The sequence below is a fragment of the Rhododendron vialii genome, chromosome 1a (genome assembly GCF_030253575.1).
Source record: "Rhododendron vialii isolate Sample 1 chromosome 1a, ASM3025357v1".
Lineage (NCBI taxonomy): Eukaryota > Viridiplantae > Streptophyta > Magnoliopsida > Ericales > Ericaceae > Rhododendron > Rhododendron vialii.
Window position 1 is genome coordinate 24,556,636 of NC_080557.1, and position 144,179 is coordinate 24,700,814.

At 41.1% G+C, this 144,179-nt stretch overlaps 3 protein-coding genes and 1 non-coding gene across 12 annotated transcripts; 2 read left to right on the forward strand and 2 right to left on the reverse strand.

Moving 5' to 3' along the window:
• Positions 1-825: 825 nt before the first annotated feature.
• On the reverse strand, positions 826-39,147 carry LOC131304250 (K(+) efflux antiporter 2, chloroplastic-like). 8 transcript variants are annotated; one of them, XM_058331429.1, is made up of 22 exons: positions 38,864-39,069; positions 38,146-38,159; positions 35,963-37,741; positions 35,637-35,808; positions 35,431-35,521; positions 34,781-34,917; positions 34,592-34,651; positions 34,368-34,487; positions 33,921-33,989; positions 33,325-33,390; positions 19,977-20,066; positions 19,664-19,768; positions 19,456-19,584; positions 18,881-19,090; positions 6,055-6,204; positions 4,441-4,494; positions 4,240-4,298; positions 2,735-2,801; positions 2,478-2,654; positions 2,212-2,268; positions 1,297-1,371; positions 826-1,170 (listed from the first exon to the last, which is right to left on the reverse strand). In XM_058331429.1, the coding sequence occupies exons 3-22, from the start codon at positions 37,660-37,662 to the stop codon at positions 1,054-1,056; spliced, it is 3,705 nt and encodes a 1,234-aa protein (XP_058187412.1). In that variant the 5' UTR covers positions 37,663-37,741; positions 38,146-38,159; positions 38,864-39,069; the 3' UTR covers positions 826-1,053. The 8 variants fall into 8 exon arrangements, with proteins under 8 accessions (XP_058187412.1, XP_058187441.1, XP_058187457.1 ...); XM_058331458.1 differs by having other exon boundaries at positions 38,847-39,063; XM_058331474.1 differs by having other exon boundaries at positions 38,904-39,062.
• Positions 20,601-29,375, forward strand: LOC131304292 (uncharacterized). Of its 2 annotated transcripts, XM_058331498.1 has the most exons (4): positions 20,601-27,207; positions 27,332-28,141; positions 28,236-28,355; positions 28,449-29,375. In XM_058331498.1, exons 1-3 carry the CDS (start codon positions 26,436-26,438, stop codon positions 28,313-28,315), a joined length of 1,662 nt encoding a protein of 553 aa, XP_058187481.1. In that variant the 5' UTR covers positions 20,601-26,435; the 3' UTR covers positions 28,316-28,355; positions 28,449-29,375. The 2 variants fall into 2 exon arrangements, with proteins under 2 accessions (XP_058187481.1, XP_058187473.1); XM_058331490.1 differs by having other exon boundaries at positions 28,236-29,375.
• Positions 39,148-39,542: 395 nt separating the features above from the next.
• Positions 39,543-39,650, reverse strand: LOC131308670 (small nucleolar RNA snoR100). The gene has a single exon (XR_009194525.1). It is a non-coding gene; the product is annotated as a small nucleolar RNA snoR100 (small nucleolar RNA).
• A 24,264-nt stretch (positions 39,651-63,914) lies between these two features.
• Positions 63,915-65,279, forward strand: LOC131329886 (uncharacterized). The gene is made up of 2 exons (XM_058363306.1): positions 63,915-64,739; positions 65,106-65,279. The coding sequence occupies exons 1-2, from the start codon at positions 63,915-63,917 to the stop codon at positions 65,277-65,279; spliced, it is 999 nt and encodes a 332-aa protein (XP_058219289.1).
• The last annotated feature ends 78,900 nt before the right edge of the window (positions 65,280-144,179 follow it).

The following is a 144,179-nucleotide window of genomic DNA, read 5'->3' on the forward strand; positions in this document are numbered from 1 at the left end:
TACTTGTTTCAATTCTATTCTAACTGGATAAAAAAAATCTAGTTATATCCTTTAAATTAGTAATGAATTTTATATCAAATATAGATATTGTTTGATAGATATTATAAATTATAAGATATAATCAATTGAAAAGTGGCACGAACTCTAAAAAAAGACAATTAAATTAGGACGGAAGAAGTACAATCCAATTCCACTAACAAATTTAAAACAAAAATGCCATTGTATAGAATGACCATTTCATCCCTGAAACTTTCTCCCTCCACCCTAAACTACAATCTTATCTTCTTCCCCCCTACTCTACAAACCATAGAGACCTTTCTCCCTCCATCACCACCACCAGCTTTCTCCCTCCATCACCACCACCAGCTAGTTCCATCACCATCAAGCTACATCACCCCCTCCCGTTAGTCCCTCTCTCCTATCCACCACCCCTCCGATCACCCCGTCGTTTACCGTAGGCAACACCACTAGGATTCAATTAGTATGTCCCGATATTGTCAAATTTTACAATATGCAAGTCGCAAATATTTTTTAATTTTAAAATATGTAACGTGCAATAAATTCCAGGTGATGGGAAATTCCTAGCAAGCAGCTAATCCCTGGATAGTTCTTACTTTTTTGCTTCTAACCTTTGCGGTTGAAAATTGACACACACACACAAGCTCTACAGGTTGCATTATGTGCATACCATCTTGCAAAATTACAGCAAAACCAAAGATAACAAGGCAGAGCTGGTATGAAGTTTATGGGAGGAAACAAGCCAAATTAAATCAAATCAAACCGAGACTTAAGTTTTAATCAATCGAAGAAGTTTATAAGAGAGACTTGCACAAATTCTGGAATGCATTAATTAGCGAGGCAAAAGGTTTTTCTACGCAATTTTAGGGAGGAAACCCCAATCAAAATTTATCAAATGAAAGGTTGGGAGTAACTGATCATTGTACCCCACTTCCCCTCTACTTCAGCTATATTTTCTGTACATCATATACATATGGAAGTAAACTGCTATACAGTTGTTTCAATTTCCTGTCTTTCTTTATTCCAGATGACGAGTTATATTGCTAGTGTTCCTTCAGTTACATCATCTGAAGAATCGGAGGGTTGGGATTTGGGTTTAGTCATGATCCGAGAATATCCATAACCGAGAGAACTTCCTTTTGATTCACAGAGCTGCATGCAGTAATTGGTTATAGCAACTGATCAGTCAAAAGGCAAATACCAGAGAGAGAGAGTAGTCACTTGCAAGACAAGACTAAATATTCCAAGTCAAGCTTTAATAAAAAGAACATTAAGTACCTCAGTGAGCTCAGAAAGATGGCGAGACCTAAACTCATTGATAGTTGCAGCTATTTCTGACATTGGAAGTTTAGTCTATCATAGAGTACAAGAAACGTTAAAAGCATAAAAAGAAGGCGGCAAAACAGAGAAACTACATTTTGTTCTTCCTGTAATACATTGCAGAGGTTAACAATTTTACTTGCACAATTGCACACATGAAAGCAAATCATATCACAAGAAGGGGATAACTCTTTGGTCTTGCAATAGCCACTTTCTGCTTTACGACTGCTACAATCGGAAAACTCAGCAGGAACACAAAAAAGGTTCTCAACCTTTTATTTGGCAAATATAAAATTGGTTCTTATTTTTGAAGGGTGACGTAGGTAATTGATTGAAACTGAAGGGTAAGCATGCAATAGGTCACGAACTCCTCTTATATTTCATAATGAAACACATGAGAACTTATATTGGAATGGTTACCTTTGGATCTCATATGTACGAAGGCAAAAGGAAACAAAAGGATATGAAACAACTAGTGCCCATTAACATTTCTAAGGGCCACCAAATATTATATGGATTTGTATAAATGCCAATTAAATTCTATCAATTCCTTTCCCTTCTTGTCCCCCCTCACAAAATAAAGAAACCTATTAGCCTATAAGATCCAAAGAAGATGCATCACAAAGATGATAGAAAAAGGAGACTTAATTATATGAACCTGCAATTCAAAATTAACCATTTTGACTTTGTTTGCGTATATAAAATAAGGATTAAGAGAGAAGACGGGGATGGACCGTTTCAAGTGTTGGTATAACAAGCACAATAAGCGGGAGATTTGATGGAACAAATCTTCACCTTCATGATTGGTCACTATCTGACCACACACTACGTGTGACCATTTATGCAAAAGTGTGGGTTAATGCTGTTTCTTACCTGTGCAAGAACAGCAGCCGCTAGCTGGAGACTCGGTTCCAAGGTCTCAGGGACAACCTGTTGAAATTTCAACTTAAGCTCAACTCATGACAGAGACGCTTTTCAAATTTGGACGTTCAGCAAATCTTTGCATAGATAAGGCAATAGATTACAATAATGATGACGAGTTCTAACAACATAACTGAATAAATGCGAGTGCAAGAGAACCTATATAGCAATGGGGGAGTAAGTGAAATAACTAAAATCAATAAGTAACAGAAAGGTACCGCTGTTGCTCCGGCCTTTTCCAAATTGAGGCCATGATCAACATCATGAGCACGGACAAATGTCTTAACATTTGGGAAATGTTTGCTCAAAGCCCAAACAGTTCTATAGTTTGCACCAGGGGAATCTAAAGTTATGGCTGCTGCACATGCTCTTCCAGCACCAACTTTGTGAAGCACCTGGTTGCGAGAAATGCAAGAGGTGTGTCAAAAAGTGAAGCAGCAGAAAGTAATTTAAGTTTGAGCAGAATTTGCTATACCTCTCGACTACCAGCATCTCCAAAATACACAGGAAGATCAAGCGCACGGCCAACCGCTACTCGTTCACTGAAATTAAGGATTAAAAACTCAGTTATCACTTATCAGGATGCTGCCGCAAAAGATGCTCATGCATCCATATTTTACCCTCATTCTCAGCAAAGTCATAGACACTGCAGATAACATTATTTTTTTACATTCACTTCCTTTTCATTAATTTGCAGCATCATCAAATACAAAGAGGGCAAACTCCAAAGAATAACTACATGAATTAGTTTCCAAACTCATCTAAGTCACCAGAAGAAATAGCTGGTGTGGCTAAAGCTATATGGATCACCAAGTGATAAGGCCACCTCTCCCTTGTCAATTGCCAAACCCCGTTCCCACTGCTGACGCGCAAACCAACCACACGATCTAAGAAACTTAGGGATGGCAATTTACCCTGAATCGATGGGTATCCAAACCGAACCGCTCTTTTTTCCCTGAACCATAACCGATTTTTTCCCTGCGGGTACAGGTAAGGTGGAGGCTAAGGTATATCCGTTTGGATTCGGTTCGAACTGATACCCGAGTTACATACCCAAACCGAAACCTTCAAATTACAAAATACCCCTTCATATATATAGGGCGATTTTAGATATTAGCCCTCATAAATTCTAGGGTTCTACTGAAATGTTTCTTCCACAGAGAGTGGCCTCTTCTGGCTTCTCTGACCCACTCTGTCGTTGTCAATCCATGTCGCCGTCAATCAACTTCGACCTCCCTCTTCTCCGATCCACTTCGTAGTCGTTCCCCCTCTTTTTTGTCAGTCGGTTGTCGATTTAACTAAGGCCGTAACTTACGCAACATACTCATTCTGTGTTTTGTTGTAAGCTGTCAACAGCGTTTGGTGTAATACCAAAGTGAAGTATGTTGAAACAACGTTTTCTGGGTACACTGTCAACAACGTCTTCTGTATTATTGAACCAATACATAGAAGTTAATGTAGGTTGTTGTTAGTCAAACTAAAAAGGATCAAGTATGGTGAAACCCACCCCAGTAAACAAAGTGCTCTTTTTTTCTCGAGCATTTCTTCGAAAAATGTTTGACAGATCTGTTCCTCTGCTTATTTGATCTTCTGATCTAAGTCTCCCATTCGGTTTGGAGAATACCCAAAATCCGTTCGGTTTGGTTATGGGGACAACTCTCCTCCCCCATTCGGTTATCAGGGCGGATTCAGGTAGGGTTATATTTTCGGGTATCGGGTACGAATATGCCAATATCCACCCCGATCCGCCTTGTTGCCATTCCTAAAGAATCCTACCCTGAACAAAGGAGATTGAGCTACCTGTCCCCGGATACTCGCACCTCCTGTGCCTTACATCTTTCTTTCAGTAAGGCTCCACAACCTCCTGATCACACCCAGATCATTGAGCTTTACCCAATATTTAGTCAACAAGTTATACTCTCTCACAGTTTGAAATGGACTTCATTCCACCAATATCAGTACTCTGTGATGTAAGCATACCTTCTGACATCAAGAGCGACAAACGGAATAAGTCGTTCTGAAAGAAGCTGTGCAATGATCTGAGAGAACCATGAAAGCATGTAACATCGTCAGAGGAAAAATGAAATGCATATATCCATACATAATGTACAACAACGTCAAATTCCCAACCTTGAACAGTTTAAGTCATTCATCAAATAGGATAATAGATACTAAAAATACCTGGCCAACACGTCCAAACCCGCAAATAATGATATGATCCTGCAAATCATCTGTCTGGAAAAAGCAGAAGCCATGGGAATCAAGAAATAAAGCACTGCCAATAGACATTTAAGAAAGGATTACAGGCAGTCATTGATTCTTTTTAGATATCAAAGGAGAGCTTTTTTTGGCCCAACGAAAGCTTAGGATGAAAAGATGGGAAGGAAAAGTTCGATATCAAAGTCAAGGAAGAGGAGTACGACAGAAATATGAGAGACGCGGTTTTTCCAGTCTTGCGGGGAAAGAAGAGATTGGGGAGCCCCTGAGCCTTCCTCCAACTCAGCTTATTACACTACCTAAGTGGCTAAAAGTTGATTTTAAAATCAAAAAATCATACACGTACTCTCCGGCATTAAGCCAATAACAGTTAAAAGCTCCTATTCATCAAGATTTCATGAGCGAAATGAAGCGCACGGAGTGCCACACCAGTACACCTTCAGTGTGTCTAAGGCATTTATATCAACTATACACGGAAAAATATCTTGTACAAGTAATGCACAAACTTTAGAGCACAGACTTAATTGCAGCCACTCGTTCTTAACCACCTTCATCATCATCACATACATTTTTGTAGGAACTCAAACAGCTAGACTTTGTGAAGGAATTGAAACCCCAAAATACCAACTACGGGCCTGTGTTTTACCAAAGATTTCTGTCAAGTGTGTTGGCATGGCTGGTGTACAGAAAAATAAGCCCAAATCAGTTAAATCAGTTCATAGAGTAAATTGGTTCAAGAGAAAAAAAGATCACACGATGTTTTCCTGTGAGAGACTTCTGAGAGCACAGTATATCTCAGTGCAATAACTAATCAAAATGCTGATGATAAAGAGATGAACACTAATTTATCTTCCAAAGGAGTTTGAAAGTGATGCAGAACAATGATAGAAAAGGGGAGGGAGGGGAGGGGAAACACACAAGAGCCAAAGCCCTAATTCTGAAATCTCAATCTTTGATTAATCAAAGTCTGATGATTATAATCTTAAATCCTCTTATTTAAAGACCAACAACCTAAATAATGGATGAACTCAACATGGCAACAAACTGATATATCCTCTTAAAGCATCCAACTCAAAACCAATTGGCAATGAGTGGAGAGGGCGTTCAGGCTCATATATTAGGTTTGAAGGTTATATTTAACCAAACGTGGGACAAGCTCTAACATATCCTATCCCTATCTTCAATCTAAACAAATCCTATACTAGAATAAAAATAAATAACTAAACTACCAATCACAATTGTTGGACCAAATTATTTATAATTTCCACGTGACTTGACCCGAGGCCTCCAAAGAGGATTATTCTGCTCCAACCAATTAAGGGCTGTGCCATCAGAAAGTCACTTGCTCGCAGCATATCTACCTAATTAACAAAATAAATCACCAAACTGTGTATGGACAACTATGCTCCACAGTACTAATTGTCAGATTGAGAAAGTATGCATTAACTAAACCAGTCCTTGCAAACCACATGTCATTTAATGTGAAAACAACTGCGTAAGACACAAATGTCACTGGTTGACCAGATACCGCTCGTAACACTACAAAGTAAAAACTTGAACTAATGATTTTATTTTTACCTCACTCTCTACAGGTAATAAACTCCGCACATCATGCAGCTCAAAACGAGAGGCTATTAACTGGCCTCCAGCAGCTAACCAAGGGGTGAGGGCCATTGAAATCCCCACCACAAGATAAAGCAAAGATGACATCTGAGAAGACATGATACCCTGCAAAAAAAGGTCAATTAGCAAATAATTAGTTGCATTAACATTTAACAATAATAGAGGAAGTACCGTAGTAGCAAAAGCTTTAAATTGCTTTGTTTAATTAATCTAGTTAGCAACAATAGTCTGCCTCCTACCTAAGCCATTAACGAACAAGATGCTACCATGCTGTAGACACCCCATTCTGGACTGTCCAGATAACGTTATTTGTCGATCTTTTATTTCCCCAATGATGATTTTAGTCGAAAACAGTTTAAGGACAAAGGTGTGGTTGAGCTTTGAGCGTCCCTAACCTCTCTCAAACCCCTTTCAAACCCTTCAAACCAGAGCCAAACGGCCCCAGCAAAACCCAACTGGCATACGCCAGTGTCCTGGAAGCGTACGCCAGTTATCTGCCACGTGCCAGTCATCGACCAGTGGCCCAGCTTTTACCGGCGCACGCCAGTTAATAGTGGCACACGCCAGTCAAACCCAGTCAAATCAACTTTATTCAGCCACTTGGGCGGGACTTTTGTGCCACCCTGACGTCGGCTACAGCGTCCCTGATGATTACTCTCGGCAGAGACGTTCCCTCTCTCTCCTACACCCCCCATCAAGCCAAGTCCCATGCATTTAATGCATGGAAGGCTCCCTTCCTCTCCCAACCAGCCAAACAACCCTTTAGCACCAACTGATCTCAGTCACCCCCCCTCTATAAATACCCCCCTTGCATTCATTTGCAAGGGGTTGGCATCATCAAGAAGCAAAAGCACCCCTCTCCTCTCTTCTTGCTCTTTTTCTCTTTTTCTTCCATTGAAAGATAAAGGAAAGAAGCCCACTTCCATATACCTCCACTGACATCCAGTCACCATACAACATCCATCTTCAACCTTTAGGCTCTAAACCATCTTCAAACTTCAACACCCAAAAGGTATACCACCTTTGCATTCCTTTCTGTTTTCGGCCCCTGAGGGGAACCAGCAAGGCCCAGGCTAGTAAACAATACTAGTCCTGGCCTTGAACTGGTAAAATACAACAACCGTATGCGATGATACTTGGCGCACGCCAGTTTCTACATGCCGTACGCCAGTCATGGCAGTACGAGCACGACTGGCGTGGGGATCATGGATCGTCATTCCTTTTGTTTTATCTTTCTGTCAATCACCCTTGCATGCTAAATAACCAGTTTACTATTTTCTGTATGTCTAGAACTGTTTAGATAAAGGTTATTGCTTACTCTTTGTCTATTCAAAAGGCCTCTGGGATCCTTCTGGTCATGTTCCAGAACCCAAAGCCAAGCACTGGATTAGGGTCAAACGTGCGTACGGCAGTCCATGACTGGCGTACGGCGGTTGTCCCACGACCCAGTGGCTGGCCCTTGCATTTTAGTGTGATTTTGGCCTGCTGCATGTCCCCACTCTGTTTAGGGGGTTTCTTGTCTATTTTCATGGCTTCAAGCCATCTCATCTGTCTGTAAATATATATATCCTGCTTATTTAACTGTATGGTTTGTCCTGGGTGTGCGCTGGTCCTTTTCCAGAGCCCAGAGGGTTGCAAACAAGGACTGTGAAACTAGATGAGTGGAGTACGCCAGTCTCTCTGTGGCGTGCGCAAGTCAAACCAACATGCAGTGGCTCGACCAGTGCATTGCTGGTAGAACTTGCTCATGCCCTTGCGGGGCAGCATATTGCAATTTGTCCAGTTTGCTCAGTGCTTGTTCTCAATCTATATTTAGCATTGCAATCAAGCCATTCATAAACATTTTGTCACATAAATCACAACTTGTTATAGTTTTAACCCCCATTAACTGTTCCCCCGCCCTAACTGGCTAAAAAATTATCAAATGAGAGAAAAATGCAAGCGCTTTTACAAAATGCCCGAGTAGAGATCGATCTCCGGATTGGGCGAGAGGGGTGCCATAAAACCCTTCCCCTCTCGTAACCTGGCTCCCGAACCTCAGATATCGAAGGTGACGACGGTCCAGTCTACAAGCCTTTTCAAAAATCAACAAACGTGGCAAACGTTTTTCGAGTTCGGTTCCTTGGGTGCTCTCACCGCTAAAACCCGAGTGGCGACTCTGAATCGAAGCGTTTCGCCGCGCTTTTCCAAACAAAGAGGGCCGCACCCCAATTTTCATCAAGCAAAATTTCCGGGGCGCGTGCCCACACATGCCACGAAGCTTCATAAAGTTAAAGTTAAGGACAATGGCGGCTCCAAGATTTTGTATTAGGGTGTTCAAAAATTATCTTTCTGTTAAGCCAACCGCATATACACAAGTAACACAGTCTCATGTGTGAGTATGAATGATGCAATCAAAAAGTTCCTCAAAAATTGTCCACTATGCCACACAAGAACTTAAAAAAGTTATTCTAGGTAAAAATAATAATCCAAACCTTTCTTGGCAATGGCAAGTGAGTAGATAACAATGAGTTTTTTTAGTTTACGAAAAAAATTAAATTTTAAAGTTCCCATTTCACGTTGTGAATATTTTTTTGGAGCGGAGGGAGTAAGATTTTACAATTGAAATTGTCATAATTTGAGATAATGTTAAATCGGTGCATTATACTCCTATTATTTTTTGAGAGAAATTGTGGCGAAGAGGTTAGGGTGGACTTTTTTAAGAATGTGCTCTTCCTATTTAGTTCCTACCATTAGATTTTCTATCGTAGTCTTGGATCTGAAGAAAGATTGTTCAAATCAGTCGGGTTTTGTAGCGTAGTTGAATTTCTTTTAAGGTTATCTCTAATCTTATAAACTAAACCGAAAACAAATTTAAATTAGTCAGTGCCGTAATACTAAAAATTAGTATGTTTAGACACAGTGGACATGTAGAAGGAAGGCAGGGCACAATACCTATAGCAACAAATCTTTTTTTCCGTCTCCATCTTTACAAATTTCTTTCAATGAGTTAATGTTGAAGAGAGATTTTCCCAAATAGAGGAAACACAGCCTGAGCACATGCATAACACATGACCGCATCGGAGCACTACGTGAGGGTGCACGGTACGGCCTAACAGGTGCGCTAGTATGCGGCACCATGCGAGGGTACCTAACAGGTGAACTGGTAGGCGGCGCCATGTGAAGGTGCTAGGTGATAATGCCTAACTGGTGCGCTGGTAGGCGGCACCATGCGAGGGTGCTAGGACATGATGCCGAATACATACGCAACACCTGAGGTTGCTAGGCAGTGACGCCGAACAGTGTCAGCTGCACCACATAAAGGTGCTCATTGGTATGGCCGAACACGTGATATTGTTCAATGAGTTAGCCTAACACGTGGTACAGGTGCACCGTAGTAACTGTGCACCATCGACGTACATTGGACCAACTCTATCTGGACCGCTGATGTGGTGTGGCGGTATCCAGAAGGTTCTAGAAAGGAAGTCCTACGTGATAGGCAAGTGTCCCATGAATGAAGGGATTATAAATCGAGTTACCATATGGGAGGGAATTCCATATGGGTTAGGACTTAGGATTCCTAATGAGATTGGAACCCTAGGCAGAGAAGGAGACTTGGAGAACAAGTAAGTCTACATCTATAAATAAGAAGTAACATCCATGAAGGGAGGTATGTTGATATACATTATTTTACCTACTGTGAATTCGGGTTTTATGAGTACAAAATATTGGCTTTGGCATCAGAGGGCCTTTGCCAACGAGAGGCAAAGGTGCGCTCACGGTGTCTTGTTTTGCAGGACTAGGGTTCCAGTAAGAAGGCATGCGCGTTGATCTCAAGAGGGGTTGAAACAACAATAAGCGGATTTTTTCCCATTACAATTGGGGCCGTCTGTGGAAACGAAGTGGTTCTTTGAGATCAACAATGTCATATGGAAGTCAAAGACTCCACGAATGGAGGATGATCCAACAAGGAAAAGGAGAGGTCACCCTCTCCACTTGGTGCTCTAGAGAAAGCAGAGAATGGGGCTATGAGCAAGTCCGTTGATGTTATATGCTCCAAGGATTGGGGAATTAGATCAAGATCTCTAAATAAAAGAATCTAGTTTGACCATAGGCAACAACGCAGAGCAGTCTGAATCTGCTAGGCGATCTTAAGGAGCAGTCTGAATCTGCTCGGCAACAGCACAGAGCAATCCGAATCTGCTAGACAATCTTAAGGAGCAGTCTAAATCTGCTCGGCAGCAGCGCAGCGCAGTCTGAACCTACTAGGCGATCTCAAAGAGCAGTATGAATCTGCTAGACGATCTCAAAGAGAAGTCTGAATCTGCTAGGCATTCGCGTAGAGCAGACTTAATCTGATAGGCAGCCGCATAGAGCAGTTTGAATCTGCTAGGCAACAATGCAGAGCAGTCTGAATCTGCTAGGCGATCTTTAGGAGCAGTCTGAATCTGCTCGGCAACAGTGCAGAGCAATCCGAATCTGCTAGGCGATCTTAAGGAGCTATCTGAATCTGCTCGGCAATAGCGCAGCGCAGTCTGATCCTGCTAGGCGATCTCGAAGAGCAGTATGAATCTGCTAGACGATCTCGAAGAGAAATTTGAATCTGCTAGGCATACACATAGAGCAGTTTGAATCTGCTAGGCACAAGAGCAGAGCAGTCCGAATCTGCGAATCTGCTAGGCGACCTCGACGAGCAGTATGAATCCGCTAGACGATCTCGAAGAGCAGTCTGAATCTACTAGGCGTTCGCTTAAAGAAGTCTGAATCTACTAGGCAATCGCGCAGATCAGTCTGTATCTATTAGGCGATTGCGTGGAGCAATCTGAAACTGCTCAGCAGCACCGCAGAGCAGTCTGAATCTTAGTTTGAATCTGCTGGGCAGCAGCGCAAAGCAGTCCGAATCTGCTAGGCACTCTTAAGGAGCAGTCTGAATCTGCTCGACAGCAGCGCAGCGCAGTATGAATCTGCTAGACGATCTCGAAGAGAAATTTGAATCTGCTAGGCATACACGTAGAGCAGTTTGAATCTGCTAGGCACAAGCGCAGAGCAGTCCGAATCTGCTAGGCGATCTCGACGAGCAGTATGAATCTGCTAGACGATCTCGAAGAGCAGTCTGAATCTACTAGGCGTTCGCTTAAAGAAGTCTGAATCTACTAGGCAATCGCGCAGATCAGTCTGTATCTATTAGGCGATTGCGTGGAGCAATCTGAAACTGCTCAGCAGCACCGCAGAGCAGTCTGAATCTTAGTTTGAATCTGCTGGGCAGCAGCGCAAAGCAGTCCGAATCTGCTAGGCACTCTTAAGGAGCAGTCTGAATCTGCTCGACAGCAGCGCAGCGCAGTCTGAACCTTCTAGGCGACCTTGAAGAGCAGTATGAATCTGCTAGACGATCTCGAAGAACAGTCTAAATCTGCTAGGCGTTCGGTTAAAGAAGTCTGAATCTGCTAGGCAATCGCGCAGAGCGGTCTGAATGCGATTGTGTGGAGCAATCTGAATCTGCTCGGCAGCAGCGCAGAGCAGCCCGAATCTGCTAGGCGATCTCGAAGAGCAGTCTGAATTTACCAGGCGATCGCGCAAAGCAGTCTGAATCTACCGGACGATCTCAAATAGGAGTTCAAATCTTCTGATCTGCTAGGCAACCACGTAAAGCAATTCAAATTTGCTATGCAATTGCACTATGTTAGGCAATCGCGCAGAGCAGTGCAAATCTGTTAGGCGCCCACGAAAGGCCTAACTGAACTAGTTAAGCAGCTACGAAGGCACACCTGAACCTGTTAGGTGCTCACGGAGGCCTATCTAAATCTGTTAGATGATCATGAAGACCGATCTAAGTTTGTTAGGCGATCACAATGTAGTCAAGACTACGAAAGGTCTTAAAGAGAAAGAACGTGATAATGAAGAAATTGCTTATCGTATGAAAAAACGTGAGCAACAAATCAAAGACTTAAAGAAATGCCTACAATAGGTGGGGAATTCTAGTAGTGCTTGAAAAGGCGACGAATGGAAGGGACGAGCACCTTTATGGACAGAAACCTAGAAAGTGTATAGTTACAACACAACCATGCTCTCGTAATAAATCCACAAATGAGAGATTACAATGTAAGAAGGAATCCGCCGAGCAGGGTCAAGCGGAGTGAATATTATATGTTTACAGTTCAAGATTCAGGAGCATGAATCATGATCTGCTCTCCTAAGGGCCTGGTGCTAGAGTTGGCTGTTTGGCTAAAGCTTGGTGCTTCAAATAACGCGGTAGAGTACGAAGCCTTGTTGGTCGGGCAACGAGGTGCCCAAAGTACTAAAGGCTAAGAAGCTAAGGGTACATTATAATAAACACTGGCTGGTTAACCAATCATTTAGGGAATACACTGCCAGAAGCGAGAAAGTGGCAGCCTAAGATCTGCTGGACAAGTATGAAAGGATCTACAAGCAATAGACCAGCTTGGAGTGGAATGCCCATGTGGATTCTTTGGCATGCCTGGCTTCAGCAGTTCCAATTGACTACTTGGATGAACCAAGTATAGGAAGAGTAGTGGAGATGGTCCTAGATGTGGACCTAGGACCAAGATGGATGGACCCTTTATGGAGTTTCTACAGGATGGAACACTCCCAGGGGACAAAGAGGAGGCCCATAAAGTTAAAACTAAGGCAGCAAGGTTCTGGCTTCCACTTGAAGGGAAGTTGCATTGAAAGTCTTTAAAGGGCTGTACTTGATCTGTGTGCATCTTGTGATGGTACAGAAATTTTATGAGATCCCACGAATGGGAAGCTTGGCCCGAACTGGGAGGGACCATACAAGGTTACAGAGATAGTTGAGAATGAAGCTTATCGCCTAAAAGATTCGGATGAGAACCCGGTGCCAATGCCATGGAATATACAGATTAGTGGAATTACTTATTGCAATTTATATTTTGATTAATTAGTTATGAGTTGCTAAGGGGAATTATGAACAAAATTCCGTAGAAAGTATTGCTTGTTGTGATTAATTAGCTATGAGTTGCTATAAGGGAATTATGATCAGAATTCCATAGAAAGTGTTGTCTATTGTTCTTATTCAGCTACGAGTGGCTTTATGATGGAATCATGAAATTTCATTTTATTTGTGTTCAGTCCTAGCACGAATAAGCTAAGTATGGAACCAAAGACACTTAATTTGCCTCCATACTGGGGAGTAGGGTGAGTGTGTATCCAAATATGAATAAACTTGGAATGAAGCATTAAAACGAAATTTGAAAAAATGTTGCAATTTTCCAAGTTTAAATGCAAACATGACTTAGGAAAGAAACTTGAGAACCCAACGAAGTATGAGAAGCTTAAGAAACAAATGAGTACGAATAAACTCAAAACTCGGCCGAGCACAAATAAGCTTGGGACCTAAGCATGAGCGAGCTCAGAATATGTCCCGAACAAACTTAGAAGTATACTTGGAATCCGAGTATGACTGTACTTGGGGAACCAAGGCACGTATATGCTTGGGTGGATAAGTGTGAATAAACTTGGGCCGTGGCAATGAACAATGCCAAAAATTCGACCAAGTACGATCAAACTCCGAATTTGGTTAAGTATGAATAAACTTAGGCCGTGGCAATGATAATGCCAAAATTCGACTGAGTACGATTAAACTCCGAATTTGGTTAAGTGTGAATAAACTTAGGCCATGGCAATGTACAATGCCAAAATTCGATGGAGTAGGATCAAACTCCGAATTTGGCAAGTGTGAATAAATTTAGGCCGTGGCAATGAAGAATGCCAAAATTCAATTGAGTACGATCAAACTCCGAATTTGGCTAAGTGCGAATAAACTTAGGCCGTGGCAATAAACAATGCCAAAATCCGATTGAATACGATCAAACTCTGAATTTGGCTAAGTGTGAATAAACTTAGGCTATGGTAATGAACAATGCCGAAATCCGATTAAGTATAACTTAACTCAAAATTTGGCAAGGCATGAATAAACTTAGGCCATGGCAATGAGTAGTGCCAAAGATTGATTGAGTACGAACAAACTCAGAGTATGGCTACGTATGAAGAAACTTAGGCTTAAGCAACAAACATTGCTTTGGAGCATTTCTAAGTACGAAGAGACTTTGGCATATTCGTAAGTATGAATAATTTTAGGCATTAAGTAATTAATATCGCTTCGAGATTGCCAAGTACGAATAAACTTAGGCCGTACGCAACGAACATTTCTCTGAGTTGCTACGTGTAAAAAAAAAACATAAGCCGAACAACAACTATGCTTGACAATTGCTAAGTATGAAACACTTAGGCATAGAAATTACCAAGTATGAAATATTTAAGCCTATGTACGAGATACATCAGATTGATAAGTATGAAATACTTAAGCCTATGTACGAGATACATAAGATTGATAAGTATGAAAAACTTAAGAAGCTCACATGAAATTAGTAAGATAAACGAGCAGCCGCGATCGGCTTCCGAGCATAATGTACTTTGGCCACGAAGGGCCATCAGTCAAAATAAAGTCAAGTAATGGGATTACTTAGTAAGAGTTAGTGTTCAATATTTCTCATAGCTACGAGTTGCTTTGGTAGAATTACGAATAAAATTGCTTGAAAGAGATTATTTCCAGCATGTATATTGTATGTGTTCGGTCCTAGCAAGAACAAGCTGAGGATACTTTACTAGGGAGCAAAGATCATTCATCAAAAATATTCGTTGAGTACGATCAAACTCAGAATTTGGCTGAGTGTGAATAAACTTAGGCCATGACCATGAAGAGTGCCAAAATCCAATTGAGTATGATCGAACCAGAATATTGCTAAGTGCGAGAAAACTTAGGTTATAACAACGAATATAGCTGAAAACTTGCTGAGTATGAATACACTTAGTCCGAAAGCAACGATTAATGCTAAGAATTGGCTACGTAGGAAGACACTTAGGCCAAGAGAAATGAATAATATTGAAGGAAGCTAAATACGAATAAACTTAGGCAGTCTGCCGAGCATGAATAAGCTCGAGCAATACCTAAGTATGGGTAAACTTAGGCAGTCTGCCGAGCATGAGCAAGCTCGGGCAATACCTAAGTACGAACAAACTTAGATAGTTCACCGAGCATGAACAAGCACGAGCAAAACCTAAGTATGCATACACTTAGGCATACCAAGTGTGAATAAGCTTGGATAATGACTAAAACTTAGGCACTAGCAATGAATACTGCTAATAGATTTGCTAAGTACGAAAATACTTAGACTACAACAATGAAGATTGCTAAGTATCTGCCAAGTACGCAAAAACTTAGGCTAAAAACAAGAGCACTTAGGCTAGAGCAAAGAAGAATGCCGTGTATTTATTAAAACTTATATGAGAACAATGGATAAGTGTGAAAGAACTGAGTCAGTTGCAGGTGATTGAAGGAAATTTTCCTGGCAAATGGCAACGAATGAAGCTAAGATTTGGCTAAGTATGAATGCACTTAGGACGATAGCAACGAACAATGCTGAGAAAAGCCAGATACAAATACACTCGGGCTGCTTCCAACTTGGGAAGCAAACACAGGCCTTGGCTACAAGCAGAGCCCGAGATAGGCAAGGTACAAAGAAAACTTAGGCCTTGACAACAAGCCAAGTCCATACGCGCTCAGGTATTGGCATTGAGTAATACCGAAACGACCATGTTCGGCCCAGAATTAGGATGAGTATGAGTACTCCTAGAGTAGTGAACATTGCTGGAAATTTGCTAAGTACAAGAAAGCTTTGGGCCAAAGCAATGATTAAATACAAAGAAATTGCGAAAGTACGGAATGACCTAGGGTTGTTGCTAAGTACGAACAAACTTAGCAAGAGTGCAAAGGATTTGCTAAAAACAAATGAACTTAGCAGATGGCAACGTGCACTGCTAGAGAATCCCTAAGCATGAGCAGATTTAGGTGAAGGGACCTTTTGCTAAGGATAAATGGACTTAAGCAAAATATAGTGGTAAGAAGCTTCCAAGGCATTGAAATCCTGAAAGAACTCATAAAGCCAGTAAGGAATACTGCTGTGTTTGTACACACGTTGACGTATGGGCATCCCGAGCTTAGTTGCAGGGAGCTCCTAAAGTGGTGTTGCTCCCACCTTGGGAGCCCGCTTTTGCACTCCCAACTAAGGAGCTTGACGGGAGCCCACTCCCATTGAGATGGGAGCTCGCTCCTTACAAAGATGGGAGCTTTTGTATGATCTTTGTACAGGAAGACAGGGATTTATCACTTGGCTTTATTAATTGGTATTTGATAAAATCATATATCTAGCCCAAGTCATGATATCTGGAAAAGAAAATCATACTATATTGTAACACTAGCCCATTTCTTACACTTATGGAGGACTTGGCCCATATTTGTACTTCCTATAATGATTGTACTTCTAAAGTAAATACTCTATGCTACATTAGTTTAATAATATATGTATGCGCTCCCAACCTTGGGAGCTTTTGTATTCCCTCGCTCCCGCCCCCGCTTTTGCTTCGTGCAACTAAGATCCCGAGCAGAGGTACCGAATAACGCCATGAGAGGCACGCAAAACAAAGATTATTTGCCACGAAGGGCTGAAAGTAATGAATTAAAAGTAAGCGCCGCACGGGGCAAGATTACCAAATAAACACCAGGAAGTTTAATTGCCACGAAAGGCAGGGGTACAAAGGGTAGGATTGAGTTCGATAATGATACTCGAACACTCTTCCGACCAGGACAAGGACCCAGTTACCCAGTTGCAAAATGGGAGGCTGAGCACCACAGAGGCTGAGCAGAATAACGAGTAGCTTTATTCCATCATTGTCGAACAACAATGACAGATAAAGTTGGGGAGCAATTGAAGAGGGATTTTCCCGAATAGAGGAAACACAGCTTGAGCACGTGCATAGCACATGACTGCATCGGAGCACTACGTGAGAGTGCACGGTACGGCCTAACAGGTGCGCTGGTAGGCGGCACCATGCGAGGGTACCTAACAGGTGCTCTGGTAGGTAGCGCCATGTGAAGGTGCTAGGTGATAGTGCCTAATAGGTGCGCTAGTAGGCGGCGCCATGTGAAGGTGCTAGGTGATAATGCCTAACAGGTGCGCTGGGAGGCGGCACCATGAGAGGGTGTTAGGACATGATGCCGAACACATACACAACGCTTGAGGTTGCTAGGCAGTGATGCCAAACAGTGTCAGCTGCACCACATAAAGGTGCTCGTTGGTATGGCCGAACACATGATATTGTTCAATGAGTTAGCCTAACACGTGGTACTGGTGCACCATAGTAACTGTGCACCGCCGACGTATAAAGGGATTATAATTGAGTTACCATATTGGAGGGAATCCCATATGGTTTAGGATTCCTAATGAGATTGGAACCCTAGGTAGAGAAGGAGACTTGGAGAACAAGTCTACATCTATAAATAAGAAGTAACATCCACGAAGGGAGGTATGTTGATATACATTATTTTACCTACTATGAATTAGGGTTTTATGAGTACGAAATACTGACTTCGCAATCGGAGGGCCTTTGCCAACGAGAGGCAAAGGTGCGCTCACGGTGTCTTGTTTCGTAGAACGAGGGTTCCGGTAAGAAGGCATGCGTGTTGATCTCAGGAGGTGTTGAAACAATAATAAGCAGATTTTTTCCCCTTACAAATGTATTAGGTATTCAACTATGAATTATTTAAATTGGTGGGGTGTTCATAGTATATTGAGTTGCGTGTTCAAATAAAGAAAAACATAATTGAGTTATTTAAATTGGATTGATTTGGGGGTTGATTTTTTGGGCCGGATGTTCAAATATTTTGGATTGGGTGTTCAAAAGAAAGGCTGACCTAAAATTTTTACATGTATTATGAAGATTTTTTTTTGGCTGTTCATGTGACCATCCACATCAACATGTGGAGCTGCCTCTGGTTATGGAAATTATTGTAAAGTTCATGATACCTAATGTTATGCACGGAAGTTCATAGAAAAGCCAACAATACTGGAAATGCATCCCATCCACTCCACCGAAAAAAAGATTACAGTATAGGCTTCAAACCATCACACTCAAGGGCTTCTTTGCCATCACTCCGAAGTATAGGATTGCATCACACAACTTTGAGAGCTTGAAAGCAACTAAAAATTAGTACTCTCACTCACTCATCACTTATGCTCCAACCTCTTCATTGTTGCATCAATTTAAGACTTAGAGACCCCACAACAAAGCTGTTTAATGCAAAATCTATTCCTACTTACCCCTAGAACTCTGGATGAAAAAAATGAACCAGGATGCATATATGGAAGTTTGAACAGCCAGTAGGATAATTCTGTGGTTACTGTAACCATGGATCCTTACAGCCCATGACTAGAACCTAATAAAATTTCTTAAGTACCCTTGCTATCTTGTTGTGGAATGTATCAACCATCTAGCCTACAACTTCCCAGGACGATGAAACATGCTATCAGAATGATATTGTCAAATAACAACCATAAAAGGTTGTCTTTTGGGAATGTGACCTAAGCAGTTGCAGTGACTAAGATTAAACCCTGAGATTCTATCATGAGCCACAGCAAAATTCTATGATGTAAACAATACACTCCTATGCATTTGTCAGCAGGTTAGACTTCAGTTCACTGATATTCTGAATCCGAATTGTTCTGTTTCAATAATTATAAGCCACATATTCACGTAAACTAGTAGAAACTGAAATGATGCACCGAGGACTATGTCAAGTTTTTATTATGTGGCCCCCCAAAACAATAAAACAACATTTTGACTCCAATACCCACGATTATATACTTCTGTTTAAGAGGTATGATGCAGTAAAATACTAGCACAACATTCAGATCATAGAGAGGAAAACCTGATTAACAGCTTCACCAAAAGCCACAAATGCGAATTCTCCTCCCGGAGCAAGCAGAAGGCCAACTCTTATTGCAGATATGATTGAAATACCAAAAAGTTTACCAACTGCAGCAACCAATAAAGTCTTGCCACCAATTAGAAGACCTAACGTCCCCATAACAACTTGGAAGTTCGAAACGAAAAGTTTGGGATCAATGGACATTCCAACCTGAAACCCCAAAAATAACATCCATCACAGAGGTATCAGATTAACTATTCATGTGAGCGCTCATATCAAAATGCTAAAATAGGTGAAATTCAATTATTCCTGGACCAGTTTCATTATTCTCATTTCTGCAGAAGAAGACTGGTATGAAGACTATAATCTATGAATGCATGAAAGTGGTGAGAGATGCAACTGATGTCCCAAACAATTGGAGAACTGCAGAAGGAGAGGATCTTTTACGTATAAAACAGAGGCTCTAGAGGATTGTCTCTAACTAGATCAATAAGAAACTTTATACAGATACAAGATTTCCAAATTAGACAAGATTTGAAAGAACCTATACTCCACGGATAAATCTGAGTGCCTACCGTCATGAAGAACAGACCCAGTAGAAGGCCACGATAAGGAGCAATATCTGATTCAACCTGTAAAGAGAATTCCGTTTCCGCAAGTAGCAAACCAGCCAAAAATGCTCCCAATGCCATGGAAAGACCAGCCTGTTCAACTTAAAACAATAAATGCAAGCACTTAACTCTAAGATGTAAAAAATTTAAACTTACTAACACATCTACATACCCTAGCTGTAAGGAGACTAGTCCCCAGAACGACAAAGAGTGTATTTGCAGAGAATATCTCGGCGTTTTGATTCTCCGCAATTTGTTTATAAATTGGCCGAAGCAGCTGAAAATTGGCACAAGAATGACTGACAAGATGAAATTGGCAATAACTAGAAAACTTTGAAATCCTCAACCTGTCAAATGCTGCTCAATAGTTTCATCCAAATAGAAATGATGATGCATTATATCCGGAGATTCACCATCAGGGCACAAAATGTGGTTAAATCACTCAAGGCAGCAAATGTTTACACAGAGAAACAGAGATAACTAACCAAACGTCCTCCAGCAATTATGGCAGTAATTGCTACAATAGCCTTCACAGCAGCCAATCCCAGAGCTTCAGCAATTGCTTGGAAACCCACCTAAAAATGAAAGAAAAATTAATCAGTGTAACAACCAAAACGGAAGCAGCAGTAGCAGTACATAGTGAACCTATTTGATCACCAATTACCCCAAAAGTTTATGCTCTTAGGAAATGGGCTATACAATGAACATCAAGCAATCCAAAACCTCCCTCGCATGCAACCCTATCTTTCATGTGGAGATGCAAACAAGATGCTTAAATGGAAAGAAGCTAAATGCAAAATGGGGACAAATGCAGGGAAAGGGATTTGAACCCAAGACCTCCCAAAAGCAAAAGCTCTGCTAACATATTAGATTGTAAATTGCCCCAAAAGTTTGAGCTGTTAAAAAATTGACCCAACAATTGATATCAAGGTACCTAACAGAAATAGCTATAATAGCAGTTACAGCTACCCTATGCAAGCTGATAACTATTGCTGAAGCCATTATTAACTATCACCCATTCCAGTTAGTAAACAACCAAAGTTAGCATACTGATGACTGATCACTCGCACAGACAAAATAAATAAATAAATAAACTAAAGGTAGCATCACATGCTCAACAAATGAGTGCAGAAGAAAGGACGATGTGGCAGTTTACCGTAACAGCTGAGGCTTTGATAACATACACATAACATCACGCTTAGCCTCTTTTTCTCTCCCTTCTCTCTAAACCTCTCACTCTCTACATTTGGCGGGAGGCAGAGGCGCCCCACCCCACCCCCCCCCCCCTTCTCTCTCTCTTTCCCTCCTTCTCACCTCTTCCGCTTCTCCTGTATCTTCGTTTTTGTTTCTTTTCTTATTCACAAAACTGATCGGCACTGGTAACGAGATGGGCAGCGGCAGTGGCTCTGGTGGATGATGGGATCTCTACATTTCCGATTTCTCCTGGCCGTTTATGGGGGCCGAAGTGGCGGTTTCTCGGCAATTGCTATTGGGGTCATGGACGTTTCGACGAGGTTGGTGATCTGGTATGGTTCTCACGGTTTCCGTCTTGTCCCTCTTCCCTTCCTTTTTTTCCAACCCCATACCCTCTGTCTTTTGGGTTTTTTCTCACTGAATCTCTCCTTGTCGCCCCCTTTCTCAGCCGTGCTCTCTTTCCGTTTAAATCTCCGGTCAGTCTTTCATTGCATGTCTCCTTGTCTCCCCCTTTCTCAGCCGTGCTCTCTCTTTCCGTTTCAATGTCTGGTCAGTCTTTCTCCTGGGTGGTCCGTTTTTGGCCCAACGGCAAGGTGGATCTGGTGGATTGGGCGACATGATCAGCATGGCTCCCCCTGTGGTCACTATTGCGTGCCTTGGTCCTTGCCTAACGGTATGGTTGAGCTTACGCGGCAGTTTTTAGTTGTTTTGTATACCGTTTTGTCTCTCAGTTGGGGTGGCCAATTGCGGCTTGGTGGTTGTCAGAGGCGGCTGTTAGGTGGTGATGGTGGTTTTCTGTTTGTTTTGATGGGCGGCGGTTTTGGGTGGCTATGTTTGAAGAGTTCCGAAAGTTTAGGCTTATGTTTTGGATTTTCTTGGGCTGGGCCTAGCTCACTCTGGTGGGTTAGGTTTCTTTTATGTGCTTTTTTTTTTTTTTTTTTAATGTTAAGTTAGGGTTCACTTTGTTATGTATTTGTTACTTAGGAGTATATTTGTACTTTTACTCTTGTCCATATAAATACAAAGTATGAGAGAGAGAAACCTAATTTTGGGTTGGCTCTCCTTTTCCCCCCAATTTCACATGGTATCAGAGCGATACCTGGAGACTCTTGAAGACGATCAGCATCCATCTCGTTGACCTTTACCCATCGATCGGTAAGGCTGGATGATGAAGACCCAGTACTCGCCGAACACCTACAACCACTTTCCGACACTGTACGACTACTCCTGACGCCGTACGACTCTCGTTGACCTTCACCCAGCCTTTTCGTACTTATACGAACTGGTTCGTATCTTCTGGGTTCTCTCGTTGTAGCAGCACCACAACACATCTACGAACCTGCTGTTCGGTTTTCTGACCACCAACAACCACCCTGAGCCTCGCCGGACCTACACCGGCCTTTCGGACCTTCACTGGACCTCCGGCAACTTTACCCAGTCGATTTCGTTGAGGTTTCAAGCCTATTCCAACAAGACCCAGCCTGTTCAAGCTCCTTTCAGAGCTTCTTTTGCTGCCTTGACTGCTGGAACAGTGCTAAGAGCTTGTGGGTACTCGTTTTGCCTTTTTGCTGGTTTGCGGGTGCTGGAATCTCTGTTTTTTAGGGTTGTTTTCTGCTGGGTGACATTTGTTTGCCGCTACTGTTGTGTTTTGAGACTGTTTAGAGTTGCATTTACTGGTTATTGTCTGCTTTGCGTTGTTATTCCTCTGTTGATATGTCGGAGGATCCTAAAACTGCTTCCGCTAGTGCCAAAAATGAGTTAAGTCATGTTGAGACTCTAGATAACTCTCCTCTTGATATTTTTCAACCAACAACTGCTGGACCAGAACTTGAGACTTGGAAATCACAAAATGCTTTGGCTATGACTTGGTTATTCAACTCTATGATAAATACTATTCGTCATACCTTCTTGCTTCTGGACACTCCATATACGGTTTGGATTACTGTGGCACAAACCTATTCCCGGAAGGGTAATGATGCCCAAGCTTTTGAGTTAATGAAGAGACTTAGGGGATTGGATCAACACAATCAATCCCTTGCTGTGTATTATGCTAAGTTGAGAGGAGTGTGGCAAGAACTTGATTATTATCGAGCCTTTCAAGCTGTTTGCACTGCTGATGCCACTACATTTCATGAGATGGTGGAGAAGGAGCACATTTATGATTTTCTTGCTGGCCTTGACATAGAATATGATCAGATTCGAGTGCAGGTGCTAGGCCAGGTTCTTTTTCCTACTCTTGGAGAGGCCTATGCATGTGTTCAACAGGAGGAGAGTAGACAAAGTACGATGGTTCATCCTCCCATTCCGGATCGCTCTGCCTTAGTTGACATTCCCTCTCTGTAAGGACCTGTATTTTTCGGATATTATTTAAAAGTTTTATAAATGTTAGAAATTGAGGAAAATGTGAAATCTATTGAGTTTATTTGATTTGGGGTTAATGTGTTAGGATTGCTATTTGAGGGAGTGCAAGTGTGTTTTGTGTGTGTACTAGTATAAAAAGGTGTGTGTGTATGTAGGAGATCAAATTCTCCCATCCCACTCTCTCTCCATCTCTCTCTCGGCTCCCTCTCACTCTCTTCCTCTCTCACTCAAAAATCCACCAAAACCCATACAAACCTACCTCCAATTGACCTTCTACCCACATTGTTGAGCTTGAATTTTGTGGGTTTTGGTCGGAGGAAGAGGATTCGGTTGATTTTGAAGTTTTCGGAGTCTAGGGCTTGATCAAATCGCGTGGGTTTCGATCCTTGACATGAGGTAGGGATTTCTTACTCTTGTTATGAGTTTATGTGATGATTATGTGCCTAAATCGTGCTTTAGTTCGTTGGATTTCAACTTTGTGCTCATTCTTGATTTTCTGCAAAATCACCCACTGTAATGCATTGGTACCGATACCTACTTTTTGAGGTACCAATACCTTAGTACCGATACCTACTTTTTGAGGTACCGATACCTTGATCTCTAATTGCTCTCTGGATTGGTTTGGTACGGATACCTATGTTTTGTGGTATCGGTACCCAGTGCTCAAAACACAGTTTTGAGAATGTTGAATCCCATTTGATTGTATTTACTCTCGATCACTTCTAACACACTCTAAATATTATCAAACCATCCCTAAACTTGATTACTCGGGTTCCAAAGATTCGTTGATCGTTCAAATCCCTTCGAAACTCGTTGAACGTAATCTTAGTACCGTTGTGAATGGAAATTGTACAGTAAGGTTGTTTAGGTGTACCGTAGGTTATATGAGGCGTTGTGGTGAGTGTGATGAGTCATCGTGAGTTTGGCTAGTGATCCGAAAGGTAACTTAGTTTCTCGTGTCCTTGTGATTTCATCTTGTTGATCACCCTAAACTCCTTGAGCTCTTGTTTCATGAGATTCAAGCATAGAGGCTAGTGGTTAGCGAGTCATAAAGTTACTTATGAGTTTAGCACATTGTGTAGAATGTGGTGTTATACTCGGGAAAGAATGTGAACTTGGGAAATGTTGTCTTCTTGTGTATGAGTTAATAATGCATGTGTGTATGTGTGAGTTGAGAATTTTGAATTGAGGGTCCTGCAACACAAGATGTGGTAATGCGGAGACTCTAGAGGGCCCACAATGCAAGGTGTGGTAATGCGGAAACCCAGGTGAAGAGAATTCACTGTAACGCAAGGTGTGGTAATACAGTTGAATGTCTCAAATGATGAAGGGAATTATGATTGACTTTTGAAGTTCATGTCGTTGTTTGGATTGTTTACTGCTTGAGATTGTGACCGTTAAAGAAAGAGATAAACGATTGATTCTATCGAAGTTTTCAAAAGAAAGGAATTTGGTTTTGGAATCCAACGGTATTCCTGAGCGAATCAACGGTTTCGGTATTTGGGCACAAATCAATGGATTCCAGCTATTCAAGCTCAAATCAACGGAATTTTGCCATTAAAGGTCATGTATTTCTGTACATTACATCTATTTGAAAACAAAAATGAACTTTTTATTATGAAGGATTATGATGATGGATGAAACGGATTTGATGACGAGTGATAAAGAAATGAGAAATGAGATTTTGGTGACGATATGGAAAATGAGAATGATAATGGTTTAGGCTTGGCAATGATTTGATAGATCCTTCATATAGGATGTCTAGAATCTCTTGATCTTAGCGAGTGATTGTCATACGTACCTTGGGCATAACCGTCATAGTTCTCTCACTCTGGATGCATAACTCATTATATTTTCTTATAACTTGTGTATAGATTTCTCTACTGGGCTAGTGTAGCTCAACCTATCATTTTCAGGTACATTGCAGGTCACTGTCATGGAATGCTTGGAGTACATGCTATTGTTACCGATTAAAGCTATTTTCGAAGAATACTTGTCTATCTTTGTGAACTAAATTACATGGTATTGTATTTCTATTGTGGAACTTTGCAATTTATTGGGCAAGTTTGTGGAATTGGGGACTGAATTATCTTTTGGGCTATTAATTGTAACTCCTGTGAGGATTTAAATCATCAAATGTTATAATTATTTATGTTTAAAATCGAGGGCGTGACACTCTCCATGGGATATTAAGTATAATTAAGGTCAAATTGGTGATAAAAGTGGCTCAGTTGATAAGGAATTGCTTTGGTGTGACTATTGCAACAAAACCAGGCATACGAGGGAATTTTGTTGGAAGTTGAATGGTCGTCACTCTCGTGGACGAGGCAGTGGTCGAGACGGCGCAGTGATTTAAAAAGCGCGTGAAGCGCGCGCTATAGCGCGAAGCGCAGCGCAGCTCAGCTTCTGCGCTTCGAAGAGAGGCGCTATAGCGGAGAACATCAAGGCGCACGTTATGGCACAAGGCGCAGAGGCGCACGCCTTTTGTTTTTGATCCAAAAATTGATCCAACGGTGCAAATTTTGCAGAAAATAGACGCAATGCACTGAATAATTTTGGCTTTTAAGTCTGATTTCAACCCTAATCGGCTAATCGATCAAAGACGATACCTACCCAGCACCAGCAGAGCAGCTTCAGCAACAGGCGATCGACGATCGATCGAGATTACAGCTTCCGGCTTCACTCTTCAGCGAGGTAACCTCCTCCGATCCTCCTCCTCTTCCTCCTCCAGTCCTCCTCCGGCGACATCTTCTGGACCTCTGGTTCTTCTTCTTTCTTCTTCTTCTTCTTCTTCTTCCAGTCCTGGGCAATTTTTTCTTTTTTCTTCCTCCTTTTTTTCAGTCGATTATGTCGACTGTTCCTCTCTCTCTCTTTTTTTTTTTCAGTCGATTCTTTTTTTTTTTTCATCTTCTGGAGTCTGGACCACTGTTTCTTTTTCTTTTTCTTTTTTTTTTTGTTTCTTTTTCTTTTTCTTTTTCTTCCTCTTTTTCTTTTTCATTATGTCGATTATGTGTTCATGGTATGATTATCCAGTGGGCTATTTCTTTTTCTTTTTTTACATCCTGGCTCCTGGACAATTTTTTTTGTTTCTTACTAGGCCAGTGGGCTGTTCCACACTTCCACTGTTTGTTTTTTTTTTTCCAGCAGCTATATGTGTTTATGGTATTATTTGTACTTGTTAATTGTAGATGACATCTGAAAATTCTAGTAAAAAAGACCCTGGTTGGAAGTATTGCGAAAAGGTTGATCCACACAATATACCAAGTTGAAATGTATATTTTGTAACGAAGTGAAAAATGGGTGTGTCAAGAATCAAGCAACACCTTGCAGAAGGAGCTAAAAGGAATACAGCGGCATGTCGCTGATGCCCACCTGAAGTTAGAGAGGAGATGAGGGAGTTTATACGTAAAAGGGATGAAGCAAATAGTCAAATTAAGTCTATACCAGATTTTGATGATGCAATGAATGATGATGATTATGACCTGGACTTGGACGATGATATTATTGAATCCAATCCCCGTTCTCAGAAATCTTCTACTCATGGAAGCACAGCCTCTGCATCTATTCATTCTAAGCCTAAGAAACCAAGAAACATAGGGCCTCTCGACACTTACTACACTCCTGAACTAGAGGTGGTGGTGGAAAATAAGAAAGTCAAGGGCAAACAGCCAAAAATTGATGAGAATGAACCATATAAGAAAATATTAAAAGACCGAGCTCATCAAGCTATTGCAAGGTGGATATATGATTGTGGGATACCTCTAAATGTTGTGAACAATGATAGTTTTGCGCCAATAATAGAGGCTATTGGGCAATACGGTCCGGGTTTGCCCCCACCAACTTATCATCAAGTGCGAGTTCCTCTTCTAAAAAAAGAGGTAGAACATGTTAACAAGTTGATGGAGGAGCACAAAAAGGACCAGGAACAATATGAGTGTACGCTAATGAGCGATGGGTGGACTGATAGGAAAAATAGAACATTGATGAATCTTTTGGTGAATTCTCCGAGAGGGACCATGTTTTTGAAATCTATGGATGCGTCTGGAATTGTAAAGGATGCAGAAATGATATATGAATTGCTTGATGGGTGGATGGAGCATATTGGAGAAGCAAACGTGGTTCAAGTTGTTACGGATAGTGCCGCGGCAAATGTGGCGGCAAGTGAGAATTTTAATTTGCTATTTGGTTGTGTTACTTACTTGAAGTTATGAACAATTAAAAATCACTTATTATTCTAGACTTCTAGTTCTAACTTCTAACACCACTTATTTATAACAATTACCAGGGAGGTTGTTGGAGGCAAAACGACCTCACTTGTTTTGGTCTCCGTGTGCTGCCCATTGCTTGGATTTGATGTTAGAAGACATTTTTAAGTTACCAAATTTGAAGACAACTTGGGAAAGGGCAATAATGATTCATGGTTATATGTATACTCGATCCTCTTTGTTGAATATGATGAGGCAATTTACCCAGAGGAAAGAGCTCGTTAAGCCGGCAAAAACTCGATTTGCAACCGCTTTTTTGACTTTGCAAAGGGTTTATGAACAAAAGGGAAACTTAAGGAAGATGTTTACTTCAGAGAAGTGGACCAATAGCAAATGGGCAAAAGAGCAAGGAGGAAAAGATGTAGAAAAAATCATGTTGATGGCCTCATTTTGGAGGAATGTGCTCCTTGCCCTCAAGTTCGCATCCCCACTTGTTAAGGTACTTAGATTGGTTGATGGAGAAGTCAAGCCTCCAATGGGATACATTTATGAGGCTATGGATCGGGCTAAAGAAACTATTGCAAATTCTTTCAATCAAAATAAGGAGATGTATGATGAGGTCTATAAGATAATCGACAAGATGTGGGAATCCCAATTGCATCGGCCTTTGCATGCAGCTAGTTTTTACTTAAATCCTGAATTTTTTTACAAAGATTCAGAGGCTTGCAAAGTTCCAAAAGTCATTGGAGGCCTATACAAATGTATCACAAAGTTGATTCCCAATATTGCTACACAAGACCTTATTTGTGTCGACTTGATGAAGTATGAGAGAGCTAAAGAACTCTTCGATAACGCAATGGCAAAGAGGCAAAGAAATACAAGGGCACCAGGTATCACCATGTTAACCTTAAACTAGTAACTAATTTAAATCCTAAGAGTTGCACTTTAAGAATGTTTCCAATATCAATATTCTATGGTGTGCAGCTGACTGGTGGGCCTCATTTGGTCATGACACTCCCGAATTGCAAAACTTTGCCGTCAAAGTTCTTAGCCCTTACTTGTAGTTCCTCGGGATGCGAGCGTAATTGGAGTGTCTTTGAGCATGTGAGCATATGATAATCAAGTTCATTCATTGACTTCCTTTAGTTATGTATGATCATGAATTTAAGTCCCTTGTATAATTAATTGTTAATGCAGATTCACACAAAAAAAAGGAATAGACTAGCTCAAAAGCGTCTCAATGATTTGGTATTTGTCAAGTACAATAGAGCATTGAGACGCTGATACCTCAAACATGATCGCATTGATCCTATATCCTTGAAAGATATTGATGAGAGCAATGAATGGTTGGTTGGGAAGACGGAGGAAGAAGCTGTGTTTGAGGGTGGTGATTTGAATTGGGATGATGTTGCTTTAGCTTCTGGAGCCGAAGAACCAAGGAAAACAACTAGAGTATCAAGTTCAAAGTCAACAGACTCAACACCTATCGCGAAAATGGCAAAACCAACTCCAAAGGCTAAGACTTCAAAAGGAAAGACATCTCTTATAGATGAGGTAATTGAAGAGGGAGAATGGGAGACGGATGATGAGGAGGAGGAAGATGTGGAATGATATAAATCAGAATCATCAGATGATGATGAAATTGAGGATGAAGTTCTTGGTTCTGAGAATGATGATCAATGTCTATGCATGACTCTTGATTTTATTGCCTTTAATCCTTTTGTTACGTCTCTCAGGCTAAACATTACTCCCTCCATCCCAAATTATTTGTCCGGTCCGTAAAACGATAACTTAAAAAAAATGCAAATTTTTAAAGAAAAAATTCAAACTTTTTTCACAAATTAATAGAACTTATTGACATCTAGTAAGTTGTTAAAAAAATTTTAAATTTTTCTTGCAAAAATCGTATTATTTTTAAGACTCCGTTTTGCGGACCGGACAAATATTTTAGGACGGAGGGAGTATTATACTAGCTTTTCATGGATGATATGTTATGTTTCGTGTTTGGTACTTTCGTTTAACCATTGACATGTTATATTTTATGACATTTGAAAGTTTTACAAGTGTTTGTTTGTGTTGAAAACTTGTTCTAATAAAATTTGCCTCATTGTGAAGGAAATTTTTTTTTTTGCGCCTCTGTGCGCCTTTCGCCATTTAAAACACTGAGGCGGCGGTCCTGTGCATTCTCATGCACATGTTTCGGAGTCAGCTGTTAACATGTTGCCTGACCCTATTGGTGCTCGTTTGCAAGTTCATGTGCCTAATACTTCCCAAAGTGGTGGTTCTCTTTCTCAAGGGGAGTTACAAACTCTCAGATGCCTAATGGCTAGGGTTGATTCTCCTTCTTCCACCACATCCTCGTACTTTGCTCATACAGGTATCCCAGCTCGTGCATCTACTGGTTCCTCCTCTCTTCCTTGGATAATAGATTCTGGTGTCACAGATCGTATGACAAGTTGTTCATCCTTTTTTGACTCATACTCTACATGTTCTGATAAGGATAAGGTCAAAGTAGCTGATGGTTCCCTATCTGCTATATCAGGGAAAGGTTTCATTAGCTACTCTCCAACCATTTCTCTTTCTTTAGTTCTCCATGTTCCAAATTTTTCTACTAACCTTCTCTCTATTAGTAGTCTTACCCATTCATTGAATTGCTCCGTGACCTTTTATCCTACACATTCTGTCTTTCAGGAGTTGGAAACGGGGAGAATGATTGGCAGTGGTAAAGCACATGGTGGTCTATACTTTTTAGAGTCTGCACCTCGTCCGTCTTTTACGCCCTTGTCATTGGGTCAAGCTCTTGAAGCAGATACGAGTTCAGCTCTTCCTTTATTGCATCAGCGGCATCGTAGATTGGGTCACCCATCTTTTGGGATTTTAGAAAAACTTTTTCCTACTTTAACTAAGCAATGTACTAGGAGTCAATTTTTTTGTGAAGCTTGTGAGCTGGCTAAACACAAACGCTCTTTTTATGCTCCTGTTAATCAAAGAAGTGATTCCCCTTTTACATTAATCCATTCTGATGTTTGGGTCCTTCCCCGATTACTTCTATTTCTGGTTATCGATGGTTTGTCACTTTTATTGACTGTTATTCTTGTGTCACTTGGGTGTATTTACTTCGTTCCAAAAATGAGGTTTTTTCATGCTTCAAATCTTTTCATTAGATGGTTCGTACTCAATTTGACACCAACATTAAAATCATTCGTAGTGACAATGGGACTGAGTACCTTAATGGGCTTTTTCAGGCATATCTTAGTGAGTATGGCATTCTTTTTCGAACAACTTGTGTTGGCACTCCACAGCAGAATGGGGTTGCTAAACAAAAAAATCAACACCTTGCTGAGGTAGCCAGTTCTCTCTTGTTCACCATGAATGTTCAAAAATTTTATTGGGGCAAAGCCATTCTTACTACAGCTTATCTTATCAATCGCATGTCATCCAGTGTTCTTCAGTTTAAAACTCCTCAAGTTTCTCCCTCGTAGTTCTTCGGTCTCTTCCCTTCCACCCAAAGTTTTTGGTTGCGTGTGTTTTGTCCATGCTCCTAAACATCCCAGTGGCAAGTTAGATCCCAAGGCTTGTAAATGTGTTTTCCTTGGCTATTCCCCTACCCAGAAGGGATATAAATGTTATGACCCTCACTCCCGTAAACATTTTGTTTCTATGAATGTCACTTTTTGGGAAACAACTTATATTTACCCTCTTTCCACTACATCTCTTCAAGGGGAGAATAATATGGAGGAAGAGATTTTGACATCCCGTAATCATCAGGAGTCGTGGTCTTACTTTCCAATACCTTATTATGGTGAGGGGAGAAGGAAAACTCTAGGGAAGAGCTAATATCTGAAGAAAGAGTAGAACATGATATGAGTGGCCGAGATGTCGATGACGATAGGCTTTACCCGCATAGGTTGCCTAACTTGCAGAAGTTTTCTCAACAGAAAAAGGGACAGCCTACCTGTGCGATACCACCTTGCCAATCACTATCACCTACTCTAGCTTCAATTTCAGTTTTTGATTCTTCGGCTGACTCTTCTAGTAAGGAATCATCCCTTGTTTCTGATGATCTTGATGCTCCTGTTGCTCTTAGAAAAGGAGTTAGAATATGTACTCAACATCCTATCTCACAGTTTGTTTTATATGATTGTTTATCCTCTTTGTATCGTGCATTTGTTTCCTCTCCCTCTTCCATATCTATCCCACAGAGTTAGAAGGAAGCACTCATAATACCTAAGTGAAAAGAAGCTATGGTAGAGGAGACGACAACCTTGAAAAAGAATGGCACCTGGAAACTAGTGTCTTCTCCGGAGGGAAAGAAATCAGTGGGTTGTAAATGGGTGTTTACAGTAAAACATAAAGCAGATGAAACGGTTGAGAGATACAAGGCGAGACTAGTTGCCAAGGGCTTTACTTAGACATACAGTATCGACTATGAGGAACCCTTTGCTCCAGTAGCAAAGATGAACTCTATTCAGACTTTGCTCTCTTGTGCTGCTATTTTTAATTGGCCTCTTCAACAATTTAATTAAAAAATGCATTTCTTCATGGTGACTTAGAAGAAGAAGTGTACATAGATATACCAACAGATTTCTCTTCCGCTGTTACTAAAGGGAAGGTGTCTAAATTGAAAAAGGCTCTATATGGATTAAAGCAGTCACCTAGAGCGTGATTTGACAGATTTCTCAAAGTTATGTTGAGATTAGGATACAGGCAGAGTCATGCAAATCATACCATGTTCATCAAGGGAGGTAACAATAAGATTGCTATTCTTATTGTCTATGTGGATGACATAATCATGACAGGCAATGATGTTGATGAAATACTCGGTCTTAAAGCTCGTCTTGCTCAAGAGTTCAAAATTAAAGACTTGGGATCTTTGAGATACTTTCTTGGGATGGAGGTGACCCGATCTGATAAAGGCATTTTTATCTCCCAGAGGAAGTATATTCTTGATCTTTTGGATGAAACAGGTACGTTGGGACGCAAACCTGCAGACTCTCCTGTTGACGCTAATCATCATCTTAGTGGAGATGTTGGAGAGCATACATATAAGGAGAGTTATCAGAGACTTGTGGGCCGTCTGATATACTTATCTCATACTAGACTAGATATTACATATGTCGTTGGAGTTGTTAGTCAATTTATGCATGAGCCACGTACAGTGCACCTGGATGCAGTTTACCGTATTTTGAGATATCTCAAATCAGCTTCAAGTAAAGGAATTTTGTTCTCCAATCATGGTCACCTGAGGATGGAAGCCTTTACTGATGCAGATTGGGCTGGTTCAGTGGATGATAGGTGCTACTTCTGGCTATTGCACCTTTTTTGTGGGAATTTGGTTACTTGGCGTAATAAGAAGCAATCAGCGGTAGCTAGATCAAGTGCAAAAGCTGAATATAGGGCTATGGCTCATGGCGCGTGTGAGCTTTTGTGGCTCCAAACCTTGTTGAAGGATTTTGGGATCTTTGACGGTGGTCCTATGAAGCTTTATTGTGATAATAAAGCGGCTATAAATATTGCTCATAATCCTGTGCAGCATGATAGAACAAAGCATATAGAAATTGATCAGCATTTCATAAAGGAGAAGCTGAGCCAGGGTTTGATATGTATGCCGTTTGTAAGGTCTGAGGACCAGTTGTCTTTACGAAAGGACTTAGTAGTAAGATCTTTCACCCCATTGTATTTAAGTTGGGCTTGATAGATATCTTTGCACCAACTTGAGGGGGAGTGTTAAGTTAGAGTTCACTTTGTTATGCATTTGTTACTTAGGGTATATTTGTACTTTTACTCTTGTCCATATAAATACAAAGTGAGAAAGAGAAACCTAATTTTGGGTTGGCTCTCCTTTTTCCCCCAATTTCACATATGATCTGAGCTTTTTACACCCACAAGTGTTATGGGCTTTTTCCCTTTAGGAGTGTTTGGGCTTTGTTCCCAACTAGCTGAATTTCCAACCTTTCGTTGGAATCCCCTTCCCCTTTCCCCTATTAATAAAATGTTACTTTTGCCGATAAAAAAAATACACATAATATTGTAACAAAATTTCTAATTTGCAAGAATTAGTAAGAATTGTTACCCCTCCTTTAGATGAATTTGGCGAAATAAGAGGTATGAGTATCAGCAAAACCACAACAGCCAAATCCTGGAGAAAATCAACAGAAACAAAGAAAAAGAAAATAAAGAACTGGCAATAAAACAATGGGATCAAGTAAAGGATACGCGCACACACACACATCGAAATGTGAAGTTACAAGGTGAAATAAGCCAAAGAAATGACAGGAGAGGATTCAAGAATCATCAAGGTGCAAAAACTTTTATACAATCACATGACACAATGGATGAGAACGTCCAGACCAATAAGGTACTTATCCACAACCTTCACTTATACCAATTCAAGTATCTTACGTGTACCAAACAGATTGGATGAGAATTCGATTCTACATCATAAAGGTGTAGCTAAGCTCCAAAATGTTCACCTTGAAGACAGAACTATGGGGCAGGACAGTTCTACATTTTGGAAGACAATAAAAGTCCCAAAAAGCAGGGAAAATGAAATTCATCATGGCACAAGCTGCTACGTCAAGTAGGACAATTATGGAAGAACCAGTGGGTTTTGATCATACAAACTCATCAAACATCCAAGACAATGTACTTTTCAGACCATATTGATACCTGGAAAAGCAAAACAGAAAATGTTGCTCGTCCATGGCGTGACGTACTCTCTCCTCGTTCCTGCAATACCTGCAAAGATATCCCAACCAACAAATGAGGTAAAAACTTCACCTGACCAACCAACAAACAGAGAGGACTTGAATCATTGCACTTGAAATGTCAGGATTTACTCCAAACCAATGCATCACAAAGATGTATATCTCGCATTAGCGAATTCTTAATGACAATTATTTATGGTCATGAGAGAAATTTTTCCTTTTCTAGGGCAAAGTACCCACTTTTTAAGGCAGTGAATTAAAAGCTCAGGAAATTTCCAAACATGTTGTTTTTGAGCCAAAATGCATTCAATGAACAATTACTAATTCAAAGGCCAACTTCTGCAGCAAACAACATTTTACCACCAATCATAACAAGTGGGACACTCAGCTAACTGCTCATTAAATTTACCTGAAGGACAACAGCCGTGGAAGATAATGCCAGACCATTGCCGATGACAATTGCAGCAGGACCAGGTTGCCCAGCAATAAAGTGAGCAACTAAGCCAACCCCCACCGCTGTCACCGAGACCTGCATTTGTGAAGCACAATAGAGAGAGCAAAACCAAGATAAATGTACATAACTTGAACTAATATTGCTGTCTTGATGGAAATGAAATGAAGTTTTCCAATCACCTGAGCAGAGCCCAATCCGAAAACATATTTCTTCATTGAACTCAGTCTTTCAACGGAAAGCTACAAAATGATGAAGAAACGCCAGAGTATTATTTGTTTTTTTTAAATAGGGGAGAAATGTGGAGGTAAATAGAAACAGTTTCATATCCTTCTCTAAGGAAACTAATTTCATGATATTATGGATTCTACCTCCAGGCCAATATTAAACAGCAAGAAAACAACTCCAAATTCAGCTATCGCCTTTGTCCCGTGTACATGACGAATAATAGAGAGACCATACGGCCCAATTAAGATGCCCGCAGCCAAATATCCTAGAACAGGACTGCCTAGATATTGCAACAAAAGAAGATAAACCATCAATGAAACGACATGAAACCCAGACATATATTAGAGGGAATGAACCAGTAATTGCACGCCACACAGATGATTGTTAAGTCCAAGAACAGCATGATTCTTCTTGAAATAGAATGACAGAAAAATAAATTTTCACTGATAAAAAAAAAAAAAGACTATACAACTTCCAGTATAAGTTATGAACATGACTAACAGAAGAAAAGAAACATGAGCAACAAAAAGATCGAGCAAAATAATCACAACGAAAAAATCGCTGTCATTGCATATGCTATTGTATGTACGTTACCTTCATTCATGCACCTATCCAACTGAATCTTGAAAGCAAGCCATGGGAGATACATACATTATTGTATGAATGAATGTACAACTTCCACAATAATTTATGAAAGCATAAGACCATGACTAACATAACAAATACCATCTTACACTATAAAGAAGATGAAAATGAGGCTTGTGTTTCACAAGAACAGATGAGATTCAGTTACCTCCAGGAATCTTCTGAAATATAGGGACAAATATGACACTTGCAAGCAGCAACCATAACATGTCAAATAGAGAAGCTTCCTCCGCATTCACCTAAAAAAGTTGAAAACTCAATCATTAGGACCGAAACAAAACTTCATAATTAGCTAGTATCAGTTCTAATGTTTGAGTGACAAGCAGAGTAAAAAGAGGACTTTTAAGCACATGCCTCTTGATGAGGAACCATCTCCATTAGCTTCCTAGCTCTGTTAGGCAATTTGCGTATTTGACGAACTAGAGGCTGTGCATTTGATGAGACTTCGTCAATACTAGTGGTAATGATGTCTGCTTGTAGGAATAGCTGGCTAATCCTCTCTCCTCGATCAACATAAAAGGCCATCCTGTAATATATGAAGCAAGTCTCCTTCATTTCATGCATATAATAATCTGGTTACCTAAGTGCAGTATCAACTGATGTTTGTAGCGATACATGTTACAGTATCACAGTAATAAGAAGCACAGACAGAGCAAGTCCGAGTTCAGAGTGTAACTTACCCAGCTCCAACAAGCAACGACCCAATGACCAGCTTAGGCAATTGCTTCCTTGCAGACTCCATAAGATCACGGAAAAATGATGATGGTGCGAACTCAGACCCCTCTGAAGAGAAAAATGATGCAGAGAAGAAACGAGAAGATTTCTTCAGCAAAGCTTTTGGAGCGTTAAACGGTGAAATGTGCTTCGTTAAATCCTTCTGTAATTCCTGCCTTCTTGTTTGTGTCACATTCTTTGACTTGTCTAAATCTATTTCAGTATCTCGTGGTGATTCAGCACTTACTCTTCCATTCTCTTGCTCACTAGCAGAAGATAAACCTGGCTCTTCAAAACTCTGGCCCGGTCCGTCAAACTGGCTATTAGGCAAAGGCTCAATATTCAAATGAGCTCCCTCAGTCATCACATCTGTTTCCATTTGAACGACAATATCATCTGATTCTCCCTGACTCACCTTACCCTCAATCAATTCCTCCTCACTCAAAGCCTGCCCTTGGGATGAAGACCCATTTTGCAGTACCATAGTTTCCATGTCCTCAACATGCAAAACAGAGAGAGCTTTTTCTGCTCTTTGTAATGCAATCTCTGCATCATTCACACGCTGTGCAGCCTCAAGTTCAAAAGCAACAGCTTGCTCTGCTAAAAGCATTACGTTTGCAACATCCTCCTCAGCTTTTAAAGCATTCCTTTGTATCTTCTCCGCAAATTCGCTTAACCTGTCCACTTCCTTCTGCAACTCCTCTTTTCTGCTTTGCAGCCGTCTCAGCTCCTCCTCACGATTTTCCAAAGTAGCTTGACAATCTCTAACGTCACTCTGAGCAACCGAGAACACTTCCTCTTCTTTACCTGGGAAATTTGATTCTTCCCCAACACTTTTATATTCTGAATCACTCTTTCTAAGAGCTTCCTGATATCCATTTCTTCCTTTCACAGCTTCTAAAGAAGCCACTGCCACCTGAAGCCTTGCCTCCGCCAACGAAAGCGCCATCGTCGCTTTCTGAACAGCTTCTTTAGCAGCAGTTTCTTCATTTACAACATCTTGAATAGCATTGAGCGTAGAATCAACATTATCCTGAACATTTGCTGCTTCATCCTTCAATGATATTGCAGCTTCTGATATTCTCTGAGCCTTTTCTTCGAACATGGTGCTGTTTAGCCGCGAAACCTCCAGTTCCTTAAGCGCCATCTGCAACATCTCCTTCAATTCATCCAATGTAGGCCCCACCTTGTCTTCTTCTTTCCCCAATACCCCAGACCCATTCATCTCCGGACTCACATTAGCCTCTACTCTTGAACCCTTTCCATTTTGACTTTCAACAAATTCTACATCCCGACCATTTCCATCAATATAAGCAACCGAATCACTTCCCTGGCACCGCAACCAAACTACTCCTCTTGAGGTCTTAACAACACTAATAGAATCACAAATCAAAGGTCCACGTGAATTATAACCCCACAAATGGCTATTACATTCTCCTTTAGCAAGTACACCTGAATTCACACTACTAGTGCTCGACACAATTATTTGCTTCAACCTTGTTTTTCGGTAGGGTTTTGAGGTTTGTCTAGGTTTGCTAGGAAAACTACAACCAACAGTTCTGCATCTACACTTCGAACGCAAATTGCGACGATCGAAACTCCAGCAACCTGTAGCTTCAATGCCATGAAAGACTCTTGGCTGCCAAAAACTACAGGCTGTGTCCATATTTTCTAAGATTCTCTACACGATAGGACGCATAATTTCTAGCGACACATTTCAGTAAATTTCGCAAGCTCTGGTTGACCTCTGATCAAACACCTGGTGAAGTGAAGCAATAATAGACTAACATGAGAAAATTTAACTGATTGAAATTCAATTTACATCAACTGAGCCATATGCAATTCGTAGAACCATGGGAACATACAAGAGTCAAATTTACAGATGCTTCGACAGTTCGCCAGAAATCAAATTGAATATGTACATGTACGCTTATATATCAAAAGATAAGACATATTTGCACAGTATATCTGTGTATTCATATGTCTAAGTGGAACGGAGCATCACTTTTGACTGCCGAAACCACAGTGCGTATCCATATTTTTAGGTTTTTCTAAACAATGAAAGAATGCATAATATCTGGAGGCACATTAACAGCAGATTATGCGAAGCAAAGGAATTTCAGTAGATTTCAGAGGCTCTCTTGTTGACCTCTAATCAAACACCTGGCGAGGCGAAGCAATAATAGACTAACATGAGAAAACTTTAACTGACTGAATTGCCTTCTACATCAACTGAATCAGCATGCAATTCAAAAACGTAGAACCATGGGAAACATACAGGAGTCAAATTTTCAGATGCTTCGACAGTTTGACAGAAAATCAAATCGAACATGTATATGAACCTTATATATATTTGTGCAGTATATCTGTGTATTCATATTTTGGCAGCCGAAAACTACAGTGTGTATCCATATTTTCTAGGTTTTTCTAAACAATGAAAGAACGCGTAATTTCTAAACAATGAAGCAAAGCAATTTCAGTAGGTTTCTTTCACAGGCTCTTGTTGGTCTCTAATCAAACACCTGGCAAAGCGAAGCAATGATGGACTAACATGAAAAAAAAAATTAACTGATTGAAATTTAATTCACATCAACTGAGCCATCTGCAATTCATAGAACGATGGGAACACACAAGAATCAAATTTACAGATGCTAAAACAATTCACAGTGTTTATCCATACTTTCTAAGTTTTTCATAAAGATAATAGAATGCACAATTTCTAGTGGCCAACAGCGTTAGATAATCGGAAGCAAATCAATTTCACACTGACATGAGAGAAAATTCATCTAGCTGAATCGAGTTTCAAGTAACCGAATTTCGAATGGGAATTTTAAAACCATGAGAAGATACACGAGTGAAATCTTTACTGATGCTTGGAGTGGAATGAGGAATAGTGGTACTGCTGACCAATCAACGAGTCCGATTGAAGCGAATTTGAAGGTCGAGCAGAGGGGGGAATTTGTGGCAGACTTTACGGGAAAATCGGGGGCGGAACTGATAAAACTGATCGACGTGACTTACGGTTCAAGTTCGCTTGCCCGAGAGGGAGCAAAATGCACAGCTGCACAGGTAATTGTTTTCACGCACCCACACACTCTCTCTCTCTCTCTCTCTCTCTCCAAAAACAAGAATAAAATCCGCATTCATGTTCTCCCTCTCACTTGTTTAGAATCCAATATTTCATTGAATCCAGTATTTCATTTTGGACTGTAATTTAATAAGGGTTCATTTTGTAAAGTTAGCAGGTAAAAGTTGATGCATTGTCTATTTTATCCATAGAAGTAAATTCCATTTTGAAAAGTTAATAAGTAAAAGTGTAATGATGATGGGTAAGTAGAGAAAGTGAATGAAAAAGTTGATGTGAAAAGTACAATGAAGATGTCTTTTTAATAAGTTGGAGTTACGAAGCAGGACACTTAAAAAGAGACGGAGGGAGTAGTTTTTACTGATTGAGAGTATGGGCGGTAAGGATTGGAGACAGACCTTTGGCAATATGCACAAAGTGGTCGCTCTGAAAATACCATTGAAATAATGACCCCCTATACCTGTTTTGCTACGAAACCATGCCCCCAAGTCAAAGCTGAATGGCATCAGAGAGAGCTGGCATAGAGACTCAATTCAATTTATGTGCACATTACCATGATTCTTTCATTGATAGTTCAGAGCATCGGTATGCATATTCTAACATAAATGAACTGTAAATTCAAATATTTGAATTCAAAACTTGGCAAACTCTTGTGACATGCGAGAGATACTCCATTTGTTTCAAATTTTTAATCATTTATGATTTTACAAGTAATTTTCAATAGTCTATATCTCTTAATGTATATTGTTTAAAATATGCAATATGGATCTTAAAAGATAAATTTCACTTATTTTTATAGAATAATATTTTCAAAAACACAATGTACATTAGAGAGATAACCAAGAATTTAGGATGGAGAGAGTAAATCTCTTGTGAATCACCTAGTTCAAGAATCCCCGAATTTCAACGTGGATGGTCTGTCTTTGACGAGACCGGGGAGGAGAATAGTCGAAGTGCATAAATTGGCCCGCTCACCTCTACCCGTCAACAAAAAAAAATAAAAAAAACTAGTAAACGGCTCCGACACGCTGTATTCAAAAACATGCTATTGTATTTTGTACAACAAGCTCTTCTACAACCACCGACGATGGTGGCCATACCGACCTTGCACCGATGGCCACGTAGGGTCCACTACGGGTCCTATATAGAAAATCTGAGCTGTTCAAAAATTTTAAAAAAAGAAATCCATGTGGTTGCATAAGAAATCAACTCAATCTAATATTGGTAGGTATTCGATCTAATTTTTTCATTTTTTATTCAGATTACAGAGACCCATAGTGAATCCCGCGTGACCGTTGATGCAAGGTCATTATGACCGCCGTCAGTGAGCATAGCATTTTCGTTGTACAACTACACAACTGTGGGAGCAACCTTCTCAATTTTCAGTTGCTATTGATCTCAAGTGGGTAAATTTTACCTCTCAGATTTACAGAACCATCCCAAATCCCAGGTGCTACTCTTCGCCATTACTTTTTCTCCACGGGCAAGGAGATTTGATATTCTATTTTGGGTCTTATTTTTTAATGGACAGGGGGGCAACAGGAGTCGAGATATTTGAACTTTTTATATGGCTACATGGCATGCTGTATTGTATTTGAATCCAAGTGATGTCAAAGCAATGAAAATTTAAATTAAGGGAAACACAAAATACTTTGTTTTGAATTAACAAAACAAGATTATTATGGGGGTTAGGGGGTGCTCCAGATTCTCAAAAAAGTATTTTTTGAAAAAGAATCTTTTAACTATCGGTACAGTTTTCGATAAATCTTCTTATTTATCTCTCTCCACTCATTACCACTCAAATCAAAAATAACTTTCTAAGACTTAAACCAAACAAAGTGAATGTAATTTCAAGCTCAAAAATTATGTGTTTACGCAAATAATTTTTTTACCAATATGAATCTTATTTGATAGATCTCATTGAGATCTTTTATACGGTGCAAAAAAATAAAAAAATAATTTTTTATTTTCATTATATTTGAGTTTGAAAATTGAAAAAAAAAACACTTTTAAAAACAGAACGAGCCCTAACCGATAACAATTCATCAGTGCACCTCTTCTATTGTACTTATTTTATGTTTTGATCTTTATAATTAACGAAATTTTTATTCATCATTCAAAAAATTCACCAGTGCACCTTGGTTGAGAATTTTTTGTTATTTTACAAGTTTTGAGAAAAAATAAAAATATTTTTTTTGAAGTGAGTATTTTGGCAATGTTGAAATTATGGGCCTGATTTTATCCCATAGTATTAGTATTATTATTTTGAAAGCGTCAATCCATTATACAATGGAGAAGCCCGAAGGCAATACAGATTACATCACAAAATACAAGATTGAACCAAAACTAACACAAGCTAGACACGAGTACATGCCAATAAGACACTACTACTCTTGACACCCCTGCCGGAGCAGGCCTGCAACTTGGTTACCAGACTAGGAGCCAGTCATCAAAAGTGATCTAGAAGTCGCAAGGGACAACAGTCCAATCCCCAAGCGTCAATCCACTACTCTTTCTGGACATCGTCCCCAACCAGATTGCATTTTATCCCATAGTATATTCCATGGTATGATACTATGATATTCCACATGCGTGCAAAGCACGTGAGCGAACTAGGCCCGTCAATTGGATCTCCTCACCTTTTCCGGGAAGAATCTAAAATACACAAGCTGACATTATTGGTCAGTGTTGTGTTCAACTTTATTTTCATCCTCTCCTTAGCATCCTATGATTCCTACTATTACATTGTACTCCTACTTTTTAAATATTAAAAAATTACAACAATGTCTAGTTATTATTATTAAATATAATAGCCTTATGGGTTGGCATGCAATGTATTGATTAATAATTTAGCACTAATATATTTCTTTTCTCTACTGTTAATCGGTGCTTTCAAACAAATTAAGGACCAACCCTCAAGCAACCCCACATTGTTATAAACGTTTCTAAATAATGCACTCTAATTGCAACAACAAAATCTAGATTTTCTTTTTTGGGTCAAAACGATAATGCGTTCATTCATAACACAAGGATCAAGAAGCATAAAAAAAACCACACATCCTCAGTCAAAGGCATGGGTTCATTGATAACACAAGGATCAAGAAACATAAAAAAAAAGCACGCATCCTCAGTCAAAGGCATGGATAGCCAAATAGAAAAAAGTAAGCTTCCCACATGGATACGCCTACACCTCGAACACCCCTGCTGGCCAAACAATGACCCACTCCATTAGCACAAATCTAGAATTTTACTCCGGGGAGAACAATACAAGAGGTCTTCTCTCACAAAATAACAATTCTAGTAATCGAATCACAAAACACTAAAATTCTAATTTCTTCTTTATGGTAAACTTCAGCCGACTCATCAAAACACAATACTACTAGTAAATTTTACTAAATCCAGTAATATCAGCATTTAAAATTTTTCACAAGTGAAGAATTGAATTGAATCAGAGCACAAATCCAGGGGCTTGTATTTGTTGGAAATTTGGAGCCACTGGTCCAATTACTGAGCTGAATGAAATGGCAAGAAAGAAACTGACTGCAGTACTGGTCTTTTTTCCACAGAAGATATTGCTTTCTATTCCTTGATGATGTAGAAGTTGAGGTTAGCCATGAGTCCAATGGGGAAATTTATCATGGTTGGAGTAGGAGGAGGGGAATTCGTATGACGAGCGGAGCACAACAACCATATCGTTCCGCAGTGCTTTGATGCTTCCAGAACTGGATTTATCTTGTCAAAATTAATTACCCCGCATGGTTATCTCCTTGTCGTCTTCTTTAATGCCCCCAATTATGCATTCCCCATGCTGCACCGATCACACACACGAATTCAGTAGGATTTGTGAATCTATCTAACTAAAGGCACACGAAACTTATAGGATTCAAGCTTTCGGGGTTCGTCTTTAATTTCAGCCTCCTAATCACTCTAGTCAAGACAAACGAAAGAATTCTAAGTGGAAGTTGAAAATTATATCCGAACCATGCATACCCGTAAAAAAACGTACTCCGAATTAATATGATTAGTTACTAGCTACTAGCTATAAAACAATGTAGATACACCAATATGATTTAGACACTTTGTCCTAGATTATGTTTTAGAAAGACAAAAAAAAAACAAAGATGAAAGAAACTCACATACGTACCTCTTTTGTGAGGACAATTTCTTGACCAACTGTATAGAATCTCACTCTTGAAGCAGTTATGTCTACAGTTGCTGCAATGTAGAGGATATATACACGCACGCCAATGTATTAATATAAGTATATGCTTAATAATAAGAGATACACGTGAATACGGGATACCAATATAGGAAATCAAGAAAAATATGGAAATAGAAAAGCTTCGGTGCATGCTATATTGGCCAACACATTGCCTGTACGTAGTTTATCCCCCTCAGCTAAATTTTGGGAAAGAGAAATGATGTTTATAATCATCTAAAGGAAGTTTTCTGAATCAGTTTTGAATGAATCTTTTGAATAACAAATACATATCTTCATCTATTTGGTATTTTCATGTGTTATCATTATCATACCCTAATCCTATTTTAGCAGAAGTATCCCTTCAATTGAAAATTATCCAAATTAGCCACTCTCTCACACACACACACACACATGACAAATAGTATGCAGAAGTATCCCTTTATTCGAGTATGTAGGTAAAGATAGATAAAATGGTTTTCACATATGCACTATTTCTAAATATCATATAGCAACAAATAGTTTAGAACAGGGGAAGTGCTACAATACACACCCCTTATTTGGGTGGTATCATATGCACTCTTATTAAAATACACCAAAATGTTATGAATCCCAAAATGTTACGAATCTATTGCTAAAAAGTTACGAATCATATTATTGAAAAGTTACGAATTTTTAGTATAAAAGTTACGATACGAAATAAAATGTTATGAATGACCGGTCCTACAAGTAATTTTTTATGAGGTGACACAATATGAACCACATAATAGGTGCATATGGTACACACCTTAAAGGGGTGTGTGTATTGAAGACTTTCCCTTAGAACAGACTTCCAATTGTTTTTAAACACTACATCAGACACATTTTTCTCTGCTCTCTCCCTCTCTAACCCTAAAGAAGCTGCCTATTTGCATCATATCTGTGATTTTTATATTCCTCGTCGATTGGGTGACACGCGGCATAAATGGAAGGGTATTGTTGGAAGATCAACGAGACTTTTGATTTGATTAATTAATGTGATTATTATAAAGCCATAATAAGGCCTTATAGATTAAATAATGAGATTTGGATTCTTCCGTCGATTGATTATTACAGTTTCCTTGCCTCTAACGATTGGATCATAGGTGGCAAAAGAAGATGTTTCCAGCTGTCCCATGATCAAAGGAGCAGTTATATAACGTGTTCACACTTTTTCTTCATTGCAGTTATTCTTCTTCGTGGAGGTTATTTTTACAAAGACATGAATTGACGAAAAAACTGACACCTTGGAGGGAAGAATTCAAATTCAAAGTTATGAGGGCCTATTTATGTTTGAGTTTTGGTAGTTTCAAGGATACAACAAATAACGCCAACAGGCCTTTATCTTTTTTTTTTTCTAGGAGTAGTTTTAACTTGTAATCGTTCACTTGACTATCTTAGTCAGCTGTACTTCTATTTTGGAGATAAATAAAGTCCATTTATTCTTCTTCTTCCATATTTCATCCACTTCATTGTTTGTTTCCAAAGAAGTCCTGAAAACGGCAAGGAACTAAACTCCACTTTACATCCCGCATTCCAGCAAAATCACGAAACAGTTTCCCGTCGATTGGATAGAAATCAGAAAATTTGGTAACAATTTTGGCACTAGAAGGAGGGCTCTTACTAATTTGGAAGCAGTCGATGGCACCAAAGACTAGGAATCAACTGCCAACAGATGGTAGCAATGACAACAACAATTCCGCCAATGCTAATGGTGGGAACGATGTGAATGAAATGAATGCAGTGAATCCAAATCAAAGGATTCCAGAGGGAGGCCAGCCAAATGGCTCATAAATTGAATCATCTGATTTGATTCAACAATTTGCAAGGGTTTTAAATGATCCAGAGAATGAAACAGCCAAAGCATTGATGGTTATGTTTAAGGCTGCTATAGCACGAAATCAGCCAACAGTGGAAGTGCCAATTAATGTAAATGTTAACCCTGGACAAAATAGTGGATATCCAAATCATGCTATTGAAATGCCTTCTTCTCAGGTATTTGATAATCCAACTCTTGAAACTGTTTTTACTAGAGTTAATAGAATTCCACTTGGAAATCAAAACACTGAACAAAATCAAAGTTTCTATCAAAGCATACCAACCACAATTCCTATAGGTGTAGGGGTTGGAAATAATGCAATATGGAAATAACATCCCAAACATAGGGATTGGGGGGGCAAAATCTTAATGCAAATTTTAGTAGGAATGATAACAGAAATGTTCCAAATATGGCTAATGTTGACCCAAATATGTATGGGTATGACCAACCGAATCGAAGAAGGTAGGATTACCCTTATGGGTATGATATGAGGCGTAAATTCCTAACCAAGTAGGAAGAGTACATGAGCCCTATTTAAGGGCTCAACTCATGAATATCAAGCAAGATATGTATGGTCCTGGACTAAGAAGGATTGAAAAACCTATGTTTAGGAAACCATATCCAAATTGGGTAGATAATGTGCCTTTTCCTAGGCATTACAGAATCCCAGACTTAGTTCTTTTCAATGGAGAAGAAAATCAGTCAACTGTGGAATATGTGGGAAGGTTTTGCCTACAAATAGGTGAAGCAGATTTGGATGAGGCTTTAAAGTTGAAATTGTTTCCTCATTCTCTTACTATTACTGCATTTTCATGGTTTATAAGTTTACCTCCAAATTCTGTTCACTCTTGAAGAGAAATGGAAGAACAATTCTATACTCAATTCTTCAGGCATGCACCAGAAATTTCAGTGGCAGACTTGGCCAAAATCAAACAGAAGCCTGCAGAGTCTGTTGAACAGTATATGACTAGGTTTAAAAAGATTAGGAATCAATGTCATTTTATATTCCCGAATCTAAAATAATTAAAATTGCCCAAGAGGGGCTTGATTATGACTTTAAGAAACATTTCACTGGAACTGAATTTAGAGATTTGTTTGACTTTACATCAAAAGCTATAGGATATGAGGCTATTCTTATGCAAGGTGAATATAGAAAAAACAAATCACTTGGCACCTATTATCAAGATATAGAGGGTGATGTGGAAATTGATGTTGCCCAAGTATTGGCAAGGTTCCAATTGTATGTGATACTTTAACAAATCTGAGAAGCCTGTGACTATGCCTTCATCTCATCCATGGAGGGTGAATATATAGAAAAAAACAAATCACTTGGCACTTATTATCAAGATATAGAGGGTGATGTGGAAATTGATGCTGCCCAAGTAATTGGCAAGGCTTGTATGTGATACTCTAACAAAGGCTGAGAAGCCTGTGAATATGCCTTCATCTCATCCAAATAGAAGGAATCAAGCAAATTTTAGGCAATATTCTTTTGACTTATCTAAAGCAGACCAATTGTTTGATGAACTAATAAACCAAAAGTTCTTAATTTCGTCACCAGGGCATGTGACTCCTCTAGAAAAGGATAGAAAAGGAAAAGATTATTGTAAATGGCATAATTCCTTTAGACACAATACTAATAATTGTGTTACATTTCGAAATTGTGTACATGACCTAATTCAAAAAGGACTGCTGCAGTATGCTAAGGGAAACAAAGAAGTGATGGGAATTGATATTGATCCATTCCCTTTAGTGAAAGTCAATATGGTGAGTGCTAGATTGAAGAAAGGAAAAATCGCATCCCAAGTTGAAAGAAGAATTCAGGAAGAAAAGGATATCATGGAGATTGAAGAAGAGTCACATGTGAAACAGAAGTTTGAAAATTATTTCTATTTGAGGTGTGATAAGGAGATCAAATCAGGAGAAGAAGTTATAGCAGAGAAAGAGTATAGTGGAACTTATGCTAAAGGTTCCATAAGATTCAATACTATGGGAAGCAATGATTTACAGATTTATGTTGGTCCAAAGTTAATATTTGAAGGTGAAGATCTTGAAATCTTTATACCATCTGAATTACTTAAGTGGTACGGGGAAGATGATGGACCATTTCTATTTAAGGGATATCCCGTGCTTCCAGTATTGCCAGGAAAACCAGATACTAGTTTGATTTATCCACCTATGTTCACAAATGAAAGAGGAAGAGGTTTCTACCCAAGGGGTATGAGATCAAGAGGAAGAAATCCTTTTGTTAGGGGTGGTTACCAAGGGAGAATGGTCATCCCACCAAATATTGAGCATCACATGTGGGATACAGTGAGACATCCTAAATTCCCAAATATGGGGGAGTTTGTTCCTATTACTAATACTCAGAAAAGGAGGTTGCAAAGGAAAATTTCAAAAAGGGAAAGAAGAGATCCACATATGATGATAGAACCAACACAGTGGCCGAGCCAAAGGCCAAAGCAATACCAAATCAATAAGTTCCTATGGTTTGGACTAAGGAACCAACTGTGCCAACTATGCTTAAACAGAAGGCAAAGGAGACAGAAAAGCCTATGGGGCAAACAAGCAAACCAACCCTTGCTCAAAGACTTAAGGGGCAAGGTCCAAGTTCGTCTGGAACTTCTGTTCTGTCAATTAAAGAACAAAAAGCAGAATTTAAGAAGAGTTTGAAAAGAAGATAGCAGAATTTCAACAGGTGTTGATGGAGGATGATGAAGATGACGACTTGCTATCTGTCGATAATTCAAATATCATGAAGGATGACTTCAAAGATGATAAGAATGAAGTAGACTCTCAAAAGTCTACTACTTTTGGCCAAGCATTGGATACCATCCAATTTGGGTCAGTTTTTCCTACTAGACTTCTTTGCAATATGATTTTAGTCTTGCCAAAAACTTTTTAGGCAAAACCTAATCAACCAATAAGTCCGGAAGGAGACGTTGAGAATAAAACAGATGCTATAGTTGAAATAAATGAACGAGAGAAAGATTTTCAGCGGGAATCCAAACTAGTTGAAAAAGACATAAAAGGAGAAGATGTTATTGTATTAAGGTCTCCTGATGATGCCTTGGTTAGGCATTTAAAACCTTTATATATTATGTCACATATCAATGGTCAACCTGTTAGTAAGGTTTTAGTTGATAATGGGACTATTGTTAACATCTTAGCTTCAAAAATGATGAAGGTTCTAAACAAAAACGAATTAGACTTGATTCCAACAGAGGTAACAGTTGGTAACTTTGCAGGAGGATGTTCACTAGGTGTGATCTCCTTGCAACTGCAGATTAGAAATAGGAAAATGAACACTACTTTCTTTGTTATTGATTCTTCTTCCAATTATAATGCCTTGTTAGGCAGAGATTGGATTCACATAAATGGTTGTGTTCCTTCTTCTTTACATCAGACATTGATATTTTTGAAGTAAGGACAGAATAAAGAAGCCACAGAGATGGAGATTTTCTGGGCAGATAAGCATTCATTCAAAGCAGATACCAACAATGTGGAGGCAGGTCTGTATGATGAAGACTTGTGGCCAATTAAAATTGAAGGTTCAGAGGTGAAGTCAGTAGGAGCAAGCCTCACTGAAAGCCAGTTTCTTAAGTATATTAAGGATGGTTTCCAGGAGTTAAGTAAGGATTTTGTTAGACCTAATATAATACTAAGGTCTAGTGGCTCTAAATCAAAGGTTTCTTATGTCTAGTGGTGTTTTGAATTATGTAGATGAAGAGTTGGCTACTTTCAAAGCCACTTTTAAGAGGTTGTTTTCTTTTATTGTGTCTAGAAAATTAGAGGCTGATGAGCCTATTTCTTGTAATTGGGCAGATTGTGTAGTAGATGATAGTCCTTTAACTCTTAAGGAATTAGCTAAGGAAGATCTTATAGCTACTCCTACTAAGCTTGATGATCTAGGAGCATAAGTAAAAGATCCTTTAAAGGATTTTAATGTAGGAATTCTTCATGTATGTGCTTCTTTACCTGATGGAATGAAGGATCGTTTGAAGTACTTGTCTGAATTTAAAGATTGTTTTGCTTGGGATTATCCTGATATGCTTGGTTTGGATAGATCATTGGTTGAACATAGGATTCCTATTAAGGAGAATTTTGTTCCATACCAACAGACCCCAAGACAAATGAAGCTTGAAGTACGAAGAGAAGTAAAAAAAAGAAGAGATGGAACGATTATTTAAAGCCAAATTCATTAGGCCTGTTAGATATGTAGAATGGATTTCCAACATTGTTCCTGTAACTAAAAAGAATGGAAAAGTTAGAATTTGTATTGATTTTAGAAATCTGAATACAGCATCACCTAAAGATGAATATCATACGCCTGTTGTAGATCATTTGGTTGATGCAACTATAGGCCATCAATTTCTTTCCTTCATGGATGGATATTTTGGTTATAACCAGATATTTATTGCTGAAGAATATACACACAAAACTGCATTCAGATGCCCGGGGTATATTAGATTATTCGAATGGATTATGATGGCATTTAGATTGAAAAATGCAGGTGCAACTTATCAAAGGACTATGAATACAATTTTCCATGACTTAATTGAAAGATTCATGGAAGTCTATATTGATAATGTAGTGGTTAAATCCCATACATTCGATGAGCATATTGACCATTTGAGGCAAGTCTTATTGAGGATGAGGCAATACAAGTTGAAGATGAATGCAACAAAGTGTGCTTTTGGAGTCACTGCTGGAAATTTCCTGGGATTTTTAGTGCATAAGAAAGGAATTGAAATTGATAAGGACAAGGCTAAAACCATAATGGAAGTACAACCTCCAACAAATAAACAAGAACTCCAACAGTTCGTGGGGTAGGTCAATTTCCTTAGAAGATTCATTTCTAATTTATCTGGGAAGACTCTTGCTATTTCACCACTTTTGAAGCTAAAATCTCAAAAGAATTTCAGGTGGGATGAAGAACATCAGAAGGCTTTTGAATTTTTAAAACAATCATTAGTTAAGCCTCTTGTTCTTATGCCACCAATATCTAGTAAACCCATTGAAATTGTATATTTATGTAACAACCCATTTTTTTATCATTATTAATATTATTAATAAGTATCATTAATAATAATAATATTCTTTTCCTTAATATATATATATATACACACAAATATATTTATTATTATTATTATTTAATTTTGCATGCAATTATATACATGCATGCAATATTATTATTATTATTATTATTATTATTATTTTTTACACTCATGCATGCACGTACATGCATACACCATTCCACCTCCCTCTCCTCACTCTCCTACAGGCTCTCCCCCTCTCACAGCTCCATCTCTCTCCAGTAATAACTCCCTCCAAGAAAAACCAAGTTCATCCCCATTGCCCAAACTAAAAATCCTTCACCCCCAAGATATAAACTGAAACTAATACATTCTTATCCATCTCTAGCTCCCTCTCTAATCCCAAAATCGGCCCCAATTCATCCATTACAAATCCCATGAATCCAATTCCATTAAATGCAATCTTATCACCCTCTTCAAAATTCTTTTATAAATATCCCACCACTTCGACCCACGAGCACGCCACCATCTTCCTACACACCACTGAGTCAGAATAGGAGAGAAAATTTCAAGAATTCGAGCTCCAATCAATGGAGTTTTAGAGAGAGAAAGAAAGAGAAAGAAAAGTGGGTGTGTGTTCTAAAACCAACCGAAACCCAAATTGACCGTTCCAAACAGTTCTTATAACTCCTAGCATCGCCAAACAACACTCAATTCAACCCCAAGGTTTCCCCTCGGCCAACACCGAAGTCATCTTCTTAAAGTTCCAAAGTTTTGTTTTCAATCCAATCCGAACAATTCTAGGTATTATAATCCTATCCAACCTCTCCTCTAAGTATATTAGGTGTTTTTAAGCCTAACCTGTAGTTCCAATAGGTCCCATGCATCAAAACCACGGCAAAAAGAAAAAAAAAAGATTCTAGACGCAACCTTGCGGCCCGCAGGTACCAGTGCCGAGGTTGCGGTAGAAACCCCAGCCGCGAGGTCCATTTGGTTTTCATTAAAATTGGTTCGAAACCATTTTGCAACCTTCCGAACAATGTTTTTGACACCCAAACTATTTTTTCTAGACTCCTCGCACCTCAAAGATGATATATTATTAATATCCAATTTTTTATTATCTACTTATTAGTTATTTTACAAAGTTTTCAAACGAAAAATCTTTGCAACCTCATAAGCCATGTCATTAAGGCCCGAATAATTTTTTTTAGACTATTTACTTTCCTAAGATGAAACCTTGTTAACCTCAACATATTATATTTATTAGATTATTTATTATCTATTTATTTTACTTTAATTTGGCAACTTTCGTTAATATCTTTATTTTAAATAATCCTGCGACCCTCCGGATCCAACTTTTGATACTCGAACATGTTGCATAGGACTGTAGGACTCGTTTTAAGGTCATGCTACTTCATATAATATTATTATCTATTTTATTTATTTATTATGGTTATTAATCTATCTAATTCTTAAATAAAACTAGTATAAGCCTAGGCTTACTAATTTTTGACAAAAAATATTATTTTCCTTCTTAATAATTAGATAAAAGTTTCTTGCTTAATTGTTAACTTCTTGGACATACAAGATTAAGGGCAACGACCCATTCATAAAAAGTTACGTGATTTCTACGCTTATTGTTTATTTCAATTATCATTGTGATTACTTGTATACTGTTCTGACATTTAAATATATGTTAGATTGAACCTTGGATGCATGGGGTAGTATGCGAATAGAATTCACCTAGACGATGCTAGGTAATGGATAAATTGGAAAGTATTGAGATGTTAGAGATTGTCTGCAGGCGTGATTTGAGAAGTATTGATTTGAAATTGGCGGGAGTCCAGTGATGATTGTGAAGTGATGTTTAAGATAGGCGAAGCCTAGTTATGTAATGACATGATAAGTTTTCCCTTTGTTTGTAGTTATTGGGATGCACACTCGGTATATAACTTAGGTGTATCTGTGATAGCAAAAGGAAGTGATCTCATGGGACAGGACATGACTAGTGGTTGGGGAGGAAAGATCTCGCGGATGAGATCTTAGATCACACATAGGCTAACGGATAGTAATAACTAGTTTATGTGTAAAATCTATGTTTTACTTCTTCGTATCAATATTATCTGTCTACCTGCTAGTTGTAGAATAAGCGGGGTAGTTGGGTTGGATTATTCTCCTGGGTGAACTCCATCACTCAGGTACGGATTGCCTGGCATCCGTGCCAGATTTTGCAGAAAACCAAGAAGAGGCGCAAAACCCCGAAGGCGAGTAGTATTATCCAGAAGAGAATCCGAAGATGGGAGTCAAGCCAGAGTATGCTTGGGATCCATATCAAGCTTAGGAGTTGACTCTGTGCTCTGTCTATCTCATTACCACAAAGACTATTTTAGTATTTTTCACATTGGTTTGTAATAAATGAATCCTTATGTTGAATTATTTATTTTGGGATTTGATCTTTAATAAAGTAAATTTTCAAAAATTCATATTTAATGCCATTGATTTTTATTCTGAAAATCGAGGCATTACAATTTCAACCAATCATCAGTCGATTGGTAGTCTTTTGTCTCAAAACAATGAAAATTGTCATGAACAAGCCATATATTATCTTAGTAGAAGATTAAAAGAGTGTGAAGTAAACTATAAACCAATTGAGAAGTTATGCCTTAGATTGTATTTTTCTGCAATTAAATTAAGGTATAATATGTTGCCATCAACAGTGCATGTGATTGCACAAGCTGATATTATTAAATATATTTTGATAAGGCCTATATTAAGAGGTAAACAAGGCAAATGGCTTTTAGCATTAATAGAATATTGCTTACAATATGTGCATCAAAAGGCAGTAAAAGGTCAACCATTAGCCGATTTTTCGCAAATCATCCTAATTCCTAATATGTTAATGGAAAAGGATGAATTTGAGATTCATATGGTTGAAATAAAACCTTGAAACTATCATTTAATGGTTCTAAAACTGATAGAGGAGTTGGAGTAGATGTAATTTTTACATCTCCCAAAGGAGAACTGTTACAGTTTTCTTTTCAACTAGATGAGAACAAAATCTTGTCCAATAATCAAGCTGAATATAAAGCTTTAATTATTGACTTAGAAATTGCAAAAGTATTGAATATAAGACATTTAAGTGTTACAGGAGACTCACAGTTGGTGATTCGACAGGTAACAGGTGAATATAAGTGCAATCATCCATTATTAGAATTACAACTGCGAAAAGTTAAAATTCTTATATCATAATTTGATGATTTGCAACTACAACATATTTATAAATAAGAAAATGGTGAGGCCAATCAAATGGCACAAATTGCTTCTAGGGTTAGGATCCCAGAAGGGCAAAATGAAAAATAAATAAGAGTGCAAAAGAGATTCTTGCCTTTCTCTAGAGATAGAAATGACTTTGATGTTATGGAAATAAACCTATTTAATGATTGGAGAATTCCAATAAAGAAGTTTTTGGAAAACCCAAATGAAAAGACAGATAGGAATATAGAGCAAAGGGCTGTCAATTATATCATTTTAGGTGATGATTTATTTAGAAAGTCATCCGATGATGTTTTATTATTATGTATTACAAAGCCTGAAACAATGACAGTGATGGGTGAAGTTCATGAGGGAACTTGTGGATCACATCAATCTGGAGAAAAAATGAAATGGTTAATTAAGAGATATGGCTATGTTTGGCCAACTATAAGAAAAGATTGCATTGCATATGCAAAGGGTTGTAAAAAATGTCAACAATTCAAAGGGTCTTAGCTTTTCATTTACAGTCAATTGTTAAACCTTGGCCTTTTAGAGGTTGGGCAATCGACGTGATTGGTGAAATCAAGCCTCATTCTTCTTTACAACATGAATTTGTAATGGTGGCTACGGATTATTTCACAAAATGGACAGAAGCCATTCCGTTAAGAAGTATGGCTAAAAAACAAGTGATTGATTTCTTAGAGGAATATATTTTCTAGTCAATTTGGTATTCCTGAAACAATTACGGTTGACCAAGCATCTGTGTTTAATGGTCAGGAGGTAATAGCTTATGCTAGTTCATATGGAGTCAAAATTTTAAACTCTTCTCCCTATTATGCTCAAGCAAATGGACAAGTGGAATCTACCAATAAAATTATTAAAAATACTTTGTCCAAAATGATTACTGATAATCCCAGAGAATGACATGATTTATTGCCAAGAGTTTTGTGGGCTTATAGAATATCAAAAAGGGATAGAACAAAGGCTACACCATATGAGTTGATATATGGTCAAGCTGCAGGTTTACCTGTCGAAATCAATGTCACTTCTTAGAGAGTTGCTACACATTATGATCCATGTAATTTTGAGTTTGAAGAAGCAATGTATCAAGAACTAGATGGAATAGCAGAGTCCAGAATAGATGCCTTAAATAATATACAAGCCCAAAAGAAAAAGTTAGAAAGGGTGTATAATAAAAGAGTCCATGAAAAGTCATTCGCGGAAAGTGATTTAGTTTGGAAGGCAATTTTGCTTTTAGACAAGAAAAAGAAAGGAAGATTTGACAAATGGTCTCCAAAATGGGCGGGACCATTTTGTGTGTTGAAAGTTCTTAGGGGTGGAGCATACAAGTTGAAATCGATTCTCGGGATTGTCCATGAAAGAACAATCAATGGAAAATATTTAAAGGCATATTTTCCATCTCCTTGGGAATCAATCGATTCATGAAGATAATAGAGCATTTAAAAGACTTTAAATAAGATCTTCTTGGTATTACATTATGTATTGGTAATAAATGGAGTAAGTTGGGAGTTGTACAGGGTTTACAATTAACTGCAATAGTTAATTATGAGCCGTGAAAGTTGTGCATGTTTAACCTAAAAGAAGTTGGAAGGTTATGACGACTATTAGTGATTATTAAATTGACAAAGCATAAATCATTCCAGTATTCTTTTGTTAGAAATTTCAAATGAAGCTCTGTCAAGTAAGGTTATAGTTAACATAATAGCCTGTAGATTGAGGCATACTTTTCATTCATAATAAGAACATATTACATTGCCTACTCAAAAGGAAATAAAAACTAAAAACATAAGTAGAACATAGATTGAACCTACAAATCTATGATTCAGTAGGTGCAATGAGATTGCCCTTAGCATCGATCTTGATGATTTCAAAGTAGTGTGGGAAACTCCAAGTCACAAAAACATGGAATTTGTCCCAAGCATAAGTCAGGAAATCATGCTTCTTGTCCCTGGCAATTTCTTCTGCATCCATCTTTATCTTCTTGTTCACCAATGGCCTCATGGCCATAACCCTCTTCTCAGCTTTGGCTAGGAGTTTAGTTCTCTTGTAGGTCTTGGTTTTTAGCCAACTTTGGTGTTTCTTGAGAAGGCTTTTTGAAGGATTTGGAGGAAGAACCCAAATAGAATTCTCAAGTTCCATAACAAAGTTATGGAGCTTGACTACTTTGTTGTGGTTCACTTCATAATCGACCCAAAATGGATCGTAATGAGTAGCAGTACTGGTTTTCATCCAAAGCCTTATAAGAGGCAAAGGAGATTTAAACCCATGAAGATTGGTGGTGATGAGATTACTCTCATAAAACTGGAGAGTTTCACATGCCCACAGAAAATTAAGATATGGGAAGTGTTCTTCCAGGATATGAACATCCAAAAAAGCAAAAGCAGCCATTAGTTCTTTGGCTGTAGTTTCGTCAGAATCAGCATAAATTGAATATCCCGTATGGGCCTGAGAAAGTGGGGGATCATACCTTAATTTACTTAATTCCTGAAACCAATCAGGGTTTTCAGGGAGAGGGGTTATGTCTGGTTGATCATCTAAAAAATCAACAGGGTAGCACGGCTTTCGAACTACTTCTTTCCAATAGTTTTGCTGATTTTTAGCCCTTTCAAAAAGGGCTCATGGCTCTCCAAATTTGGTTTTCCACCTGCCTTTGCCAGTTGAAATGGCATTGGTCTGTAAGTCATTGAGTGCAAGGAGTCTAGTAGCATAGCCCTTGGTTCTTCCCTAACCCAAGGAAATTGGTAACTGACTTTGACGTATGAACGTCGGATGCTTGAGTTTGGATATGTAGGAGGCATCTCCATTCTTATAACAACCCTTTCAGTGGGTGGTTCGATGCCCCATAGTGCAGGAGGATTGGAAGGTAAAGGATCATCCCAGCCAGAAATGGCTGTGATGGGAGAGAGTGGACAATCGATAGAGGAGTTACCTTCTTCAAAGGTAGGCGTGGGTGCTTTCATATCGATTTCCATGGTTTCAAGGTTATGATTATTGGTTGCCATGAATCAAAGAGAAGAATATAGTAGGGTTTTGATTCGGAGTTTAGATTGATTGATGAAAACAAATTTATGTGGGGTTCAATTTATAAACAAGGAAAGAAGATGACGATTCAGTTTTCTAGGTAGTTATTACCCACGATCTCCTCTATTATTAAGAAGTGGAAGAGTCATTTGGCGGCTTGTTCAAATTTTGAAGTATTAACCGTGTTAACAGAGGTTAATATCAACATACTGACAAAAAGATCATTAAATACAAGCTGAGATTAAACCTCATATGACAGGTTTGACAAGAATCAACTTAAACAAAAGTAAGCCTCAAAAGAGTAGGCTAAACATAGTTACAAAACTAGCAAAAAATTTCAAATGTGATACTAGGCCTAACACAAATAGGCCTATTATTTACAAACAGTCATTGAATTTTAGACTTAAATTCCATGAAGAGCTTGGTAAAATAGCTCCATCTGTTGTTGATAACATTGTATCTCTCTTGGTTCTTCAAAAAATCAGCCTTGGCCATAGATACAATAGCTTTGATCCCTTGTTCATCAAAGTGATGTTGGCCAATTCATGATTGATCAATTCCTTTTGTGCTAAGGATTTTCTTTCTTTTCTGAGTTGGCCCAAATGGGCGAGAAGTTCAGCTTCTTCTACATTGATTTGTTGCAGCTTATTCTTCAACTGATGAATGTTGTCTCCCATTGCATCCAACTTCTTTGATACATTGGCTAACTGATTCATAGTTGCACATTTCTCCTTCATTTCTTTCTGACAGTAAGCTGCTATAGTTAGGTTCTCACTCAGATTTGAACCAAATTCTTCAAGTTTGATATGTTCTAATAGTGGAAGGACATTCTTGGTTATCAACTGATTCACACAGCTAGTAAAAGCTGATGAATGAACAGTAGAAATCTCAGATAATGGAAGCTCTAACATCCTAAAGAAGGATTTCACTTCATCCTTGGTTTCCTCATTGAGCTGGTAAAAGGCAGGAGGAGTTAGAGACTCTGAAAACTTAGAAATGGACCTTGAATAAGATTCAGAGTATGACTTGGCTTAATTCAACATGAGGTCCAAATCAGAATTTGGTGTTTTGGCTAAATCAGGGTTCACCTCATTAGCTGACGAGGGAGAAGTTATTGGAGTTTTTGCAGTGATGGTCATCTCTTGACTAGCAATAGGAAGAACTTCTGTAGTTTGTAGAAGCTCTTGAGTCTTGGTGGCCTCAATCGAAAGGATAGGTTTAGGTTCAGCAGTCAGAATAGTCACTACAAGAAAATTTGCTTTGGGTGACGATTGAAAATCGTCACAAATTGCATGTTTTTTGTCACAAATAATATAGGTGACGAAAAAAAAATTTGTCGACTAAAGGTTGTCGAGGATTCTTACCTGGTGACGAAATCTACTTTTCGTCACCAAAAAGTGAATAATTGGTGACGAAGTTTTTTTCATCACTTATTGTGCTTTTTGACGACGAAATTTTTTGTCATAAATTATTCCTTTTGGCGACGAAAAAATTCATCACCGATGGGTCACATCAGTGACGAAAATTTTCGTCACTAATATAAGAAATCGGTGACGAAATTTTTCGTTGCAAAAGACGTTTTTCATATGGAAAAAAAATCCTTCTTTCTTGCTCCTGTTGGGTTTCGAACCCGAGTTACTTAAGTTTTTCGCGCAAACTCCGACCAACTGCACCACACACACTTTTCAGTAAATATTTGAAATATCTAATATATAACATATATGTTTAACATGATAATATCTTTCGAATGTAATGTTGAACCTTTGAACATTAAAATTAGCAATTTTGATAAACATGAAAGTTGTAGGCAATTGAGTTATTGTTCAAACCCAATTTGAATTATCTCAATCGGAATTTTTAGTAAAGAGTTATGTCCGAAATACATTTAGTGACAAAGCGCAATTCATAAATTTCTTCACGAAAGGTACCCATTTGCCGACGAAATATATTTTTCGTCGCTGAAAGTGTTCAAATGGTGACAAAATTATTTTTCGTCACCAAAGTTAAGCATTTGGTGATGAAAAAAATATTTCGTTACTAAATTGGTCTCATTTGGTGACGAAATATATTTTTTGTCACCAAATGATTATCTTTGGCGACGAAAAATAATTTTGTCACCTTTATTAAGCTTTCGGCGATGAAAAATGTATTTCGTCGCCAAATGGGAACCTTTGGTGACGAAAATATTTTTTTCGTCGCTCAATAAGTATAATTGGTGATGAAATTATTTCGTCACGGAAGTTGTCAAAACAGTGACGAATTTATTTTTTCGTCACCAAATATACTCATTTAGTGACAAAATTAAATTTCGTAGCCACTTTTTCGTCACAAATTTTCATTTTTCTTGTAGTGAGTATCGGGAGTAGGATCAGTATTTGTTACTTGTTGTATTTCCTTATCCTTCGAAACCTCTGACATTTGGGGAACAAAATGATCATTGTCTTTGTTTCCTGTCTCATCGATTTCTCTATCTTTTGGAGACATTGATACATTTTGACCCTGAAAATCGAAGGGTGTTTCATTACCCTCTCGAAAGGCTTCGTCTTGTACTGGAACCTCAAGAGTTGAATCATCAATTGGCATACTTGGTATTTGAACATCATCAATTGATTTCATAGTTGTTTTCTATGACTTCAAGTGATATTGATGGTTGGTCAAAGATTGTGACACCAAGTATTGAAGATAATCATGGAAGTTGATTCAACACGGAAACAAACTACAGAAGTTCTTTGGGAAGATAATCATGGAAGATAATCATAGTTGTTTCTTAATCTATTTGAGCTCGGGGCCTGAGAGGTGATTCTTTGGGAATACTGGACTTAGCCTCCAAAGGTTGAGAATCCACAACACTTGAGAGGTTGGTAGATGAGCCTTTATCACAACCATTATCATCATCTGAGTTAGCTTGCAAATGAAGCTTCCTTCTTGTCCTCTGAATTGATAAGTTTAAATTCATGATAAAGTTAAATGACCAAATACTATATATTGATGGTCAAATAAAATACTCGAGGTAAAATTCTTACCTTTTGGTATGTTCCAATGATTTGCAAATCATCAGCTTCTTCTTTGGAAGTTGTCTTCTCTTGTTGATTGGTTTCAACTAACATTTGAGAATTTTGATTGGTGTTTAAAGTTGAAGAACTCCTAGTTCTTTACTTTAATGCAATCAAATCTTCAACATACATAGCCTTTTTGCTAATCCCTTGACCATGAGAAGGTTGAGAAGTTTGTACTTTCTTTGGGATTGAGGCTATAAGAATAAAAGATGAAATGAATAATTGAAATAAACCATTGGATTGGATAACTAAACAAAAGTATTTTTTTACCTGGTTTGCTGCTCTCTGAATCCAGCCTTAAAAGGCAAGTGCTCAAATCTTTGGTAAAAATAGTAGCTCGGACACACTCCCACCATAATTTGAAGGCCGGAGTAGATAGGGGTTCAGCTACAAAACTCCTGAATTCGAAGCCTGCTATTGTTCCTTGGTAATGTCCGACCAACTCCTTCATTAGAGAGGTTTCAATTACAACTGGTCTACTCTTAGCCGAGTCCTTGATTCTAGGATGGGTATACGGAACATGAATTCCTTAAGTCAACCCAAACTGCCTAGCACATTGGTTTGGAATATATGTTTCAAAGCTGCAGTTCACAAAATGTGAGGCTAAGGGAGAAAATCCAATAGAAATGAACCTGGGAATCAAGATACTGGCCCAAAAGTTGTTCACTATTGTGGCTGGAACCATGAGCTGAGGGATTGGCTTTATCCTTTCAGAAGCTGAGTAGGAACATTCTTTAAAAGGAAGCCAAATTGGCAAATCTCAAAGATCAGGACTATAAAAAGTCTTGAAATACCTCTTGAATGCAGTGTTCTCTTGTCTTAGCTCATGTGATAGAAAATATTCAACATAACTTAAACATTTGCCACCATCTTTTCTTTTAGGGAATTGGCCAAGAGGTTTGATTGTTGAAAAATAAGCATACAATCATGCTCGAAGAATCCAAAATGGGCCACCACAATTACTGGTTATTTTACTTTGTACAAATGACCAAAGCCCTTTATATAAGGTTCCTAGCACAAAAAGAGCCAATGCAAGTTTGGTGCCTTGTGCCAAACAAACTGCCAAATGAACATACTCCTTGGTAATCTTTATATCAGATACACATAGGAGATATTTATTGAGCCAATACAAATAAAAAGCAATTTTCTCATGAAATAAGGTTTCCTGGTCATCAGATGTACTGTATGTGGCTATAAAATTTGAATAGCTCCATGCATGGACCCTCAGAAATGTCAAAATGTGGTTCATAAGGTGTATGATCAAGGGTAGCATTGACTTCCTCACCTAAACTCGACAGGCCAGTTAGATGTATAACATCCAAGATATTTGGGGGCATTGGTCCATTTGGGAAAAAAGGCATTGGAAGATACAGACCAAAAACAAGCAGCAGCTGCGATTAGGTTAGGGTTTAACTCCAATAGTTGTATAGATAAATCAATAACCTCATAGAGATTCATCTCTCGCCATGAAGAGACTAGGTATTTCTTCATTTGATTGACCCATTTTTTCCAAGATGGAAAGACTGTGGGCCATGATCGAATAGTGTCTTTGGTACTCCAACCAGTACGATGAAGGCCCAAAAGCGAAGAAGCAGGGGCTCATCGTAATTTACTGGATAATAGGTAGGTAATTCATCCGGTGCGTTCGGAAAATAAATGGGTCCAAGCACGAAATTTGTTGAAGTATCAATTATCGGGATAAGGAATTGGTTCACTTGATTTGTCTCTCTTAGGCATTGAGGATACCTGGTGGATAATTCTTGGTGGAAGCTTTTTGCTTTGGTGAGCTCTGTTTCTTTGCTTTGCTCTTTCGTGAAGCTGTAGAACTGGGAGAAGCCTTGGGCGCATTGGTTATGCTCGACAACTTTCAAATGTGAGAGTAAAATTGTGAGCTCTAACTCTTACAGTAAAGGGTTATATACGTTTGAAACCCATGTGCTAATCACGTGTTTGGGGGAATTATTTACTTGAGTTAAATGTTTTAACTCACCTAAATAAGGGGGGCATTGTTGCATCATATCTGTGATTTTTATATTACTCGTCGATTGGGTGACACGTGGCATAAATGGAAGGGTATTGTTGGAAGATCAATGAGACTTTTGATTTGATTAATTAATGTGATTATTATAAAGCCATAATAAGGCCTTATAGATTAAATAATGAGATTTGGATTCTTCCATCGATTGATTATTACAGTTTCCTTGCCTCTGACGATAGGATCATAGGTGGCAAAAGAAGATGTTTCCAGCTGTCCCATGATCAAAGGAGCGGTTATTTAACGTGTTCACACTTTTTCTTCATTGCGGTTATTCTTCTTCGTGGAGGTTATTTTTACAAAGACATGAATTGAAGAAAAAACTAACACATAGGAAGGAAGAATTCAAATTCAAAGTTAGGAGGGCCTATTTATGTTTGAGTTTTGGCAGTTTCAAGGATACAACAAACAACGCCAACAGGCCTTTATCTTTTCTTTTCTAGGAGTAGTTTTAACTTGTAATCGTTCACTTGACTATCTTAGTCGGCTGTACTTCTAGTTTGGAGATTAATAAAGTCCATTTATTATTCTTCTTCCATATTTCATCCATTTCATTGTTTGTTTCCAAAGTAAGTCCTGAAAATGGCAAGGAACCAAACTCCACTTTTACACCCCACATTCCAGCAAAATCACGAAACAGTTTCCCTTCGATTGGTATTTTCCATCGATTGGATAGAAATCAAAAAATTTGGTAACACCGCCGCCCCCATCTCCCTCCCAGGGTTTTACGCCTTAATGGGTGATGGGAGGGGAGGGATTTCTCCCCCTAATGGGGTTTTTTCATCTCCCGATCTTAGATCTCGAAGGTTTTCTCTCGTTCCCCCTACACCCCTATCCTCCTCCTCCCCAAACCATCATCCGCCGCCCCTTATCCGCCTTTTCTGTTGTATAGTCCAACAACTTTTGGAGGTAGTGCCTTGTAGATCATGGTCGCCAGAGTGGGAGATCTAGGTAGGTGGATGAAGTCTGCTCCGGTTCCATTACCGATTTTTCTCTTCTTCTTTTTGTCTGGTTCTCTCCTTTGGTGTCCCCTGTGTGGGATTTCTCTCAGTTTGAAAAGCTTCTATCACCTTTGTGTTGGTGTTTTTGGTTATTTTATGCAGTGCTCCGTCTGTTTGGAGCAGTGGGTTTAGTTGGAGTTAAGTATAGTTTTTGGACTGAGTCCCCTCCTGTTTGGTTTCTTGATTCCTTGTTTAGGAATGGAGTTTTCTCCTGATGTTTTGGTTCTTAGATCTATAATATCACCTATTATCGGTTTAGCAAAAAAAAAAAAAAAAGAACAGACTTCAAATTAAGTACTTACCAACAAAAAAAAAGACTTCCAATCAAATATTATATGCTGCAAGTGGGGTGTCAGTGCAGTCGGTGTAAGGACCCGCAAATTCGTAGTATTGTGCATGTATAAATGTAGATATGTGTTATTCTTTATTTTTAAAAGGGCAAATTTTCGTAGTCCTCCCTCTAGTTTTACGATTGTCTCAATTTTGTCCCTCTAGTTTCAATTGTTACCAGATAAACTGTAGGGACGTATTCCCGAATAGGTACAAATAGGACCCAAACACATGGTACGTGGGACCGTGGTTTGAATAAGACAGGATAAGTCGCAGTGCAATACGGTGGTTGGCGATAAGGACCGGCGACATGAGAAGTCATTGGTCCAAGAAGTCTGTACGGGGTTGAGGTCCAGTAAACATGAGAAGTTATTGGACCAAGAGATTGATAAAGGTACAGTGACATGAGAAGTCATTGGTCCAAGTAGTCTGTTCGGCAACGAGAGGGCCGAACAGGAGGAGAATTCTGGAGAAAGCAGCTTCAGATAAAAGAAACGCTCTGGAAGCTTCCAGAATAGTGGAATTCCGTTAAGGAATAAGATCTCAAGAGAATAGGATCAAGAAAAGATACCCTACGGGAATGGGATGTTCGGCCAACTATGGAGAAGAGTCCTAAAAGGACTAAGCTAATGAATTGATAAGGGAATGAGAATCCAAGATATTCTGGGTATCCTGTACGAGATAGGAAACCTAGGGCAACATGAATACTTGGGCTGCAAGCATCTGTGAATCTATAAATACAAGGTAAACCTAGAGGTAAAAGGTATGTAATATGTTGCATTATTCGATACTTCCTACTATTATTTATGGTTTTCAACTAGTACGTGATACTAACTTAGGCATCGGAGGGCCTTTGCCACGAGAGGCAAAGGTGCGCTCACCCCTTGTCTATTTAGTAGGTTAGAGCTCCGACGTCGAACTAGGGTTCCGATGAGGAGTCACGAGTAGCCGTTATATTTTTGCATGTTCAAAGCCTCTTTTGTTTTTCTCCACTTACAATTGGCGCCGTCTGTGGGAAACGAAAGAGTTCTCTTTGAAAAACGACCATGGTGGAAAAAAATCCAACGGTGCCATTCGACCCAAAGAATCTGCTAAGTGGGAGAGGCAATAAATACCCACCAGGGGCTCCGAGAAAGCCCGAAAGCAGACATGGGAGGAAGGCGACAAGCAAGGGTAATCCCCTGACCGCCCTGGGTGGCTCCAAGAATTGGGAGGGCAGGATGGCCACGGAGTCCACACGAAGGAGTAAATCCCGCCGTGAAAAGGAATCGGTTGCACACTCAAGAAGCGTGCACAATAATGAAGACATCCTCTACAAAAAGAGGCAGGAAATCGAGGAGTTTGCTCGTTTGATTAAGAAACGAAAGCATGAGATTCGAGAGTTGGAACGGATCCGAGAACATCTTGAGGACTCTGGACTTTCGCGAAGAAATTCCAGAGGAGACAGATATGCTATGGTGAAATACAAGAAGGCTCCTTCAGTAGGCAGAAGGAGCAGAAGTAGAAGCCGAACTCCAGAACCGCGAAAGGCTTCTTCAAGAAAAAGAAGGAGCAGAAGCCGGAGTCTCACCCCTAAGGAGGGAGAGACTAGGAAACACCATAGGGATAGGTACGAGAGACTTGATTCTGATTGGGAAAGGAACGCTCCCAATAAAACGAAGGAACGCAAGGAGGGGACCATGTCTGCACGAGAAGCAGCACGAAAGGCTCTCAACAATATAGCATCCTCCCCTTTTGCAAGGAGGTTGCAGGAGGCAAGGCTGCTGAGCAGGGTAAAGCACGGTGCGTTCATACTCTATGAAACAAATATAGATCCTGTGGCGCATATAGAACATTACCAACAAGCAATGTTCATGCACAACGGGAATGATGTAATTATGTGCAAGATGTTCCCATCAAGTTTGGGAAAGGTGGTTCTGTCCTGGTTCCATAAGCTAGGCTCGCACTCCTTGTGAGGATGGAGGCAGCTAGCCGAAGAGTTCACTGCTCAGTTCCTAACAAGCAGAAAAGCACCAAAGACTTTTGAGAGCCTCTCCGTTATGAAGCAGGGATAGAACGAGCCGATTAGGGACTATGCAAAGAAGTACCGGGAAACTTTCAACGAGATTGAAAGTTGCAGTGAGGAGTACGCAATAGCCACGTTCAAGACTAGGCTGCCTGTTCGGGGGGAGCTGCGCCGATCGTTAAACATGAGTCCAGTAGGAACACTGACAAAGCTAATGAAATGAATTGAGCAGCATGCTAGGAACGAGGATGACATACTCCAGGAATACGGCAAGGTGGTTGCCAAGCAAGCCAAGGGGCTTGCAAAGAAGGCTGATAAGCCAGAGCCCAAAACATACCGGGAAAGGAAGGACTATGGGCAGGATAAGAAAGAGCCGTACAAGGAGAAGCATGCCCCAGACCCCTAGTCTTTCTTTTCAGTAACTACGGTTTGGAAAGAACCAATCTATCGGATTCTTTATCGAATAAAGAACAGTCCATATTTTAAGTGGCCCCCGAGACTGGAAGGAGATAAATATGCAAAGCGAACTACGAGCCAGCATTGCAGTTATCACAAGGATTAGGGTCACATGATGAAAGATTGTGAGATGTTTAAGCAGCACCTCGATGACTTAGTCACTCGTGGTTATTTGAAAGAATTCATTCAGGAAGAACACAAGGGAGTTGAAAAAGCAATGGAGTTGGATTACGAGCAAAATCCAAGGGGTGTAATCCATATGATACATGGATTGGCCGCACCTTATAAGAGAAATGAGGTGAGGTTGCTCCAAAGGCAAGTGAAGCATGACCAACAAGTGATGCAGTTGGGGAGGAAAAGAAGACGTGAAGAAGAGGTATGCAACGAGGGCATAGTCTTCACGAATGAGGACCTGGGAGGAGTCCAGATGCCACATAATGATGTCTTGGTCATAACCCTACGAATTGGGGAGTATGACATGGAGAGGATCTTAGTGGACTCAGGAAGTTGCACGGAGGTACTGTATTACAATGCGTTCAAGAAGTTGGGACTGACCCAGGCGGATTTGGTGCAGTCAATAACTCCTCTGGTAGGATTCGGTGCAGGTGGAGTTTGGCCATTGGGCAAGGTAACTCTGTCTGTTCGGGCAGGGACAGTAGTGCTACGTACCGACTTCCTAGTGGTGGATGTTCCGTCTTCTTATAATGTGATTATAGGAAGAACCTGGTTGCACAAGATGAGGGCTGTCTCCTCCACTTACCATTAGATGGTAAAATTTCCTGGGTCCAATGGAGTTGAAAAGATTAGAGGAAACCAAAAGGTTGCCCAACAGTGCCTGATTTCGATAATCAAAAAGGCACATAAAGCAAAGTTGGTCCAAGCCATTGAGGTACTAGACCAGCTGTTGGAGGGAACCCTGCCGAGAAAGTTGTGGAAGGCTTGAAGAAGATCCAAATCAATGAGACTGATCCAGAAAGGTATTTCCTGATTGGGGAAAACCTGAATAAGGAAGAAGAAAAAGAGTTGGTGGGATTCTTTAAGGTGCACGTTGATGTGTTTGCTTGGGTATCCGAAGAGATGCCTGGGGTGGATGCAAACGTGATTTGTCACCACTTGAATGTAGATCCATAGCATAAGCCCGTAATGCAAAAAAAGTGAAGATCAAACGTACAACACGTAGACGCTGTTATCGAGGAGGTTGACCGTTTGCTGGAAGTAAAGGCCATACGAGAGATTTACTACCCAGAATGGTTGTCTAACACTGTGGTAGTAAAAAAGAAGAATGGGAAGTGGCGCGTTGGTGTCGACTTCACAGATCTGAACAAGGCATGTCCAAAGGATAGTTTCCCCCTCCCAAGGATAAATCAACTGGTGGATGCAACAGCTGGGTATGGGCGGATGAGTTTCCTTGACGCATATCGAGGATATCACCAGATTTCCATGTACGGGCCTGATCACGAGAAGACTTCTTTTATCACGCCAAGGGGGCTATATTGTTACAGTGTCATGTCTTTTGGTTTGAGGAATGCTGGTGCAACATACCAGAGGTTGGCAACAATTATACTAAAAAAGTTGCTCGGCAAAACTATGGAGGTGTACATAGACGACATGGTGGTCAAAAGTAAGGAGAAGCAGGACCACATAGCTAACTTAAAGGAAGCCTTTGAGATTCTGAGAGAGTACAAGCTAAAACTTAATGCCTCGAAGTATGCATTTGGAGTAAGCTCAGGGAAGTTCTTGGGTCACCTTGTGGCCATAAGATGGATAGAGTCAAATACCGATCAAATAACAACTTTGTTGAGGCTCCAAAGTCCGAGGACCACGAACGAGGTCCAAAGGCTGACTGGAATGGCAGCAGCCCTTAACAGATTCATCAGCCAGTCCAGTAACAAGTGTAGGCCATTCTTTTAATTGCTGAAAAAGAGAGAAGGATACGAATGATGAGCAGAATGCGAATAGGCATTCTAAGACCTGAAGAAGAACTTGGCAGCGGCCCCGCTCTTGTCCACTCCTGAACCGTGTGAGTCTTTAACTTTGTACTTAGCAGTGTCCGCACATGCTGTCAGTGCAGTGTTATTAAGGGACAAGGGATCCGAGCAAATCCCTGTCTACTACATGAGCAAGATGTTATTGGATGCAGAAACGAAATATCTGCCTTTAGAAAAGTTGGTCCTGGCATTGAGGACAGCAGTAAGAAAATTGCCACATTATTTCCAAAGTCACAGAGTTGTGGTTTACATAGAGTTTCCGTTAAGATCTCTGCTACGAAAGGCAGATTTCACGGGGCGCATCTCGACCTGGTCGGTGGAGCTAAGCCAGTAGATATTGACTATCAGCCGCGCACCACAATAAAGGGACAAGTGTTGGCAGACTTTGTGACAGAATTCTCTCCAACAGTAGCTCCCCAACCTCCTACGAGAAAGGAGCAAGCAGCTGAGCCACCAGCCGGGAAGGGAAAGGCACCTGCCGAAAAAGATCCTCTTGAGTGGAAATTGCTTGTTGATGTAACACTGGATCAGGGATTAGGGTTGTGCTTTTTCCCCCTGAAGGCGTCATGATGGAGTTGTCCCTTCGACTGGGCTTCAGTGCTTCAAACAATGTGGCGGAATACGAGGCACTCCTAGCAGGTTTGAGAAGTGCAAAGACCCTGAAGGTAAAGAGAATAAGGGTATACTGTGATTCACAACTTGTGGTGAACCAGTTGTCCGAGGAATATAAGGCCCGAAATGAGAAAATGGCAGCCTACGTGGAGGCCACCAAGGATTTGCTCAACACTTTTGAGAAGGTGTACATTGAGCAAATAAGTTCTGGGCAGAACGCCCAAGCAGATTCGCTTGCTTGGTTAGCTGTAGCTGTGCCAACCGAGTTTAAGAGGGAGGTATTAGTGGATTATCTTGCTGAGCCAAGTATTGGAAGAAGTGTGGAATTGATCTTAGACATGAACCAATGACAAAGTTGGATGGATCCAATAGTGGAGTTCTTATGAGATGGGACACTCCCCACAGAGAAAAAGGAGGCTCACAAAATAAAGATAAAATCTGCACGGTTTTGGCTGTCACCTGAAGGAAAGCTATACAAAAAGTCATTCACTGGACCATACTTACTTTGTGTGCACCTCGACATGGTGCAGAAATTTCTCCACAAAATCCACGAGGGGACGTGTGGAAGCCATGCTTGGGGCAGGTCCATTGCCCACCGAACGATCACCTAAGGTTATTGGTGGCCACACATGCAAGAAGATGCAAAGGTGTATTTGAAAATCTGTGAAAAGTGTCAGAAATTCTCACCAATGATTCAAACACCAACTAAAGATTTGGTGCCATTAACAAGTACTTGGCCATTTGCACAATGGGGGATGGACATCGTGGGACCACTCCACAAGGCAACTGAAAATAGAAAATTTTGGTTGGTAGCAACAGATTATTTCACTAAGTGGATTGAGGTAGAGCCATTGGCCAAGATCACCGAGCCTATGATAGAAAGGTTCGTGTGGAGGAGCATTATTACTCGATTGGGGTCCCTTATTTGTTGATTACGGATAATGGGTCCCAATTTCAAAAGAAGTTTAAGGCTTTCTGTACCCAATATGGCATAAGAAATTTTTACTCAACCCCAGCCTACCCTCAGAGTAATGGGCAGACAGAGGCGTCCAACAAAACCATCCTTGACGGGATCAAGAAGAGGTTGGACAAAGTAAAGGGGAAGTGGCCCCACGAATTGCCATTGGTCCTGTGGGCGCACCGAACAACTCCTAGGAGGTCTACGGGAGAGACTCCCTATTCATTAGCGTATGGAATAGAAGCTGTTATCCCATTAGAGGTGGGTTTGCCGACCAACAGGACCACTTTGGTTGAAAGTGGAGGCAATGACAGAGCCCTGGAGATCAAGCTGGATCTGGCCGAGGAACAGAAAGAGAGGGCTCTGGTTCATTTGGCCTCATATCAGGAGCAGTTGATGAAAAGCTACAATAATCATGTCCACCCATGAGAATTTGGTGTTGGAGATCTTATGCTTCGTAAGGTGCTCGTCAATATCAAGGTGGCCAACGAGGGCAAGCTGGGGGCCAATTCGGATGGCCCATATCGAGTAACTGAGATAGTGGGCATTGGGGCTTATCGTTTGACGGACCTGGATGGGAACCCGGTGCCAAGGCCTTGGAATGTCCATAATTTGAGGAAGTTCTTTGTGTGAAAGACTTCAGTTTATTTTTCATTCTGTTTTAGAATGCACATCGTGATTATGTGGGAATTATGAATCAAATTCCCTTTTTTTTTTCGTTAGTTGCAAGGGGTACGAATAACGCCCCATTGAGTTATCAGATCATGAATAAGGAATTTGATTATGAGTTTTTTCAAATTTTTTCACTCCACTCCTTTGTTTGAATACGGAGCTAGAACATTGTACACTGTTTTTCCTTGCTTCGTCTTGGGGAGTAGAGGGGTGTAGTGTAGTGCAAAATTACGAGCAATTCAAAAAATTTGCAAGTACGAATATACTTGGTTATTTGTTATTCGTACAGGTATGAATAAACCTGGAATGCATACATGAACATGCACAATTCTGCCAAATACAAATACTTTTGGGCACTTGTCTAAGTATGGGAAACTTACTAAAATAACCTAAGTATGAATACACTTAGGAAATTTTCGAGTACGAAATACTTGGGTTGCATACGTATACATGCAACATTATCTAAGTACGAGCAAACTTAGATATTTTCCAAAGAATGTTCAATCTTGGGGAGCATACGAACATATGCAAGTATGAATAAATTTAGGAACTTGGTCGAGTACGAAATACTTGGGTGTGTAGACACCTCCCTGAAGCGAGGGATCGCCATACAGATTGATCGTTGCTGTTTGTTTGGTTTGTTTGCTTCATAGACCAAGATCTTGGACATTCCCATGGCTAGGAACATCGCCACACGATAGCAGTCATCATCAAAATAGAGTCGCCACCTAGTTTATAAAAACTAGGAAAAACAAGTAGAGATTCTGGGTACAGGTGCCAAGAGTACAATAAGGGGAAGGTGTTAGGCACCCCTCCTTGCCCAGTCGTGAGAATGGCCCATAGTTATTCGACATATGATTAACTCATGCTTTATTTAATTCTAACACATAGTCTGTTTTTAGCCTTTAAACAATTAATGGTGAGCGGAGACAGTAATTGAAAGCATGCATTAGAAAGCAGGATAAAACAGATCTGTCCCAGGAGAATGGATCTTGTGGCTGGTGAATGTATGTCACGGCCGAGAGATCCTCCTGGTTTGATATATCGGCCGAAAGATTGATTCCCCAGTCGATGTACACCAGACTACACGATTAATAGATAATAATAATAAAAAAGGTACGATTAAGTTTAAACAGAAAATAAAACGAACCGAAGGCCCCTGGGCCTCACCACCTTGATCCCTCAGTGGCTTGATTAGCTTCGGATTGATTGTGATTGACTGATTTGCTTCTTGAAAACTCTAGGGTTAGGGTTTGAACTTCGGGGTTTGATAGCCGGATTAGCGGCCCTTTAGGAGGTTAGGACTTTTGTAGAGGGGAGTTGAGAGAGTATATGAGTAGAGTTTCATGGCTAGAGATGGTGTATGAACTTACGAATTTTTGTATTTTCAGAGCCCTAAGGGCTCCTTTATATAGGCATGGGGGTGACTCACTCCAACCAATCACAATGCATGATCAAAATTGGAATTATAGTGCAATACTAACTCTTCATGGCAATCTCTTGACGTAGCCCGAACGCATCGGGATTTGGTTGCTAGGGTTTTGTGAACGGATCAAACGATTGACAGAACGTTCCAAAATCTGGAAAATAGACGATCTGGCGGTCGAGCAAGGATTTGGTGGCTGAAGAATTGATGTTGCGGCTGAGGAATGGACCTGGTGGCCGGCTAATTGATCTCTCAGGGAGATTTTCAAGCAATAGTTTTCATGGGTGAAGAAATGATGTTGAGGCCGTAAAATCAATGTCACGGCCAACAGATGGATTATCCTGGGATACTGTTTTTTTGTCTGGAAGGCTATATGGCTCTGGATTGGGTCCTCTAAGTGGTTAGAAGTTCTCACCATAAGTCCTGAGGTTCATGAGAAGTCAATCGGCAATCACTATATCCATATCATCATCAGGATGGTCCCCAAGGTGGGACTTGAAATAATCGTTAGGCCAAATTGGGGTGTCTACAGGGTGCATACGAGTGTATGCAACATACTTAGCCAAGAATGAGAATACTTGGGCTTCTGTCTACAGTATGAGAAACTTAATGACATATGAGCAATTGTTTCCTAAAGTACGAAACACTTAGCTGCAAACAATGAAATCTTAGTACGATTAAACTTAGGAATTACAACTGAGAGGTTATGGCTACGAAGGCCACGAAGGGCCAAGCAAAATCAAGTGTTATGCCACAAAGGGCCGAATACCTGTATTAAGTTTAAACTAACAAAAGTACTTATGCCACGTAGGGCAAGAACTACGGCCATGCAGGGCCTGCAAACTATTTTGAGAAATAAAATTGTCTTGGGAAATGGAATCATAATTACTCATCGATGGTAAGGTTCAGAACAAGGGAAGGAGTAACATGTGCAGAAGAGTCCTCCACAACAGTCCTTTCTTCATTTGGACCACCACTGGCTTCCTTTTGGCCAGGGTTGGTCGTGTCAGTAACTTGCTCGGCATCTACATTGAGCTATTCGGCGACATTAGCATTCAACTCCATATCAAGGCTATCCTCTTCCTCTTCAGCAACTTCTTCGTTTACAATAACCACAGAGCTTGGAAGGTCATTTTCAGTCCAGAGAAGGGACGACTCAGATACACCAGCCTTTTTGAGGCATTCTGCCCAAGCAGCAGCCCAGATCTCGTCCTGAATCACAGGCATTTGGGTCTTGTAGCTCTCAGTAGCTATGTTAATCCCCTCATTGTAGCCTTGTTGGTATGCAACCTTGGCCTCATTTTTGCTTACCTCAAGCTCAGTAAGGGTCTGGTTCAGACTGTCCTCGGCTCCGTCCAACTTGGCCTTCAGTTTGTTCACCATACCACGAGCTCTCTCTCTCTCCCTCTCTCTCTAGCCTGGCAATGGTGCGCTCCATCTTGGCATTTTCGTTGGCAGGCCTAGCTCACTGGGGCTCCACTTGGCTGAGTTTTTGGGCCATGGTCACCATTTTCTGCACGGACTGAACAATGATGCAGGAATTAATAGAAGGTTTAAGGTTTTACAGACAATGGAAAGTAAGGCAAGAGAACAAAACCTTGACACTATTGACCATAAAAGAGCTGAGGAGTTTTTCAGGAGAATTCTACATGTCCTTAGGCAGTAGGAACTCTTGGGACAGGGCTAGAGCCGTAACCTCGGACTCTACACTGTCCTGTACCCCTTAATAGTTGAGGTGCTTTTATGTTATACTTTAAACTTAATGGGCTAAGATGCATTTTTCTTTTAAGAGCTGTGCATGTGTGCCGTGTGTGTGCTGAGGTGTGTGTGTGTGTTTCATTAATAAAAAAAAGAAGAACAAACCCAAAGACAAAGGCAGTTTTGATTTCTATGTTAGAGAGAGAGAGAGAGAGAGAGAGAGAGAGAGAGAGAGAGAGAGATCAACAGAGGAAGAAGGAGAAGAGAAAAAAAAAAGAAAAAGAAAAATTAGGGCTAACCTTGAATTGAAGTTAATTAGGTAACTTTCATCTCCTTAAGTATTGAAATTCATGTTTTCCATGCTAAGTTTCATATTCTGCATCTAATATGCACCGAATTGAATCCATGGTAGAGGGTTTTTGAGGTTGGAATTGAGTTTTATTCTGGAAAAATTCGTATATCATATGATTGTGCTAACTGTGATTTTGGGCAAGTTGAATCTGCCCTGTTTTTGACAAATTTTTCTCATCAACATGCTGGCCATGTTATTTTTTGGTAATTGTACTGGGATGCCTCTGTGTGTGTAGTTTATGCTGTAAAAATTTCAGAATTTTCTGAGAAATGTGGAAAAAGATAAAAATCATGAATCAAATTGGTGTCTGGTTCGTGTCTGTGCTGGCAGCATAGACACGTGTTGGAAAAATGGGCATAACTTCTAGCTCGGGTATCGGTTTTACGCACCGTTTCTTGATTCTGAAACTAGACTCGTATATCTTTCTGAATATGTATGGGTTGTGTCGTGGTTCTTTCTAGATTATAGCAGTTTTTGAATTAAAGTTCAGGTTTTGGTACTTCTGAAATTCTAGACAGCTTTTGGCTTGTGTTCTTCATGAAATTCCTCAAGTTTAAGCATGCTGGGTGGACATGAGTTCTCATGAGTCTTAAACATTGATCAATTGGTGATTTTTTGGTGTTGGAATTGTTGAAAAAGATTGAGTATGTGATTTTGAATGAGTATTCGATCGCAGACTGTTCTGCTGGAACTGTGATTTCTGTTTTCGACGTGAAACTTCATTTGAGTGTATCTCGGTCATTCGGACTCCGTTTTGGGAAAATTTTATATCTAGATTGATGTATTAGAAGTTTTCTTGCTAGAGGTGGTAGTCTTGTAGTATTCTTTTGAGCCTATAGAGAAGTATGGCCAAAATACGATAGACTGTCCGGCTGAATTTTGGTATTTCCAACACAGAATTGGTAGCTGAAATGGTTGTGTTTATAATTGCATAAAATAAGAGTTGGACACCGTATTTGACTAAATTAGATGTTATACTGTAGGTCTGAGGTAGGATATTTGCTAATACATTTGCTAAGCGTTTTAAGTACTATACACTAAAATGTTTGGCTTGTGGATAGGTGACGAGTCGGTGAATCAAGGAGCACCGAAATCATAAGTTGTACTTTCTTTTGGAGTACGAGTTGAGTACGAGTTGAGTGTTTGATTCATAGGTGTTGTTCTATATTGAATTGAACTTGAATGTTGACTTAGTGCCCGATGATTGGCTTTTTGCCAAAAGGCTTTTATGCCTTAAGTTATTGGCTGTGTGCCCGGTGATTGGCTTTATGCCTTAAATTATTGGCTGTGTGCCCGGTGTTGCTTTTAATTGCTTGGTTACTGTTGATAAGTTGAGATTATCTTTTAGTTGTACCTTTAATATGGAATTGCATCCATGTCTCATAAACACTCCTGGATTCCATTTTGGAATCCAGTTTTGTAGGCATTGTAGTTATCCACTGCTGATTGTTGTGTGGTTGTACCCTCGCTTAGGGTAGCATGTCGGGAAGGCTGGACTAGTTTTGGCAAAATATTGTAGATAGGGATGTAGTTGTAGCCTATGTTTATATCTAGTTCGTATGTATAGTTTAACGCTTCTTAAGACTTCCGCCGTGTTTGTAAAAACTATATATTTTGCGTTATCAATAAAATGGCTGTTGGTTAACTTAATTGCTAGAACTTGAGTTATAGAAATGCATTGGTGGTTTATGTTGCACCCTCACGTCGGTTTGGACTCATTTGAGTGCTGGCCCGGGGTGGGGTGTGACAGCTTGGTATCAGAGCCTTGGCTTATCTAGATTCTGAGAGTTGTTGAGCGAGTAGCGATCTAGCAGTGGATTTAGGAGTCGATTATATTTTGTCGAGTAGTTTAGTGTTGGTTTATCTAACATGATAAAATAGTATATGTTGTTATTGTTGTTAAATTGAATTGCAATAGGTAAAGAAAATGGAAGAAGAAGCCTCTTCCCATCCTGAGCAAGTAGATTCGGCTCCTAGGGCTGCACCGGCAGGAGTTAAGGCAGGGGCTAGAGATATAGATAGACTATTGGCGGCTTTAGCACAGTGTGTTGAACGACAAGCTGCTCCTCTGGTTAATCATAATCCGGTTAATCAGAATGTTCGATTACTAGAGAAATTCAAGAAGTTGTATCCAACGGAGTTTGAAGGTTACTTAAACCTCAAGAGGCGGAGGATTGGTTGAAAATGGTTGAAAAGGTTCTAACAACCATGGGAGTTACTGATGAACAGAAGGTGACTTTAGCAACCTTCACTTTGAAAGGGCAAGCTTTGATATGGTGGGAGGGAAGTCAGAGGTTGCTCTCAGCCCCATTACCAAATGTTCAGCCACCAGTGCCACAAGTAATTACATGGGCGAGGTTTGTGAAGGCCTTTAATGATCGCTGCTGTCTTGAGATGTATCGTTTCCAGCAGGAAGCAGATTTTATTAATCTTAAACAGGGGAGTATGTCGGTGGCCGAATATGAAGCCAAGTTTAATGCTCTTTCAGCCTATGCTACAAATATGGTGGATACTGTAGAAAAGAAAAGTAGACGGTTTAGAGGTGGATTGGAGGATAATGTTCAAACCAGAATGATGACTTATAAAGAAAAACACTATGCAAATTTGATTGAAACAACGAAGAAGATTGGCAAGGATGTTGAAGAAATGTTTAGCAAACGAGAACAATAAAAGAAGAGTAAATTTGAGGTGAGGCAGGCGAGCCAAGGGGTAAACCAGGCGGGTTTTATAGAGGTGGAGGAGGATTTCAACATTTGAAAGGTCAGAGTGAGGGTAAACAACAAGATAGTCAAAGCTAAGAGGCAAGTAAGCCAAGTTTTGGTAGGGGGAGTAGTTCAAGTGGACGTGGGACTCCTTTTCAATGTTATCGCTGTGGATCGCCCGATCATCGCATGAGAGATTGTCCGGAATTGGGGAAAAGGTTTAAATGTTTTAGATGTGGAGAAATGGGGCATATTGTAACTCATTGCACGAAATCGCAATCTTCAGGTGCATCTTCTGGTGGCAATGTTCTAGTTGGCCGTGGAACAAATGTTGGTAGGCCTGGTGGTCGGGGTGGTGGAGCAGGTGGATCTACAGCACCGGGGAAAGTGTTCGCCATGACACGGCAAAATGTTTAGGCAACTCCGAATGTGGTGGCAGGTACTTTAATGGTTTGTGGTGTTAATGCACAAATTTTAATTGATCTTGGTTCTACGCATTCTTTTGTGTCGAACTTGTTTAATGTGCATTTGAATAAGCATTATGTGTTATTAGACACTGCTTTGGCAATATCTACTCCCGTTGGAGAAGTGGTGATTGTTGGGGTATCTTTTCCCAAGTGTGTGGTGAATATATGTGGTAGGAATCTAGAAGTTGATTTGATTCCTTTAGTAATGTCCGATTTTTATGTTATTCTAGGAATGGATTTCTTATCCACACATTATGCATCTTTAGATTGCTTTAATAAAGAAGTTGTCTTTAAATACTGGGTGAGTCGGAAATTAAATTCTGTGGTGATAGACAGACTTCTGTAGGTAGTAAGGTATCTACGCTTAAAGCCGTTAGTATGTTGAGGAAGGGATGGCAGGGGTATTTGGCCTATGTTGTTGACATGGAGAAGAAACCGTTGGAGTTATCGGATATACCGATTGTGAGGGAGTTTCCGAATGTCTTTCCAGATGAATTATCGGGAATTGTGCTTGATAGGGAGGTGGAATGTACTATTGAAGTGATACCAGGAACAAATCCTATTTCTATTCCACCGTATCGAAAGGCACCAGCTGAGTTGCCAGAATTAAAAATTCAATTGAAAGATTTACTTGATAAAGGGCTTATTCGATCAAGTATCTCACCGTGGGGTGCACAAGTTTTATTTGTGAAGAAGAAAGATGGTACTATGCGTATGTGCATTGATTACAGGCAGCTGAATAAGGTGACGATACGGAATAAGTATCCGTTGCCGAGAATTGATGATTTGTTTGATCAGTTGCAGGGAGCGACTGTCTTTTCAAAAATTGATTTGAGATCGGGATACCATCAGGTTAAGGTGAAGGACAGTGATGTCTCCAAAACGGCTTTTCGAATGAGGTATGGCCATTATGAGTTTCTTGTTATGCCTTTCGGAGTGACTAATGCTCCAACGGTATTTATGGATCTCACGAATAGGGTGTTTGAGCCGTATTTGGATTTGTTCGTCTATTGTGTTTATTGATGATATTCTGATCTATTCCTGAACTAAGGAAGTTCATGAGCGACATCTGAGAATTATATTGCAGACTTTACGAGATAAGCAATTGTATGGTAAATTGAGCAAATGTGAATTCTGGCTTGAAAGAGTTGCGTTTTTGGGTCATATGATCTCTCGGGATGGCATTTGTGTGGATCCAAAAAAGGTGGAGGCAATAGTGAATTGGGAAAGGCCAACTAATGTTTCTGAAATCCTTAGTTTCCTTGGTCTAGCAGGATATTATCGGAGATTTATTCAGGGGTTTTCTTCTATTGCCTTGCCTATGACTAAATTGACTAGAAAAGATGTAAAGTTTGTGTGGTCTAATGAATGTGAAGACAGTTTTCAGGAATTAAAGAATCGGTTGGTGTCTGCGCCGGTATTGACTATTCCGATGGTACCGAGGATATGGTGATTTACGCTGATGCTTCTCATCAAGGTTTGGGTTGTGTTCTTATGCAACGAGGTAAGGTTATTGCTTTTGCTTCAAGGCAATTGAAAAATCATGAACATAATTACCCTATGCACGATTTGGAGCTAGCGGCTGTCGTATTTGCACTTAAGTTGGGGAGGCATTACTTATATGGAGTGACTTGTGAAATCTATTCTGATCATCAAAGTCTTAAGTATTTGTTTACGCAAAAGGAGTTGAATTTGAGGCAGAGAAGGTGGATGGAACTAATTAAAGATTATGATTGCTCTATTCATTATCATCTAGGGAAAGCGAATGTGGTTACTGATGCTTTGAGTCGGAAAACAGCAGCGAGTATGGCTTGTATCCAATGTTCGAGAGTTATAAACTTTACTGAGCTGAAACAGATGGGTATGGAGTTCTTTTTGAATAGCAATGATGTTTTGTTGGCGCAATTTAGTGTTCGGCCCTTATTTGTGGTCCGTATTTGTGATGGACAACGTGATGATCCACATATGAAAGAAATCAGAAAGAAGGTAGTTAAAGGAAAGACTTTTGAATTCAATATTCGAGATGATGGTATGATCTTGTATGGACATAGAATGTGTGTTCCAGATGATGCAGCTCTAAAAAGAGAAATCTTGGAGGAGGCACACAGTTCTGCTTATGCTATGCATCCAGGAAGTACAAAGTTGTATCGTGCCTTGAGGGAGTTTTATTGGTGGATTGGCATGAAGAGAGAGATTGCAGAATTTGTAGCTAGTTGCTTAACATGTCAGCGGGTGAAAGTTGAACATCAAAGACCGGCGGGTCTATTGCAGAATCTTCCTATACCGGAGTGGAAATGGGAACATGTAACAATGGATTTTGTAACAGGGCTACCGCGTTCTAAGGGAGGTTATGATTCGATTTGGGTTATTGTGGATCGATTGACAAAGACGGCTCATTTCTTACCTGTCAAAACCATGTACTCTACAGATAAGTATGCTCAAATTTATGTCAGTGGGATTGTTAGATTGCATGGAGCGCCTTTGACTATTGTTAGTGACAGAGATCCGAAGTTTACTTCTAGATTTTGGGTGAGTTTGCAGTGAGCTATGGGTACTTCATTGAAATTTAGTACATCTTTCCATCCTCAAACCGACGGGCAATCTAAACGAACCATTCAAACTTTGGAGGATATGCTGAGGGCGTGTGTTCTTGATTTTAGGGGCAGCTAGGATGAATATTTGCCATTGATTGAGTTTGCCTACAATAATAGTTATCACAGCAGCATTGGCATGCCACCGTATGAGGTTTTATATGGCAGGAGGTGTAGGACACCAATTTGTTGGAATGATGTTGGTGAGAGACAGATGTTGGCTCGGCAAATGGAGCAATTAGGCAAGGATCGGAGGCTAGGTCCTGAAATGGTTAAACAAACCATTGATGGAGTTCAAATTATAAGGGAACGTTTAAAAATTGCCCAAGATCGTCAAAAGAGCTATGCTGACAAACGAAGAAGAGATTTGGAATTTGAGGTGGGTGATCATGTGTTCATTTGTGTATCGCCTTGGAAAGGGGATATTCGCTTTAAAGGAAAGAAGAAGTTGGCACCGAGGTACATTGGGCCGTATGAGATTACCGGAAGAGTAGGCGCAACGGCTTATCGATTGGCTTTGTCGACGGAATTGGCACGATTGCATGATGTATTCCACGTTTCAATGTTGAGAAAATATGTGCCGAATTTGACACACGTGCTGAATAATACGGAACCAATGGAACTGAAGGAGAACTTAACCTATGTGGAGGAACCAATTCGGATTTTGGAGCGAGGGGAGCATATCCTTCATTCAAAAGTAATACTGCCGGTGAAAGTTCAATGGCTAAATCATTCGGAGCGGGAAGCTATATGGGAGCGGAGGAGTCTATGCGAAAGAGCTATCCGCATTTGTTTGAATTTGGTAAGTAATTTCGGGGACGAAATTTCCAAAGAGGGGAGGGTGTAACACCCTTAATATATGAGGTGCTTTTATGTTATATTTTAAACTTAAAGGGCTAAGATGCATTTTTCTTTTAAGAGCTGTACATGTGTGCCGTGTGTGTGCTGAGGTGTGTGTGTGTGTGTGTGTTTCATTAATAAAAAAAAAAAAAGAACAAACCCAAAGACAAAGGCAGTTCTGATTTCTACGTTAGAGAGAGAGAGAGAGAGAGAGAGAGAGAGAGAGAGAGAGAGAGAGAGATCAACGGAGGAAGAAGAAGGAGAAGAGAAAAAAAGGAAAAAAGAAAAATTAGGGCTAACCTTGAATTGAAGTTAATTAGGTAACTTTCATCTCCTTAAGTATTGAAATTCATGTTTTCCATGCTAAGTTTCATATTCTGCATCTAATATGCACTGAATTGAATCCATGGTAGAGGGTTTTTGAGGTTGGAATTGAGTTTTATTCTGGAAAAATTCGTGTATCATATGATTGTGCTAACAATGAATTTGGACAAGTTGAATCTGCCCTGTTTTTGATGAATTTTTCTTATCGATATGCCGACTATGTTATTTTTTGGTAATTGTACTGGAGATGCCTCTGTGTGTGTAGTTTATGCTGTAAAAATTTTAGAATTTTCTGAGAAGTGTGGAAAAAGATAAAAATCATGAATCGAACTGGTATCTGGTTCGTGTCTGTGCTGGCAGCACAGACACGTGTTGGAAAAGTGAGCATAACTTCTAGCTCAGGTATCTATTTTACGCACTGTTTCTTGATTCTGAAACTAGACTCGTATATCTTTCTGAATATGTATGGGTTGTGTCGTGGTTCTTTCTAGATTATAGCAGTTTTTGAATTAAAGTTCAGGTTTTGGTACTTCTGAAATTCTAGACAGCTTTTGGCTTGTGTTCTTCATGAAATTCCTCAAGTTTAAGCATGCTGGGTGGACATGAGTTCTCATGAGTCTTAAAAATTGATCAATTGGTGATGTTTTGGTGTTGAAATTATTGAAAAGATTGAGTATGTGATTTTTAATGAGTATTCGATCGCAGACTGTTCTGCTGGAACTGTGAATTCTGTTTTCGACGTGTAACTTCATTTGAGCGTATGCTGGTCATTCGGACTCTGTTTTGGGAAAATTTTATATCTAGATTGATGTATTAGAAGTCTTCTTGCTAGAGGTGGTAGTCTTGTAGTATTCTTTTGAGCCTATAGAGAAGTATGGCCAAAATACGATAGACTGCCTGGCTGAATTTTGGTATTTCTAACACAGAATTGGTAGCTGAAATTGTTGTGTTTATAATTGCATAAAATAAGAGTTGGACACCGTATTTGACTAAATTAGATGTTATACTGTTGATCTAAGGCAGGATATTTGCTAATACATTTGCTAAGCCTTTCAAGTATTATGCACTGAAATGTTTGGCTTGTGGATAGGTGACGAGTCGGTGAATCAAGGAGCACCGAAATCATAAGTTGTACTTTCTTTTGGAATACGAGGTGAGTGTTTGATTCATAGATGTTTTATATTGAATTGAACTTGAATGTTGGCTTAGTGCCCGGTGATTGGCTTTATGCCAAAAAGCTTTTATGCCTTAAGTTATTGGCTGTGTGCCCGGTGATTGGCTTTATGCCAAAAGGTTTATGCCTTAAATTATTGGCTGTGTGCCCGGTGTTGCTTTTAATTGCTTGGTTACTGTTGACAAGTTGAGGTTATCTTTTAGTTGTACCTTTAATATGGAATTGAATCCATGTCTCATAAACACTCTTGGATTCCATTTTGGAATCTAGTTTTGTAGGCATTTTAGATATCCACTGCTGATTGTCGTGTGGTTGTACCCTTGCTTAGGGTAGCATGTCGGGAATGCTGGACTAGTTTTGGCGAAATATTGTAGATAGGGATGTAGTTACAGCCTATGTTTATATCTAGTTCATCTATATAGTTTAACGCTTCTTAAGACTTCTGTTGTGTTAACTTAATTGCTAGAACTTGAGTTATAGAAATGGGTTGGTGGTTGATGTTGCACCCTCACGTCGGTTTGGGCTCATTTGAGTGCTGGCCGGGGTTGGGGTGTGACATGTACACTTACCAAACGGTTCCCATGCTGGGATAGAGGCAGCAGATCTACGTGTGGTGAGGGTCCCTTCAGGTGGAGTGGTCCCTGTTGAAGAAGGATCAAGACGAGGACATTTGTCACGATGGGCATCGGCAACCTCACTAGGGAAAAGCTTGGTGGGGCGTCAGTTTGGATCGAGGCTCGACGTCCATGGCCTTGAGAGCCATCATAGCCACGAGTAGAGCCACGACCATGGCCGTGTCCTAGAAGGGAAAGTAGGTTGCTGAGATTGATAGGCTGATTCATTTCTTGTGATGGAGAAGATGGACTATAGCCACTAGAAGATGAAGTAGAGGCTTCCTCGGCAAGTTGGATGGGCTTGTCAGGAAATGGTGGAGTGGGAGAACGACTGGTCCTTCCGTGAACGGGACTTGAGGAAGAGGCGGCAAGGAGCTCGGGGTTGTCAGCTGCTCGTGTGCGACGGTCAATGAATCCCCCGTATGAAGCCTTGTAGCTTAGCAGCACTTGTGCTGCTCTTGCTCGGCCAGTGAGATACGTTCCTTGTCTGTTGAAAGCGAGAGCATGGTTAATATCAGTCACGTGGACATGTGGGGTAATGATGCCATGACCTTGATTGACATTTGTGGCTGCAAAAAGAATGCAACAGAGTGAATTAGCAAAGTACGAATAAAACTTTGAGCAATAAAGGACGTAGTAAGTGAAAGAGACTAACGTGGATGCCCAAATCTATGAGGTGTGTGGAAACCTATCACTTGACCTTCCTCATCTCTGGGTTCGAAGTTCCCCATGATGATAAGAAAATCGTCATCATCTCCCCGAGCAGAATCAGGAAGTTCGAGGACAAGTTTCTTCCTAGAATCCCTACTCTTCAGATAATAGGTTAGGGCATCCTTGGTCCTGGAAATGCTGTACAGGTGATGAATATCATGTAAACCTAGAGATGTGCCTAGCATTTGATTTATGGCATTTATGCCCATAACAACACAAAAGAAGTTGGCAGAAACTTGCATTGGGGACAATCGATAATGGGCTAGGACCTGACGAAGCAGGGGAGCCAAAGGAAACCTAACCCTTCCTTCTACGATGGCAACGACGGGGATATGGAGGGTGTCGTTATCAGGACACTCACGTATGGCGTCCGTAGGGGCCAGTGTAATGGCTAAGTTATTAGGGATCTCGTAACGAGATCTAAAATTGGCCATGGCCTGAGGAGTATTGCAATGCCATCTAAGCCTCCCCATTGTTGGAAGGTAAGGATTTTCAGAAAGATGGGGGCGAAGAAACCTTAGAAGAAAAGAAATACCCTAAATCGAAGAGAATAATAGGGCAAAGTGAGGAGCGGTGACTTACGGTATAACGATTGGAGTTCCTAAAGTGCAGAAAGGAAGGGGCCTCGAGACGGTGAGCAATACTCCAATGGCAGGTGTGTACAAACCTTCTTTCTGCAGAGGGAGTCTAGAGAGAGAGTGGGTTTCAAAATGGGACGAAAACCCAAATATACCCTAATGAGTGGGGTGGCGTATGTGAAACGTCACCTCAAACGCTGTTTGGGCGTTCCGTTCCCCAAAGGTCGTCCGCATTTAATGTGAGCAGTACAATGTACGCCACGTGCAAAGGTAAGGGTAGGAAAGGTCTGTCCAGCCCAAATGATGAGACGTTTTGCCTGGACTAATGATGAGAATTGCACCAATTTTGTGAAACAAAGTGCAGAAGCAGAATGAATTTGCTCGGTACTTAGGAGCTTTGCTTGTCATTTGAGTAGAAATAACGAGTAAAGCTGGGGAGCAGTTGTAGGGAGGTATTCCCGAACAGGTGCAAATAGGACCCGAACACATGGTACGTGGGAGCGTGGTTTGAATAAGACAGGATAAGTCGCCATGCAATACGGTAGTCGGCGTTAAGGACTGGCGACATGAGAAGTCATTGGTCCAAAAAGTCTATACGGGGTCGAGGTCCAGTAAACATGAGAAGTTATTGGACCAAGAGATTGATAAAGGTACAGTGACATGAGAAGTCATTGGTCCAAGTAGTCTGTTCGGCAACGAGAGGGCCGAACAGGAGGAGAATTCTGGAGAAAGCAGCCTCAGATAAAAGAAACACTCTGGAAGGTTCCAGAATAGTGGAATTCCGTAAAGGAATAAGATCTCGATAGAATAGGATCAATAAAAGATACCGTACGGGAATGGGATGTTCAGCCAGCTATGGAGAAGAGTCCTAAAAGGACTAAGCTAATGAATTGATAAGGGAATGAGAATCCAAGATATTCTAGGTATCCTGTACGAGATAGGAAACCTAGGGCAACATGAATACTTGGGCAGCAAGCATTTGTGAATTTATAAATACAAGGTAAACCTAGATGTAAAAGGTACGCAATCAGTTGCATTATTCGATACTTCCTACTATTATTTAGGGTTTCCAACTAGTACGTGATACTAACTTAGGCATCAGAGGGCCTTTGCTACGAGAGGCAAATGTGCGCTCACCCCTTGTCTGTTTTGCAGGTTAGAGCTCGGACATCGAACTAGGGTTCCGACGAGGAGTCACGAGTAGCCTTTAATTCTTGTGCTGTTCAAAGCCTCTTTCGTTTTTCTCCACTTACATAAACTATGTAGTTTGTTTTACGTTCCAAATTGGTAAAATCGTTAACACCGTTAATAAAACTAACATAAAAATATGATTAAAAAATTATGTGCTCCAATTTTCAATCCGATTGAACTGGTGCGAAGATCTTATTTTTTTCTTATCATTTTACCCTAAATGGTCGTAATGAATTTTTGGCTCTAAGGCCTTTCAACGAACACCCAAAGACTTCTTATTTAGTTTTAGGGCTCTCTTAAGGTGCTCATTAAAAGGCCTAAGAGCCAAAAATCCATTATGACAACTGAAGATAAAATGATCGAAAAAATAAAATCTTTACACCGGTTCAAACGGATTGAAAACTGGAACACTTATTTTTTCACACAGTTTACATATTAAAAAATATAGTTAAAAAAATTAAGTGTTCCTGTTTTTAATTTGTTTGAACCGGTGCGAAGATCTTATTTTTCTGATCATTTTATCTTAAATGGTCATAATGGATTTTTGACTCTAAGTCCTTTCAATGAGCACCCTAAGAGAGCCCTGAAACTAAATAAGAAATCTTCGGGTGCTCGTTGAAAAGCCTTAGAGCCAAAAATTCATTACGACCATCTAGGATAAAATGATCAAGAAAATAAGATCTTTGCACCGGTTCAACCGGATTGAAAATTGGAACACTTAATTTTTTAATTATATTTTTCTGTTAGTTTCATTAATGGTGTTAACAATTTTATCAATTTGGAACGTAAAACAAACTACAGGGTTTATTTGGTAGCAATTGAAACTAGATGGACGAAATTGAGACAACCGTAAAACTAGAGTGACGACTACAAAAATTTGCCCAATTTAAAATACATCATATGAGAATAATTTTTACACCATGATGTTCGATATATTATTTTGAGCATACGGTGAATTTTGAATATTTTTCTAAGAACGAAACTCGAATAGGGTAACCCGAACATGGCTTGGTTTTGCACCGTCGGTCATAGTTTTTCCCTAGCTTCTTTGTTTTTTTTTTTTTGCTACAGCGATATACATCAGTGGGATTAGGAGAGTTAGTGAGTTAGTAGGTTAGTCAACAAATGATCCAGAGACTATCCATAGTCCTGAACTCCAAACGCGCTCCCATGGGGCTTGAACCACGGCCTCCAAACGTATATGCCGCACACCAACTGATACAGCTAGGTTTGGCAATCCCCCATCTTCTTCGCCAACCACTTTAGCAGCTAGAATTGAATTCTGCTGTTTCTTTGGCTCTTCTCCATTATATACATATTGTCAGACCAGCTCATCCCATTACACGTCTCTCTCTCTTGCCAAATAATTCTCTCCTGCTCTCCCTCTCAAGCACTCTCTTCTCTTGCTCTTTCCAATCAAGGGGAGCAACCCTCCAGGCTTGCACCATTTCACGCACTTCTCAACCGACGTATTCCCGACATACTCAACGGTTCAGATCGTTCATCCTTCCGCTTAATCAGCAGGAATTAAGGTAGAACTTCGGAAAACACGCCGTACTATCTTGTATGTGTGATTCCATAAATTCCTGGCCCGATGCATGATTTCGCCAGTAAGGTCGTAGATGACACCCTACTATGTTTAATGTACGGACCGGTCATGAAAAGGATAGATTGAACTAGGGAAAACCTCCGCTCGGCACCCAAAGCGAGTATAAACGCACTGTCCTTTGTGGTTGACACTGTTCACGTATTTTGGACCACGTCAAGACCGAATTAGGGAAAACGTCCTTCAGTAAAGTTGTAGGTCTTCAAATTATCTTCGATTTGCATATATGCTTCACCTAAAACGGAGTTTGGGCTAAAAAAATATAGCTGAATAACCAAAACTGTCCAAACCAAACAAAACTGCTGAGACAACTTTTCGCTGCACTCTGGCAGAAACTTTGGAAGCACGTAGAAAATGATCGGACCGTTAGATCACTCCTAAATTTGACAGAATATATAATAGGTTAATGAGTTATCTACTTCTGGACTCTTGAACGGATCAATTCCGCCTGTTGGATCTTCGGGAATGTTAGTCTTAGTTGTGGCAGATTGCACTTCTTGATCTCGTTGGCATTTCTACCTCGTTTAAAATCAGATTCGGGCATGGCGTAAAGCATAGAAGTTGTTCCTGACATCCTAAGCTATCACTCTGTCAAAGCTTATAGATTTTGGATAAGAATTGTTATGTCTCCTTGTTAGACTCGTAGATGTCTGAAAACCGGCAATTTTAGGATGTTCATGCTTTAGCTAAATGATTTTTAAGCTATTACCGTTAATACCTACACTTGGTGATTTTGTGAATATGCATGGGACTTGCATGGCTTAGTACACAACGATTATGCATGAAACTTAGAGTTATTGTGGTTGTTATTGCTTAAAGGAACATATTAAAAGTTTGACTGGAAATGATGAGACTTAGTATGGAGATGGAGTTATTAGTGCTACGGTATGGCTAGAAATAAGGTTGAAGTAGTTTGACGATTTAACCCATAGCGGATAGAACCCGAGGATGGGTTGTGTCGTGAGCTGTCCTGTGTCTTGAGCCATGCCGGAGGTGGTGGTTGGGAGCATAGTGTACGGGAACACAGATGGGTGGTTCAATAGTTGTCGTGAGCCAAACCTTCTTGAGCCATGCCGAAGGAGCGGTTGGGAGCATAGAGTATGGGAACATAGTGAACGGGAGCATAGTGAGCGGGGCATGGTGTATGGGAACATCGTAGGGTCGATCATGTTAATAAGACCCTATGTGTTTAAATACTTGTTCTGTTATTATTTCTTATGTGTGCTTCGGTGGTTATGAATATCATGCATACATTGGGGTGAGGGTAGTTTTGTGTTGTTCTACTGGGTTTTCAAAAACTCACGGTACTGCGTTACCCTGGTATTCAACGCCAGGTGCAAGTGAGCGTATGGAGTATTCTGAAGACATTTCTGTAGCAGCTGAAGACGGGGCTAAGGTAGCCGAGCCATAGCTGTACTAGTAGATCCGTTGTCGACTCTGTGACCTTAAGCACTTTTTATTTAGAAGTTTGTAATAAATGCACTTTTCAACTTTATTCAGTAATGTAATATTTTGATTATATTTGTAATAAGCAGAACTGTAATTTGTAATAAATTGTGTGACAATTTGTAATAAATGAGAATGTTATTTTAAAGAAAAAAAAAGGTTCAAGTTCTTTTAAATTATTTTATTAGCAAACTGAATTTTTGAGTCGTTAAAGTCGACACAGGCTTGAGTCCCACCCTAATTCCCAATTGAGCCCCCACCCCAATACTAACTCCTAACTGAAAAACCTATGTGGGAGCATCAAAATCAATACCTAGCGGAAAAATTACTTACCTTCTGCCATAGTGTTTAAGTCTAAAGAAACCTAGAAATCGTTTAGACCTTGAACCAATATGTTTCACAAACACAAACTCTCACTAATTGTTTTGGAGAGCAATGGGTAGGATTTCTAATCTAATCTATATAAATGTTTACACACCTATAACTTGATGGTAATCACAAACCTTTATATAGATAGATCGGGACCCTTTCCCAATGGACACAACCTTTCATACTTCCTTCCATCAAAGAAGTAATAAGACACCTATTCATTAATAGTTGCAACCTTATAAATGAATAGTTACTAAACCCATTTATGGATAGTCATCATATCTATTCATGAATAGCCACCAAACCTTTTCATGAATAGTCACCAACTATTTAGGCAATATTTCATTTAAATCTAATACCCATATTTTAGTTACAAACATAGACACTATAAACTATAAATAGAATTGACGTGGCATGCGAGCCACATAAATAAATTCTAACATTCTCCCACTTGGTTCACATAACAAATCAACCAAAAAAAAAAAAAAAACTGTTGGGTAAAAGATACTAAGTATTGTATACGGCTATACAACAACTGCCCAAATAATGGTCAATAGTAGAAGATTGAACTCGAATCATGGTAGTTATGCTATATAAGCAAGCATTTCCTTCCATGTATTACAATGGACAAATCTTTCAAAACTTTATATGGTATTACCTGTAAATCATGACTAACTAATAGTCGCTTAGGGTCCACTTTATTTATCCCAACGGATAACTGTAACGCCTCTAATTTTGGGAACGTTAAATAGACAATTTTATAGAAAATCGAAATAGAGTCTGGCTCATTATTACATCATAATCCCCATAATTACACAAAGGGAAGGAAACTAAGGTTCCTAACTACAGCTCTGCCTGCTCTTCCATCCTAGTTAGCTCTTCGGCTCTAAAGGCCTCCAAGGTGTACAGCTTACCCTGTTCATCTACAAAGTCTGACACATTATACCAGCGTCGCCCCAGTATAATATGTCAGGGTCACCAAAAGGTAATACCATGAGCTATAGGAGCTCAATAGAATAAACCATACCCAGTAACCCTTAACTTACAAGCAGAAGATCATAATATTAACGATTTCCACATAGTACATGCATATCCAATAAAGTAAATGACACATCCACATTCATTATTCAACCATCGTTGGTGTCCATAATTTATGAGTTTCTCCTACGCGTCATTTCGTAGACCGTGTCACTAGTTTCACCTTTTATTTACCAAATCAACATTTTCAAAATCGTTTTAACACACCCAACCTCGGTTCCGCCGTTTCGATCTCCTGAGTATCCTCACAATGGTACATTTTCAAAATCGTTTTAACACACCCAACCTCGGTTCCGCCGTTTCAATCTCCTGAGTATCCTCACAATGGTTCCGCCGCACCGAGTTCCCATTGGCACACAAAAACATTGAATTTGGCATTGGCTCCTCTCCACGGATAACCAATCCACAATTCAAAACCCTCGGTTCCGCCGCTCCGGGTTCCCGAGTATCCTCACAATGGTTCCACCGCTCAGGGTTCCCATGTGGGTTTTCAAAAATCATTAAACCAATTGTGTTGGCTCCTCTCCGCAGATAACCAAACCACAATTCATCCCTCGGTTCCACCGCTTCGGGTTCCCATTTGGTTTTTCGAAAATACTTTACACACGCACTCCTCACAATGTGCTACCAAGTCAGGCCACATTGCAGTTTTCAAAACATTTCTCTTTGCAAATCACATCATTCCATTAACCACACCCTAGGTGTTATGTTTCTACTTTCTCGATTTTTGTGTCTCGTTTTCATGCAACGACTCCGCGGTAGGGCTTTTCACATACGTAATCATAAATCATTCATTGTAATCTTGAAACTAAACTAGCAAGATCATCCCACTCTATATTACTACTCATGCTCAAATCACCACTTAAAGCATAACACCACATGTACGGACGCCTTTGGAGTGAAGATCACTTATGCTTTACAACAAGACAAGTAATACAAGCAATTCAAGTATACATGCTCATAACCATCCTAAAGATAAAAATACAAATACTTCTATCAAATGGTAAAGTTTTATCTTTCGAAAGCCGTTCTTTCTTCCTTGTGGGAAATTCAAAACAACATATGTTTATTGGAGTAAAAGCTGATTATTTCACATGTTCATATCTCCATTAGCAAAAATAAGATTATTAACTAACATGCATTTCAAACGTACAAGTAATATACTACTTCTAGTTATACTTAGAGAAGTAAGTAAAGATAATCTCCATATACTTTAGAGATAATGAGGACGAAAAAATCTACCGTTCTTCTTGGCGGTAAGTACGGCTATGGAAAAAGTAAGTACGTAGGACGGAGAAACTTCCTACGGTAAGCTTCCGGTGGCTTCGAAAGAGAAAGGTTCCTCTCGAAACTAAATCTTGACTATACTACTAAACTTTTTAGATCGAAAGAGTGGTCGAATGGTGGCCTAGGATGAGTTTCTTGAAGAACTCAAGAAGAAACTCAAGAACAAGGAAGAACAAAGTAAGAACACAAAATTTCTAGAGAGAGAAGTTGAAAGGTTTCAAGGTGTGAGTTGAATGGCAAGTGAGGGGTCCTATTTATAACAAAACTAACTTCTATTACCCAATGAATAAAATTTTTCCTAACAATTATTGTCCAATGGTTAAAAGGGCAATTATGATAGGTATGGTCTTGTCTTGTCCTAAGAAAGCTTTCTTGCAAGAAAGGATAAAATGATATCTAGGCTAGAGAGTAGTCTTCCCATGTCTAGTCAATCTTAGGTCTAGGTTGGAAGCAAATCTAGGATTATTAAGGCTAGGATTGTGTGCTTGAAAAAGACTAGAAATGGATTGTCACATTGTACCTAGGCTTGAGTGTGAAGATGGTAAAAGAGGTAGCTTGCTTGAGTGACCAAACACATGCACACACTTCACTCTTTCTCTCACTCTCTCGGCCTCCCTCTCTCTCTCGTACTATATATATAACCATATATGTGTACTTAGAGAATCTAGGAAAGTAACTTTGGTGGGTAATTTTAGGGTTAGGGCTATAACTCTTAGGTTTGTATGCATGACAAGGCTAAGGTTGCTTCTTTTAGAAGCAAAATAATGACTTCTTTTGGTATGACTTGTCTTGTCAAATATATATACACTTTGGTAAGTCTAGTCTCCATTATCCAAGGGATAAAAAATTCCTTAACATTTGTTATCCAATGGTTAAAGAGGTAAGTAAGGTTGATATGGCTAGTTTTACTTCTTTTAGAAGCAAAGTAATGGCTTTCTATGGTCCAAGATTCCTTTATGACTTGTCTTGTCAAATATATATACTTAATGGCAAGTCTAGTTGTTATTATCCAAGGGATAATATTTTCCCTAGCATTTATTAACCAAGGGATAATGATGATAGGTATGGCTTTGATATGTCTAATCAATTCTAGGTTCTCATTATGGCAAGTCCTTCTCCTATTACTCAAAGGACAAAAATTACCCTAACAACTATTGTCTAATGGGCAAAGAGGGAAATGATGGGAAGGAATATATTCTTGGAAGGAATATTCTTTTGAAAGTGACCTTTTAATGGAGAGAAAGGACAAAACACTTTTCTAAGAAAGTGACTTGACCAAGTAAACATGATGATGACCTTCCTAGGGCTAAAAGGTTCATAAGGGTTGGAGGGGTTCATAAGGCTCAAAGATGGTCAAAAAGGTCCATATAAGGTTACGAGAATGTAACTAGGTTAAATAGTAACTAGGTTTCTCTAACCAATTGGTTGAAAACTAATTCTACTAGCCAAGTAGGATTTCTAGCCAAGAAATGTAATTTAAAGATTTTATTTAACTCGCTAGGAAAATATACATGTAACGTCCCTGAATTTTGGTCAGTAAAAATTTCGTTAAATATTTGAATTTTATTTGAATTACTTATTTTCTCTTGAGTGGCTATATGATTTCTTGTTATTTTCCGTCGTAGTTAGATTTTGGTCATTGGTTAACTCTTGACTAGAAACCCTACTTGACCAATTTAGTTAGTTTCTAACCAACTAGTTGGAGGAACCGAGAAACCAACTCACCTAGTTACTAGATGAACCTTTTGGACCTTTTGAACCTTTTGCCTTTACCCATTGGTCCATAATGGTTAGGGTAATTTTTGTCCATTGGACAATAAGCTTTTCATTATAATATTTGACTAAAAGTACATGTAGTCTTTTAAGAAATCTTATTTTAAGTATAAAAGTACTTGTACTTCTTTTGCCCATTGGTCCATAGTTGCTAGGGTAATCTTTGTCCATTGGACAATAGGCCTCCTATTAAAATATTTTGGTAAGTACAAGATATAGTATTTTAATGGTTTATCAAAACATGTGCTAGTACTTATATGCATTGTTTATTGGGGATTCTCCCACCCCTCCATTGTCCAATGGTTATTAACCGCAAGGGAAATTATTACCCATTGGGTAATAGCCTTAATCTTCCTAACTAAGTACAAAGATCCTATTTTATAATCAAGATTTGGATTCTCATGTACTTTTATGCATTAAAATATTGGGGTATATCTAAACCCTAAATTATTTTAGTACCCTAGTCAATAGATTAGTACTAGTACTTTATTATATTCTAATGAGGAAATCTTAGGCTATATATTCTTGGTACCTAGGTATAAATAGGCATGTGTACATATATACAATATTATATATGGGTATAGATTTCCTAGAGTACACTATTTATTAGTTTAATGGGAACATGTGTTTAATTGGATTTGTTTAAAGGGATATTTGATTTGGAAAAATCTAGTACTTGTACTTCTATCATTATATATGTATATATATGTAGTGTACTAGGAGAGAGAGAGAGAGAGAGAGAGAGAGAGAGAGAGAGAGAGAGAGAGAGAGAGAAGAGAAAGGAGGTACCTTGGCTTGATCTTCCCTTGTACTTAAAATCCTTGGTGAATCTTCCTTCCTAGCCAAAAATCTATCCTCTCATAGTCCTTTTATGGTTGTTTAACACCAAATCTTGTACAAACTATCCATCTCTCCATCAAATCTTCCATAATCCAATCCTTGGTACAAACTAGCCATGCAAACCTAGGGTTTAGACCTTGATCTTTCAAAGATTGCTTGACAAGTGTCAAAATTGAGAGAATGAGAGAGAGGGGGGGACCGGCCTTGAAGAGAGGAGAGAGAGCCAAGGTTTTGCCTATAAATAGCAAGCCATACCAAGCATTTCAACTCACACCTTCACTTCTTGCTCTCACTTCTCTCTAGAAACCATTTCTGTTTTTCCAGGCAGCTTACTGCCCTTCGTAAATCCTCAGTTTTCTCCTGCTTAGGCTAGTTTTTAGAACCAACTTCCTTCAGGAAAGTTGTAGAGCACTTTGAGACCTTCAAGTTAGACCCAAGAACCACCCCAATCGGTGAAGAAATGACAAAGATATTGTCATCCAAAGTTCAGTAAAAATCTCAGATTTCCATATCCAGACAGCTTACTGTCCCTTCTTTTATCCCCATTTTTCTTCTACCTAAAGTAGTTTCTAGGATCAACTTCCTTCACAAAAGTTGTAGAGCGCTTCTAGAGCTTCAATTTTGACCCAAGAACGATCATATTCGGCCAACGATTGACCGAGTTACGGCCATCCAAAGTTCGGTCCAGATTTGCGAGTTTCACCACCCGTAGAATCTTCCAACTAGCTTATTCGGCCCCGACTAGTTTCGGATCAAGGTAGATTCTTCTTACCCCTAACTCTAAGTTTATCCTTACTGACTTACTTACTTATTCCAAGTAAAACGTATGTTGTTTGATCTTTAAGAAAGAACGGTTTTCGAAAGTTAAAACGTTACCATTCGTATTTTGATATTTCAAGGAGTATGAGCTTGCATACATGAATCGATTGTGTTACATGTGATATATTATAGAGTTGGATGATCTTGTTAGATTACAATGAATGATTCATGCTTACTTTGTCCTACCGCGGAGACTTTGCATGTAAACGAGAACCGAGAACCGAGAAAGTAGAAACATGACACCTAGCGTGTGGTTAATAAAGGGAAATGTTTTTCGAGGAAGGAAATATTTTGAAACTACATTATGACCGGTTTTGGTTGCATAATGTGAGTTGTGTGTGTGCGTGTGTAAAAGAAACATTTGAAAATGGTGAAAAGTTTTTGAATCCGCAATGTGGCCGGACTTGCCCATTGTGTGAGGTGTGTGTGTGTTCCAATGGAGATCTGGAAAAGCGGAACCATTGTGAGGTTGTGTGTGTTCCAATGGGAATCCGGGAAAAGCGGAACCATTGTGAGGTTGAAAAGCGGAACCATTGTGAGGTTGTGTGTGTTCCAAGGGAATCCGGGAAAAGCGGAACCATTCTAAGGTTGTGTGTGTTCCAATGGAGATCCGGAAAAGCGGAACCATTGTGAGGTTGTGTGTGTTCCAATGGAGATCCGGAAAAGCGGAACCATTGTGAGGTTATGTGCGTTCCCATGGGAACCCGGAGCGGCGGAACCATGGTGAGGTATGGCTTGGTTATCCGCGGAGAGGAGCCAATGCAAGATTTTGTGTGCCAATGGGAATCCGGTGCGGCGGAACCATTGTGAGGATACTCGGGAACCCGGAACGGCGGAACCGAGGTTGGGTGTGTTAAACAAATGGTTTTTGAAAGGTTAATTTGTAAATGAAAATGTTGACACGGTCTACGACGAGTCGCGTAGGAGAAACACGGAAAATCTTGGACACCAACGATAGTTGATTAACAAATGTGGATGTGTGATTGTTATTGTATATGATCTTCTGTTTATAAGTTTAAGGTTGGTGGGTAAGATTTCCTATTGAGCGTTGTAGCTCACGGTGTTACCCTTTTGGTGACCCTGACATATTATATTGATGGTGACACTGGTATAATGTGTCAGACCTTATAGATGAACAGGGTGAGATGTACACCTTGGAGGCCTTTGGAGCCGAAGAGCTAGCCCAGATGGAGGAACAAGCGGAGCAGTAGTTAGGAACCTTAGTTCCCTCTCGTTTGTAATAAAAGTACTTCTTTTAAGTTTTGTTGTAATAACGAGCCAGACTCCATTTGATTTTATCAATAAAATGTCTTATTTAACGTACCCAAAATTCGGAGCGTTACAATACAAGTGCTTTTATAAGCATACTTGTCTTTAGAAAATGACTAAATTGTTCAGTGCGAAAAGATAAAATTTTATAAGTCTCAAATCTAATTATGACGGATTATTAAAGTTAAAAGAAAATTTTAAGAGCAAAATTTCAAGAAATTAAAATAAAATTCAAATATTTAACAAAATTTTTATTTACCAAAAATCAGGGTCGTTACAATAACTGTATACGTACTCCATACCTTATGTGCACAGGTACGTCTTTATTTTCTAAAAACACTTATAGTGTGACAAAACTTTAATTGAGCATCAATATGAGAGAAAATAAATACGAAATGAGCTAAAAATCATGCATTCACTACATGACATAAACTTTTTGCCGGCAATAACTAGCTCAATACTTTATGCTCAATGATCACGAATTGTGTTTATGAACTCTTTCTCTCCTCTAATGAGGTGCATTACGTCGATAGTCTTTATTCGGCTTTGATCTTTATCTTAGAGAACATTGGCCAGTACTCACGACCTTTTACCAAACAATGGCCAGTACTCATGATCTTTATCCAAGGCTTAAACATGGTACCGTTAATCCAAGGCCACTCTTAACAGTAAATAATGGCCAGTACTCACAACCTTTTACCAAATATGTGTGTCATTTCCCAAAAGACACCAAGTGCCAACAATTGGAACCGAATCTTCCAAATTTGGAAAAAAAACGCAGACGCAATTTCGTGACTAATCTAATGACTCTAATTAATAGATACCACATTTTTACTTAGACCAATAAATGTCTAAAGCTGCAGTGGTCAAACGGAATCACAATTACCCTTCAAGCATCCAAATTCTCAGTGATGACAATAGAATAAAGAATGAGAAATGACAACACTAATTCTCATTCTCGAAAGTCACGTAAATTTCAGTGAGCAATTAAAGAAGCAAAACAAGTGCTTCGATTGACTTTATCAGCAAACCCATGATGCCCAAGTCCAATACTGAAATGGATTGATACAAAAAGTATTTCGTCTATATGAATTCAAAATTGTAGTGAATGTTTCCGATCTGTTTCGATAATCAACTAATTCATATTAAACACAATGACATGAAGGTTGGCTCTGATACCAAATGAAAAACCTATGTGGGAGCATCAAAATCAATACGTAACGGAAAAATGACTTACCTTCTGCCATAGTGTTTAAGTCTAGAGAAACCTAGTGTAACGCCTCGAATTTTGGGTACGTTAAATAGACAATTTTATTGGAACTTCAAAATAGAGTCTAGCTCATTATTACATCACAACCTCCATAAGAGTACTTTCATTTCAAAAGGGAAGGAAACTAGGGTTCCTAACTACAGCTCTGCCCGCTCCTCCATCCTACCCAGCTCTTCAGCTCCAAAGGCCTCCAAGGTGTACAGCTCACCTTGATCATCTACAAAGTCTGACATATTATACCAGCGTCTGACATATTATACCAGCGTCGCCACTAGTATAATATGTCAGGGTCACCAAAGGTAACACTATGAGCTACGAGAGCTCAATAGAATAATCCATACCCACTAACCCTTAAATTACAAACAACAGGTCATAGAAATAGTATACTAACTCATCATTTTCAAATAGTACAAGCATATTTAACAAAACAGTTAACAATGACACATCCATATTCACTATTCAACTAACATTGGTGTTTGTGATATCTGAGTTTCTCCTACGCGACTCGTCTTGAACCGTGTCTCCATTTATCATTTACCAAATCAACATTTCCAAAATCGTTTTTAACACACCCAACCTCGGTTCCGCCATTCCGGTCTCCCAAGTATATCCTCACAATGGTTCCGCCGTCCCGGGTTTCCATTGGCACACAAAATCTGCATTGGCTCCTCTCCGCGGATAACCAAGCCATATTACCAGTGAGGCTACCACGTCCGGCCCCATTAGCAATCTTCACAATGGGCTACCAAATCCGACCACATTGCGGTTTTCGCAATCCACACGATGGACTACCAAGTCCGGCCACATTGCGGTTTCAAAACATGTCTTGTCATTAACACACCCTAGGTGTCATGTCTCTAACTTTCTCAATTTTTTTGTCTTGTTTTCCCGCATAGACTCCGCGGTAGGACTTTACACGTAAGTGATCATAAATCATTCATTGTAATCTTGAAACTAAACTAGCAAGATCATCCAATTCTATATGATCTATCAAGTTCAAATTTACCACTTAAAGCATAACGCCACATGCACGGACGCCTTTGGAGTGGAGACCACTTATGCTTTATCACACCTCAAGACAAACAATCCAAGTAATCACATATACATGCTCATAACCATCATTAATATCAAAATATGAATACTTCCAATCAAGTTCACACTTTCGAAATTCATTCTTTCTTTCTTTTAGGGAAGTCAAAACAACATATGTTTTTTCGGAAAATAAAGTCGATATATTCAACATACTCCCCTTCCTTTTCAAAACTTAATAAACACCTTTCAAGTTCTCATGCATTTTCACATACAAACAATATACACATTTCTATATTTAGAGATAGTAAGTACGGGAGAATCTACCATTCTTCTTGGCGGTAGGACGACTATGGAAAAGTAAGTCAGCTATCGGACGGAGTGACTTCCTACGGTAAGCTTGCGGTAGTTTCGAAAGAGAAAGGTTTCTCTCGAAACTAGATCTTGACTATACTACTAAACTTTTTGGATCGAAAGGGTGGTTTAGGATGAGTTTCTTGAAGAACTTAGGAAGAACTTCAAGAACAACTTAAGATCAAGAAGAACAAAGTAAGAACACTAGAATTTCTTGAGAGAGAAGTTGGAGGATGGAAGGTGTGAGTTGAATGGTAGGAGCGGGGGTGCTATTTATAGCAAAAATCTTGGCTTTCATTGGCAAGGCTAACTTCTATTACCCAAGGAATAAAATTTTCCCTAGCAATTATTGTCCAATGGGTAAAGGGGCAATTATGATAGGTATGGCCTTGTCTTGTTCTAGAAGGGGTTGCTTGCAAGAAAGAACAAAATAAAAGGCTAGGATTGTGTTTAAAGTAGACTAGAAATGGGTTGTCATGTAGTCATTAGGCTTGAGTGTGAAGTTGGCTATAAGATAGCTTGTGGGAGTGACTAAACACATGCACACACTCACTCTTTCTCCTTCGCTCTCTCTCAGCCCATCTCTCTCTCTCTCTCTCTCTCTCTCTCTCTCTCTCTCTCTGGTACCTTGTATGTAGGTATGTATATATATACCTAGAGAAAATCTAGGAAAGTAAGTCTTGGAGGGTAATTATTAGGTTTAGGGCTATTAGTCTTAGGGTTGCATGCATGGCAAGGCTAAGTTTGCTTCTTTTGGAAGCAAAATGATGGCTTCCTATAGTCCATGATTTGTCTTGTCAAATCACGTATTCATTGGCAAATTCTAATGTCCATTATCCAAGGGATAAAAATGTCCCCAACAATTATTATCCAATGGGTAGAGAATAATGAAGATAAGTAAGGTTAAAATGACTAGTCATGAGGTATAATGATTACCTCCCTAGGTCTAAAAGGTTCAAGTAGGGTTGGAAAGGTTCATAAGGTTCACCTAAGGTTAGGGGAAAGTAACTAAGTGAAATGGTAGTTAGATTTTCCTAACTAATCAGTTGGAAGCTAATATTATTTGCCACGTAGGATTTCTAGCCAAAAAATATAATATTAGGATTTTATTTAACTTGCTAAGAAAATATACAAGTGCTTCTACAAGCATACTTGTCTTTAGAAAAGGACTAAATTGTCCGGGATGAAAAGATATAATTTTATAAATCTCAAATCTAATTATGACGGATTATTAGAAATAAAAATGAAATTTTAAAAGAAATCCAAGTAATTAAAATAAAATTTTAATATTTAACGAAAATTTTATTTATCGAAAATCAGGGTCGTTACAAACTATCCCCCTTAAAATAATTTCATCCTCGAAATTGGTGCGTGACTACGGATTAGACATAGTCGCTATACTAGTCTTGAAATGCCCCAAAATGCTTTGGCATCACACGGCCACTGTCTAAAGGCTATGGCAGGTTTTAGAAATACCTCAGAGTAAGACAACAACGTTTTCAGGCATCTCTCACAATCCTCTGCATGTTTTGTTAATCAAATTAAGCCTCATCACTTGCTTAACAAGATGGGGTTGAAGTTGCTTCAGCCGTCGAACAATTTGCTTCATTGTACGCCTTTGATGAAGTCTCCATCGTGAATGCCAACGTCAAATGCAAAATTTCTACTAAATCATCATGCGGTCCCGTATCCCACAAACGTTTCCTTAGCACGTCCCTGTCAAATCAGCATGCTTCCCCATCTAATGATATTAAACCCATTTCTAAAACTAGGAACCAATGGATCCACTTGAGTAGAATAACCCCATAATCGTAAGACATAAGTACTCCATCCTCATTTCGAGGGAAAATCAGCAAGCAATCCCTACGATACTCTACAAACTCAGATATTATTAGCAAAGGCACTGAAAGAACCGATGCAGTCACGGGAAAATAAGCCTTTGGCAGCATCGACTTCTGGCGGTAATTTCAGATGTACGGTTGCTTCCAATTCAGCACTGCTTCAACTCTACTTTTGTTCACCTCGATTCCGTCCTTGGATACCACGCGCCCCAAGAACTTAACCACTTCTAGCCAGAACTCGCATTTACTTACCTTGGCATAAAGTTTCTCGGAGTACTTGTAGTACTATCCAAAGGTGTTCTTCGTGCTCCTCCTTATTGGCAGAGTATATCAAGATGTCATCAATGAACACCACGACAAATTTGTCTAAGTAGGGTTGAAAAATCTTGTTCATGAGACACATGAATATTGCCTGAGCGTTAGTCAGTCCGAACGACATTACTACAAACTCGTAGTGTCCGTATCTGGTGCGAAAGGCTGTCTTGGCGATATCCTTGTCCCGGATCCTTAGCTGATGATAGCCCGATCAGAGATCGATTTTAGAGAAGCAGGTTGCTCCTCTTAATCGATCAAATAGATCATCGATCCGTGGCAATGGATACCGGTTCTTGATGGTGATTTGATTTAGCTCCCTGTAGTCAATACATAGTCAAAGTGTCCCTTCTTTCTTTTTTGCGAACAGTGCAGGTGCTTCCCATGGTGACGTACTCGGCCTGATAAGCTCCTTTGTCCAATAGCTCTTGCAATTGGGTCTTGAGCTTCTTTAGCTCAGCAGGGGCCATTCGGTATTGCGCTATAGAGATTGGTGCGATTCCAGGTTGGAGTTCTATAGAGAAGTCTATCTCTCTTTGGAGTGGTAAGCCAGGAAGTTCTTCAGGGAAAACATCGGCTTACTCGCAAACGATGTGTAGTAATCCCACTTCCATTCTATTGGCTTCTTCCAATTGGAGGCTAGCTAGCCATCCAAACAATTGATTCTGCCACCTCGATCTTTTCGTCATCGAACTTGCCGTTTGTCTGTCCCCCTTAAAATGGAAACGAGTCCCTTCTGGGGCATAAGCTATCACCATCTTCAGATGGTAGTCTATGACCGCTCGATGCACTGATAGCCAGTCCACTCCCAAGATTACGTTGACATCCGCCATGTTGATTACTCTAAGATCGCAGGTTAGGCGCAAGTTGGCTACTTTTAGCTCGCACCCTCTACATACTAGACTAACAGCTTATACTTCCTCCCAACGGTGATGTTACCTTCATACTCGTACTTAAGGGTTCTGTTTCTAGTGCTAGTGCAGTTATGTAGGCAATAAATATAGATGGATGTGATGCTCTAAAGTCAAACAAAGATTGCATGCAGGTACTATAATAGCGTACCTTGGATCACAGAGGGATCCTGCTCTTGTTCCTTGATAAGCACCCGATAATGCAATTAGGGTGCGCTAGTTTTCTAGTTTTAGTTAATTTTATCGCTTAATTAATTGTTTTAATTACTTTTGCACGTAAGGTAGTTTAGCTTTGTTTTGTAGAAAAATCGTTCAAAATAGGAGTTTTAAAGCTTAAGGACATCCAAGGACCCGAAGGTGACCCGACTTGACGAGATGAAGGCAAAGCAAGAGCCAATGGTCAAGAGTTGAAGCTATCAAGCTCGATATCGGTACCCCAATTTGCATCCAATCGATACCAAAGCAATTATCAAGCCAGCCACTAATCAACCTTGGTATCAGTAGGAAGATCTATGATGCATCGGTACCGAGCATCTTATGCGACATCCATTAATTGGTTCGGTATTGATACCACTTTTTCAAGTCTATTGGTACCGAGCCCTTATCACCCACAACTTAAGTCTTTCTCCATCGGTACCGAGGGCCTCGAAGGGTATTTTTGAAGCATCTCTTGGAATATTCTGTGCGCGTACCTTGGAGATTATAAAAGGCATGATGTCACTTGTACAAACAACTTTTTGATTGCATAATTTTAGATCTAGCCTAGATTTGTTTGTTTTTTTGAATTGTTCTTCATTGTTCTTCATTTCCAGCACTTTAATTTTAATTTCATACTTTAGTTAATTAGTTTTTGCTATTTTTGTCTTCATTAAAGTTGTAGCCGTTACTCCGATCTATCGTTTAATCTAGTTTTCTTCAATTGTTATTTCATTATGCTTAGTAGATTTTTGCTTGCTCTTATCTTCATAGATATGGGTGAGTAGTTTTCTAGGGTTAGGTTATGGGGTGAATAACACCTCATGGCTCGAGTAAAAATTGCATTTTTCACCAATAAAGTTCGAATCTTTGGTTTGAAAATCGATGTGTAGTTTGGATTTATTTGTCAAATTGCTAAGATGTTAACCTCTTTGATCATGTGTAGGTAAGAGTATCGCCTACTTACCACACATGATGCTTGAAGCTCTGTCGCTCGAGGTGTTTGCTAAATAAATTCCAAAGCTAGCTTGGTAATTGAACCATCTTATCTTTCGGCTTAGGAACCTTAATTGAGTATCTTAAACCGCGTAATTGGGTGAAAATGTGATTTAACTCGAGTCGTGGGTGTTAGTAATTCCTAGACCTAACCTGCTTTTTATCCTAGTTTATTCCCGTTTAATTTAGCCTTTTTACTTTCCACCGCATACGTAAAACAAAGTTGACTGACTAAAAGCCGAAAACTCGTGGTTACTTCTACAAATCCAACCAACCAAGCCGTACTAATTATTCCCGTGGGTACGATCCCGGTCTTTCGGATTATTATGCTTCAAATGATGTATTAAGCCCTACGCTTGGGGCGTTATTCCTTATATCAGAGCTAACGAAGCATTTTTGGCGCCGTTGGTAGGGATTTCTTATTATGGCTTTCTTGGAGGTTCGACAAACCACTGTAAGTATCCCGCTTTCGTCCAGTAGTAGTAGTTTAGTAGTTCATGTGTTAGTAACTTGTATTTAGTTTGGTGGATACCTCTAACTTGGTTTCATACCAAACCTGTGGTGTAACGAAGCCAGGCTAAATATTGAGATTGTTCTTAGTTAGTGTAGTTAATTTAGTTAGTTAGTTTAAATTTGATTGCATTGCTTAGCCGAGGTGGTGGCATAACCCCTCGCATATTCTGTTTGTTAAGATGAGGTGGCAGCATAGCCCCTCCAGTCCGGTAGTTTGTTGGTAGTTAGTTAGTAGTTGTTTTTGTGTATGCGTGTTTACTGAAGCCCAATTTCCAATCGGCTTCATCGTTCTTCTTCGCCGCCAAGAATCCGTAGCATTGCCAGGGCGTATCCTGCCCACTCTCCGCCTCGCAAATTGAATCGCAATCGCAAAGGCCCAATGGCTAAAGAAGCTCTAGTTCATACTCTACGTGATTATCTGAATCCAGAATGAGCTCTTCAAGTATCACCTATTGTTATTCCAACTCTGACCGCTGGGAATGCGTTTGAATTCAAAGCTGAGTATCTTTGGATAATTCTAGAATTTCAGGGGCGAGAATTGGAGGATCCATATTTGCATATCCGTGAGTTCGAGAATATTATACACTCTTTCATTACAATTCTGGGCCAACTTGATCAAGCTCGCCTGAAGTTGTTCCCATTCACTCTCAAGGACAAGGCGAAACAGTGGTTCAACTCTCTGAAGCCTCGATCTTTGCGTCACTGGGGAGATGTCCAGGATGCTTTCACCATTAAATTCTTTCCAGCCAGCCAGATGAAGTTACTTATCGATCAGATTCAGAGTTTCAAGCAAAGGGATGGAGAGACTTACCACAAGTATTGGGAGCGATACAAGGACTTGCTCATGTCGGTTCCTCATCACAACTTTTCATTGTATCTCAGAGTTAACTATTTCTACACAAGGTGTTCCCAAGAGAGTAAACAGCTTCTAGATACTATGGGTGGAGGTTACTTTATGGGGAAGACACCGAAGGATGCTTGGGATAACTATGAGTCACTAGCTGAGAGACCCATTCTTGGCAGTTTGTAGATCTAGGAGATAGGGCAATGTACAATCAAGGTCCTACTGGTTCAGGGAAATTCTCTATTGCGGAGCATACAGCTTTTGAAACTCGATTGGAGGAGATTGCTCGGAAGCTTGATAAGTTGGAGCTTAAGAGTGCTCAATCTCAGGAGGTGAAAGTAGTATGCCAATTGGAGGAGGTATGAATTATTTGTGGGATTGTGGGCCATTCTACCGAGACGTGCCCCAACATTCCTCCTCTTAAGAACGTGATTAATGGGATTGCTTCGGAAGAGGTACATGCAGTGCAACGTTTTGACCCCTATTCTCAATCTTATAATCCGGGGACTCGTCAACATCCGGCCTTCCGTTGGAATCAATCTAATGAAGGGAGTTCTTCTTAAGCCCCACCGCCCGCTCTTCAAGTGCCTTGGAAACAACCTCAGAATGCTTTCTGTTTCCCTCAAGCTCAAGGTCCGCCAGGATTTGCTCCTTCTGATCCATTCTCACATGCAAACCAATTTCAGCAACCACTTGCCCAGTTCCAACAACAACCACCAAAGCGTTCATTGGAGGATCAACTGAATATGTTCTTGCAAGGCCAAACAGTCATCAACGAGCAACAAACCCAAATCATGGGTGATATCCGAAACCAGTTGGGGAAGTTGACAACTACGGTGGGTTTGTAACAAAGAGAGAAAGGGAAGTTTCCTACTCAACCTCAACCTAATCCGCAAACTACGTCGAATCCGTCTAATGCACTTTATCAAGGTCTTCACTTTGCTAGCTTTTCAGTGACTTTCCCTGAGCAAGCAAAGGCTATTATTTCTCTTTGAAGTGGCAAGGCGGTGTATAATCAAGTGGTGATGCCTCCGGAACCTACCTTGTTGCCCTTTCCTATCGAGTGTTCAAATCCAACACCAATCCTTGGGGAATCTCCCAAGGAAGTGAGCAAAGAGCCTCTTGAAGAAGAAGGAAAGGATAAAGGCAAGAACAAGGAAAATGTACTGGATCCTCGAGTAATTCCTCCATTGGCACCATTTCCTAATCGTTTGAAGGCCTTGGTGAAACCAAATTACAATGCGGAGTTGCATGAATTATTCAATCAAGTGAAGATCAACATTCCTCTCATGGATGCGGTCAAGCAAATTCCCTCATATGCAAAGTTTCTTAAAGATTTGTGTACTCGAAAGCACAAGCTAAATGTTCAAAAGAAGATATTCTTTTTTGAGCAAGTGAGTTCTATCATTCAAACGAATATCGCGCCTAAGTACAAAGATCCGGAGAGCCCTATTATCACGGTCACCATTGGAAGGAAGTGTATCGAACAAGCCTTACTTAATCGTGGGGCCAGTGTCAATCTACTTCCGTACTCTGTTTATCAAGAATTTGGTTTGGGGCAAATGAAGCCCCTACTCGTGTTACATTATAGTTGGCCGATCGGAGCGTTCGTGTACCAAGAGGAGTAGTGGAAGATGTTCTAGTGCAAGTTGATCAATTTATTTACCCGGTGGATTTTGTGATTCTTGATACAAATCCGATCGATTCTTCTGCTACCTCTACTCTGATGATTCTTGGGAAACCTTTTCTAGCCACGGTGGATGCAATTATCAACTGTCGGAATGGACTTCTTAATATGACCTTCAGTAACATGAAGATGAAGGTCAATGTTTTTAATGTGGGCAGTCAAATAGGGGATGATGAGAACGTGAATGAAGTAAGCCTTATTGATGCTCTTGTAGAAGAACACGTGGACGAGTTGCTCTATAGTGATCCTTTGAAAGTTGCTCTTATAGCCTAAGAGGCTGAATTTCTTGAGTCTTCTGAAGTGAGTTATTTGTATTCGTTGCTTGATGAGAAGGATGAAGTTTGTGCTGTGAATTCTTGGACTCCAAAGTTCAAAGAATTTGAAGAGCTACCACCGATAGAGAAGAAGGTTCTTCCATCTAGTGTTGAGCCACCAAAATTGGAGTTGAAGCCCCTGCCCGACACTTTCAAGTATGTTTTCCTTAAAGACAATGAGACCAATCCTATGGTTATTTCCTCCTCTCTTGGGAATCTCCAAGAGATGGAGTTGATCAATTTATTGAGGAGACGCATGTAGGCTATAGGGTGGACCATCACCGACATCAAAAAAATTGACGCTACTCTTTGTTCCCACCATATCGCTTTGGAGGATAATGTCAAGCCGTCTCGCCAACCCCAACGCCGCTTGAACCCTATTATGAAGGATGTAGTATGTGCAGAAGTTTTGAAGCTGCTAGATGTGGGAATCATTTACCCCATTGCCGATAGTAAATGGGTAAGCCCAATTCAAGTCGTACCAAAGAAATCTGGGGTCACAGTTGTGCGCAATGAGGAGAACAAGCCCATACCAACACGTGTTCAGACATGATGGAGGGTATGTATCGATTATCGAAAACTCAATGCAAGCACCAGAAAAGATCATTTTCCCTTGTCGTTTATCGATCAGATCTTGGAAAGGATAGCCGGCCACGCATTCTACTGTTTCTTAGATGGATACTCCTGGTATAATTAGATCGAAGTTGCTCTAGAGGACCAAGAGAAGACGACATTCACTTGCCCCTTCGAAACTTTCGCTTATCGTCGTATGCCGTTCGGTTTATGCAATGCTCCGGGGACTTTTTCTAGATGCATGATGGGGACCTTTAGTGATATGGTCGAGAAGATAGTAGAAGTTTTCATGGACGATTTCTCAATTTTTGGTGACTTGTTCGAGTCATATTTGGCCAATCTCGAGAAAGTTCTGACGAGATGCGAAGAGAAAAATTTAGTTCTCAACTGGGAAAAATGTCATTTCATGGTCACTCAAGGAATTATTTTGGGGCACATCATTTCTGCTGACGGTATCGTGGTAGATAAGGCGAAGATCGATCTTATTTCCAATCTCCCAACTCCAAAGTGTGTAAAAGATATCCGTTCATTTCTCGGGCATGCCGGATTCTATTGCCGATTCATCAAAGATTTCAGTGCTATCTCTCAACTCTTATGCCTTCTTCTTGCCAAAGACGTTCCATTCGAATGGACCCCCGCGTGTGAGCAAGCATTTGTCAAGTTGAAGGCTAGTCTCACTTTTCCTCCAATTGTTCAGCCGCCAGATTAAAGCCTCCCATTTGAGCTTATGTGTGATGCAAGCGACTATGCCATTGGTGCTGTTTTGGGACAAAGGAAGGACAAGCATCCCTATGTGATCCATTATGCAAGTAAGACATTGAATGATGCGTAGATGAATTACACTACCACAGAGAATGAATTGTTGGCGGTAGTGTTTGCTCTAAACAAATTTCGATCGTACTTGATCGGTGGCGCTCTTATTACTGTTTATACGGATCACTCTGCTCTCAAGTATTTACTCACCAAGCAAGATGCCAAAGCTCATTTGATAAGGTGGATTCTACTTCTCCAAGAATTCAATCTAACCATCAAGGATAAGAAGGGTGTCGAGAATGTGGTAGCTGACCATTAATCGAGGCTACAGTTTGAGGATCCTACTCCGAGTCTTCCGATTATGGACACATTCCCGGATGAACAGTTGCTGGCCGTTTCGAGTACCCCATGGTTTGCTGACATTGTGAATTATTTGGCTACGGGTCTTTTACCACCGCAATGGTCTCCTTAAGAACGTCGTCGTTTCCTTCATGAAGTACGGATGTTCTCATATGATGACCCTTATCTTTTCAAGTATGGCCAAGATCAAATAGTGCGCCGTTGTGTCCCAGATTCAGAATTCTTGAGTTTTGCCATTCGGAAGCTTGTGGAGGCCACTACTCATCTAAGAAGACTTTCGCCAAGGTGCTACAATGTGGGTTTTACTGGCCAAGTTTGCACAAGGATGCTTATCACTTTTGCATCGCTTGTGAACGTTGTCAAAAGCTTGGAAGTGTGACTCAGAAGGATAAAATGCCACTAACAAACATTCTAGTAGTCGAGATTTTTGAATGTTGGGGCATTGACTTCATGGGACCGTTCCCTGTTTCTTTCAAAAATTTGTACATCCTGTTGGTGGTTGATTATGTATCGAAATGGGTTGAAGCAATTGCAACGCGAAGCAATGATGCCAAGGTGGTGGTGGAGTTCCTTAAGGATAATATTTTGTCACACTTCGGGATATGCCAAGAGCTATCATCAGCGACCAAGGCACCCATTTTTGCAATCGCATCTTTGAAGCCTTGATGAAGAAGTATGGTATCACTCACAAGGTCTCCACCGCTTATCATCTGCAAACGAATGGGCAAGCAGAATTGGCAAATAGAGAAATCAAGCATATCTTGGAAAAGATGGTGAATCCGAACCGTAAAGATTGGAGTCTTCGTTTGACCGATGCACTATGGGCTTATCGCACTGCATACACGACCATCTTGGGAGCTTCGCCGTATCATTTGGTTTTTGGGAAAGCATGCCATCTTCCGGTTGAGCTCGAGCATAAAGCATATTGGGCAATCAAGGCACTGAACCATCGTCTACCGGCAGCAGGGGCACATAGAAGGCTCCAACTCAACGAGCTTGAAGAGATTCAGAGAGATGCTACAACACCGCTATATACAAAGAAAAAGTCAAGGCTTACCACGACAAGCGAATTCACCGGAAGGACTTTGAGGTTGGCCAGAAGGTACTCTTGTACAATTCTAAGCTTCATTTGTTTCTTGGTAAATTGCGTTCTTGTTGGGCTGGCCCGTATGTTGTTGAACATGTTTATCCTCATGGTGCTGTTGATGTTTTGAATCCAATTAATGGTAAATCTTTTAAAAGTAAATGGTCAAAAACTTAAACCCTTTCTTGGTATTTTTGAGGTTGGAGAATCGAATAAGGAGTTGATCGATCCAGTTTACACGGTCGATCCGTTGATCTAGCTTGTTTTCACTATAATTGCATGGGGAGCGAAAGCGTAACTGCTGAACTTAACTGTTTGTCGGACCCGGCCCCCGGGTAGGGGGTACCCACCATTGACTTGGGTATATGTAGCTTCGCACACCGCTATTAAAAAAAGGATCGTGTGTCCAGCTCCGGTTCGAAGGGAAAATTATTTAATATCAGTGACATAGGGCTTTAATTAGCTTTTCTGATAGGAGTAATTCACAATTAAACACTCACGTCTTCCAGATTAGCCCCAACAGAGGCGGTATAGATCCTTAGGTTAGGCCTTGATATTCCCGTGTTTACGCACTTGGCACTATCTTGATTGCTTGCCTGGTTACGATCTTAGGGGACGCTGGACTTCATTGTTTGGCGGAGTCTAGCTATGACTTTGACGCTCCGAGTTTTGATATTAAATTATATATATTGTGCATATTTGTTTTTCTTTCTTGTTTTGCCATGTTTTGTTTAGTTTTGCATGTTTTGTTTTCTCATGTTATGTTTTTCTTATTTTGAATAAAGTCTTGAAGACACCTCACATGCAAAAGATTTCACCAATGTGTTAGTGTAAAAAGGGCTTTCATTAGTTCTTCTTGGTAATAGTTTATCGTTAATGATCTATGCTCTCCGAAATTGCCCCTAATCGGTGGCAGCTTAGGTCTATGGGTGAGGTTTGATATTTCCTGGAGTGCACGCTAGGTTCTATCTTTTCTTGCTTTGTTTTGATCATAGGGGACACTGAACTTGATTGTTTGGCGAGATTGAGTGATAAATTTTATTACGGGTGCTAGCATAACAAATTTTCGATGATCTAATATAGCCACCCATTTCTTACCCCATCGGTAAGAAATGGGAAGAAAAGTATGACTCGTGTGATCGCATGATGATCGGGTGGTGTATTTCATTTGTTTTGCATGTTTTTGGTGTTTTCTTTATTTTCTGTCTTTTGTGTTTTGTTTAGTTTGAAGCCGGATAACATGGGCCGGTGGTTTTAATGTCATTTGTTTTTTGGAAAGTCATTCTTTCAAGTCTTCTGCAGGGTTTATGTGCCACCACACCAGCCTTGGTAGTTTGGGCCTAAAGACGGGGCGAGTGAGGCATTCAGGAGCCCTAAGCATGGGTGTGGCTACGCACCGCGGTTGTTAGTCCGATAAAACCTTGGATATGGCCCAGTGTGACAAGCAGTGGTTCTGAGTTGGCAGAACCAAAGGAGTAAACCCTGTAAGCATCTAATCTGATTGGAGCAAGACATTGACATGAAATCCTCCAACTTGGTCGAGGTATTTAGGGGTTGACATTCTCCTTGGACGGTACATTCGCTCACTCTTCCTCTCTTCGCTCTTGTTATTGATGCTATGAGGGCATAGCATCGCTTTAAGTTGGGGGGAGGGGCTAACTTATGTCCTATTTGTTTGATTTTTTTTTTTTTGAAAAATTTGAAAAATTCAAAAACAATGAAAAATTGAAAAAAAAAGAGAAAATGAAAAATTTTAAAAATAAATAAAGCTTTTTACTTGCAATTCTTCCTTTTGTCACGGTTTTTGGTTCTTTTTCATGACTTGTTGCATGCTCAATAATTGTTAATTGGCAAGAGTTCATGACAATCCTAAGTATCTTTGTACTTCTCAATTTGCATGCTTAGTTGAAGATTGAACGGTTTAGGTTTTGAGTTAAGTTTTCGAGCAAGCTTTGGCCCATATCCTCATCTTTTCAATAAAAATGGTTGTAGTTAGGTGAATATTCACATGTCCATCTCTAATTGTGTTTAAATGTCAATTTTCAATCATTTTGGAATTCGAGGCGCACTTAGGAAAGGATACAAGGCATTCTTTGCATGATCATACCACATATGAGCCACCTCGTCCTGCTTTGCATCTTGTTCTTTTCCCGTTCTTTGCTTAAACTTAGGTGACCGGTTGTTTGGAAGGTTACTGGGATAAGTGTTCATTGATCGAAGGTGTTTTGGGGGTGTTGGATCAATTTTTGGAAGCTCTGGTTTAAATTGTGGAAGGGCAAAATTTCTGAGTTAAAAGGTTTCGGCATTGGTAGGAAGGGGAGTATTCCATCGATAACGAGATGATTATCCAGTGGGGCAGCTAAACAATTCGGCATCGGTAGAAGGTTTTAATGTCAATCGGTACCGAAGTGATTTCTGGGGATTGATCTAAAGCAGTCAGCATCGATGGGAATCAATAGTTTCAATCGATACCGATTGGTTTATAGCAGCAGAACAGTCAGCCCAATTTCGATCCAGAGCAGTTCTTCATCTTCTCAAACATCCGAACCTCTCTCTCTCTCTTACCCTCCTTTGTTACTCCAAAACCCTAACCCTAAACCTCCAATCAACCTCAAAAATCCTCCATAGTTCCATTAGAAAATCCCCAAATCCCCCATCTCTTTCAAGAATACTCAACTTTTCTCCAGTTATTTTAAGGATTTCCACCAAAAATGAGGTAAACCCACTTCCCCTTTTTAAAATCCGAATTTTTTTCATTTCTCCCTAAAAAATCCGAAATTTCTTCCCATCTTCCACTCATATACCCACTTCCCACCACAAATCCTACCCTACATTCCATTTTTCCACCAGAAATCAAAACCCTAGATACACCCTCCCCAAAAATCCGAAAATACAAAAAAAAAAAAAAAAAACTCAAAACCCTTTCAACCTACAATGCCAAGGATTAAACAGACCGCGCACTGTGCTACTACTTCTCAGCCGGAAAATGAGGAGGAGGATGATTTTGTGGCTGAATTAGAGGAGGAAGAGGAAAATCAGTTTGGGGGAGCTTCGAAACAACGGAGTCGAAATAGGAGGAAAATTCCACAAGAAATGGCAATGGATAAACAGAAAAATTGGGAAGCAAGCATGGACAAACGGAAATTCAAGAACGAACGGCAAGTGGATGCTAAAGCTTTGGAAAGGAACACCGGGGCCTCCGCATCGTCATGCGAAAAGGTTTGACTTTTTGGACTGAGAAATTAGAAAGTTACAATAAAAAGTTAGTTGTTGATTTTTACAAGTTGAAAGTACCTGTGGGTGAGTGGGAGAATGATCCTAATACTACTATTACTTCTAGGGTTGCAGGAATAGACATTGTGATCACACCTAATGTTATAGCCCGTTACTTGATATTCACTCGCCCGACTCCCGAATCAATTACCTATCCGACTAAGGGCATGCAAATTGACTAAGGGGTTATTAATGAAGAGCTGTATTTGGACTCGACTAAGGCTGAAATCCCCCATGTGCCGGGAAAATTCAAAGGAACTGACCGATTTTTGAACAAATTGATCCATCATAATGTTTATCCGAGAGGAATCGAGCACAAACCATCGCGAAAGAGTGGGGAACTTTGTATGCATTTGCTGCGAAGGATATGGTACTGAATTGGGCTATGATTATCTTTACTCAGATGGTGGATTTCAAGAATGATACTCTATCCACAGCCCGCATGCCATTTCCATGTATGATCACAGCCCTATGTAAAGAACAGGGAGTAAGGGGGGAGGAGTATGACAAGTTAGAAGATCTTGAACCGGGACCAATGACCGATACCTTCGATGAGAAAAGTATCTCGCAAACCCATGTCGCCAAAGCTAAAACCGTTGGTTCAAGCAGCTATTTGACCACCTTGCCTTCCAAGAAAGCAAAGCAAAACACGTGGTCCAAGTTGCTTTGTTGTCAAAACATCTCAATCATCAAGAGTTTGAGGAAGGAAAAAGTAGAAAGAAGATGAATTATGAGGGAGCAAGCTCAACTCAAGAAAGAGGTGGCATGGCAAACTACCATTCTTGAACATCAACATGGAGAGAAGTATGTACCAGAACCAGAAATTGAGGCCGAAGTGAGTGATGATTTCGGAGAAGAAGAAGTAGCGGATGATGATGAAGTGGAAGGATGAGGTGGTGACTTTTTAGGGTAATGTGATATAGTCGGTGGCATAGAAAATCCCCTTACTTGGTCAGGGTCTAGGTTGGTTGACATGCCAACCACTCTATCCTTTATTTTTGTTTTTGTTGCATTTCAGTTCATAGCTTAGTATTGCACATTATTAGTTAAGTAGTTGGTTTATTGGTTTGGCCGGTTTGGCCTTTGACTTGGTTTATTCTGTGTTGGCGGCGGTCATTCGGGTAGATAACCAAGCTGGTAAAAGATCATCGCCCATTTTTGCTAACCTGTTCTTTGTAACCAAGGTCATTACAAGCTTAAAAAGACCTTAGTTGATCCTTTGCGCGCATGGATTCGTTTGTGATTGACTATTTGATATTTGCATAGTTAGTTGCGCGGTATGCTTTCCCGTAGTTATCCAAATTTCATCTCATAGTTGTTAATTCTGTTGAATAAAGTGCTTTCGTTGTTGAGGCATAGTAGTTCTTGTTCACTGTTGCCTGTTTGTAAAGCACTTCTTCGTGGGATATGGTTACTAGTCTAAATTCGCAGGTTTTGTGTTCCGTATCCTCCCCTTGTTCGAGGACACAAACCTTGTTTATGCTTGCTCTTAGACTTGCTTGATGCTTGGCCTGTTTAGTTGGATGCTAAAATTGTGAATTGTAGAAATGACATAAAAAGCCGGATTGATTGAACTCTTGTTAGTTTACAATGTTGAGCATGTTCTAAGTTATGATAGTGGAATGGATTGCAAGGATATTAGTTTTCAAATTTTTCGTTACTTTATTTGCTAGGGACTAGCAAACCTTAAGTTTGGGGGGTGTGATAAGCACCCGATAATGCAATTAGGGTGCGCTAGTTATCTAGTTTTAGTTAATTTTATCGCTTAATTAATTGTTTTTAATTACTTTTGCACGTAAGGTAGTTTAGCTTTCTTTTGTAGAAAAATCATTCAAAACAGGAGTTTTAAAGCTCAAGGACATCCAAGGACTAGAAGGTGACCCGACTTCACGAGACGAAGGCAAAGCAAGAGCCAATGGTCAAGAGCTGAAGCTATCAAGCTCAATATCGGTACCCCAATTTACATCCAATCGATACCAAAGCAATTATCAAGCCAGCCACTAATCAACCTCGGTATCGGTAGGAAGATCTATGATGCATCGGTACTGAGCATCTTATGCGACATCCATTAATTGGTTCGGTATTGATACCACTTTTTCAAGTCTATCGGTACCGAGCCCTTATCACTAGCAACTTAAGTCTTTCTCCATCGCTACCGAGGGCCTCGGAGGGTATTTTTGAAGCATCTCTTGGAATATATATTCCGTGCGCGTACCTTGGAGAATATAAAAGGCGTGATGTCACTTGTACAAACAACTTTTTGATTGCATAATTTTAGATCTAGCCTAGATTTGTTTGTTTTTTTGAATTGTTCTTCATTGTTCTTCATTTCCAGCACTGTAATTTTAATTTCTTGCTTTAGTTAATTAGTTTTTGCTACTTTTATCTTCATTAAAGTTGTAGCCGTTACTCCGATCTATTGTTTAATCTAGTTTTCTTCAAGTATTGTTATTTCATTATGCTTAGTAGATTTTTGCTTGCTCTTATCTTCATAGATATGTGTGAGTAGTTTTCTAGGGTTAGGTCATGGGGTGAATAGCACCTCATGGCTCGAGTAAAAATTGCATTTTTCACCAATAAAGTTCGAATCTTTGGTTTGAAAATTGATGTGTAGTTCGGATTTATTTATCAAATTGCTAAGGTGTTAACCTCTTTGATCATGTGTAGGTGAGAGCATCGCCTACTTACCACACATGATGCTTGGAGCTCTATCGCTTGAGGTGTTTGCTAAATAAATTATAGAGCTAGCTTGGTAATTGAACCATCTTATCTTCCGGTTTAGGAACTTTAATTGAGTATCTTAAACTGCGTCATTGGGTGAAAATGTGATTTAACTTGAGTCGTGGGTGTTAGTAATTCCTAGACCTAACCTGCTTTTTATCCTAGTTTATTCCTGTTTAATTTAGCCTTTTTACTTTCCACCATATACGTAAAACAAAGTTGGCTTGCTAAAAGCCGAAAACCCGTGCTTACTTATACAAATCCAACCAAGCCGTACTAATTATTCCCGTGGGTACGATCCCGGTCTTTCGGATTATGATGCTTCAAATGACGTATTAAGCCCTACGCTTGGGGCGTTATTCCTTATATCGGAGCGAACGAAGCATTCCTCAATCTGCAGCGCAAAGATATGCCCTCCAGTGCCTTGTTGGGTTCCCATGGGCTGATTTCCCTTGTTTTGCTGCCGCGATGGGCCTCTAGGGTTTTGCTTCACAAAACCTGTCTATCAAAGGCTCCTATTCCCTTCCCTCTGAGGTTGCGGGCATTGGCGACTTTAGTGGCCCATAGACTGACAGTTGTAACACCTAACTGTCATCAAATCTCGGTTGCCCCTCTGCGGTTCGCTACGTCCGAGTGTAGCAGTTCCCCAATGTTGGTTGCTTTGAGGTGGGTTAGAGGGTTTGGTGGGGCAGGGTGCATGGTTGTTGCTGAGGGGTTGGGCTCGGATTAGTCCACCGATGCTATTATTCGCCTTCCTCCATCGGGTTTTGAAGTCCAGCTCCTCACTCTCTAGCTGGAGAGCACACTTCACTACCTCAGCATAGGTGGTAAACACTTGAGCTACCGCTGCCCTCCGAGCTGTCGTCAGCCCCCATGTAGACACCCTATTTTGGACTGTCCCGAACAGTTTACTTATAATTTTTGTCTCCCCAATGATGATTATGATCAAGAACATTCCGAGGTTGATGATGTGTTTGAGCTTTGAGTGTCCTGAACCTCATTTAAACCTTCGTCGAGCCTTACCCAGACCCTTCAAGCTAGAATCAAATGGCCTCAGCAAAACCCTACTTGCTTACGCCAAAACTACGCTGGCGTGCGCTAGTGAATTGCCATGTGTCAGTCATCGACCGTTGACTCAGTTATCACTGGCGCACGCCGGTATCAATCGAGCGCACGCCAGTCAAAGCCAGTCAAACCATCACTATTCAACCACGTGCTCGAGACTTTTGCGGCCACCCTGACGTAGGCTACAGTTCCCCTGATGATTATACTCTGCAGAGACATTCCCCTCTCTCTCCTACATCCCCCATCACCTACTCCCATGCATTTAATGCATGGGAGGCTCCCTCCTTAACTTAACCAGCCCCTAACCCAACTGATTACAGCCCCATCTTCAGTCACCTTGGCCTATATATACCCCCCTTGCATATAAATGCAAGGGGTTCACAAGAGTTACTCCATTAAAGGATCATAACACTCTTCTCTCTCTCTCTTTTCTCTTGTTCCTTGCTTCCTTTTCTTTCATTTGTTGAAAGAGCAAGCAAAGAACTCTCCTCCATTTTGCTGCAACCTCTCACTCATCACCCATCTCTCAAACATCAAGCTCAAGGCTCAAAACCTCATATCAACCTCCCAAAACCAAAGGTATACCACCTTTGTGACCCTTTCTGTTCAGAACCCTGAGGGGAGCCAGTGAGGCCTAGGTTGGTAATCAATACCGATCTTGGCCTCAAGCTGGCAAAATATTAGCAGCCGTATGAAATGAGTAATGGCGCGCGCCAGTACTAAACAGCCATACGCCAGTAATGGCTGTATGTGCACCACTGGCGTGGGGATCATTGATCATCAATCTTTCTGTTCTCTTCCATCTTATCACCTTTATACATGCTAAGAACCAGTTTATTGCTTTCTACATCTTAGAACTGCGTAGTTGCTTATCTATTATTTCTGCTTTAAATGGCCTCTGGGATCCTTTTGGTCATGTTCCAAAGCCCAGATTATGCAAAGCCAAGTACTGACCAAGTAGTGTAACTGGCGTACGGGGTTTCCTGATCTGCGTACGACAGTTTCAAAAGAGTCCAGTGATTGGCCCTTGCATGTTAGCTAGTTCTGGCCTCTATCTATTTCCCCACACTGTTTATGGGGTGCACCGTTCATCTTATTTCTTTGGATCCACTGTCGCTGGCTGTAGTCGCGTTTACTCTGCTATATTAACTGCGTGGTTTGTCCTGGGTGTGCACTGGTCCTTCTAAAGCCCAGAGGGTTGAGAAATAGGAGCTGTGAGTTTAGATTTACCGGCGCACACTAGTATACCGGTGGCGCACGCAAGTCATCTCTGCATGTAGTGGCCTGGCCAATGCATACAGCTTCCTCTTGCGTGCTCCATTCTGGGACAGCGTGCCCCAGTTTATTTGAAACACTCACAGGTGCTTGTTCTCAATCTATTATTATCTATTTAAACAAGCATCATTCACCATCATTTTGTCATATAATGCAACTTGTTACAGTTTTAATCCCCTTTAACTGTTCCCCCGCCCTAATTGGCTAAAAAAATGATTAATGAGAGAAAAATGCAAACGTTTTTATAAAATACCCGAGTACAGACTGATCTTCGGATTGGGCGAAAGGGGTGCCATAAAACCCTTCCCCTCTTGTAACCTGGCTCCCGAACCTCAGATACCGAAGGTGACGATGGTCCAGTCTATAAGCCTTTTTCAAATCAAACAACGTAGCAAAACGTTTCAAGTTCGGTTCCTTGGGTATTTCACCGCTAAAACCTGAGTGGCGACTCTGAATCGAAGCGTTTCGCCGCGCTTCCCAAAAAATGCGCACCTGATTTTATGCACAAAAACTAGAATTTTTGGGGCGTGTGCCCACAGTGGCGACTCTGCTGGGGACTCATTGCATTGATTAACATTTGGCAATTAATACATAAATGAACAATTTTCCAAAAGTCTGTCAAAATAGTACGCTCTGCGTTGTTGAAGTACGAAATGGTAACGTAATAGGATCTCAGTATCCGACCAATCCGAACTGGGGCTTTTACTATTGTTCACTTGTATAGTTTTCTCCGAATGTTAATCAATAAAAGTAGCCAAACTTCAAAAAGGCATTTTTCAAAAACATTGCGTTTCTCTCTGTTTCGATCATTCTTCGGCATTCTTCCATTCACATCGATGTTGGTCAGCCCCGTTGAGGTGTTTTGGGTAACCGACACAATTTATTGGAGCCCGGGGTCCTCGAATGCCCAACAACCTTGGACGATGATGAGTCGTACTACCGTTCGACCATTGCTTTGCTCTACGCGTTGCAATGGGAGGTATATCGCGGCTCTAGTCAGAGGAACCCCTTTAACCAAAACCGGCCTCTACATGCGTACAAAGCACTAGAACCTTTCAACATAGGACAGGAACCTGCAGGGTAGGATTGTTTGCATCTAACCCCCATTTGCTGTCTATGTGCTACTGCTTTCCCTATCGCATGCCTGTGCATACATTCATACCGTCTTGCGTAGGAGCATGCTAGGGCGGCTTTTTAGGATGTCTTTTGTCAAGTATGTCTTACACCTGTTCGACATTGCCATGGACTGATGACGAGTCGTGCATCCCGATGTTGCACGTTATCAAAAATTTTCAAGTCCTTGATCAATGAGACTTTAGGAAATCAGTACTTTCTAAGTCCTTATCTTACGCCCGATCGAGGTTTCAAACTGAAAAACTAGGAACAACGGAGAGAATGTCATGATGCTCACACCACTCAGGTTAAAAGTGCTAATCATTTACACCGCTCAGGCTCCGGCACAGTGCTGCTTACGCCACTTCAGTTACGGTATCACGCCATTTACACCGAGTTGTTCCGAGCTCAAAACTTTGAAACTTCGAGAAGGGAAAAGTCAAAGGCTTAGGCTGTTTTGGCATCTCTTAGTGACAGTTGATCCAATCAAGGATACACCATCGAAAAGAAATCCGAGGATGCCATGGCAACGTTCTAATGTCGTGAGACGGCCTCTCTCTAGTTCTAGAGTCTAGGAGGACACCAACGACGTTGACATGCTCATTTTCCATTCTTTTTGATTCTATCAAATAAAATTGTTGCAGGCTATCACTGAGCTCTTATACTTTGCTGTCTAGCCGTGCCGATACTAGAGCAAGGGTCCGAAATCAAGAGCCAAACCTACTTGGGATCGTCCGTCGGGTCCGTTTGAAGATTTGATTTAGCGTTCGTCTCTCAGTCGGTCACAACGAAAGCTATGGTTTGTACATTGTCAAGGGAGGATTCGCCACCAACTACTCCGCACGAGTCCCCTCCGTCTACTCCATCTTCGCCTGCATCGTCGAAACTTGTTAAGACAAAAGCTCTAGCCATGGCAGATGTTCCACTCCTGAATCTCGCTACTGTATTGGCGGATCTCCAGCACAACCTAGCCATCATGCAGCAAAGGGCCGACCAGGCTGATGCCTCTATGGCCAATCTTTGCACCCTAATCGAAGAACAACTTCCTCTTGCAACAGGAGGGGAAGGCGGTGAAAGGCGAAAGCGGGAAATCGCTGCCGAAGAGGTCCCTCTGATCGAAAACCCAACTCCAAGCCCAGAAATGGCTGAGTTGATCGCCAAAATGGCAAAACTGGAAGAAGCAGTCGCTAAGTCCAAAAGGAAAGGAGCAGGAGTGCTAGACATGGATCGCCTTTGCCCATTCCCTAATGCAAGATTGCCCGAAAGGTTCAAAATGCCCGACTTCGCGAAGTTCGACGGGACCGGAGATCCGAAAACTCACTTGCTGGCTTATCATGGTGCAATGAAACTACACGGTGTCGAGGAAGACGCAATGGCTCAGTTATTCCCACAAACTCTCACCGGTCCGCTTTCCAGTGGTTCTTATCACTCGACATTGCCAAAAGAAGAATGTGGGAAGATATTGACACTGCCTTTAACGCTCAGTACAGCTATAATGCCCAACTCAAGATGACCACTCGGGAATTGGAATCAACTAAGATGCGTGCAAAGGAGTCTTTTGCGGACTTTATCCAGAGGTGGAAGGCCAAGGCAGCTCTCATGTCCGATCGCCCGAGCGAGAAGGACCAAATTCGCATCATCTCCCGCAACCTGCAGCCGGACTTTGCTAAGAACCTTGTATTGGTTCAGGGGCCGAACTTCAAAACCTTCTATGATTCCGGTTTAGCCATCGAAGAAGCTCTCCAAACGGGTGTTCTACCCAGAAGTGACGCCTCATCCTCTACCTTAGCCTTAAAGTCGAAACCCCATGCATACACTAGAAACAACACTGCTCTGTTTGGCGGTAACAATTACACCAACGCAACTTCTGCCAATAACAACGCCTCTACCCAAAGCTCCAATCACATCGCCGATGTCAACCAAGTTCAAACCCCTCAAAGACCCCAGAACCGCAACCAACCCCGTAACTTTGCCAATTTCGAGGCACCACTTTCCTCAGTATTGGAGAAGTTAGTCAAAACCGGACACCTTAGGCCTCTAGCCCCGACTCCACTCCCTCAAAATCCACCCCCGAGCCATAACCCCAACGCTTTCTGTGCATATCACCAGATGCCCGGCCATTACACTGACTCTTGTTATCGCCTTCGTCATGCGATACAAGATTTGGTGGACAATGGTACCCTTCCAATGCCACCTACTAAACCCAATGTCATTACCAACTCCTTGCCTAAACACGACTCCAACCTCGAAGTAAGCCAAATAACTCTCAGCTCCACCATATTCAAGCCCACCGACCACATTACCTTAGCCAACAACCCTAGACCAGTCACATCCTTTCCTTCTGAGCCAGGCGTTAACATGATGGCAGCCAGATGGGCCATGGAGGACAAGGCTAGGGAATGGGAGGAGCTTTGTACCGATTGGATCGAGCAGTACAACATGGGGTTTCCCGCACACCCTCAAGTCAATCAGATATGGCTAAACCAGTGGGAAGGAGAATGGAATGCAACACAAGCTGATCCTCTGGACGGTCTCTCTTTGTTCGCACTCTTCTAACAGCCTGAACTGGACTAAGTTGAGATAGAAGCTGAAGAATACGTATGGGATCCACAACCTGATGGATGGCAAATAGGTCAAGGTCTCAAGGCTGATTTGGACCAGAGTGATATCAGCGAAGAATACTGGGGTTACTATCAAGAAGGGGAAGTCGTGCCCGATGTCCGTCACCCACTCGGTGCCATGCTACCTCTGGTAGATTCAATTGCAGGCACGGTTGACCACCGTATCCATGAGTTTGACCCTACTCTCGACATCATTTCTGTGAGTCAACCTCACCCTATCGTTTCTGCTCCCGGGGATGACTACTCGATCATGGTCTTGGATGCACCTCCTGCTGACCTTTGGGATGCAAATGAGACCATCAAAACTTCGCCGCTTGCCGATATCTGGGATATGGACAATATCGTCAATTGAACATGGGAAACGAAGTGTGGACTGTCAACACCGCCCTTGTTGATGGAGGATTTTGGGACGTTTCGTTTGTTACCAATCCGGGGGCACCCTTTGAGGAAGATGCTACGCAAGATCCTGCTTTTTGGGAGGGATTAGTGATGGAGGATTTGGAATGAGACTCGGCTCTGGGACCAGACTTGACCGTAACAATTGTGTCAACAGACAAAGGAAAGCGCAAGTTGGAGGATGTGCCAGCTGATTTGTGAGATTTTGTTGACTCGTCTTCCTGGTGGGATGTTGCCAACGTCATAAGGAGCGGCCGAGTGTTCCAGCCGTCTAATCTACAGGCTGGAAGCTCGTCCAACCCACTTTCTCAGAAGACCACTGCTCCCGCCGCTCAGAGGAATGATCCGATTGTTCCAAGTGGGGTTCCCAAAGAAGACACTATTCTGAGACAGCTCGAACGGATCCCTGCCTCTGTGTCCATCTGGGATTTGATATCGTCATCAAAGGAGCATCGCGAAAAGCTGTCCTCAGCATTGGCCCGGCTCACGGTACCGACTGACATTACCCCCGAAGCCATGATCGCCCTTGTACTACCGCTTCTCTCTAAACACTCTGTCACGTTTACCGAGAAGGACCTGCCTGTCGAGGGAACCGTTTATAACCGCCCGTTGCACATCACTGTCAAGTGTTGGGGGCATTGGGTGCCAACTGTGCTAATTGACAAAGGCTCTGCCGTTAATGCTTGCCCAATGAGGGTTGCCTACCGCTTAGGGCTCACAAAGAATGACTTAACACCTTCCAATTTGGCCGTCAAAGCATACGACAGCACTCGCCGTGTGGTGGAGGGGACTCTGATTCTCAAACTCGATGCTGAGGGCTTTGAAATGGACGTAGAATTCCACGTAGTCGATGTCCCTGCTACCTTCAACCTGCTGCTGGGCAGGCCATGCCTTCATAGGGCCGACATCATGGCGGTGCCTTCAACTCTGCATCAAAAGGTCATGATAGGGCTCCCTACCGGGACTTTCACGATTTGTGGGGATTCTGGGATCCGCCCGCTCACGGATGATGGGACACCTATTTTGAGGATCATGCACGGGGAAGAAGACTCGGATTTTGGAGGCTTCTCTTTTGACACGTTGGGCTCAGTCCTCGCCATTGCCATGGATGATGATTTTACCATAAGTTCAACTGTTCTCGAGATGATGAGAAAAATGTCATTCATGCCTGGCCTAGGGCTCGGGATCAACCAACAAGGGATCGCTGAGTTTCCTGTCTTTCCTTTCACCGAAGGCCACGTTGGTTTAGGTTACGCTCCATCGGCCAAAGACGCCAAAAAGAGGAAAGATACGGGAAAATCTCGAACCCTTTTTGGTAACCCCGACAGCTATTTTGTTCGGGAAGGAGGAGGCTCTGCTTACTCGGGGCAGATAGAGCCATTTTGGGATCCAAAGACTTGCACTTGGCTACCAGGTTTCAAAATCTTTGTTGCAGACACCTGGTCTGATGATGAAGAAGAGTTAGCCAAAGAGGAGCTCGCTAAGGGGGAATTCAAGAAACAGTTGGCTCGGATCAAGGAAGAGGCTGACTGGCTGAGGACTTTCGATCAACGAAATCTGGAGATGCTGTTCTCCCAAGTAGGTTTGGTTGGCAAGAGCGAAAAAGCCGAAGTGCTGATGCCTGGGCCCGACTCATCGGATATTCTCGAGGATCCTACCTCTCTCATCGTGGAGGCGAAGGGAAGTATTAATAACTGCATTTTCACTCCACGCCTGATATGCATTGAAGATGTACCTGAATCTGACACAGAGTCTGTCAAGTCTAGGTCTAGCTCAGAGTCAGAGTTTGTGCCTCTCGGCCCTCCACGTCGTAGCTTTTACTTTGAGTTCGAGTCGTTTGTACTTGGCAACCCTGTTGGGCTTTATAAAATGCATGATCCTGCTTCTGATTACTTTGCTAGCTTCTATATAAACTGTGTCGATCCTGACGATGAAGGAACAGACTTCGATAAGAACATCCCGGCTTAGTTGCATTCCCTCGTCGAAAAGGAAGACGAAAGGCGTGCTCAACCTCTAAAAGAAGTAATTTTTATAAAGACAAGGATGACCCCCGCATGATGCAAATTGGTGCAAATCTATCCCCGGAGAATCACGCTGGAACAATCGAGCTACTCAAAGAATTCCCCGAGGTGTTCGCACGGATATGCCTGGCATCGATCCCGAAATAGTACAGCATCGAATCCCGTTAGAGCCTGGGGCTGTCCCTGTCAAATAGAAGCTCCGCAGAATGAGGCCGGATTGGGTTCAGAAAATCAAAGAGGAGGTCACCAAGCAGATTGACGCAGGATTCTTAAGGGTCGCAGAGTATCCCAAATGGGTCGCCAACATCGTGCCTGTTCCTAAGAAGGATGGAAGAATCCGAGTCTGCGTCGACTTCAGGGACTTGAACAAGGCAAGCCCCAAAGACAGTTTTCCCTTGCCACACATCGATGTGCTTGTGGACAACACGGCGGGGCATGCCTTGCTCTCTTTTGTCTACGGATTCTCAGGATATAACCAGATCTCTGTGGCACCCGAGGACCAAGAGAAAATGACGTTTGTCAAAGAATGGGGCACTTATTGCTATGTGAAGATGCCATTTGGGCTGAAGAACGCCGGTTGTACTTTTCAAAGGGCCCAGACGACCTTGTTTCATGACTTTATCCATAAGACCATTGAGATCTACGTCGACGACATGATTGTGAAGGCAAAGGAGGAAAAGGACTATCTTCCCTCACTCAGGCAGGTTTTTGAGAGACTTCACAAGTACAACGTAAGTTTGAACCTGCAAAAGTGCACATTTGGGGTCACGGTAGGCAAAATGTTGGAATTCCTGATCACTACGAGGGGAATCGAAGTAGATCCTTCCAAAATCAAAGCGATTCTCGAGATGGAGCCACCGAAGTCCGAGAAAGGTGTGCGAAGCTTTCTGGGGAATGTCCAGTTCATTAGCATATTCATCGCCAAGCTAACCTTAACTTGCGAACCGCTGTTCTGCTTGCTCAAAAAGGGGGTCCCGTTCGAATGGACAGATAAGTGCCAAGCCGCCTTCGAATCTATCCAGAGGTATTTACAGAACCCGCCAGTATTGATGCCGCCTACACCGGGTCAACCGTTGATTCTTTATCTGTCGGTCACTCCAACGGCCATGGGATGTCTACTGGCGCAAGAAGGGAGCAATGGGGTCGAGAAAGCTATATACTATCTGAGCAAGAAAATGGTGGGTACTGAAGAGCGCTATACCCCTCTGGAAAAGACATGTTGGGCGCTGGGTTAGGCTACCAAAAAGCTTAGACACTACATGCTAGCCTATTCGGTGAGATTGATTTCTCGGATGGATCCTATCAAGTACCTATTCGAGAAGCCTGCACTCACCCATAAGCTAGCACGTTGGTTGCTTCTGTTGGCTGAGTTCGAACTCCAACACGTCACGAGAAAGTCTGTAAAGGGGCGTGCTGTGGCCGAATTCTTGGCCGATCACCCAATCGACGGCCCAGAGGATGCGAATTTCACTTTCCCTGATGAGGAGGTGCTGACAGTGGTCGAGGAAGTATGGACGCTCTATTTTGATGGAGCTGCTAATCAAAAAGGGTTCAGGATTCGAGTGTTGTTGATCATGCCCGCCGGCGCTCACATCCCGCTTGCTTTCAAGTTGAATTTCGATGTTACCAATAATTAAGCTGAATACGAGGCCTGCATTGTCGGAATGGAAGCTGCCATTGCTTTAGGGGTCAAGAAGCTTGAAGTAATTGGGGATTCAAACCTGGTGGTCTCCCAAGCCAATGGAGATTGGAAGGCTCGTGAGGAAAAGTTGAAGCCTTATCACCAAGATTTGGAAGAGCTGATTCCTCGCTTCAATAAGGTGACTTTCACCCATGTCCCACGCTTGAAGAATCACTTCGCCGATGCTTTGGCGACTTTGGTTTCAATGATCGAACTTCCAATAGGCGTTAAGCTGCGGCTGATTGGGATCGAGCAGAGGGATTTGCCTACTTATGAATATGTCAACGCCATGGATGATGTCAATGATGGCCTACCCGGGTACCATGATATTTGGAACTTTGTGGAGCGCGGGGAGTTTCCTGCCGAGGCTACGAAGAAAGATTGGATTGCTTTGCAAAGGTTGGCTTCTCAGTACATCATCTGTGGAGGGAAATTGTATCGAAGGTCTCACTGTGGGATGCACAAGCTTTGCGTCAACGATGCCGAAGCAACAAGGATAATGGTAGAGGTTCACGAAGGAGTCTGTAGACCTCATATGAGCGGCGTCATGCTCGCTAGGAAAATCCTCGGGCAAGGTTATTACTGGTCTACGATGGAATCACAGTGTATCGACTACGTACGGCGCTGTTAAAAATGTCAAATCCACGCAAATCTGCAGCATGTTCCTCTGTCTAAATTGTATGGCATGACCTCGCCGTGGCCTTTCTCTGTTTGGGGCATCGATGTTATTGGAATGATCAGACCGTCTGCTTCAAATGGCCATAAGTTCATACTGGTGGCGATATGCTACTTCACCAAGTGGGTCGAGGCTGAGTCCTACAAAACCCTGACAACGGTTCAAGTTGCTCAATTCATTTGAAAGAACATCATCTATCGGTACAGTGTTCCTCAGGCATTTGTATCGGATAACGGAAGTCATTTCAAAGGGAGGGTTCTGGAGCTCTTTGAGGAATTCGACATCAAGATCCATCATTCAACGACCTATTGCCCACAAACAAATGGAGCAGTTGAGGCCGCAAACAAGAATGTCGAGATGATCATCAAGAAAACTGTCGAATCTGCAAGGGATTGGCATGAGCAGCTGCCTCTCGCCCTTTGAGGGTATCGAACGTTGATCCACACTTCAACTGGTGCAACTCCTTTTTCTTTGGTCTATGGAATGGAGGCGGTACTTCCTATCGAGCTTGATGTCCCATCGCTGAGAATCATGGCTGAAAGTGGTCTTGAGGAATCTGAATGGTTAAGCGGCCGGTTTGTCGAACTAATGCTATTTGATGAGAGGAGGCTCCGAGCTTTGTATCATGTTCAAGGGTATCAGCGTCGAATTGCTCGCGCATTCAACAAAAAGGTGAAATCCAGGGGCTTAGTCGAAGGAGACATTGTTACAAAGGAAATCCGCGCCCTAGTGTTTGATCCTCGCGGGAAGTTCAGACTGAAGCGATCTGGGCCTTACATCATCAAGACCATCCTATCCGGGGGTGCTGCTAAGCTCATTGACCTCGACGGCAACGAATTCAACACCCTGGTCAACCTGGATCAACTCAAGCGTTACTATCCTTGAGAGATGCCGGTTGGATCGAAAACCACAAGGGTGGGCGATTCCAAGCAAAAGTTAAAGCAGCCTGCTAGACTGAAAACCTAAGGAGGCGGCTCTAGGCAAAAATAAATAGGCTAAAGTCGAAAGCTCGCTAGACCGAAAACCTGAAAATGGCAGTTCTAGGCAAAAGTTAGAGCATAAAAGGAGAGGTAAAATACACGAGTGAACCTTGGCCTGAACTACGTTCTAACCTGATTCCTTGAAAATGGATACGTAGGCAATCTCACCTCGAGATTCGGTCATATTCTATCAAACTTGATCCAGGGTTGACATTTTTGGGTCCACGTCACAGGTTGAGAAGGTCGAGCACAAGTCAAAGCCGCATTGAAGGAAATCCGATTTTATTACAAATTACTACTTTTGATACATAAGCTGAGCATAAAAGCCTTAAAACAGTAGAGGCATGAAAAATAGAACAAAATGCTTGAGAAGCCTAACAGCTCACAGTTTATTCTAAAGCATAGCAAAGTGGTCTGAAGTCAGTCAACGTTTTCCCTTGCGTTTACATCCGCTCTCAACCACTGTCTGTAGCGATTCCTTAGCCCAGTTGTGAAATCCGACATTTCTGCCTGAAGGACTCTAAGGCCCTAACGCCTCTGATAACCGTTGAGTGTTTGGGCATTGAAATTAGGGACGCAGAAGTCCCCAGTACTGATGCGGTGATTCTCTTGAGAAACGCCCAGTTGGCGAAGGATACGGCCGGGAATGTAGAAAGTAAAGCTTGACAATCCTGCAATCACCATCCTATCAAATCCATCAGAGTGAATAGCCATATCCGGGAGGTTCAGCCAGGAGCACCTCAAGACGATCTCGTCAGGCTGCATTTGCTGCATGTATTCATACCAACCTTCTATATCCATGTCAGGGTACCGCATCTCCCTTTGATGAATCCTCTTTGGAAAAAGATTCCAACCTACCACCGGTGGATGCAGCAACCCAAGTTTGTCCGATAGCCATAGCTGCATGAGCGAAAAGACAAGTAAGAAGCCAGATATAGCCTGAGCAGAAAAACAAGCAAGAGCTAAGAAGCAGCTTAAGCCGAGCGACGAGGTAAAACGAGAAAGTGTGAAAAACCAGAAAAAGGTGAGCTGAGTGAGTTTACCTGAAGCAGAAGCGGACTCCCGCTAAAGGTGTTCGTTTGACCTATATACACCAAGTCCAAACTGGTGAACGTTTCTGTAACAACTCCGATTTTTCATTCAATAAAAATCTCGTTGTTATTCGAAATTTCTTAATTTGCCTGATGGTTTTCTTATTAATTTCTAGCGATTTGTCTTCAAGCACTTGAACGCCTTATCATCATATTTCCTCGACTAAGAAACCCTAACTACACTTTAGCCCCTCAAAGATCGTTTCTTGACTTTTAAGCCCTACTTAGCAAGTCTAGTTAGCTTCCAACCGGCTTGTTGAAGAAACCAAACTAGGAAGTCACCTAGTTACTCTTCCCTAACCATAGATGGACCATTTTGCCCATCTTGAACCTTTTGAACCTTTTCAAACCCTAAACTAAAAATTGTTCAAATTATTTTTTTTATTGTTTTAATTTTATTCCTTATCCTTTGGACGATAAAAGTTAGGGGAACTATTATCCATTGGATAATAGAAACCCAATTCTTTATATTAAAAGGATTCAATAAAAGATTTGGGTAAAGTACTTAAAATAGACTTTTATAATTACTTTAAAAGTACTCTTTGATTATTTTTTACTATAAAAGTACCCTAGTAACTATTGTCCATTGGACAATGATTGTTAGGGTAATCTTTACCCATTGGACAAAAGCCTCTCCATTTTTGTATCTTGTCAAATACATGTATATATATATATATATATATATATATATATATACACATGTGTATTTACCCCATACAAAGGACATGTAGTCTTTTTATAAGACTTAAATTATTATTTAAGGTACTCGTCCTTTATTATCCCTTGGTTATTAACCATTAGGGGATTTATTACCCATCGGTCAATAAGTTAGTCTTGCCAACTAAGTACTAGGCCTATTAAACTAATATTTTGTTAAGATTCCCGAGAGTACAAAGTACACTATTATATTAATTAAGTACTTATACCTTTTGTATTAGTTTAATGGGAAATCTTGACCCTTAAGTCATTTTGGAAAGTACCAAAGTACCCATTACTTTATTTTGTGTTCTTACATTTGTAGTATATATATATATATATATGTATATGTACCATGCAAGAGAGAGAGAGAGGGAGAGGAGAGAGAGAGGCCGAGAGAGAGAGAGGAGAGAGGCCGAGAGAGAGAGGGAGAAAGAGGGAGAGAGAGAGAGAGAGGGAAGGAAGAAGGAAGAAGGAGGAGGATGGGACTTGTACCTTGATATTCTTTCATCCTTTCAACTTTGAAGATGAATATCTTCCATATCTGTCACCTTTTGTCCTTGAATTGATACTTAAACACCATATCTTGTACAAACTCTATCTCCATATCTTCCATAGTCCCATCCAAGTACTAAACTAGCCATGCAAGCCTAAAACTTGGTGGTTAGTGTGCAAGCAAGCCTTAACTTCACCCATCAACCTATCAATCCACCATGACATGTGAAAGAAAAGTGAGACTTAGAGAGAGAGAGGGGGCCGGCCAAAGAGAGAGAGGGAAGGAGAGTTTGCCTATAAATAGAAGCTCACTCTAAGCTTTGAACTCACACCTTCAACCATTGCTCTTCCTTCTCTCTAGAAATTCTAAGTGTTCTTTCTTCCAAAGTTCTAGTTTTCTTGTGGTCTTGAAAGTTCTTGAGAGAAACCACCAAACCACTTCCAAAACCACCATTAGATCTTTAAAGTAGCTTAGTTAAAGTTAGAAAGTTGTTTCTAGGAAGAGAAAAGTTCATCTCTCTTCCTTTCGAAGCAATCCGGAGTCGTTACGCCGCCGAATTCCAAAACCGACGACCAAATCTTCGTAGCCGACCACCGCCAAGAAGAACGGTAGTTATCCTTATCTACTATCCCAAATATAAGTAGTTTTGTACCCTAACACTAATTATAAGTTCATTAGGAAGTAACTTGATCATTTTATTTAGAGTAGATAAGGTTATCTTTTGTTGGAAACGTATGAAATGCATGATATTCGTTATTGGTAATTCAAGCATGTTATGTAGCCTTGTTTGATTCATTTTGAGTTTCGATAAATGCTTGTTATGTGGAAAGTCCTACACCACGGAGTCTATGCATGATAACGTGACATGAGAACCAAGAAAGTAGAGACATGGCACCTAGGGTGTGTTAACGAAGATGAAAATGTGCGTATCCGAGGGAGAAAATATTTTAAAAATACATAATGACCGGTTTTTGGGTGGCATTATGTGAGTTGTGTGTGTGTGTGTATGCCAATGGGAACCCGGCGCGGCGGAACCATTGTGAGGATACTCGGGAGACCGGCGCGGCGGAATCGAGGTTGGGTGTGTGGCTTGGTTATCCGCGGTACAGATCCAATGCGGTTGTGTGCCAATGGGAACCCGGCGCGGCGAAACCATTGTGAAGATACTCGGGAGACCGGCACAGCGGAACCGAGGTTGGGTGAGTTAAAAAGGAGTTTTGGTAAAAAGGAAAGTGGAATAAAAACACGGTCTACGATGAGTCTAAATGATGAACAAAACATTAGTTGAGTAAGGAATGTGGATTAGAATACTTGTTGGGATTATATGCATGATCTAAGTGGAATTGTTGTTATTATGATCTTTCGTTCATAAGTTAAGGGTTAGAGGGTTTGGATTACTCTATTGAGCGTTGTAGCTCACGGTGTTGCCTTTCTGGTGACCCTGGCATATTATATCGGTGGCGACGCGGGTATAATATGTCAAATCTCATAGATGAGCAGGGCGAGCTTTATACCTTGGAGGCCTTCGGAGCCGAGGAGCTAGCTGTGATGGAAGAACAAGTGGAGCAGTAGTTAGGAACCTTAGTTCCCTCCCGTTTGTAATAAAAGTACTTCTTTTAAGTTTTGTTGTAATAAAGAGCCCGACTCAGTTTTATTTTCAATGAAATTCTTATTTAACGTACCCAAAATCCGGGGCGTTACAACTTGGTATCAAAGCTTTAGGTTCAAAACCTCGGCCATGGGTAGAATGGGTAGAACCACGATATAAGTTTGACCGTTGCACAAACGTGAATTGCATTTAAGTTTACCGTCCCAAATTGGGTGGAATTCTGTCAAAACAATCTTCGGATTGAAGCAAGGCACGGAATTGGCAGTACGGCCGAGCTGGGAATTCCCGAACAATTGGATGATGACTTAAATCAAGAATCGAATGTGGAATGTAGAAACCTAAAAAGTTTTCTCTAAGTTATACTAAAAACTTCCTTTCAAAACTTGACTAATAGAAATCTCTCCTTGTAGATGAATCACATGAGTTCATACCAAGTCAACCTGCTAGCCGAAGCACACCATCTCGCAAGTACCTTAAGGTCAATGACGAACCAACTAATAGCAGATCCTTACTTTCCATATGCCTTTCCCTACACCAACGACTACTATCAAGAGCATGGCACTATCATACTTCCAGAGGGAGAGGATGATGCCGAAGCAGCACCCGTCCTAGTCCAAATAGCACCTCCCAACGACGTGGAATTCCTAATTGAGGGAAATGGAGAGGACGATGCGGGAGCAGCCCTCACCCAAATTCCAATGATCCCGCCCATCAACATGATAGCGGGAGAACCCGAAGAGGATCCCGAAGAAGATCCGGAAGAAGATCCCGAGGAAGAACCTATGGAAGAACCGGAAGAGGACCCCGAAGAGTTCAACGACCAACCAATAAACGAAGCAGATTGGCAGCACATTATGCAAGGACCAGATCTCGATGCACCATCCGACCACGAGGACTTAGACGATTGGGAAGATAAGGATGGAGAGTCTGACGAGGAGGAAATGGCATTCCTAGGAGCAGAGCCCGAAGTCACGGATATAATCGCTGACTCCGGAGATGTGCCACCACCACCTTTCGAGACCGACATCGGCGCTTATCGGGTGGAATTTCCTAGTATTTTCTAGAATAGTTAGGAAGGCTTAAGTAGTAGTTGGACCCTTTTGATGTAATCAATTCTAGTAGGAAGTTGTGGCTAGTAAGCCTTCTATGTTGTACTTGTTTATTAAGTAATGAAAGACTTGTGTTTTTTATTAGAATTGATCACTGTTTATGTATGTGTGTACGATTTCCTCCTACCATCTTAAGTCTAATATATAACTTTCCTTATTGTAGATATGGATTGCCGTATCACCATAGCAGACCTGCTGTACTACAAGACCTTAATATCACCTGAGAGCCCCATTTCCATCCCACACTTGGGAGTCCGCGACCCCGAGACCGGTGAACAGTTATACGAGATAGTTGTGATGACATCCTACACCAGTGAGGAGCAGTACCTGACACTCGACCCGCAGGAACCACTGTTTAGAGAGCTAGCCGAGGAGATTCGCCGAAAGGGAGAGCGTTGGCTCGAGATAAGAGAGGAGGAGTGGATGGAGCAACTGAGAGAGTTATTCAGACTCATTCCACCACGTCAGTAGAGTAGTAGTATTAGAATAAGATTCTGATAGTTTGAGTTGCCCTCGAAAGCACTAAGAGTAGAAGAACCATGTAGTAGGATCGTTTCAACTTGTAGTAGGAATCTCGTTTTCAATCTACCTGTTTTATAGTAGAACTCTATGCTTATGATTGTAATTCCTTGCTTATCTATGTAAAGCTTACTTTGTTTCGAAAATACTGTTGCATATTATTTGATAAATGGCGTTTACAAAAGGGAAAATTTGTAAGTAGACTAAACCGCCCCTTTACAATTTTTACTCGTAGATGGTGAACCGACGCAGTGGACTAGGATACGAGAATGGTGAATCCTCTAACACTAACACCGACCTAGCTCAAGTCATGCAAGCACTTGTAACTGCCTTGAATGCTAACCGCCATAACCAGAATCGTGATGATGGACCAATGACCCGAACCCGAGCAATGAATGAATTTTGCAAGCGTCGACCCCCGACCTTCAACGGAGATCCTAACCCTACCATGGCTGAAAGAAACCAAGGTGATCCTGGACACCTTGGAGATTACCCGGAACGGAGACCGTGTGGCCTTACCCACTTACCAGCTGAAGGGAGAAGCCCGTTACTGGTGGGAGTTAATGGAGGCCACCCATGCCATAGCCACCATGACATTTACCGAGTTTGAAACCCTATTCCTTGATAAATACTTCCCTACACCCCTTCGCCTAGCCAAGGAGCAGGAATTTATGAACCTGAAACAAGGGACGATGACCGTGACCCAGTACGCAGCCAAATTTGAAGAGCTATCCCGTTACGCCCCAACCGCCGTGGCAACAGAAGACAGGAAGGCAAGAAGATTCGAGTGGGGGCTGACTACCACTCGAAGGGCCGTAGTGGCACAAGCCTTTACCACCTATAATGGTGTGGTTCAATGTGCTCTCCGCCTGGAAAGCGAGGAGGCTGACTTCAAAACTCGATGGAGGAAGGCAATGGGCAACACTGGCGGGCCGATCCGAACCCAACCACCCAACAACAACCGCGGACCCTACCCGACCAAGCCTTTCACCTCAGCGTAAAACAACCAACCCTGGAGGACTGCTGCATCCTGGCGTGATGAACCGCAGAGGGGCAGCCAAAACAAAGCATCGGTGCAATGCTTCAACTGCCAGGCCATGGGCCACTACAAGCGTGACTGCCCCCAGCCTTAGAGGGAAAGGAATGGAAACTTTGGGAATCAGAGAACCCAACAACCTGGACAGGCTGGCTTTGTGAAGCAAAACCCGGGAGGTCCACCGCAGCAGCAGAACGGGCAAAATAAGGGAAAGCAACCCATTGGAACCCAGCAAGGCACTGGAGGACGTATCTTCGCCCTACAGACTGAGGAGCAGGAGCAGGATCCCTCTGTGATCCAAGGTACGCTATTATTATATAGCACCTGTGTACAAGCTTTATTTGATTCTGGAGCATTGCATTTGTCCATATCTACTACTTGCGTAACTGCCTTAGCATTAGAAACGGAACCCCTTAGCAAAAGTACGAAAGTAGTATCACCAATGGGGAGGAGCATATCTGTTAATCTAGTGTGTAAAGGGTGCGAGTTAGAAGTAGCCAACTTGCGCCTGACTTGCAATCTCAGGATGATCGACATGGTGGATTTTGACGTGATTTTGGGCATGGACTGGCTATCGGCTCACCGAGCAGTGATAGACTGTCATCAGAAGATAGTGACGGCCTACACTCCGGAGGGAACTCATTTCCATTTTAAGGGGGATAGAGAAGCAGCGAGCTCGACAACGAAAAGATCTAGGTGGCAGAATCAACTATTTGGATGGCTAGCTAGTCTCCAAATGGAAGAAACTGACAGGATAGAGTTAGGATTACCTCACATCGTGTGCGAATACGCCGATGTTTTCCCTGAGGAACTTCCTGGCTTACCACCTCCAAGAGAGATAGACTTCTCTATAGAACTTCAACCAGGAATGGCCCCAATCTCGATGGCGCCATACCGAATGGGCCCGGCCGAACTAAAGGAGCTCAAGACCTAGTTACAAGAGCTGTTGGACAAGGGATTTATCAGGCCAAGTACTTCACCGTGGGGAGCGCCTGCTCTGTTCGTGAAGAAGAAAAAAGGGACGCTGCGATTGTGTATCGACTATAGGAAGTTGAATCAAGTCACAATCAAGAATCGATATCCGTTGCCTAAGATCGATGACCTTTTTGATCAATTAAGGGGAGCAACCTGCTTCTCTAAAATCGATCTCCGATCAGGCTATTATCAATTACGGATTCGAGACGAGGATATTGCCAAGACGGCTTTTCGTACCAGATACGGCCACTACGAGTTTGTAGTGATGCCATTTGGGCTGACCAATGCTCCGGCAGTATTCATGTGTCTCATGAACAAGATCTTTCAACCCTACTTAGACAAGTTTGTAGTGGTGTTCATTGATGATATATTGATATACTCTGCCAACAAGGAGGAGCACGAATAGCACCTTCGGATAGCGCTACAAGTACTTCGAGATAACCAACTCTATGCCAAGGCAAGTAAATGCGAGTTTTGGCTAGAAGTGGTTAAGTTCTTGGGACATGTAGTATCCAAGGAAGGGATTGCAGTGGACGAAGGTAAGGTCGAAGCGGTGCTGAACTCGAAACAACTGACCTCGGTGTTCGAAATCAGGAGTTTCCTAGGATTGGCGGGGTATTACCGAAGATTCATCCCGGACTTCTCAACCTTGGCCAAGCCAATGACCAAGTTGACTCAGAAAGGAGTGAAGCTGGATTGGAATGAAGCTTGTGAGAAATGCTTCCAAGAACTGAAGAAGAGACTGACCAACGCACCGGTACTTATCATCCCTGAACGAGGGGTAGATTATACTATTTATTGCGATGCTTCGAGAGATGGTTTGGGATGCGTGCTGATGCAGAATGGGAAGGTCGTAGCCTACGGATCTCGACAACTTCGACCGCACGAGAAGAATTATCCTACCCATGACCTAGAATTGGCCGCAGTAGTGTTCGCCCTCAAATCCTGGCGATACTACCTGTGGGGAGAACAATTCAAAGTTTTCACCGACCATAAGAGCCTTAAATACTTGTTCACTCAGAAGGAGTTGAACTTGAGGCAGCGCCGACGGATGGAATACTTGGAGGACTACAAGTTTACGCTCCAGTATCACCCCGGCAAGGCCAACGTGGTAGCCGACGCTCTGAGTCGAAAGGATAGAGCACAGAAGGTCAAGACTGCCATCAAAGAATGGGAGATGGTGGACACCCTTAACGAGTTCAACCTGCGGTCATCATCATCACAAAGCGAAAATGCTCGATTGTACGCTCTAGTCGCGGAGCTAGCACTTCATCAGGAAATCTTACTAGCCCAAACCTTCGAGCAAAATTGTGGTTTCGTCCGACATCGAATCCGAGAAGGAATGGCGGTGCCAGGATGGACTATCGAAGAAAATAACAGCCTAAGATTCAAAGGAAAGGTATTCGTACCTAATATTGGAACCCTTCGAGAAGACGTACTCCGAGTAGCTCACCATTCGAACTTCGCGGTTCACCCTGGCGGTACAAAGATGTATCACGACTTGCGAAGAACATACTGGTGGGAAGGAATGAAGAAGGATGTAGCACGGTTCGTATCTACCTATTTAGTGTGTCAACAAGTCAAGGCCAAGCATCAGAAGCCTGGAGGAGATCTTCAACCCTTACCAATACCGACCTGGAAGTGGGAGCACATCTCAATGGATTTCGTGACGGGACTGCCAAAATCTGCCAAGTCCAACACAGCCATCTGGGTGATCGTAGATCGACTCACCAAGTCTGCACACTTTCTGCCTGTCAAGATGACAGAAAACGTGGAGCAACTAAGCCTGTTGTACATTCGAGAAATCATACACCTCCATGGGGTACCAATCTCGATAGTATCTGACAGAGACCCACATTTTGTATCACACTTTTGGAAGGGATTGCAGAAGGCATTGGGAACGGACGTGAGGCTTAGCACGGCCTTTCACCCACAAACAGACGGACAAACAGAGAGGACTATTCAGACCCTGGAAGATATGCTAAGAGCCTGCGCCTTGGATTTCTCTAGAAACTGGGAGCAGCATTTACCATTGGTGGAGTTCGCCTACAACAACAGTTATCAAGCAAGCATCGGGATGGCACCATACGAAGCTCTATACGGTCGACCCTGCCGATCTCCAGTCTGTTGGACCGATGCTGGGGAAATAGGATTGATCGGGTCTGACATAGTGCGGGATACCACGGAGAAGGTCAAGACTATCAAACAGAGGATCCAGACCGCTCAAAGCCGACAGAAGAGTTATGAGGATAAAAGAAGCCGACCTTTGTCTTTCGCAGTAGGAGATCATGTATTCCTGAAGATCAGACCAAATAAGGGAGTTATCAGATTTGGGAAGAAGGGGAAATTGTCTCCGCGTTACATCGTGGAGAAGATCGGGAAGGTTGCATACCGCCTGGCACTGCCACCCCAGTTGGACCGAGTGCATAACGTGTTTCACGTTTCCATGCTTCGTAAGTATCTAGCCTTACCCACCCATGTTCTCAATTGGGAAGACATCACTATCGAAGAAGACGCGACATACGAAGAGGAACTGATAGAGATTCAAGACCGAAGTGAGAAGACTATCCGGAACAAGACGATTAAGTTGGTACGTGTTTTGTGGAAGCACCGCGGTTCTGGAGAAACCACATGGGAAAGAGAAGAAACCATGAAGGCAAAATACCCTCATTTGTTCGAATCCTAGCATCCACCTAATTTCGAGGACGAAATTGTTTAAGGGGGATAGGTTATAACAACTTCGATTTTTCATTCAATAAAAATCTCGTTGTTATTCGAAATTTCTTAATTTGCCTGATGGTTTTCTTATTAATTTCTAGCGATTTGTCTTCAAGCACTTGAACGCCTTATCATCATATTTCCTCGACTAAGAAACCCTAATTACACTTTAGCCCCTCAAAGATCGTTTCTTGACTTTTAAGCCCTACTTAGCAAGTCTAGTTAGCTTCCAACCGGCTTGTTGAAGAAACCAAACTAGGAAGTCACCTAGTTACTCTTCCCTAACCATAGATGGACCATTTTGCCCATCTTGAACCTTTTGAACCTTTTCAAACCCTAAACTAAAAATTGTTCAAATTATTTCTTTTATTGTTTTAATTTTATTCCTTATCCTTTGGACGATAAAAGTTAGGGGAACTATTATCCATTGGATAATAGAAACCCAATTCTTTATATTAAAAGGATTCAATAAAAGATTTGGGTAAAGTACTTAAAATAGACTTTTATAATTACTTTGAAAGTACTCTTTGATTATTTTACTATAAAAGTACCCTAGTAACTATTGTCCATTGGACAATGATTGTTAGGGTAATCTTTACCCATTGGACAAAAGCCTCTCCATTTTTATATCTTGTCAAATACATGTATGTATATATATATATATATATATATATATATACACATGTGTATTTACCCCATACAAAGGACATGTAGTCTTTTTATAAGACTTAAATTATTATTTAAGGTACTCGTCCTTTATTATCCCTTGGTTATTAACCATTAGGGGATTTATTACCCATTGGTCAATAAGTTAGTCTTGCCAACTAAGTACTGGGCCTATTAAACTAATATTTTGTTAAGATTCTCGAGAGTACAAAGTACACTATTATATTAATTAAGTACTTATACCTTTTGTATTAGTTTAATGGAAAATCTTGACCCTTAAGTCATTTTGGATTTCAAAGTACCAAAGTACCCATTACTTTATTTTGTGTTCTTACATTTGTAGTATATATATATATATATATATATATATGTGTGTGTGTGTGTGTGTGTGTGTGTGTGTGTGTGTGTGTGTGTGTGTATGTACCATGCAAGAGAGAGAGAGAGAGAGAGGAGAGAGAGGAGAGAGGCCGGGAGGGACAGGGAGAAAGAGGGAGAGAGAGAGAGGGAAGGAAGAGGAAGAAGGAGGATGGGACTTGTACCTTGATATTATTTCATCCTTTCAACTTTGAAGATGAATATCTTCCATATCTATCACCTTTTGTCCTTGAATTGATACTTAAACACCATATCTTGTACAAACTCTATCTCCATATCTTCCATAGTCCCATCCAAGTACTAAACTAGCCATGCAAGCCTAAAACTAGGTGGTTAGTGTACAAGCAAGCCTTAACTTCACCCATCAACCTATCAATCCACCATGATATGTGAAAGAAAAGTAAGACTTAAAGAGAGAGAGAGAGGGGGCCGGCCAAAGAGAGAGAGGGAGGGAGAGTTTGCCTATAAATAGAAGCTCACTTCAAGCTTTGAACTCACACCTTCAACCATTGCTCTTCCTTCTCTCTAGAAATTCTAAGTGTTCTTGCTTCCAAAGTTCTAGTTTTCTTGTGTTCTTGAAAGTTCTTGAGAGAAACCACCAAACCACTTCCAAAACCACCATTAGATCTTTAAAGTAGCTTAGTTAAAGTTAGAAAGTTGTTTCTAGGAAGAGAAAAGTTCATCTCTCTTCCTTTCGAAGCAATCCGGAGTCGTTACGCCGCCGAATTCCAAAACCGACGACCAAATCTTCGTAGCCGACCACCGCCAAGAAGAACGGTAGTTATCCTTATCTACTATCCCAAATATAAGTAGTTTTGTACCCTAACACTAATTATAAGTTCATTAGGAAGTAACTTGATCATTTTATTTAGAGTAGATAAGGTTATCTTTTGTTGGAAACGTATGTAATGCATGATATTCGTTATTGGTAATTCAAGCATGTTATGTAGCCTTGTTTGATTCATTTTGAGTTTCGATAAATGCTTGTTATGTGGAAAGTCCTACACCATGGAGTCTATGCATGATAACGTGACATGAGAACCAAGAAAGTAGAGACATGGCACCTAGGGTGTGTTAACGAAGATGAAAATGTGTGTATCCGAGGGAGGAAATATTTTGAAACTACATAATGACCGGTTTTTGGGTGGCATTACGTGAGTTGTGTGTGTGTGTATGCCAATGGGAACCCGGCGCGGCGGAACCATTGTGAGGATACTCGGGAGACCGGCGCGGCGGAACCGAGGTTGGGTGTGTGGCTTGGTTATCCGCGGTACGGAGCCAATGCAGTTGTGTGCCAATGGGAACCCGGCGCGGCGGAACCATTGTGAGGATACTCGGGAGACCGGCGCGGCGGAACCGAGGTTGGGTGAGTTAAAAAGGAGTTTTGGTAAAAAGGAAAGTGGAATAAAAACATGGTCTACGATGATTCTGAATAATGTACAAAACGTTAGTTGAGTAAGGAATGTGGATTAGAATACTTGTTGGGATTATATGCATGATCTAAGTGGAATTGTTGTTAATATGATCTTTCGTTCATAAGTTAAGGGTTAGAGGGTTTGGATTACTATATTGAGCGTTGTAGCTCACGGTGTTGCCTTTTTGGTGACCTTAGCATATTATATCGGTGGCGACGTGGGTATAATATGTCAGATCTCATTGTAGACACCCCAATCTGATTTCCCGATCGTTTTACTTTGTTCTTCGGTTTCTTGTTTCCCCGATGATGAATCAGGTCGAAAACAGTCTCGAGAACTTGGAATGGCTTGAGTTTGGTGTACGCGGAACCCATCCTTAGCCCTAAAATCCTTGAATCAAAACCTGGACCTTGGGTTTGACAATCGCGCGACAAACTGGGACACTCGCGCGATGCTTTGTTTGCCAGGTGGTGGTCAAAGTCAAAGCTTTGACTATTGACCCTCGCTGGGTTAGCTTGACCCTCGCGCGATGGTCTCACTATCTCGCGCGATGGTCAACACCTGTCGTTTTCACCCGGATTGCGTGGTGGTTAGGGGGCTACAGGCCTATGTGACCCCGTTTTCGTCGACTAAACAGCGTTCTGGGGGGGCTCCCCTTGCACCACCTCACCCCCCATTCTCTCATCACCTTTGCCACCCCACTTCTCCACCAAGCAATTGTGACCAGCCTTGTTGGCTGGTTACATGGCCTTGGCTAGCCACCAACCAACCCATTCTTCTATAAACCCCCCCCCCCCCATGCTTCATTTCAAAGGGTTACCAATTTCTCTCCAAGAAAGAAGAAGGCAAGCTCAAGCACAAACATCCCATACCACACTCACTCCCACACAATCACCCTCCAAGCCTCACCACCTCATTCAAGCCATCTCCAAGACACTTAAGCAAAGGTATAATACCTTTCTGCTCACTGTTCGAACCCCTAAGGGGGGCTGGCAGGGTCAAGACTGGTAATCAATACCAGTTCTGGCCCTAAAGCTAGCAATCAAGAGCCGTTACCAAGCACTCCCTCGCGCGATGGTCCCACGTACTCGCGCGACAGTTCTGTCTGCGTGAGATTGGACCACGTGGGGAAGGGATGCTGGTCTTTAAGTGTCTTGTTGTGTTCATAGTCACTTTCAAGTCTTTTAAAAGTATTAGCTCACTGCTTTGCATGTTAAAAATCATAGTTTAGCTTAGTTTATAACTTCTCTTGGTTTGGAATGCTCTTGGGACGCTCTTGAACATGTCTCAGAGCCCTAAGTGTGCAAAGCAATTCCTGGAAGTCCAGTCAGAACAATCGCGCGCCTATATCACTCTGTCGCGCGATGGTTTTGTGTTTTCCAGGGACTGCCCTTGCATGAGCAGCTTGGCTTTGGCCTCTGTTTAGACACCCCCACTGTTTAGGGGTCGTGTTTCCATAATATTTTCATCTGTCTATTGTAATATTGTTTACTTTCAAGTACTCATAAACTGCTTGGTTTGCACCTGGGTGAGCACTGGTCCTTCCAGAGCCCAGAAGGGGGTAAAATTCAAACCATTGGTGAAGCATCAATACTCGCGCGAGTGTATGGTAGTGTCGCGCGATGGTTTGCTTGCATGTAGATGGATTCACGCATGCAAGCTGGCCGTTTGTTCGTGCCAAAATCATACACAGCACTGTCTTGATGTATGATCGATGTTTTGAACTTTATTCCATTTATTACTTGTCATCTCGCCCATCCATGCCATATCTTTTCACATCCTGCAAACTGTTACAGTTTTAATCTCCGATTAACTGTTCCCCCGCCCTAATTGGCTAAAAATTGATTAATCAAACAGAATCGCAAACAAACATTTTTCGCAAATGCCTAAGTAGAGACTGATCTCCGGATTGGGCGAGAGGGGTGCCATAAAACCCTTCCCCTCTCGTAACCTGGCTCCCGAACCCAGATATGGTTATGACGGACTGGTTCCTTAAACTTTTTCAAATCAATTAGCGCGGCAAGTGCTTCGAAATACGGTTCCTTGGGTGTCGGACCTTCAAAACCCGAGTGGCGACTCTGTATTTTGCGAGCGCTTGCTTCCCCGCTCGCGCTCCCTCGACCCGGGCCCCTCGCGTCTCGGAATCCGAAAATTCCGAAGGGCACGCTGCCCACACTCATAGATGAGCAGGGCGAGCTTTATACCTTGGAGGCCTTCGGAGCTGAGGAGCTAGCTGTGATGGAAGAACAAGCGGAGCAGTAGTTAGGAACCTTAGTTCCCTCCCGTTTGTAATAAAAGTACTTCTTTTAAGTTTTGTTGTAATAAAGAGCCCGACTCAGTTTTATTTTCAATGAAATTCTTATTTAACGTACCCAAAATCCGGGGCGTTACAGTTTTCGCTAAGACAAGAGGCACCACATTCCTTCGCGCCCCCATCTGAGCAGCAACGCTCACCAACGAGGGACACACCCGCCCATCGGCAGAAATGAGCAGGTAAGCGGCTAGCAAGCAGATTACCAAGGCAAATCGGCACCGAGCCTGCACAGCATTGTCATCCAAATCACCATCTGGACTGTATCGCTCAATCAGACGCATGATGTTGATTTGACCACCCTCGAGCAAAGTGTTGGCCAAACCCCTGGAAATGTCGAGTGAGGACGCCAATAGCCCTGGCATGCTAACTTGATAGAGAAGGACGACGATTATCGCGGACGCAAATGTTCGGAGATACGCTTGAAACTCCTCAACGGTCGGACATATCTCATCATCACCAAAACGAAAGACATGAATGTCGGGATCCTAGAACCGGAGAGCAGCCCTCAGGAGCGCAGGCCAGAGTGGCACATGTCGAAGATACCGGAACGAGGCAAGGCCGTGGTATTGGAAGTTTAACCAGTAAATGCTCAAAAATTGTGCTAACCAAGGCCTGAGCAAGGTTGGGAGTGGGTTTTCCATGTTGGAAATGCAATGGGATATAGAGTATTAAAATGGAAATGGTGTGGGGATGGAGCAATACGAGCATCTCTTCTTTATTGGCCAACGAATCACCTTGTTTCCTGTAACATATTCAAAGCCAACTACTAAAAGTTCAAACATCCTTACAAGCAAGGACTCTGCCTCCTGAAAGCCCAGAAACCGTGTTCAAAACGTGTGGAAATAAAGACAAGGGGCTCCCAGGAAAAGGACAATTGGTCAGACAAGTGGATCTGCATTAGACCTGACCGGCGCACGCCAGTTATTTACTGGCGTATACGTGTCCCCCAATCTTGGTGTACGCCATTCCTATCATGGCACACGCCAGTCAAAGTACTAGAAACAGGTTCTGCTGCAGCTACTGTCATCGAGTGTGCATTTTCGATCCCGGGGCCTGTTTTGCAAGTTCGGTGGTTCACACAAGTCATAAATGGTATATGGGACTATGTCAAAGCGCCTTATACCAAACGTCGCATCTAACGAAGATTTTGGGCGTCCGGCGGCTCGTTTCAAGTTCAAATCAAGGTTTCGGGAGTCAAAATCCATTCCATGGGCTTTTGCCATGTTTTGTCATACCGTGCGCGTCATATGAGCCAAATGTGACTGTACGTGGGTGTCAGTTTCGGTCCGGCACTAAATTGAGTCATCCTTTGTGTCTTATGTCCATTTTTGTGACATTTTTAGCATTTTACGGTGTATCCCTCGCCTCGGAGTGTCTTTGCCGATTTTATCAATTCGTACAAGTCGTTGAGCACCTATGGAGTCTTGTCAAAGTGTCAGTTGCCCTCGTTCAGGAGAATTTTGAGTTTTGGCTCGTTAATGCCCAAAATTTCAGTATTTTCCGTGTGTCCTAGGATACGTATCGTATCCCGGGGCTTTTCTATCCTTTTTCTTTCGAGCTAGGTTAGTCGTGTACATATGCACATCTTTTTATCGATTCAGATCATTTATCAATCCATGTTAGGTATTAGTTGGTGGTTTGTTCTTTCTTCCGTCAAATGCCCATCAAAAGGAGATCAATAAACGGAAAACACAGTTATTATATACTAGCAAGCTGATATCTACAAAGCAAAAGGTGGGAATGCATTGAAACGGCACAACGGCCCGAGTTAAGCAAGACTAACATGTACTAGGCACATCCGCCCAAAAGTCAAAAGGCACGCAGGCCCCCATCTCCGAAAATAAAGTATCAAAATATCAAAGTCAAAAGATAGCAAAGTGACTGAAGCTCAGTGGAAGCCTTCAGTCGTCGAAGAGGTCCTCGTCAACGTCGTCGTCCTCCTCATCGTCATCTCTCTCCCTCTGGTCTATCCTAAACCCAGGATCGTCGGCGGTGTCGTCAGAGCCGCTGCTAAAGGGCGACCGCACCTCTTCCTCTTCCTCCTCCTCTTCCTCTTGCTCCTATTCTCTTCTCTTCTTCTGTGATGGCCCCTTAGCTGGCCTCTTCTCTGCAGGCCTCTTCCTCAGCTCTCTGCGGAACTTTGGCTCATCGCTCCCGGAAGCGATCTCGACTCCTCTAGTCCTTGGCCGTCTAGAGCTGGCCTGCCTCAATGTAATGGCCGGAGTGGAGGAGGGTCCAGCTGTCTTCTTCTATGGAAGAGGCCGCACGCTTTTTCTCCTAGGAGCCGCCCTAGTCTGTCCCTACATGATCATAGTCATTAAATACTTAGCATACATTGTGCATATTGTATATTTTTGAATGCTGAGCGCAGGAAATGTTAAAAAGCAGTTCTATCAAGCATGTTATCTATCTAAGTATCGAAAGCAAGACAGAGCTGAATTTGGGATATAACTGGGGCTGCACAGCAGGAGCCGAATCCGCCGGTGGGTAGTGCAACTGCAGAGAAGCGCCGCCTGCTATCTTGTGGAATTCCTTCTCCATGGCCAGCATCAGGCGAGCAGCCTCTCGCACCCATTCCATTAGCGCCTGTGTTGCATTTTTGGGGATAGATTCAAGTCAGTTTCAAAAACAGTTCAAGCATAGTATGCGGATAACAAGCATAACAGAAAGCAAATCATACCGGTCCCGTGATAGCCACTGGCTCTGTCCTGGCAGGCTTAAACTGAACTGTAGCAGCATCCCCCTGCGCGTCCCGCACTGTTAGGGTCCAAGAAAGCCGAGGTAGCCCAGTCGCTAAGGCATAGTCGCTCCTCTCTCTCGAGCGAGCTGCCCTGCTCCCCCGGCTCCGCCTCTCCTCGCCAGCCTCTAGCGCCTCTCCCTGCACGACAATGTGCTCTAAAACCCCAAGTGGCCTCGCCAGTCGTTGCCTCCGCTAAACAGCATAGTCACGCTCAGGCCTCAAGAAAGCAGCAAGGCCAGCCGGAACAGTGAAGCGTCGCAACTCAGCCAGAGTATACCTGTCTGTGTGTGAGGCGTGGGGCGGAAGTGGCCCAAGAACCTGGTACTCAAGAAAGCCAAGTGACTGTCGCGTCACCCGGTCACCTATGTACCATCGCCACCCAAAGGCCGACTCCAGTAACACCCGGCTCGCTGTCACCACCTTGCTCCTCGCTAAGTACTCAGGCTCGGGCTCTGCATTACTCCATGGGTCCCACTCCACTTGTGAAACAAACACAAAGGTTCAGAGACAAATGGGCATCAGAGACAGCATTAAAGCAATTCTAAAGGCAAAATGGTTGATTGACGTGTTGCTTACCAGAGTACCCGACAGCTCGTCAAGGTATGACCTGAAGGCTAGGAGGCTCCCCCTCGATTTCTTCTTTCTGCCGTGTAAAGGCCCCCAGATCATGGCACGTGGGAGCATCCTCAAGTTCGGACACTTATTCTCCGGTGGGTACATCTTCAGCACTTCGTAGGCCCACAGCTGCAAGTGTTCAGACAATCAAAGCATCAAGATACAGTTCATATGCAAATCAAGGACAAGTGCAAGAAAGGAAATAGGAAATGAATTGCAAGCTTCGTTTCTTACCTCCCACACTCTCCAGTAACCAGCGGTCGCCTTCTTCCC

Excerpts from the sequence above, each read along its gene's own strand:
- LOC131329886 (XM_058363306.1), top strand. The coding sequence starts at position 63,915 with ATGGTGGAAAAAAATCCAACGGTGCCATTCGACCCAAAGAATCTGCTA. Across the intron at positions 64,740-65,105 it reads TCATGCACAACGGGAATGAT|CATGCTAGGAACGAGGATGA; the intron begins GTAATTATGTGC and ends TGAATTGAGCAG.
- LOC131304250 (XM_058331437.1), bottom strand. The coding sequence starts at position 37,662 with ATGGACACAGCCTGTAGTTTTTGGCAGCCAAGAGTCTTTCATGGCATT. Across the intron at positions 6,205-18,880 it reads TTGGTGAAGCTGTTAATCAG|GGTATCATGTCTTCTCAGAT; the intron begins GTTTTCCTCTCT and ends CTTTTTTTGCAG. Across the intron at positions 2,655-2,734 it reads GAGATGCTGGTAGTCGAGAG|GTGCTTCACAAAGTTGGTGC; the intron begins GTATAGCAAATT and ends TCTCGCAACCAG.
- LOC131304292 (XM_058331490.1), top strand. The coding sequence starts at position 26,436 with ATGAGGGAGTTTATACGTAAAAGGGATGAAGCAAATAGTCAAATTAAG. Across the intron at positions 27,208-27,331 it reads CGCGGCAAATGTGGCGGCAA|GGAGGTTGTTGGAGGCAAAA; the intron begins GTGAGAATTTTA and ends AACAATTACCAG. Across the intron at positions 28,142-28,235 it reads AAGAAATACAAGGGCACCAG|CTGACTGGTGGGCCTCATTT; the intron begins GTATCACCATGT and ends TATGGTGTGCAG.